General features: G+C 50.8%; 2 protein-coding genes across 4 annotated transcripts; both read left to right on the forward strand.

Moving 5' to 3' along the window:
• The first annotated feature begins 3,225 nt into the window (after positions 1–3,225).
• Positions 3,226–86,746, forward strand: Parvb (parvin beta). Of its 2 annotated transcripts, none has more exons than XM_038343478.1 (13): positions 3,226–3,509; positions 41,691–41,780; positions 43,275–43,345; positions 51,596–51,698; positions 60,479–60,619; positions 62,408–62,523; positions 65,168–65,226; positions 69,036–69,055; positions 74,485–74,546; positions 74,949–75,017; positions 79,995–80,096; positions 83,741–83,813; positions 83,994–86,746. In XM_038343478.1, exons 1-13 carry the CDS (start codon positions 3,395–3,397, stop codon positions 84,068–84,070), a joined length of 1,098 nt encoding a protein of 365 aa, XP_038199406.1. In that variant the 5' UTR covers positions 3,226–3,394; the 3' UTR covers positions 84,071–86,746. The 2 variants fall into 2 exon arrangements, with proteins under 2 accessions (XP_038199406.1, XP_038199407.1); XM_038343479.1 differs by lacking the exon at positions 3,226–3,509 and adding an exon at positions 34,572–34,607.
• Positions 86,747–98,049: 11,303 nt separating this feature from the next.
• Positions 98,050–115,168, forward strand: Parvg (parvin gamma). 2 transcript variants are annotated; one of them, XM_038342732.1, is made up of 14 exons: positions 98,050–98,124; positions 100,106–100,185; positions 100,440–100,535; positions 101,421–101,485; positions 102,031–102,133; positions 103,344–103,484; positions 104,165–104,280; positions 105,306–105,361; positions 105,736–105,758; positions 107,219–107,277; positions 107,468–107,536; positions 110,447–110,548; positions 113,372–113,444; positions 113,796–115,168. In XM_038342732.1, the coding sequence occupies exons 2-14, from the start codon at positions 100,158–100,160 to the stop codon at positions 113,903–113,905; spliced, it is 1,041 nt and encodes a 346-aa protein (XP_038198660.1). In that variant the 5' UTR covers positions 98,050–98,124; positions 100,106–100,157; the 3' UTR covers positions 113,906–115,168. The 2 variants fall into 2 exon arrangements, with proteins under 2 accessions (XP_038198660.1, XP_038198661.1); XM_038342733.1 differs by having other exon boundaries at positions 98,051–98,124; positions 100,106–100,155.
• The last annotated feature ends 26,269 nt before the right edge of the window (positions 115,169–141,437 follow it).

Below are 141,437 nucleotides of genomic sequence, written 5' to 3' on the forward strand. Positions count from 1 at the left end.
GACAAAACACTATGACCAAGGCAGCTTATAAAAGAAAATATATATCTGGGTGGTGGTGGCACATGTCTTTAATCCCAGCATCTGGGAGGCAGAGGCAGGGGATCTGTGAGTTCAAGGCCAGCCTGGTCTACAAAGTGAGTTCTAGGGCAGCCAGAGCTATACAGAGAGCCTGTCTTGAAACATCATTAGGGTTTATAGTTCAGAGGTTGAGGCCATGACCATCATGGTCATGGGAGCACAGCAGCAGGCCAACAGGAGCTGGAGCGGTAGCTGAGAGTTTACATTTGATCAACAAGCGTAAGACACAGAAAGAGAGTTAGTTGGAAATGGTGTGGGGTTTTGAAATCTCAAAGCCAGATCCTGGTGACACACCTTCTCCAACAAGGCCACACTTCCTCATGGTTCCCAAACAGCGCCACCAACTGGAGTCCAAACCTTCAAACATACGAGTCTCTGGTGCTGTTCTCATTTGAATCGACATGCTGCTCTTGCAGAGGAGCCAAATTTGGGTCCCAGGACTCACACCGGCTGTAACTCCAGCTCCAGGGAATCCATGCTTTCTTCTGGCTTCTGGGCACCTGCGCTGGTGTGTGCAAACCCACACAGACATCACACATATGTATAATTAAAAACAAAACACGTTTTTTTAAAAGGCAGGATTGGATTTGTCTCTATAGTATACAAATTAGAAATCTGAATACTATATAAAGAAATTTGAGACTTCTGTGTGCTTGCTAGTCACTGATGAAATAGTCACCTAGGCTTTCAAGTCAGTGACCCCTCTGTGCCCAGGACAGCAGCTGATGCTTCAGTCTCCCACCTTGGCTGTCCTGCCTCCTACCAGGACCGAGACAGATCTCTTCCATTTTTTTCCCTGGTTCCCACTTCCCAGTTCCATCTCCCTTGCCCTACCCTAGTCAGTGATTTTCCATCTTGGGTGCGCGGGGGCCTCACAAAACAGCGTGAATGTCTTGTGTGTGCTCCTCTAGTGGAAAAGATTCTAAGAAACCACGGAAGCCAGAGCCATAGGCCAGAGCCATGACAGTCTGTTTCCAGCTCTCAGTTCCCAAAGTCTCTGTCCTACTCAACTGTGTCCCCACCTCATAGGAGTATCAGTAACTACATTTGTGATCTGTCAGTGTTCTCCCCGCTTGTTAGTAACATCCAGATTCTCTCTTGAGAGGGAAATGCCTTCAAGACCCCTCTGAACCTTCCCATCCTTAACCCTGGCATGCACTCTGCATAGTTTGCCAGTCTCTGCAAGTTCTCTCTCTCTCTGCCTTCCTTCCGTCTGCCACACCCTGTGATACAGTTCCTCAGGTTGTGGGGACCCCAACCATAAACTTATTTTCATTGTGGCTTCATAACTTTAATATTGCTACTGTTATGTACTATAATGTAAATATCTGTGTTTTCTGATGGTCTTAGGCAGCCCCTGCAGAAGGGTCATTTGATCCCCAAAGGGGCCACTATCCACCATAGCTCTAGAGGAACAAATGATAATGTGTGTGTGTGTGTGTGTGTGTGTGTGTGTGTGTGTGATTCGTTAGAGTGGCTTATAGGCTGAGGTCCAGCTAGTCTAATGATGACTGTCTACCAATGGAAAGTGCAAGAATCTAGTATTTGCTCAGTGCATGAGGCTGGATGTCTCATCTGGTTTTCAGTATATGCCAGAATCCTGAAGAAGTGGGCTTCTAATGTGAGTGAAGGAATAGACTTGCCAGCAAGAACAAGAGAAGGAAGGAAAAGGGGGAAAAAAGCTTCCTTTTCCCATGTCCCTTATATAGGCCGCCAGCAGAAGAGGTGGCCCAGATTAAAGGTGAATCTCCCAACCTCAAAAGATCTAGATTTAGGGTGGTTCTTCCCACCTCAAATGATGTAATTAAGAAAAATCCTCCCCAGCTGTGCCCAGCCACTTAGGTTTTAGTTAATTCCAGATGTGGTCAAGTTGATGACCCAGAACAGCCATCACACCTTTTTATTCAGTTTGAAGCCCCGCTCCTGGGATGGTGCTGCCTAGAGTAGGTAATCCCCTGGGTATGTCCAGAGGTTCATTTCCAAGGTGGTCCTGGAGTTGTCAAGTTGACAATCAGATTGACTATCGCATGGATGCAGTGAGTTTGCATTTATGAGATTTTCCGGATCCTGGGATCTAGAGGCTCCCCCATGGCTAAGAGGGAAGCAGGCTCAGCATGGAGGAGCAGGCCAGGGAAGGCCAAAGGGCCTGTGGCATCAGAAGGGTGGGAAGGTGGCTCTGTAGAGACAGGAGCTACTAGGACTGTGAGTTTTCTTTCTCTTCTAGTGAAGGGAGGCGATTCTTTACTTTGTCTCTGGAAACCACGCCTTCCTAACAACCCTCTTCCCCATTTCTTCCTAAATCCTGGCCCTATGCCTTTCTCCACCTACTGGAGTTCCCACTGTCCCCATTCCACCTTTGGCTTCTAACTCCATAGGTTCTGGGCACCCCATTCTCCACGACAAACTCCAAGGCCAGCTTGGCCATCCCTTCCGCCAATGTAAATTGTTAATATTTCCTGCACTGAACTGAAATCGCTTGCCAGAGGGAGTGAGGCTCTGGAGCCTACACAAAGGGAGAGGGAACCATCCCCACCCCACCCCCACCCCAGGGAGCCACCCCCATCCCTACGATGCTATGATTAGGTGGGGCAGCTTCACTTGGGCCCAGGTCCTGATAGCTCCTATCTCTGCTGCACGGCGCACCCACCCTCCTCCTCCAACCACAGGCCTTTGGCTCTCCCTCTGCCTGCGCCTGCCTCGGCTCTTAGGCTGCTTCTACCCGCCGAGTCCCTAGAAACCCTTTCACTTTCCGCCTGGTAAACCTCCCTGCCTGTCTCATCCCTGTTCATTATCTTCTGTTCCCAGGTCAGCGACAGTCAATTTGGTGCAACTCAAAACCTGGCCATGATGTTAACCTAACATCCTTCCCTGGGCCTTTGTTCTTCCTCCAGGTGCCCTTCCTGACCCCCCCCCCCCGCCCCCCGTGAGCTGGTAGATGGCTCCCATGGAAGTCTTTGGCTGAGCTTGCCTTGAGGGAAGGGTCACTGTGTGTGAGGCCACTGTCCCACAAGGGCACCCATTACACCCCAAGCATCGACCCAATAAGGGATGCCGGGATCCTGGCCGAGACTCAACAGCTGACTTTACACATTTGTGGGACTAATTGATTCTGGGCTTCCAGCACGCTGAGGCCCGCACAAAAGAGGGTCGGTGGTGCCTGGCACCACGCTCAGGGTTCGGCTGCGTTGTGAGCGGGAGCTCAGGGGGAGCTCAGTTGTGGCAGCGGGACCTCGAGGTCAGTAGGCAGGGGCGGGGAAGCCGCGGCCGCGCCCTCCTGGCCACTCCCCGGCCGGCGGTGGGTGGCGCGCACTCCCATATGTCCTCCGCGCCACCACGATCGCCCACCCCACGGGCCCCCAAGATGAAGAAGGACGAATCTTTCCTGGGCAAGTTGGGCGGCACACTAGCGAGGAAGAAGAAGACCAGGGAGGGTGAGTGCGCCCCCGTGTTCTCTTGGCGCCAGCCGGCTGCCAGCTCTGTCCCTCGGGTGTCCGCTCTCTACTCTCCCTGGCGGCGCCAATGCTAGGCTAGGCTGCACTGTCCGCAACCTCTGCGACAGGCCGGTCCCTGTCTCTGTCCCTGCGACCTTTGCAGAGCTGGCCTGGTGCCCAGGACGTTAGTCCTGCTCTGGACACAGACCCGAGCAAGCTATGGTTCCCGTGTCCACCCTTGTCGTGTGACATTCTCGTCGCAGTGATTGGACACATGCGTAATGAGAACGGGCTGCTGACTGCTTGATGCCCGCACGCGTGGCTTAGTCCCCAAACTAGGAGTCAGTGAAAGGGCATAAGATACACAGGCCAGGAGCCTGGGAAGCCTGGAACCAGGCCACGAGCCCCCCACCCCCGGCCCCCCAATCATACCCCTTGCGCAGAAAAGTAATTTGAGAACAACATCCTTTTACTTTTAAAACTTTTTTCTTTTTTCTTTTTTTACTTTTTAAACTTTTAAAAAACAGAATTTCAAGGGACGCAACTTTGGCTCCCTGGCCAGTGCCTTAAGCATCCCGCAGTTCCTAGCCCTCCCCGGGCGAGACTTTTCGACCTCTATTGTTTTGGCCTGGAGGCTCTTGCCCTTGGGCTGAGGTTCCTGGCGCTCACCAGGAAAGGGAGGGGCTTGCTGAAAGAAAAGGCAGGTAGAAGGAAACCCTAGGGCCAGACTTCCTGGGGATTAGCCGCCTAGGGTTCTTCTGTTAGGCTGCCCAGAGGGTCTCCTCCAGCTGCAGGAGGCAAGCTGGCTCCTAGAAAGCCTTTCTGAACCTTCAGGGATAAGATAGTACCAGGAGGCTGACTAACAATCACCCCACGGCCCCAAAGGACAGGGTGATGTATTTACACTTAAAGGAGCCTTCAGGCCGTAAATTATGGGTAGGCTCACTCTGGCCTTTCAAGGCATCTTGAAAGGCAAGGCACGTAGGGAACTGTTGTCTGGAAGTGTGGTACTACTTACACTTTGACAGAACCCATGAAGATCCTGTGGCTCCCACACCCTGCCCAGACTTGCCTCTCCAGGTCTTCAACCCCACAGAGCCCGTTATCAAACTAGATTGTCTAGTTCCCTGAGGGCATGAAGTCCTGGTCTCTCTCTCTCTCTCTCTCTCTCTCTCTCTCTCTCTCTCTCTCTCTCTCTCTCTCTCTGCCCCATTATAGCATTGCAGACCCTCCAGGTCGACCTGCATTGCATTCTTTTCTATCAGGTCTTCTAAATGAGATGTACGGTTGTCTCCCTGGCCTGGCTGATATAGTATAATTATTGTGATCCTGCCTAGAAGTCTGTTCTCTTCATCTCACATGCTGGGACCAGGATGGACCTTTATTCATTCCATTGTCTGGTTTTTGTTTGTTTGTTTGAGTTGTGGTTATGCTACGTCACCAAGTCTGGACTCAAAGTCCTGGATTTAGGTGATCCTCCCTCCTGCCTCAGCCTTCCCGTATTATTGGGAACTGCAGGTATGTTGCCACCCGCTCGTGGCTTACCGTCTCTGTGAATCTGATGTACTGTCCTGACCTTCAAAAGTAGAGGGGAGGCTCAATCCTTCAGGGCCCTGGGAATTGATGTCATAATGTGGAAGTCGATGGGAAGTCCCATGATCCTAAGCTGTAATTGTCAGAGGGCCCAGGAACGGGCATGGTGATATTGGGGATGAAACCTAACAAAAAAAATCTTTTATAGAAAAACCCGCATAAGGGTGTGAATGGTTATAGTTTCTGTGTATTCTATGTGTGTGCACATAATATGTACAGGCTGGAGGTCATGCTGGGTATCTTTTTCAATGTTCTTCATTATCTACCTATCATCCATAAGTCCATCCATCTCTCTCTCTATCTCTGTCTGTCTGTCTGTCTGTCTGTCTACCCTGGCTAGCCTAGAACTTGTTGTATAGACCAGGCTGGCTTGAAACAAGACGAACCTGGTCTTGCCTTCTGAGTGCTGGGATTCAAGGCATGTGCTACTGCGCTTGGCTCCACCTTGTTTTTTGAGGCAAGGTCTCTCACTGAAGCTGGAGCTCTTTGACGTGGACCAGCAAACCCCAAGGTCCTCTGTCTTTACCTCTTCTGACTTGCAATTACAGGTGAGCAACACTTGGCTTTTGGCTTTTTAAAAACCATCAGTGCTGGGGATGGAAGTCCAGTCCTTGCGCAAGCAAGCACTCTGCCGACTGAGCTGCCTCTTCCCTGCCCCTTACAACTTTTCCGAGGTAGTGCTTAACATTATCGAAACACGAGGGATGCACAAGTCAAATAATGAGCTGGCCTCAGTTTCCGATCCTACCTAGGTGCTTCTCAGCTTGCTTGTATGAGATCATATGTGTTCTGAAGACAGAGGACCAGTCTGGCCCAGTTTAAATGCACCCAGAACCCCAGCAGCACCTCCTTCTGCTTGCTGCTTCTGCTAGTGTTGCCATCCTGCCTTGGTTCTCAAGGTTGGAATACCTGTCCCCCCTATAACCAGAAAGCCACAAACCCCAACTGGTTTCTGAGGCAAGAATGGAGGGAAAGACCAGCCTTGGAAAGGCTGAATGGCTTCCATGTGGTCCTCTGGGGAGTAGAGAAGGAACGGAGGGGCCAATGTGAAGACTGTGTAATGAGGTCTTGAATAATTGAGCGTTGAGAGCTGCCAGTATTTCTGCAGACCTGTTGCCTTGGCAACTGGCCCTCCTGACTGCTCTTAGCCTCGACTTTGGGCCGTGGGAGCTTATGCATGGATGCCTGCTAGGGAATGACCGGGGGAGGGCATGGGGGCTTTCCAGCCTGACAGCCAAACACTGTTTCTTCTCTTTCGTCAGAACATCCAGGGTGGACTCTGGACATTTCCTGAGTTGAGGACCTCAGAAGTAGGGAGGGGATGGCTGGCGAAGTTCAAGGTTTGGGGACATATGGACATTTAACTCCACCCGGCCTGGCAGAGTAGCAAAGAGGGGACACATGTTCTGTCACGTTCTAGGAGATAGGGGTAGGAGGTGGGGCTTGCTAGGGTGCCCAGCACAGGAAATGTTTAAGAATGAGCAGGGCGTGATTCAGTCCAGTGGAGGCACTATAGTTGCACGGGGTGGCCTGGTCACAAAAGGGAAGTGTGACTAACTGTGCACATTGGAAAACGGAAGGGAACGCCTACAACACTCGGGCTTCCCCATGGGGAACCTGAGTCTGTGTCCTGAGAGGTCAGGAGGCAGCTTACAACCTCTGGAGGTCAGGGTATGGAGGAGGGTAGGTACGGAAGAAAGATGTCCCACACAGGGTCCCCTGTGACTGCAGGAGGGAAGGCCCAGAGGTCCAAGGATGGAGCCGGGACGGTAACTGCAGCTGTTTAGATCCGAGACACAGCTGTCCTGTAGTGATAAGGGACAACTTAAGGTTCAGCTCCCCAAGAGGCCCTTCTGTTTCTGGGACAGTCATCTAACGGCACATACCACTCCCCAGGGACCAGTGTTGGGGTTTCTCAGAGAGCCCGGGGCCACCAGACCATGAGTGGACTAGGCAAGAGGTTTCTTGTCCCCAGCTGCCTTAAGACACACATATGTAATGTATGACACATTAATACTTTACGGTTAGACAATCTATCATCTCTCAACTCTCTACTTTATCAGTTATCTATATCATCTGTCAATCTGTGTATCAGGCAACTATCTGTCTGTCTGTCTGTCTATCTGTCTGCATGCACTTTTGATTCCTAGAAGAATGGACTAAAGCCTGAAGTGTGCACCCCACCCCCAACCCCCTCAGTTCTTCCAGGCAGTGTGAAACTTCATCTCAGACCTAAACCAACTTAAGCTTCTGTCTCGAAGCCCACAGTGAGGCTGCTCTCATCCTGAGTGCTGGGACAGTGTGGGATGAAGGAGCCCTGCTGCCTGGTTACCTGACAATGCCACTGTCCCAAGACCCTTTCCTCTCTGCACTGCTTGTCTGACCCTCCTTTCCCCAAGGCCCCTAAATTCTTGAATTTTTTTTTCTAAACAACCTCCACATTTTGTCTTTCCTAGAATCATGAGTGGAATCCAAGTGCATGAGGCTTTTCGTACTGGCTCCCTTCACTCACAACTAAGTTTCCTCCTTGTGGTCATTGGGCCACTGTGCGGGGCTCCCATGGCGCTGAGAATCCAACCCTCTGCCTTGTGCATGCTGGACAAGTGGGCGGGCATTGCACCCACGGAACTGCGGCCCCAGCCACACACTTCTGAAATTACTCAGTGCCATGAAAGAAAGGAAATGTGACCAAATTCTCCCACATCCCAGTGGGTCCGAGTAGAAGAAAGGGAGGGGAAGCTGGTGTCCCCTGAGGCCCAGACCCTAGAGAGAGCATTGCTCCTAGACCTGAATGTATCAGGAAGCAGGTGACAGACAGCTGGCTGTATACTGGGGACCTCAGGAGCCAACCTGGCTCAGCCCCATACTTAGGATAGCAAGGCCTGGTCAGGGAGGGGTGACTAATTGTGGAGATCTTGGGGATACACTGCTAGATATGAGGGGTTTGGATTTCAGCTGGAGCTAGTGGCCTAGTCTAGTTTGCTTCTCTGTTACTGTGTTAAAGCCCTGACCAAAAGCATCTTGAGGGAGGAAAGGGTTTATCTGGCTTATACGTCCCGGTCATAGTGCATCATCGTTGACAGAAGTTGGGGCAAGAACTAAAGCAGAAGCCACAGAGGAGCTTCGCTTATTGGCTCACTTGCTGGCTCTTGGTCAGCTAGCTTACCCAGAGCCCTAGCCCTCCCCTGTCAATCATCCATCCAGACCTTTCTCTCAGACAGGACCACGGGTCATTCTGATAGAGGTAGTTCTTCAATGAAGGTTCCCTCTTCCCAAGTTGTGTCAACTTGACAATGAAACCTAACCAGGACATGTCTTCCATTGAGAACAAAAAAATAACTCTAAATTAGCTAGAGGAAAGGAGACATCCCCAGAGAAGACCCCTCAACCAGGCCCTTCTGGGGAAGTCGCAGGGGGCCGCCTTGTGACTGGGCTGTGATATGGCATGTGGGGCCATGGTCAGCCACAGAGGCAGGTTCTGGGGTTTAGCAAGAGTGACCAACCTATTTGGGTGACAGTCATTAAAGGCCCTGCAGGCTGCAGTATGGAGTGGACAGTGAGGAAGCTGGTATGGGCGTGGATGTACGTGGAGTCTCACAGCCTCGGTGGGGTAGGAAGAAAGGTGGGAGCAGGTGGATGTCAGCAGGTGAGGAATGGGGTGTGTATGCTGTGCTTTCTAGAATGTTCTAGTGGAAAGAGGAACAAGGGGCTGTTAGGCTCTAGAGACCCTGCCAATGAAGAGAAACTGGTCCACAGAGCCTTTTTACAAACCCGGACCTGGGTACTGAGGATGGAAGCCAAGGCTAAGCTCTCGTGGTACCATGGAGTCGAGCCTCATCCCTTTGCTTCCCTACATAGTAAGCAGGTCATCTTGCTGGAGGAGGCAGCTCCTGGTCCAGGAAGAAAGGTCCAGTTTGGTGGTCTGGGCTCTCAGCTCCTGTGTCCTCCGTCACTCTCCAGCCTCCCCATCTCTGAGCTGAGGTCCCCAGTTCTCAGCCAGCTGTCTGTCACCTGTTTCTCTGATGTTGCCAGATCCAGGAGCGACAATTCCCCTGAGACTTGGAGAATCTCTCTGAGAGGACATGAGGGGCTTTCATGGGAGCTGCATGTGGCCTCATCAGGTTTCTCGTCATTGTTGTTCTGATCATAAAATTAAGTCCAGGCCTTCCTCCAAGGGTTCTCATGCGTTCCATGGTCCCCGGGTGTGCCCTCATCTGTAGCGGGTACTTTTCTTGGCGGCTTCCTGAGATCTCTTGGATCCAGCTTCCGCAGAGCGAGAGGTGCCTCTTGGCCCTGAGAACGATGCCTCTTTCAGTCTCTGCCTTTCTGAGCTAGGCTTTCTCTTCTCTTCTAACTCCGTGAGTCTCCCACAGTGCAGTCACGGTTTCTTCAGAAGGATCCGGTCAACCATCCACCCAACCCAACGAGCCTTGGAGGCGCTCTGCGTTCAATTCCCATCTCACCTCTGTGGAATTAGCGTTTACCGAACACTCCGAAGCTGCTCACCCCGTTGCTCCCGTCCAGTCCTCAGAATAATTAAGGGATGTTTAGACAGTGTAAGTGGGCCAACACCTGCCGTGCTGGTTCTAAAGTGCTCTTTTGATTGATTCCGCCCGGCCGTGGCTGCCCGAGGTCAGCTCCCTGTACCTAGCTATTTTCTTCTCGGCAAATGCGTGATTCATCACAGAAAAAACGCACTCGAAGAAGACAGTTTCTTCCCTTTGCATTGGCTGTGGGCTTCGCTTTTTAGGAAAGTAAACGCCTAATGAGCACGTTTGGGCTGGAAAACATCCCAGTCGTATGAAGTGGAATATAAACTCGAGTTGGCTTGATGGTGTTAATCTTGTCTATGCTAATGGCTGTTGGGGTAAGAGAGTGCAGACATGAGCAATCCATTGCAGGCTTCTGCATCATTAATTCTTAGTAACACATATTCTAAAGCGGGTCTTCTGGTTAGGAATAAATACAGACTGAGGAGGAATTTGCATCTAGAGCACGTAGCACCAGCCCTGGCCAAGTGTGCTTGTTTCGTGGGGACCCATACACCCCCATTTATGTGTTGGCTGCGGGATCTCACCTCCATGCTTATGTTGTTGAATGGAGGCAGATGGATGCCAGGGTTGTGCAGCTCAGTTGGTTCTAGGTGGTCTGTAGTGATGCAGCTTGTTGGGCCTCAAGGGCAGTATTGTGGGGGTGCACGATACAGGTGCTTACAGCCTGGCTGGGTGACTTCCTCTCTACCAGTCTCAGTGTCTGCCATCCTGAAGCCAGAGCAGTATCTTCCATAGGATTTGACGATAAGCCTTCTCAGCACAGGGTGGCTGCTAAGCAGTGTCACTTAATGATGAGTGCTGACAAGTGACCCTTTCGGTCTGGTGGTAGAGCGAGGGGTCAAGTGGGTTTCCGCTTCCGAACAGACTTAGTTCTATTGCAGACTTCTGAGGGTGTGTCGGAGCCTGGGAGAAACGGGGCTGGGAACCAAGTGCCTCCCCACCTGTGTGAATAGTCTCGCTGGAACAGAAACCATTTCCAGGGCTCCCACCTTTTCAGCGACTCTGGCTGCTCTATCCTGGTCCTTCAGAGCTCTACCTGGCAGCTGGCTGGATGCTGGGAACAGCTGAAGAAGTCTCTGCCTAGAGAAGTGTTGGGACCCTAATTTTGTTCTAGCTGCATTCCTGTTGCTCTGGTAAACACCCTGACAGACACAATACATGGATCCAGTCACAGCCGCGGGTTATGGCCGTTGTTGCTGGGAAGTCAAGGAAGGGACTGGAAGCAGCTCTAGCCACACCCAGATAACAACAGAGAGAGAATGCTAGTGGGCTTAGTTCTCGGCCCTCAAAGACTCTGAGCCAGGAAATGGTACTGCCCACTCTGAGGCTGAGTCCTGCTACGTCAATTAAGGAGACCAAGACGCTCCCCTACAGTAGTGGTTCTCAGCCTTTGAATGCTGCAACCCTTTCATACAGTTCCTTAAGTTGTGGGGAACTTCAACTGTGTAATTATTTCATTGCTACTTCATAACTGTAATTTTGCTACTGTTATGAATCATAATGTAATACTTGTGTTTTCTGATGATCTTAGGTGACCCCTGTGAAAGGGTCTTTCAATCCCAAGGGGTCATGGCCACAGGTTGTAAAACACTGCAGGCATAGAGCAGTGATGGTTCTGTGGTTAAGAGCATGGGCTGCTCTTTCGGAGGACTGGGTTTGATTCTCTGCACTCTCATGGTTGCTCATAACCATCTGTAACACCAGCTCCAGAGGCTCTGACACCCTCTTCTGATATCCCAGGGCCCCAAGCACACTTAATACATGCAGGCACTCACTGTCCCCAAACACAGACAGTCCCACACAGACACAATCACAGGTCAACCTTATCTAGAGACTCCCTCACTGACAATCTAACCAGGCAGTTACAGTGTGTCAAATTGACAGAGAAAGCTGAACACATTGTCTCCAGCTACTGTGACCCTGAAGCCCTCTCACCAGAGCCTTTGCAAGCTGGCATAGCAGCAGATACTATGGAATCCTATGCTGGGCCTTTGCAGCGGCTGTCAGCCCAGCCAGAAAGGCCAGGGAGCCTTAGCTGACCATGGTACAGTCATAGCCAATAGCAGAAAAGGAATGAGTGCCGGCTGGGGCTCTTTCTTAGACTTGTGTGTGTTGGTTGTTGAGCACAGGGGTCTTCAAGCTTAGAGCTTCTGAAATGCCCACCTTGACTTTGCTTTTCGACCCTTCTTTGCTGGTCAGCCGGCCCACATTCTGCATTCGGGCTTGGCCAGGCAGCGCCACCGTTGGGAGTTTATTCTTTTTTTTTTAAAAAAAAGTGTCACTCTTTACGCATCTTCTCATTTAAAACTTCATACATCTCAAGAATCTAGGCTTTAATAGTAAGTTATCAACAAGTTAAAGAGGCTGCAGAGATTTTTATATCTCCTAGTGCTTGTGTGCACCGTGTGCTTAAGTTGAGAGGTTTCTTGAAGCAGCTGTCTAGTTCAGTGACCCAGAGTTTCCTGCTCAACTGCTAAGGCTCGGGTTACTGCAGGGAACTGGAACCCCCAGGCCTAAGCTTTGAATACACGGATGGAGTGGCCTCCAAACTCAGCCTGTGTAGTTTAGGTGACTATTTTAGTATCAATGGGACTTGAGGGACATCTGCTCTAATCTTAATTTGTTGCTGTTCTCCTCCTCTTGCTCTTCTTTTTAACTAACATCATCTTTCAAAGGAGGGGTTATAGAGATCCATACTTGTAGTGTGTGTCTGTGTGTCTCTGTGTGTGCATTATGTATGGATGTGTGTATGTATGTGAGTCTGTGTGCATTTATGTATAGATATGTGTATGTGTGTGTCTCTGTGTGTGCATTTATGTATGGATGTGTGTGTCTCTGTGTGTTGTCAGGCTTGCTAGCAGTCGCCTCTACCTGCTGAGTCCTCCTCATTGGCCCTTCCTCCCTCCTTACCCCATTTCCTTTTGCTTCTTTTTCTTCTTTCTTTTTTCACCACTGTGGATCGAACCCGGGACCTCTCACATGCTAGGCAAGTGTCCTGCTGCTGCACTGTCCCCAGGCCCACAGGCTCTTGTTGGAGGAGAATGGGAGGGCAGCCAGAGAGGGAGCTGCTGAGGGAAGCAGAGCTGAGGATTTGCTGTGCTGTGGTGTGGGTGTGCGGGGCTGCAGAGGCTAGAACTCCACATGGTGCTTCTTCCGAGGACTTTAGCCCTGAAGACAGACTTATGACATCTGGAACTCCAGGGTCGCATGTCTGTGTGGTTTTAAGTCTTTATCTCTGATAATTTCTCAACACAGTCATGGGACGCCAGTGACTGCTGCCTGGATCTAGAGATGAGAGAGGGGGAAAATGTCAGCCTTGGCCTCCTGCAGAGGGTCAGGGAGTCTTTATGTGTTTCCACAGCTTGTGGATTTTACCATAGACCTTGGGGGGGGGGGGGTCACATGAGCCACACAGGTGCCAACATCTTTCTGTTGGCATGTCATCCTCAGTCAGCCCATTGCCACCCCTCTTGTCTTAGTGTTTCTATTGCTGTGAAGAGACACCATGACCACAGCAACTCTTTTTTTTTTTTTTTTTTGAGACAGGGTTTCTCTGTAGCTTTGGAGCCTGTCCTGGAACTAGCTCTTATAGACCAGGCTGGCCTCGAACTCACAGAGATCCGCCTGCCTCTGCTTCCCACAGCAACTCTTATAAAGAAAGCATTTAATTGTGGGCTGGCTTACAGTTCAGTGGTTAGTCCATTAACGCCACGGCAAGAATCATGGTAGCAAGCTGGCATACATGGTGCTGGAGGAGTGTGTAGGGGTGAGGTCGATTAATAAATAACCAGACCAGCTCTATTTAAAAGATTTTAATAATTGAGGGAAAACTTACACGACCAAAGATCCCTCGAACGCCAGGAGCGCAGGAAACCAAAGAGGAAAAATAAGTGCACATCGATGTTTTTATTGGCTATGTGTGGCCCCAGGGAGACACACCTTAAGCAGCATGCGACTGGCTGAAGTCCCCCATCAGGGGTATCTGAGAGTTCTACCTCTTGATCTGCAGGCAGCAGGAAGAGACTGTCACACTAGGCCTAGATTGAGCATCTGAGACCTCAAAGCCTGTTCCCAGGAACACACTCCTAATAGTGCCATTCCTTATGAGCCTATAGGGGGCATTTTCTTTCAATTTACCACACCTCCCTACTCTGCCCATTGGACAGAGAAGAAATGACAGAGACGAGGAAAAGGCTGGTCATTGGATGGAAGCAATAAAAGTACAATGGAACCATCCAGCATGGCGCATTTGGGTAGCCCTTTCCAATGGGAAGACTTGAATGAGGAGCCAGCAGGGACTGGAGCTGGGTACCCAGGGCTCATGTCTGTCATCTCTTTCCCAGAGTAACTTGGTTCAGGTGTGGGCTTCTACAGAGATGAGATGGGAACACGTACCTCTCCTGGGGACAGCAAGGACACTTTCTAACTTCCGGTGTGGCTGTTTGAAAGCCTTTTTGCCAGGGGGAGAATGTTGTCCCGAAATGTATGCAGGAGACATGTTATTAGTATAATGAGATTTTAATGATTTGAGATTTTGTTGGAGCAGCACACACAGAATTTTAATCTTATTGTATGCAGCTGCTGGTGTTTTTGTTTTATTTGTTTGCTTGGGCCTCATTGCAAGGATGCATTTCTACAATTATTTAGTTGCTCTCATAGAAATCTGATTTTATGCCACTTTTAATGTTCTTGTTGAGAGACTCTTTTGGGAGAAGAAGAATATATACATATATTTTTAAAAATTATATATAAATATTATATATAACAATATAATATATTAATTACAATATAATCATATTATAAATACATATCAATATCCTACAGTCAAATATTAATGTATAATATATAATTATATATGTTTATATATTATATACATATAAAATAACATGCATATCTATATCTATAGTTTTTAAAGCTGGGAGCTGGCTCGATCAGAACTGGAATGTGAACATAGGGTTTCCATTTGTATTCCTTATTCAGAATAGAAACAACCCCAGGGCCATTAACTGACGATGGGGAAGAAGAAGGTGGTATAGCAACAAGATGCAATGGTCCACAGCAGTGAAAAGGGAAGGAACATTGGTATATGCTGCAACATGGGTGAATCTGGAACACGCTGAGAACTCATTCACAAAAGGACAAATATTATGGGATGGAAAATCCAGAGTAGGCAAATTAATAGATCCCAAAGGTAGACAAGTGGTCCCTGGAGGCTGGGGGCTGGGGGATGAATGCTATGGGTGCTTGGGGGTGAGGAGAATGTTTTTAAGTTGATGGTGGTGTTGGTGGTCCACACACTCAGAATATTCTAAAAGTCGCTGACTTGTGTCCCTAAGTAGGGGAATTTTAAAGAGTTAAATCTGTCTCAGTTGAGCTAATAAAATGCAGACTGTGCAGAGACATGAAGTTCCTGGCTTGCTAGCGTCTTTCTCCAGGTGTGTGTGTGTGTGTGTGTGTGTGTGTGTGTGTGTGTGTGTATGTGCGCGCGCGCGTGCGTGCCTATGTCGGCACATGTGTTCTGAGGTCAACCTCAGGTGGTGTCCCTCAGGTGCCACACACTATTTTTAGAGACAGGGTTCTCCTGGAACTCAGTGATTGCGCTAGGCTGGCCCAGCAAGTTATGTGATCCTCCTGCCCCCTCTTCACTCCTCCCTCCCCACCTCCATCTCCCAGGCTGGGATAGCAGACTTGCACTATCACGCCCATGGCTGGAGTCCGGGGTTGGTGTTGTCCAGATGGTTGTATTCATTCTGTATGAGACTCTGAGCACATGTGATCTCCACACTGGAATCTCAGAACAGGGAAACCCCAGATGTGATGTCCTTTCCCTGACCCTGTGTTGGTGGTCAGAACCCACAGACCCAGCACACGATCAAATAAATGTCGACAGTGGCTGCTGCACTCGCCCACTGCTGGCCTCTAGAGCTCATGAGTGAGCCTGGCTAGGCCAGCACCAGTCCCTGGGCTGCATCCCCAATTTCCTTCCTTCCTTCCTTCCTTCCTTCCTTCCTTCCTTTCCTTCCTTCTTTTCCTTCTTTCTTTTTCTCTTTTTCTTTCCTCATTCCTCCCCCTCCTTCCCTCCCTCCTCCTCCCTCCCTCCCTCCCTCCCTCCCTCCCTCCCTTCCTTCCTTCCTTTCGATGGGATCTCCCCGTGTTGACTTGGCTGGCCTGGAACTCACTAAATAGAATAGCATGGCCTCACATTCATAGAAAACCAGCTGCCTCTGCCTTCCTACGGAAGAGCAGCCAGCGCTCTCAGCTGTGGAGCCATCTCATGGCTCCAGCCCCTGCTGTGGGTTTTTTTTTGGGGGGGGGGTCAATGGAGCCTTTCTTGTTCTTGGTGACCTCAACCTAGGGAGCTCGGTGCTAGACAATGATGGTCACCAAAGCTGACACAGGTCGGTAGTGTCCTGATGAGTAAAATAAACAGGGTCAAGGAGAGGTCACCGTGAAAGATGTATTAACGTGAGGAGACTCCCCAAGTGGAAGGGGCTCCTAGGGAGGAGCGCCCAGGCACTGCCTGGCCCATGGCTTTGAAGGGTTCACTGCAGGAGTTGGTTGGAACCAGTATATTATTTATTGAGACTGATCAGGTCCACATGTCCTTTGCGTGCTCCCCAAGCCCAATAGGAGAAGCACCCATAGGAGATGGGGTCACGGGTGTGCTGTGTGACTCATGATTTCTCATGAACCATTGGCCTTCACTTCCAGTGGGATGCTGACTCTAAACAGAAGTCCAGCCATTCACTACTTGGAGAGAACTAATGATGTGTGTGTGTGTGGGGGGGGGGGTTCTCAGGAATCCTAAGCACCTACCTGCCCCTGTACCCACCCTCACCACTTCCTATCATGGGAACCCAGCCACCAGGCCACACTTGCACCCTGAGTGCTAGGTTGCCTTCCTCAGCCTGAAATGAGTCCCATTTTATAGACAGGGAGACTGAGGCCTTCAGAGAGGTGAGAAGCCCAGTCTCTTGCTGGAGGTCTCACAGAGGCTTTTCTCCACGGGAGACTTCTGTGAGGTGTCAGATGTGATAGCATCTAAATGAAAGTGGCCTTGACAGACACACTCAGCCTCCGAGCCCCTCCTCCATGGAAGGTGCTAGGCAAAGATGGAAGCCCATTTCTCAGGTTTAGCTTCTTCTTCTTCTTTTTAAAAATTTATTTATTTATTATGTATACAGTGTTCTGCCTGCTTGTATGCTTGCATGCTTGTATATCAGAGGAGGGCACCAGACTATTACAGATGGTTTGTGAGCCACCATGTGGTTGCTGGGAATTGAACTCAGGACATCTGGAAGAGTAGGCAGTACACTTAACCTCTGAGCCATCTCTCCAGCCCCCTCAGGTTTAGCTTCTGTCTGATTAGATTGGCTATGGCTCCAGCGCCACACTTCTGAGGGGGAGGCTGAGAACTGAACAGAGGGCTTCACGCAGGCTGCCCAAGCACTGAGACCCTGGGCCGTGCGCCCGCCCCGTGGGTTAAGCTTTTTAACAACAGGCATAAAAATATCCACCAAGTGACCGCAGTGGAGGCCACGCAGAGTAAGCAGCAGTGTGGTCGATGGGAGATATTGGATTCCTCCAGCTGTAAAGAGCCCTTCGAGGCCGCGGGTCCATACTGTAGCCCTGTTTACCGGTTATTATTTTCCTAGTGTCCGAGTCATCTAATTTTAAACACCATTACAGAGCGCGTTGTAGAGAGCCCTAGGGGCCCACAACAGTCCCAGAGAAGAAACTGGAAATCAAACTCAAAGTGGCACCTTGTTTCTGTGAGCAGAGGCAGGTGGTTGCCTGGGAGGAGCTCCTCAGGGGCTTAATCATCTGAGTGTAGGAGGACGGATTTTTTTTTTCTACACTAGAGATTGAACCCAAGTTCTACTGCATTGTCAGGCGAGCCCTGTGCCACGGAGCTGGCCGCCTCCCACTGTTTTGAGATAGGGTCTCACCAAGTAGCCCAGGCTTTCCTTGAATGTCCCTGTCCTCCTGCCTCAGACTCCTGCATGCTGAGACTATTGGTGTCTGTGCCCACTGAGCTGGGGGAGTGGGCAGAGCAGGAATTCAATCTCCCCATCTGTCCCACGAAGAACCAGCCTTGGGCTGGACTCATTGGACCTTTGAGGGCTCTTTCATGTCTGTTTTGACTTCTTGGGTGCACACAAGGCCCCTGGAACCTGCCTGCTTCTGAATCCCCTGTCTCTCGATGTCTGTAGCTATGCAATGTGGGAATGGTTGCCATCCTTGCTCATGGTGGGGTTAGTTAATCAAGAGGTGATCTCAAGGCCACCTTGTTTTATACCTTCTTAAATGTATACTGTTGTAGACATTGGCCTGTGTTTTTGAGCCCAGGTTCCTTTTACTTCTCAGTCTTTATCTACACCTGGGGTCTTCTGTAAAGGGCACAGTTAATTGATATTTCATCTTCAGAAGGCAAACTGGCTCTGTTGCACTGAACCGTGCTGTGGCAACCATAGGTGGTATGGAAACAAATGAGTCTAGCTCTGTTCTAATAAAGCTTTATTGACATACACCTGCTGAGGGCCAGCTGCCCTGAACTGTCAGCTGCTGAGTCTTGGTCTGTGCCACAGTTTTGATGCCATAGATCAGAGGCATGATTTAGTCCCCTCTCTTTTTTCATTGTGTTTGTGTGTGTCCATGTGTCCATGAGTCTGGGTGTGTGTATCTGTGTCTTTCTCTCTTTTGATCTCTCTGTCTCTATGAGTCTCTCTCTGTTTGTGTTTGATGTACTCGCCTGTGTGTGGCCAGAGATCAACTTCAGTTATCTTCCTCAACTGCTTTCAAATAAATGAACATTATTTATTTATTTGCTCTTATTTTTAAGTGTATAAGTGTATTGCCTGCTTATATGTCTTTACACCACATGTGTGGTTGGTCCTCACGGAGGTCAGAAAATTGTATCTGATTCCCTGGGACTGAAGTTACAGGTGAATGTTAACAGCTGTGTGGGTGTCAGGAGTCAGACCTGGGTCCTCTGGAAGAGCACTCAGTGCTCTTAACCACTGGGCCAACTTTCTAGGCCCTCCACCTTATTTTTGAGCCAATCTTTCCCTGAATCTGTGGCTGGATATTTTGGTAAGGCAGGCTAGCCAGGGAAACCCCAGTATTTACCCCTCTCTGCCCCTAGCACTGAGGTTGTGTATGAGCGTCCGCACCCAGCTTTTATGTGGGTACTGGAGACCCGAGCTCAGCTTTGCATGCCGACAACAAGCCTTGTATCAACTGAACATTCTCCCCCAGCTTGGGTATTTTCTGTGTACTGCCTTCAGTAGTTTTAGGGCCTCTGTGTGAGCTGCCTACCTGCTACAAGCATGGTAAGTATTATCTATAGTCTTAGAAGTTCAAAAAGTGCAGGGCCGGGGTGGGGGACAACTCAGTGGATGAAATGCTGGCATGCAAACCAAGAGGATCTGAGTTTGCATCTCTAGCATCCTTGTAAAAGCCGGGCACCACCATGGTACTTAGTTCTAGTTTCATCTCTTCTTAATCTAGTATTTAAAAAGAAGTTCTGGCTGGGCAGCGGTAACACATGCCTTTAATCCCAGCACTCAGGAGGCAGAGGCAGATGGAACTCTGTGGGTTCGAGACCAACCTGGTCTACAGAACAAGTTCCAGGACAGCCAGGACTACACAGAGAAACCCTGTCTTAAAAAAATAAAACAAACAAACAAATAAATAAAAGTTCTCACAACCTCATATGACCCCACCTTATTCTTCCTTCTTAAAGGCCTCATGTACTCCAGCCTGGTGGGTCAGTGACCTGAGTGGGGCTCAGCCTCACCCCCGCCCCCCATTGCTTGTGTTTTTGTTTGTTTTGTTTGTTGTGCTTTGTGCTTTGAGGTAGCCTCACCACATAGCCCAGGCTGGTCTTGAACTCGTGACCTTCTCACTTCTGCCTCAGAGAGTTTTGGTCAGAGGCTTGCCCCTACTACACCAGTATCTCTTTTCACTTCTTTGCCTCCTGCTTCCCACACAGCAGAAATGCCTAGTTTCGAAGTATGTGGTTCTATTATGAGAAAATTAAACACATTTAAGAGCAAATTAAATTTGAGGATTTGTGATCATTAGCTAAGTAAATTATTTATTTTTTTACAGTAATGAGCCAGGCAGGGTACAGCATGTGGTGGCATGCTCGATAAGTGTTTGTTGGCGAGAGCAATCCTTGCATGAGCCTATCAAGTTACATGGAATGGAATTATTTGCCTCTGAAACTAATGGAAGAGCCGAGGGGCAGTAACAGCTACTAAAAATAGCCTTTGTGTTTCTAAAACCTCCAAACACAGAGGACTCACTCTATGCTGAATCTTGGCCAAGGGCGAAGTCCGGGGACAGCTGGCACACTGAGCCCCTGTGTCATTCAAAAGGCTTTGTGACCTTGGTAGGGGCTGTCCCTTGCAGCCCTTGGGCATTTGCCAGTATTATGGGCAGACTGGCCCCTGCAGCGCCCTCCCTTGGCCACTCATGGAGGGAGCTGGAGGATAAAACTGGGTGCATTGGACAGAGAAGGTAGATAAACCAAAACCTCATGATAGTTCAGATAGGGAACCAAGGCCTGGGTGGTAGAGGTGGGAGGCCAGAGGCCATAGATCCTGGAGCTGGGGTTTGAGTCCTGAGACCATAGGTTTAGGTCCTGGGGAGCCACAGCGGGGTCACACACGTGATGTGAGGTAGGATCCAGAGAGATGACCCAGCGCCTCGTCTCCCCAGCCTCTCTAGGCAGGCACTTTGCTGGAAGCTGGGACAGGACCTCTCCCAATTTTAGCTGCCTCCTTGATGGGGATTAAAATTTCAGTTTAGTGGAATCCCAGTGCCAGAGGCAGCCTGAGCCAATCTGATAGACACAGTGAGACCCTGTCTCAGAGCTCCAACAGCAACAAGAGAACCAGCCTCGTGTGGCGAATGTACCCATAATTCCAGCAGAGACAGGAGAATTGGAGAAAGTTCGAGGCCAGCCTGGTCTACAGAGTAAGTTTCAAGCCAGTCTGGGCTATGTAGCAAGACCTTGTCTCAAAATCCACGGACGTGCAGGCTGCTGAAATGGCTCAGAGGTGAAGAGCATGCAGTGGCCCTGTAGAGGACCCGGGTTTGGTTCCCCACACCCATGTGGGGTGGTTTACAGCCTGCTGTAATTCCAGCCCCAGAGAGATAAGGCCTCTGGCCTCTGCAGGCACAGCTACTCATGTGCACATACATATCCCCGCCCCACATACACATAATTAAATGATTCTTTAGGAAAACCCACAAGAAAGTAACAAGAACATTAAAAAAATGCCAAGACAATATTCGCGCTGTGCTAGCACCCAACACTGCCAGCTGGCTTGAAGAGCGGGGCTTTACTACACACCCCTTCTGCAACGACTACAGCCCAGGGTGCCGCAGGACCCTGTCCCAGCCATTCAGGGAGGCTTCCAGTCTCTCCCAGCTACAGCAGTTGCCTGAAGTCCAACCTCTGTGATACAGCTTTCCCACGTCACATGACATCCTCCTGAGTGCTCCCGTGTGCACCTCTGCCTCTGTCTTCTCACGCTGTTCCCTCTGTGTAGCTGTAGGCCCGCCCTGATCTGCTCTGATCTTGAGTCTGTCTTCAAAGACCTTATTTTCAAATCGGTAGATTCTCAGGTCCCAGGGGGGCTTGAGTTCCAAAGGACATTGACTCAACTCACAGTGACCATGATTCTGTTAGTGACTAAATCTCATTATTATTATTATTATTATTATTATCATTATCATTATTATTATCATAGTCCCCCCCACTCTAATGTAGTCAGGACGATCTCAGACTCACTATAAAACCAAGAATGACCTTGAACCCCTGCTCCTAGCTGCCGCGTGCTGGGTTGACGGCCTGTATTGTCAAGCCCCTGTTTTATCGCTGTTCTTGCTCTTGTTTTTCCGAGGTGAGGAAATGGCGGGAGATAGATAGTCAAAACAGCTGCTTATACTTATCTGCCTTGCACCGCGCTCCCGTGTCTGCGTTCGGTGCCCTGGCACCCAGTTACCGAGCTTTGGGCCAGGGGGCTGGAGGTTAAAGTACACAGACACACATAGACAGAGAGACAGCGACATGGGTCATCCTTGAATTCCCCAAGAATGGCCCCTTTATTGTGTTCAGGGGCAGATTATATAGAGATAGCCATGCCCCAGCCAAACCCACCAGAAACCACTCTCCTGCCATCAGGAACTCCTGAAGGTCTCGTGCTCAGAGCAACTGTAGGCACTCAGATCAGGGGATTACAAGAAATTCAGGATCTGGGTCTCACTGCTCCCAACACTTATCTGGGTCCTGCACCCAGTGGTTTGTTTGAGACTCTTGGGCTCCAAGGGGAGAGAGAGAGGATTTGTCCTTGTCTAATGAGGAAGACCCAGAGGACCTGTTTATGTCCACAGTACCCTACCCCAGAAGCTATCTTCCTTCTGCTGTGTTATTTTGTGTGATGTAATTTCAGCCATGAGATAATTTTTTTCCCCTCTGACATACGTGCTGTTAAAGGGTTTTCATTGCCAGCCTTGGAGATCTGAAGGAGTCAGCGTGACACTTGGGTATGCTCTTAGGGTGCAGGGATACTCCTGGCTTGTTGCTTGTTGAGTGCTGAACACCCCACCTTGTGCGTGGATGGCCTCAGTTTAAGAAGGCGCCGCCCGCCCATGGTGCAGCTTCCCCTGAGAAGTCTCACTAAACTTGTTTGACAGGTGCAGGCTGTGTGTCATTAAACACAGGCAAGGCCTGCTGTCATGTGGCTTTAAATAGCGCTTGCCACATTCTGCATGTGGCAAGCTTGCTAAGCAGAGTGGAGCAGTGGATGTGACATCCCAGGACACATTTTCCTCCTTTCTGGGCCCCCTCTGCTCATCTTGTTGGAAGTTCTGTTTTTCCCTGTATCCTAGGGGCCAGAAGAGTGCTCAGAGATGCACGAAGCCTCTGTAGGACTTCGGGGCTGATTGTCACGGAAACCATTAGCCTCAATATCGGGACTGAGAGGAACTAATTTTCTTCCTTCCTTCCTTCCTTCCTCCCTCCCTCCCTACCTCCCTCCTCTCTCTCTCTCTCTCTCTCTCTCTCTCTCTCTCTCTCTCTTCCTCCCTCCCTCCTCTCTATTTCATATGAAGCCCAGGCTGGCTTTGAACTTGAGACTCCATTGCCTCCTCTTCCGAAATGCCGAGACCACAGGCATGTATCATGGTTCCCTGAAGAATACCTTCAGCACGTAACCCTTGAGCAGTCAGGCAGGGGAGACCAGGGCTGAGCTGGAAGAGGCCTGTGTGATGATCAGCTCTCAGGATAGCTAGCTCAAGTTTCTGTGAAGATTCTAGAAGCACACTGCTAACCCTCTGCGAACCAGCTACCTCTGAGGCTCTAGGCTCGCACTAGACACATAACCAGGCTTCACGAGTGCTGCTGTCAAAAGACATCTCCCCTGGTGTGTCGAGTCTGCTGAGAGCTTGGAGTGGGGGTGCACACCTGTGCTCACATGACAGGGAGCAGGAGATTAGAAGGCTTGGGAGTTTAAGGTCATCCTTGGCTACATATTGAATTCAAGCCTTGTTCAACATGAAACATGTCTCCAAAAACTAAACTCTCTTTCTCTGTTGGTTTATTACCATGGACCTCACAGATCCCATCTGTCTTTCAGCTTGTCTGAGGCTTCTGTGATGGGCTCCTCCATCAGGCTGCTGGCCTGTGTGTTGGGGCTCTGGCAGCTGCTCCAGGTGATATCAGCAGTGGTCACCACCCTGAGGCACGAACTCACGGTACCACTGCCCTAAATAGACCACCAGATGGGTCCTTTCTCAGAAGTGAGGCTGAAGACAAGGAGGCAGAGGTCATCCACTTGACCTTAGCGGGCGCATGTACCCCAGGAACTTAGACTCCCCACTTCACCGAGCTTGTTCCTAAATGACCGAGTCAGTACTGTGAGCATGCTTCCAGCTTGTGGATTTGAGCGAGTGGATTTGTAAAGCCAGAACTCAATGGATGATTTGTACAGCATTTGGCTAGTGTGCTGAGAACGGCAGGAGACAGACAGCCAAGGCGCAGACAGATGGCCACACGTGGCTCTGTGCCTCTGTCGCTGCTGGCAGGCACAAGAGGATCTCTTACCACGCCAAGCAGCTCTTTGGGGACACCACTGGGGTGCCCTCTAGTTCACCATGTACACAGAGAGCATCAGAGCTGAGGGTTGAGGCTCAGCCTGCAAGATCACCCTACTTGCACTCCTGGACGTGCAAGTACAGGCCGTAGCTGGTGAAGGGGCTGCTGGGAAGTGGGATTCCTATGCCCTTCCTGGTTTGGTTTAGTTTGTAGAACCCTGGGAAACAGTTCTCTTTGTGCTTTGTTTATTAAGAAAGCCCAGCAAAGTACCCGGATGAGTAGTGGGTTGAGGAGGCACGTGGTGAGTCTGAGAGAGTCTGAACATGGGAAGAGCCCTTCTGGAGTGCAGGCAGGCCACTGTCTCAACATGAGGGCATGTCTTGTCAACTGGGAAGCCCTCCAAACTGTGCTAGGTAAGGGATTTTACAGAGGCACATGAAGGCAGGGCAGATGAGGGACTCGGACCCCAGCCCCACCTCTCTTCAGAAGACAGGGGAACTGGTGTTTCTAAGCTTCTCATGGTGCCTTGGTCCTTCTGGGACCAGTCCCCATGCAGGAACCTCCGTAAGCTGCTTCATTAGAACAAAAGGTGCTCTTGTCCCCTGGGGAATGACAAGGCTTTTAGGAACTTGGGTCAGGGACCTAGGTATAGACCAAATATTAGGGCTAGAAATATTTCTAAAAGAAAAAAGAAAAAAAAAGAATCAATAGCAATTTGTTGCTGGACGGGGTGGCACACGCCTTTAATTCTGACACTTGGGAGGCAGAGGCAGGGCAGTCTCAATGAGTTCGAGGCCAGCCTGGTCTACAAAGTGAGTTCCAGGACAGTCAGGACTGTTACACAGAGAAACCCTGTCTCAAAAAAAAAAAACAAAAAGAAAAAGAATCGAGATGATGTTTCTAGACCCTTCGACATGGATCCCAAGAGTATTAAGGCGTGCCAGTCTTTAGTACCTGGGATACAACCCACAACCCCGACCTTGTACACACTAGGGACACACTACACATCGTCCCTCCTGCTTTTCTTCTTTGCTGTGTTAATGTCCTTGCCACATCAGTAAAACACCTCGTAGGTAGCTTAGGAGGAGAGGTTTATCTGGGCTCATGGTGCAGAGGGATTTTGTCCATGGACAAGGGAACTTCGCACATCTTGGTGGGACCTTCCTCCTGGCCCTGGTGCTGTCTGTCCCAGAGCCGAACCCTTTAGGGAATATTGACCTCCCTGAGAGGTGGCACCCTCTCTCCTTGCTGAACCTACCTGGGCTGTGGAGCATCTGTGGAACACAGAGAAAGGCTCTGAGTCCGGCTGCCTGCCATAGGCCGACAGGTCAGGAAAACTGATGGAGCGGGAAGAGCCTACAGCTGTCACAGTGGTCACCGTGACATCAGAGCGCAGCTTATTCCTTCACATCTGGGGAGACACTGTGCGAGCAACCTCCGCTCCGCCAGTGGGATAGAAGTGCAGCGTGCATGCCGCCGTGCACAGGGCACATGCTCCGTGCGGTCATACGTATGAGGCCACTATGGTTCCGTTGCACTGCGCTTTGGTCATCAGTGCGGAGTGTGCGTGCTGATTAGAGACAACTGTCTGCGAACTTCTGGGGACACAGCAGCTTTGTCCAGTTTGTGTCTCTAGCATCCTTTGGTGGCACTGTAATGGATCCACAAAGTCTAGGTGTTTCCTCAATCTGAAACTGCCCACTAGGGTAGAAAGCAACACACAACTGTTGTTATAATTACAACCAAGAGCAACCAGTGACCTTCTGAGATGTCAGGTATTATATGAGTTCACTGATCACAGATGGCCTGAGAGGTCTGTCACTCAACAGATAGCTGCATAGTATGCGGGGTTCAGAGCCCGGGCAGTGTCCTGTGGCTATAGAAAAGGGGATATATTGCAGGCAAAGATATAGTGTCCTACTTTGACTTCCTCTTTTGCACTTCTAGAATCTTCCTTTGCAAAAAACAAAAGCAAAACAAAATACGTCAGGACTGCTGGTACACACCAGTAATCCATCCCAGTGCTCTGCAGGCTGAGGCAGGAGTTTCAGGCCATTTGGGGATGTATTTAGAGGATCTGTCCCCACAAAACCGAAACACAAAACACACAGTTCTGCCTAGCTTAAGCTGCCGTTGGAATCTGATTTCTGTTGTCGTGGTAACGGGTGACAGGCACTCAGCACCCTTGTGTTTGGTCTTCTGTGTGCTTGACAACCAGGAGATACTGCTGCCTGGCCACCCATGCCTGGCGCATATCACCTTCCTCTGAGAATCATAGAGCTGTCCCTGAGAAATGGCAGACCCCTACCCTTCCCTAGCCTCCGGCCCAGACCCCAGGAGGTGGCTCAGAGTTTGGGAATTTCCTGGTCACTTTGCTGCAGAATTTGAGGGGACATGAAGTCACCCCATGGAATGGTTGCCCCTCTGCCTTCTCAGTGCCACTGGGGTTACTGGGGATGGGCTGGGGAGGGGGTTGTCATTGTGGTTCCTGATGTCGCTTCCGATGTGTCCGGTGGCACTATCTTGTCAAACAGCCCTGGCCTCTGTGGCTTCCTCAGGGGCTCCCTGTTTGCAAGTCATGGTGATGTCCCTATGACCCTTATATGACACACATGCATCTGTCCTGCCTGGACAGCGCTTGTGGCTGCTTGCTTATAGGTCTAGAGAGCACTCTGACACCCGCTTGGCTGGACGCTCCTGACAGTGAGTTCTCTTTCCCTGCTCAGCCAGCCCGCTATGGCCCTGCTCTGTGGGGGTTGTTTTGCAAGAATGGACCCTTGGCTGGCCTAATCCTGGGAAGGTGGTAGGATGCTGGTGTTGGTGATAGGGAAGGAGGACCCTTGATCATCTTGTGGCCACCAAGGGAGATGAGGTTCTAACTTGTGGGATGCAGCTTCTGTCAGTCTGGTGGGCCATGTGGATCTTTGGAACAAGAAGAGTGGGACTTGGGGCATTGTCAGTGACAGGCTGTGGTGGTTAGAATGTGTGTGTGTGTGTGTGTGTGTGTGTGTGTGTGTGTGTGTAGCACACATGCTGCACCAAACATGTAGGGAGAGGAGAGTCTGTTCTCTCTACCATAGGGGTCCTGTAGAAGGAACTCAGTCGTGGTGGGGAGTGCATTTCCCTGCTTAACTATTTCTCCAGCTCCTATCTTGCCACTGGATCAGCCAGTGGGAGGCATTTAGTGCGGGGCAGGCCCGAGAAGGAGCCTGGCCTCCGTGCTCGCTGTGAATGGTAGCCCAGCATCCATTTTTGATGTGGGAGCTTTGACACAGTTGACGCGCACTGAGCTTTCTGGGTCCTCGGAACAGGTTTTTTCTGTCACAGTGGGGTCGACAGGAGCCCAGAGAGGTTAAACCACCTCAGGTCACTCAGCAAGTGACCTGGTTCCCAAGGGCTCTTTAACCTCCTCTCCACTGCCAACCCCCAGGCTGTTGACCTGTTGTGTGACTCTGACACTACCACGCCTCTTCGATGGCATTAGGAATGCTCGTTGTGTTGATGCTACTAAAGGATCCTGCCGAGGAAGGGTTATTTCGAGGGTTCAGTCCATAACGGCGAGAAGGCGCCCACAGTCAGGGAGCAGAGAGAAGTGAATGCTAGTGCTAGTGCTCAGCCCTTATTTGTTAGTGTGTGTGTGTGTGTGTGTGTGTGTGTGTGTGTGTGCATGTGACAGGATACATATGTGGAGGCCAGAGGACTGCTTGCAGGCATTGGTTCTCTACTGAAGGTGGAACTTAGATATCAGGTGTCTATCCCCCTGAGCCATATGGGACTTGCTGAAGTAGAACGAGGAAGTCCCCCCCCATAACTTGTTCATCACCCCCCACCTGTTCTATTGGCTTCGAGACACAGTCCCACCTGGTCGCCGGCTGGATGTTTTCCTGTGGGTGGACAGCTGCTGAGAGAGAGGAGAAGGTCCCTGTGTCTGTTAGGGGAGGGACCCAGGGCTCTAGCAGTGTGGGGATCGTGCCTGTATTGAAGTCCCGGGCGTGCAGAGGCCACCTGGTTCCCACGGCTGTATACCACTCTCCCCACTGTCTTTGCTCCCAGTGTCTTCCTTGGAGCAGTGTGTCACATCCTTCTCATCTTGGTGTCCTTGCTGCAGGGGCCTGTGCTGAACTCCTGTGACCCAAGAGAGGGGCCAGCATAGTGGGCCTTCTATGAGGAGGCCACTTTGAGCTAAAGCGTTTCCCTCCCCCCCCAGATTCAATTCTTACACATTTATTTGTGTGTGCATCTGTGCACGCATGTACCGCAGTGTGTGTGGTAAGTCAGAGGACAAGCTGTGTAGAAGTCAGTTTTTGCCTTCTGCCATGTGGATCCCAGGAATCGAACCCAGGTGCTCAGGCTGGGCAGCAAGCACCTGCACCCACTGAACCATCTCACCGCCCCCTTCTTGGCTTGCTTTGAGACACAGTCTTATTCTGTAGCCAGGCCGGCCTCTACCCCTAGGAAATCCTCCTGTTTGAGTGCTGGGATTACAGGCTTGTGTTGCCACGCCTGACTGGAGCTGTGTTTGAAAGGAGGGTCCTGCAGGAAGCGTGGTTCTGCCTCCTCTTGCCTTCCTCTCTCACCTCTTTTTTCTTAGTGGACTCACGGCCGAGCGAATTTCCAGAGCATTCTTAGGTGTGCGCCCTCCGTGGCTGCTGTGATGGGAAAAGGACCTCCGAACTGACGGGGCTAAAATGAGAGTAATCAGCATTTTACTGCCTTCCCTGGGTACGTGGCTGCTCCCTTGTCAAGTGGCTACACCCTTCCAGCCTGCTGCAGTCAGACAACACACAGAGGAAGTGGGTGGCAGGCTTGGAGAGAGGTCTGCTTCCTGCTCTATGGAGCTGGCCCCAAAGTCTCTGGTCCTTCCCCCAACATCTTCCCCATTCCTTTGGATTGGGGACTGGAAGAGGAGCAGCTTTCTGATGGGGATGTTGGAGGAGCACTCCCTGCCCCGGCTCATGACACCCATGCTGGCCCCAAGACCTTACAGGGAAGGGCGTGTTTCCATGGTTGTTCTTAAGTCCCCCACCTGCCAGAAACAGGAAGAGGAAAGACTGGAACCCTCTCCTCTTCCTGGCAGGACAGTCACCTTCAAAACAGCTGCAAGGCCACCTCCTCCAGGGCCTCAAGGGAGCTGGCAGCCTTTGTGTGGGTTTGAAAATGCCCATGCAGCTCTCAAGGACTTAGTGCCTGGAGAATGACAGCAGGATAGAGGATAGAGGATACACTTGCCGTGTTCGTTAGGGTCCAGGGGGATGGCTTCAGGAGGGGGGGGGCTTATGGGGGCGCAGCTGTGGCTGCAAAAGGCAAGCAATTAGCACACCTCCGACTGTTCCTGTGAACAGTTAGACGGCCAGGCAAGCGAAAAGCTGGAGGTAGCCTGGTCCCATCTCCCTTTTAGCCCTGGGGCTGCCAGGCTAAGCCTTCTGAGAAGCCAGCTCAGGGGAGGTGGCTATCCATCCATCCTGTGGTGTCTGCAAGTAAAAGTCAATGCGCGTTGGGAGATCTGCTCTCTAGAGGTCAACCTCCCCTGGCCTTGGTGTCATGGAGTATGACCCGTGGCTGCCTTGCTGTGAGGATCAGTGCTGTTATTCACAGTGAGGTCAAACTGCTCTTCCTTTCTGCTTAATGTCCTTTGGCTGTGTGACCCAGGTCTGTCGGTTTCAAGAGCTCTTGAATGGCCAATGAAAGAGTGGATAGGGCTGTGCAAGCTGGGAGCCAGTCCTTTTTGTTTGTTTTTTTATATTTATTTATTTATTATGTATACAATATTCTGTCTGTGTATATGCCTGCAGGCCAGAAGAGGGCACCAGACCTCATTACAGATGGTTGCGAGCCACCATGTGGTTGCTGGGAATTGAACTCAGGACCTTTGGAAGAGCAGGCAATGCTCTTAAGTGCTGAGCCATCTCTCCAGCCCCCTTGTTTGGTTTTTTATCTTTCCTTCCTTCCTTCCTTCCTTCCTCCCTCCCTCCCTCCCTCCCTCCCTCCCTCCCTTCCTTCCTTCCTTCCTTCCTCCCTTCCTTCCTTCCTTCCTTCCTCCCTCCTTCCCTCCCTTCTTCTCTCTCTCTCTCTCTCTCTCTCTCTCTCTCTCTCTCTTTCTTTTTCTTTTGAGACAGAGTCTCTCTACATAGCCCTGGCTGTCTTGGAATTCACTGTATAGTCCAGGATGGTCTTAAACTCACAGAGATCCACCTGCCTCCTGAGTGCTGGGATTAAAGCAGTGTGCTACAGTTGCTGCTGTGGCAACAAAGCCCCAGAACCTGCTTGGTTAGAACAACATGGGTCTGTCACCTTACAGCCCCCGAGAGTCATCAGTCAGGGTAAGGACAGGGCTTCCTGTTCAGGGAGGGACCTGGGTTGGCCCTCCACCTCCCCAGCCATCAACACTGAATCTCCCGACTGTCTCTGCTCCAGGCTCACAGCTTCTTCTCCTTCTGCCTGGAAATTCCATGGATCCACTTACACTACTCGTGCTAACAGCAGTACACGTCCAAAGGCCTTTTTGTTTCTTTGTTTGTTTATCGCAAAAAGGGGTACACAATGCAGCCATGAAAGACTCAGTAGCTTAATCCCAGCAGAGGCCGGTGAATCTCTATGAGTTCGAGGCCAGCCTGCTCTACAGAGTGAGTTCCAGCCAAGGCTACACAGAGGAACCCTGTCACGGGTGGGTGGAGGAGATGCAGGAGAAAAGTGGCCCAGTGAGTTCTAGTGAGAGTCCCTAGGAACGAATGCTAAGTCAGGTGTAGTGGTAAACCCCTGGAATCCCAGCATCTGGGCCAATGAGGCAGGAGGATTGTGACTCTGAGGCTAGCCCCGACTATGTATTAAGATTCTTTAAAAAAAAATGGGGAGAAAAATCAATACAAATCAATACGAAGACTGATTGAGGCTGTACAATGCTGCCCCATTTGCTCCCGAACTCGCCAAGGACCAACCATATGTTCTCTGAGCAGTTTGTCTGCTCTCAGCGGGATGCTGTATGTCAAGAGACAAGCAGGTGACATGCCTGCCCTTTACAGAAGTGACTGCGAAACCTTTGGTGCAGATGTGTCAAATAGTGACAGTGCCTGGGAAGAAAGGGAGCTGGCAGAGGAGCGACCGTGCTGGGAAGTGTGTGGGGTGTGTTGGTCCCAACGCGGTCAGGGCAGGGAAAGTGTTACACAGGCCTGCTTCCTACTCTGGGATCCTCCCCTCAGAGGCCTGACCTGAAGTGTGAATCCACGGTGGATGGGTGGAGCCGGCTGTTTCTAGCCTGGGCTCCATGAAACCTCACATAGGCACCCTGAGTGTCTGGTAGGAGCCAAGCTTGCAGAGTCCGGTACTAGTTCTGAGCGCCCCACTTGCCCAGGCTGTTTGTTCCTTTTTTTTTTTTTTTTTTTTTTTTCCTCAGCAAAAGAAAATGAACTGGACTCCGCGGCTTCTCATCTGAACAGCTATAGTGCAGATGACCGCTAGAGGGTGCTATGCCCATAGAGTTCTTGCTCGCGCCCCGGTAGGGGGTTTCCCATGGCAGGTGTACTGTAGAGCCCTTTTTTTTGTTGTTGTTGTTAATGGCTTAATGATTTAATCTTCTTATTTTCTCAGCAGAACCAATTTGGACTTCCCTGAGTATGTGGGGGACATTACCGATCAGATTAATTAATGCTAGTTCCACAGTTGGGAAGCCTGCCTCACCCGCTCTGCCGAGGAGTTAAACCTTCCGCTGCTGTTTCTGTTTTCTTGCTACACAGTGCATTTCTCTTATCTGTGTTGAGCTTGGCCGGGCTTGTTCTGCTGCTTCAGGTGACTGGCGGATTTCATTCCCACCCTGCCTTGGTGATCACCAAGTGCAGCTTTCTCGGAGGGATGCAATTGTTTCCGCCACAGGCAGAGAGATTTGGGCTCTGCTCTTTTGATGGTTATGAGTTTCTTGTGGGTTTTGTGCTTCCCTTCCTTCCACTTCTTCTGTGTGTTCTCTCTCTCTCTCTCTCTCTCTCTCTCTCTCTAGTTAGAGACAGGTTTTCATAACCACTGATTAAAATTACTTAGAAGCTTTGTCAAAACGGCGGTGTGATTGGCTGGGAGAAATGTAACAAAAGCATCTTTCATAAATCAGGGACTCCGCGGCAGGCCCCCTAGTTTAGATTCAGGGATCACTGGCGCCTGCGCTGAGGGTCAGGGACAAGAAAATGGATGGTGAGCAGGGAACCCCTTCTGAGCAGCAGGAGACTGACTTCAGCTGTCTGTCAGAGGTTGGGAATCGAGGCAGAGGCTGAAGTCCTTCCCAGATGGTGCGATGGTGACCCTGGTTGTACATGGTGTCACATACTGTAATTCCAGCCCTTGGGAGGCTGAGGCAGAAAGACTGAGAGTTCTAGGACATCCTGAGCCACGGTTCTGGCTGGTTTTTATGGCAACTTGACACAAGCTATAGTTATCTGAGAGGAGGGGACCTCAACTGAGAAAATGTCTCCATGAGATCAGGCTGTACGTAGACAAGCCTGTAGGGCATTTTCTTAATTAGTGTTTGCTGGGGGAGAGCCCAGTCCTTTGTGGGTGGGGCCCCTCCTGTGCTGGTGGTCCTGAGCTCCACAAGAAAGCAGGCTGAGCAGGTCATGAGAAGCAAACCAGTAAACGGCATCCTCCACGGCCTCTGCATCAGCTGGTTCCCTATGTGAGTTCCTGTCCTTCCACTATGATGTGGAAGCATAAACCAAACAAACCCTTTTATCATAGCAACAGTAACCCTAACTAAGACAGGCTGGAAAATAAGGGTGGGGAACATAATTCACTTGCCTAGAGTGTGTGAGGCCCTGGGTTTGACCCTAGCGGCGACATGGGCACCTGTAGCGGTGGTCCCAGAGGTCCCTGACCTTCTTCAGAGGCCTGTGCCTCTTGCTTGCTCTCCCCAGCCTGCAGCTGTGCCTCGTACTTCCTTTCCTGCTGAACTGCGGCTCCCTATTAACGTTCCTGTAGCCTTTTGAACTGAGGTGGCCCTGAGTCTCCCATAGGCGTTGCACTTGCTCACATAGGATCCCTGCTCTCTGAAGGGACTTTGGAGAGCATGGTGTGTGCGTGTGCGTGTGTGTGTGTGTGTGTGTGTGTGCGCGTGCACGCGCACACGCAAACCTTTGTAGAGCTGGCTACAGCCAGGATGGGTCATACTTCATCTTGCTTATCCCGGAGGCCTGGTGGGCATCTCCTGGAGACCTCACTCCCCAGATCTCAGGTGCTTGGGTAGAGAATCCAGGGACTTCCCAATAGATCCATCCTGGTCTTTAGGGTGGACGTTTGAGGTCTGGGTCCTTTGAGACTCGGTGACCTTGGCCCTGTCTCTGAGTCCCCTGAGCATTGTTCAGTGAGGTCCTCCACCCTTGGCATTGGCAGAAACTGAGACTTCCAGAATGTGGGTTGAATAATTCAGTTCAGGTGAGCTTAGGTGGAGTGAATGAGTCTAAGGTGTTCCAAATGTGGCCTGGGTGCTGGTGATGGAGTGATAAGGAGGTAGGAGGACCTCAATCTTCCTCTTAGTCACTCTCTACATAGCAGACGGTTGTCACAACAGCCACGCGATCCTGCCCATTATTATCCCCTGTGGTGAAGGATGCTGTGTTCACGGATGTTCTGTGAGGCTTTCCTCCCGTTTCCTGTCTGGACTGTACTAACCGTAAGCTGGGGTCCAGAACTGGAGGATGACTTCTGGGTAGGCGCAGACAGATGGAAAGTTCTGGATGCACTTCCAGTGGTAGCTGTGGGATGTGGCCCCAGCGAGGATGCTTGGGTTGAATAAAGGCACAATGGTCTGAGCTCTTTAGGGGAGGAAGCTGGAGGGAGGGGAGAAGGTGCTAGGCCAGGTGGCTGGTAGCTGATGGCAGGGGACACTGTGGCAGGTGTGGACTGGATTCTGGAGGCGATAGATGACTCTGTTGAAGGAAGGACTGGGTGGGTCAGTGTCTACGGAGCACAGTGGGATGGGATAGCTTAGAGCAGGGGCTACCAGCTGAAGCTCATGTCTGGCTGACAGCTGGCTAGCCTCCAGAATTTTCCCTTTCGTCTTTAGAAGGTGGGTTGAAGAAGCTGGCCCATGAGGCTTTGCTTGTGGGGATACAGCTAGGCTGCCTTTCATCCTTCGAGGACCGTATTCTCTATGAGCGAGGCGGCCTTGGCCCTCCTGCTCCTGATTCAGCCTGCCCAGGAGGCCCTATATGGTAAACTTGACATTTCACTGTGAACCCGGAAACCTTTCTTCCTATTCAAGTCGTTTTTCTGTAGTTCTAACATTTTTTGTTCATCCCGGGGGACAGAAGGGAAGAAAAAGACTGTGTTTTGGGGCTGAGGGAATTGTCTGTTTAACCCTAGCTCCGAGCTGAAGCTCGGAGCACACACACACACACACACACACACACACACACACACACACACAGATACCAGGTATCGTGCAGTGATCAGACCTAGTTCCTGAGACAGATGCATTTTGCCTGGCCTGGGGGTCTCTGTCTCTGGGAAACCTGTATGAGCGGTTGCTCTGCCCACCTAAAAAAGCAGAGATGGCTGAGTGTGGCCCAAGGCTGTTGCCCCAATCTGCCCCTGATCTCAGGGAAGCGTCCTTCCCCTTGCCTTGTTGAGGCTACATTGCTGTAATTGGGTTCTTGGTGACCCACAGCTGCTGGACTAATGGGAGACCTCTTTTCCATCCAGTGAAGAGGCCCGGAGGTGAACTCTAGGTGACGGTCACAGTTTCTGTTCCGGGTAGCTTTCTCTGGGTGAAGACCTTGCACTCTTCTTCCTGTGTCTCCTATGTAAGCATTCGGGGCCTGGGTGCATGACCACGGTGATGACTTGAGACCTGGTTCTAGGCATGGGGAGGTGAGTATGTTTCAGGCTAAGCGTTCGCTGTTGCCACGTGGCTGGTGAATTGTGGATACTTTGAGGAGTGGCTCTAGCTCCATCTAGGGTGAGTGAGCGCACTGAGATCGTGCCTTAGGCATATCTATGGTAAGAGCGGGGAGCCTCAAGTCTGGGGAAGCTGTGGCTGACAGAGCCTGGCTCCAACGGATACAAGGAGTGGGGAAGGACTGGACACAGCTGGATTTGTGAGACGTTAGTCCCTCATCAGAAAGCTTTGGGGACTAAGAAGCGTGGACTTTACTTTGGAGCTGTCCACCCTGGGTCAGTGACAGGGCCAGCTTGAGGTGCTGGGAAGATCGCTGTGTCCCATCGGACCCCTCTATTAAAAATGTCAGTGGACCAAAAGACCCAAAGTGTCAAAGACCCAGTGTCAGGTATGTCTCCAAGACTCAGCATGGGTGTTACTGTGCCTCCTCTTTCTTCACGCTGGTTCCTTAGCCATGTGCCAGCACGAGCTTGGCTGTAGGAGCTGGAGTGTGCAGTTGGCCATCTAGAGGCAGGCCCCACCCTCCAAAGCCTTCCCGGGATCCAGAGGTTCTAGGGCTCTTCCTTCCACAGTCTCAATGGGACGCCGTCTTCAGCAGTAGTTCCTGATGTGGGCTGACGGCCTCCTTTCCCTTGTACCTTATTAAAATGCACACACTCTTTTTTTTTAGCGTCTGAACTTATTTTTAGTGTCTTGAGAAGTAGAATGGAACCTTATGGCCCAGCAGAACAAGTCCATAAATCAATGGTTCAAGGCTCTGTCCCATTCTATTCCTAGGCCTTGCCAGCACAGCGCAGGAAAGAGCTGCTCTTAGAAATGACTGAGTTAACACCCTGGAACATCCTGTGCTCAGTTCCCTGGGCCATGGCCTGTGTGAGGAAGCCAAGCCCATCTCTCATGAACAGCGGTTCAGCTGGGTCTGGATGGTGAAGAGGCTGTTTCTCTGATGTCTGAGCACCATTCCCTCTTTCCCGCATCCGGGTCAGAGGAGCAGGCTCTCCCCGGGGTCCCTAGCCTTACCACTTCACACTGGGTGTGGCTCCATCCGTCCTACACATGGTCCTCATGTTTGGTGCTGAGCTCTGTTGTCATAGACCAGCCTTGCACATCAAGGTCTTCGTGTGTGCAAGCATCAGGAACGGAACAATTCTCCCACTTGAATTCCATCCCTCACCCTTTGCACGTCTGCGGATGTCAGAAAGGTTGCTGGCAGCAGTCTGCCTCGGCAGCCCAGACCGATGACATTCCTCTCTTTCTTAGATCTTATTTGGGTCAGCTCTTGACTTGGCTGAGCTGGGAGAGCCTCACGCACAGCCCAAGTTGATTTCTGGAGAAGCCCTTTGTGTCTGGTGAATTAGAACTTCTGCAGAGTTAGAGAGTTTATCGAAAACCCATCCCCCCCCCCCCCCCCCCCCCCCGCTTGTCTGTCTGTCGAAGGTGTCCCGGGCTCTCTGCTGCTGGTGTACAGGGCCCTGAATCCCCTTGGCTAGGAGAAGAGATGGGGGAGACAGACAAGGGACTTTTTGTCTCCGCCATTCTTCTGAGACTCTGTAGAGTGCTCTGCCTTTGAGCAGGACTGTGCAGGGCACTGCTGGGTACCAGCCTGTGGAGGGTTGGTTAAGTGCCCCAAATTGAGGCAGTTTTGCTGCCGGTTTCAAATTCTTCTTTTGATGTGTGGCAGGTGTGGCGTGGCCCCTTTTGTGAGATTTTTACTTTGATCCTGGTTCAGAGTGTGTTTGCTGAGATTTGCCTGCCATGATCCTTTGTTCTCTGTGAAAACCAGGAAATATATTTGTATATATGGTACAGAAAGTCCCTGTGGGCAGTGAGATGTCGCTGCTCTGTGGATGTCAGTAGATGGAGTCACCGTTGCTCTGCAGGTAGCCCCTGACCCTCAGCCCTTCCTTTAGGCCGCTGTGTCCCTGCAGACCCTTCCTCTCACTGTGAAGGTCTGGCACCCCACTTTTTCAGAAGATGTACTGTGTCCCTGTCTCGGGGTGAGCAACCAAGAGCGGCTGCATGTGCCTGCACTTCTCCTCCGCCTTGAGGGAGGCTTGTTTTTCAACCAGCCCGCTTTCAAAGCCGGGTGTTCATAATAATGTCAAAAGGAAACAAATGGCTGCCAAGAAAACAACAAAAAAAAAACCCTTTTTTTCTTAAGATCCTGGCTATAAATAAATAAATAAATGGAGTCACGAAAAGAAAAGGATAAAAAAAATGAAATCAAGGCTGTGGGCTTGGCCTGAGCTGACTCTTAGGAGGCGCTTGCTGATGGCAGGGTTTGGGGGGGGGTGAGGGGTTGGGGGTGGGAACTTTCTGGAGCCATTTCTTCCCTCCGAGACTATAAGTCAAGAGAGGTGGCTCCCCACCCCAGATTGTTTTATATTTTAAGTTTGAATTAAGAAAACCTTGATACCGAATCTCATGTAGCCCAGGCTGGCCTCCCACTCACTATGGGCTGTGAATGGTCTTGATCTGGCCCCTCCTGCCTCCCCTGAACTCCATCACTCCTTCCCTGGCCTCCAACGCCATTCCTCTCTGGCCTCCATACCCCTCTTTTCCTGGCTTCCTGCTCTTCGTCCTCAGCTGGTATTTCTGTACAACCAGCTCCTTACAAACCTGGAGATTCAGTGCAGCAAGAGGGCTCCTGGCCAGAAGGACCATGTTGATACCCATTCTTCATGTCCGGGTTGCTATGTGGACAGGGTGTTCAGCTCAGAACAGTGAGGATGCTTAGGAGAGCCAGGCCGGCAGGCTCCTATGACTCAGTGTCCTCACAAACGCACCCCAGGTCTGGAACTGGGCACAGCTGGTGCCCAGCCAGCGGCATTTCACATCTTTGAAGTGTGTGTCCTCTTGGCAACTGGACCAAAACTTGAAAAATCTCAGTATTTCTGGGATTCACTAAAACCCAGTAGCCCGGTGGGCTGTTCACTGGTGGAGTGGAAGACATGGGCTCTCTAAAAACCATCCTCTGAAGCTGCCCATTGGGTTAACACTGGAAACTACTCAACACAGAGTGTGAAAACTGGAAGATTCAGGCTGGGGCAATGTTGGTGTCTGTAGGCCCTTGAGCCGGGCCCCATCCATCACCCACTGCTCTCTGGTTCCCCAAGCTGCTCCTGAGTTTGGCCTCTTTCAAGACTGGTTCACTGGATGCCTCCTTCAGAGAGTCTCTCGTGATCCTCCTGGCATGAAGGACCTGTACCTCCTCCTTGCTCTTCCATGGTAGTGACTTTCCTGAGCCTCCTCAGGTGCCACCCTCAGTCACAGCTAACTCTCCAGCTTATGGCTACGTGTGCAACCCGAGTCAGGTGCCGAGTGTCCCAGGCCTCTCCACTCCTCTGAATACCTCTGAAGCAGGGACTCTTCCCACCCTGTGCTACAGTGGGAAACTGAGGCCTAAGGAGGTGCAGGGGGCTTTCCTGATGCCACAAGTCTGGCAGAGTGAGGTCTGAGCTGGGACTTGGCAGGTTTGGCCAAGATCACAGCACTCTTCCTGAGCTTTGAGTGTTTCCCCAAGGCCTTGAACAGGAAGGACCACCCTGAGGAGAGCGTGCGGATCACAGTCTGGCAGGCTGTGCATGCGTGTGTGCGTGCTTCTTGTTTATAAAGGTCACCCAGTCCCTGGCCCTGTTTGGTGTTGTTTTTGATGTTCGAGGGCGGTGTGGAAATTTCTGTTTTATGTGACCTAGTTTCTGGGCTTTGATAATGGCATTCCCTGTGCCCCCCCCCACCCCCAGCTCTGAGATTTTGGAATCAGGGTCACAATCTCAGTCTCTCTTCCCCAGGCCCTGGGCTTCATGCCCCATGTCTAGGTAGGGGGCTGATGCGTGTAGTGGTTCTAGGGACTTGGCTGTTATTATTGTCACTTTAAGTTTTATTTGTGGTTGTGTGTTCACGCATGTGCAGGTACACACGGAGGCCGGTGGTCCCCCTTCATGTTGTCCACCTTGCTCTTTGAGACGGAGTCTCTCTCTGGGTCTGAGGCTGATGGATTAGGCTAGCTAGCCGGCGAGCTCCAGGGAGTCACCTGTCTCTGCCTCCCCAGCACTGGAATTACAGGGGCCACTGTGCCTGTGGGTTTTGGAGATTGGTCTTGGGCCTTCATGCTGTCTCTGCACTTCATGCCCTGAGCTGTCTCTCCAGTTCCGCGCCATGGGGTCTTTCTGAGAGGAATGGTGGCACCTTGGTGTGATTCTCCTGTGTGGCTTGCTGGAGCCTCCCTGGACGACCTCATTCTCCCCGAAACTGTCTTTTATTCTGCTTTGACTGTCACCCTGACCACTGCACACAGCCTTGGCATAGCGGACCCCCTGTGCTTTTCTCTGAAGTGTTAGCCGGATGGGATTTGGGAAACCCTGGTCACTGGGCTGCCAGTGACTTTCCCTGCAAAGTTTCTTTTCTTCCTATTTCTGACTCTCGCCATTTCACTAAACAGTGCAAATATTTGCTGGGATTTGGTCCGTTTTCTAAACGAGCCTGGTGCCCGAGGATAGATCTCTGTATGTCTTTGGGAGGTGACACAAAGTCCACGCCCGTGGCGGTCACTGATTTGTGAAGGGTTTTACAGTTGTCGGCTTCCCTCACAGAATCATGGTGAAGACTGGGGAAATTAGGAAATGGTTTGTGGGGGCTGGAGGGATGGCTCAGTGGTTAAGAGCCTTTCCGTGTGTGACTGAGTCATATTTAGGGCTCCCCAAAGGGTGAGGCCATCACACTTTCTTCTTCTTCTTCTTCTTCTTCTTCTTCTTCTTCTTCTTCTTCTTCTTCTTCTTCCTCTTCCTCTTCCTCTTCCTCCTCCTCCTCCTCCTCCTCCTCCTCCTCCTCCTCCTCCTCTTCTTCCTCTCCTTCTCCTCCTCCTCCCTCTCTGTCTCTCTGTCTCTGTCTGTCTCTCTCTTTTCTTTTGAATCTAAGAACATCTGTGCTATTTCCACCTTTTGGCTGTTATGAATGACGTGGCCTTGAACATGGGATTGCGAGTTTACTAGAGGGCCTCCTTTTTCAAAAAGCTGGACCTCAACATCTTTGCTAATGTTAGAGCTGGTGTCTGTCCTTGTGGAGGCAGAAGGTGGCTTGTCCCTAGAGCCGGATTCACAGTCATGTTTCAAGAGCCCGTTGTGTGTCCTGCTCTAAGCTGGGGACTTGTGTTCTTTAGCCTGCCTGGGGACCTAAGAGAACAAACAGGAAATGTCACCTGAGGCAGCCGGATCAAAGGGGTTAACAAAACTGGCTTGGGGTCTCCCCGCCAGCAAGGTTGGAGCCACTTGTATCACACACGGTGTTGTCCCCATCATCTGCTGTTGCGGGTGCCAGGTGACCAACATGTTAAACGTTATTTAAGCTTTGACGTGACTGGTATTCCGGGCAGAGTTTAGAAGGTGTGTATCACTGTAGAAGTTCCCAGGAGGAAGCATAGAGAGGTGGGAAACCTGTCACTGGAGATCCCCCCCTACCCCATGACAGGATGTGTGATCAGTAATTGATTGGTGCTCCCCACTCAGGGCTGTAAAAAACTACAGGAGTAGGCCTGGACCTGGCTCTGTCCCCTCTGGATTTTCAGACTGAAGTCTGGACTCTGAGATCCAGTGGTATGGAAGCCACCATTTCTGGTTCTAGGGCTTCAGACATGGTAGAGCTTTCTGTAGACAGGAAAAAGTCAAGCCTTGCATCTGTCCCCTTCCCCTCCATCCTGTGACTGTGACCAAGGGCCATCAGGGTCTCTGGGGAGGTGAAGGATCTTGTGAGGTGGGTGTCACAGAACTAGGGTGCGCAGTGTCTGAACCCTGTAACTATCCCCACCTCCAGCCTACATGCATGCGAGCTTATGCACAGCTTGTGGTTTCTGGGCCCACACATTGCCAGTGTGGAAGCTCGCTCACTTCCTTAGAGTCTGTTGCTTTTCCTACTGGCCTCAATCCCCATCCTGTTACCTTCTGTAGAGATTTAAGATCTTAGCGGGAAGCATGTCCCTTCAGGGGCCAGGAGAGATGAGATGCTAATGGAGATTTAGTGACTTCCCACCTGGAGCACATGTGTGCACCTGCAGAATCAGTGAACCGTTAGGGAGAACGAGGGCCATGGGGCATGCCTTGCCGGGTTCAGGACATTGTCCAAGCAGATTTCCCAGCAGGCCCGAGTAACTGCAAGTGAGGGATGGTTGTCACGACTCTCGGCTTAGTCCACGTGGAAGTGAGGGTGAGAGGGGCCATCTAGGCTAGCTGCATGCCGATGCCCTCTTGGAGGTTAACCGTTCCCAGGGCAGATATCTAGAAGGGTTTTGCCCAGCAGGAAGGAGGCATATGTCCAAGCTGAGCCAGTTTCTGGCCTGAGACTCTGGCCTGTTTAAAAATAGATACAAGGGCGGCACAGAATGTAAGAGTTCACTACACCTCCATCAGACTTCCGTCCCAAAGGAGGCGGCACACTTTAAATTCTGATTGCCCGTGTGTGCAAGCAGGCCTGTTCACACCTCGAGTCTACAAGCCCAGAGACAGCTCTGCCGGGGACAGAAGGGCAGTTCCATTAATGTTCTCTGCCCTTGTTGGCGGTCTAAGCACTGTCTACCACACCAGCCTCGGTCAGGTCTGGAAGTCACTAGAAGCAACCAAAAGCTTTCATGTCCCAGTCACATATTCTAGTGTGGACAGACAGGCCAGGCTTGGAAGGAATTAAGAACTGCTTTTGAGGGCTGGAGAGATGGCTCAGTGGTTAAGAGCACTGACTGCTCTTCCAGTGGTCCTGAGTTCAATTCCCAGCAACCACATGGTGGCTCACAACCACCTATAAGGAGATCTGGTGCCCTCTTCTGGCCTACAGGCAGTATACTGCATAAATAAATAAATAACGATGATGACGACAACAACAACAATAATAATAATAAAGAACTGCTTGAGGCAAAGGAAAATGGCAGGTGTTCTGGTCTGGGAGGACTTTTCTCGGCCTCCCTGGGCCACCCACCATGAAGGGATGTGCACGTAAGTGACATGTTGGAAGTGTGGGATTTTCCTCTTGGGCTCTCTGTGTACTGACTGGGTCTCTCTTTACCTCAACAGTGACTGACTTGCAAGAAGAAGGCAAGAGTGCCATCAATTCTCCAATGGCTCCGGCTTTGGTGGACATCCACCCTGAAGACACCCAGCTAGGTACGGTGACCACTTGACAGCCTTTTCATTGGCATCCAGGTGTTGATGACTGGCATTGGGATCATGGCTTCTTATGGTCACAGTTCCGGGGGTGGCCCAGCAGGGCTGGGCAAGCAGGGATGGAGAGAGAGAGAGAGAGAGAGAGAGAGAGAGAGAGAAGGAATTGGCTCCAGGCACAAGGTACTGAACTGAGCTAGCTGATAGCTGGCCTAGGGAATGAGAGAAAGTGAGGCAGAGAATGTTGGCTCAGGGTGTGGAACCCCATGAGTCCCTAGAGGAAGAGGCAAGGGGACAGCCATCCCCTGAGGACAGTCCTCCCTGGGATGAGTGGGCCCCAATATCTCAACGCATGAAGAAATTCAGAAACTAGGCACACATTCCAGACACCCCATTTACCTTCATGACTGCCTTCAAGAGCCGTGTGGCTGACTGCATGGAAACTGTGCATGGGGAGGCTCCTGACTCCTTGCAGGTCGATGTCAGGGTGGCAGACAAAGTGCCGTTTTCCTGGCTTCATGCTTTGACAACAAGGAACTGTGGACACTGCTTATTTCCAAACCCTAGTTCAGAGGGAGATCCTTGTCTATCCAGGTTGTATGACAAGGCCATCAGGGTCTCAGGGAAGAAGCAACTTGTGACCCAGAGGTGGCCTGGTATCCGAAACCACTGGTCTTTGATGTCTCTCCCTGATGAAGGGCATGCTTGTTACCACTGCTGCAGCTGACTATTGCAGTAGGTACCTTGGGTTATTCTCTGCCTGGGAAGCTGGACTCCCCCCCCCCACCCCCCGCCGCCAGTCCCCGTTGTGAGTTCAGTGGGTCCGCAGCATCCAGGCATTTAGGACCTGGTCCTTTCACTTCTGGCTCCCACGTCTTCATTCCTTCCCCACCTTCCTGTCCCGCTCCCCCCATGAACTCCACTGGCCTCTTGCTGTCTGTCAGATCTAAGCTAGAACATGGAGGGAAAACTCACAGGGGAGATGGGTAAATGTCATCCTTTCGCATCTTTTTGCTATTTTTAATGCTTCCCTGTAGATATTGTTTTGTATGTTTGCTGCCCGCCCATCTGTTCCCATACATTTTCCATGGCGCTGGCCCCACACAGCCTCTGGTAGACCAGTGAACAGTGATCCAGCATTCAAAGCTCTCTATAACCCTCTGATTCTGGTAGGGCACGTCCCAGGCCACGGCAGATGCTACCTTTTCTCTCCCCATGCCAGCATGGTTTAGACTCGCTGAAAGAGCCTTTGGAGTCCAAGCCTGGGGAGATGGAGCCGGGCTTCATCTCCTTCTGCTGTCCTGCATGATTTATTTCTGATCTTGGTGTGTAGCTGGCAAGGCCGGCAACCTGTTCTCACTGAGAACAGGATGGGTCTCTGCTTTTCCACCAGTTCCTGCCCCATGTGAGTAAGCAGGGAGTCCTCCAACCCCTGATGTCCTGTAAGTGCTCCACCCCACCTCCCCCATTCACTCTGGTCCTTTCTGTCTTTGGCAGAGGAGAATGAGGAGCGCACCATGATTGATCCCACCTCCAGAGAGGATCCCAAGTTCAAGGAGTTGATCAAGGTGAGGTATAGTCTGATGTGATTGGAACATCCCTATTGGCTCTGGGCCTTCTTCGGGGGACTCCCGACTTCTGTAGACACAAGGAGGAGCTGAGCCTCCAGGCTCCTGAAAGACTACATTAGAAAGGGGTCAGAGGAGTGGGGTATGGGCTGAAGAAGTAAGTGAAACAGGTTCTCTAGGTGCTCCCTAGGACAGCCCCAGGCCTCTATGGGGCTGTCACACAGTGCTCACAAGAGCTATACAGGGTCTGTTTTGAACCGCTACACCTTGCATACAGGCCTGGTTGTTATAGCTTCATGGGGTCAAGCTGTTTTGGAGAGCAGGTGGTTGTCTTCCCCCACCATGGCCTCATCTGAAGACGGCCCTTGGTGTCTTAGTTAGCACTAAATGGAGTCACCTGAAAAGGGAGTCTCAGTTGAGGCCTTGCTTGGATCAGACTTGGCCTGTGGCATGTCTGTGAGAGATAGTCTTGATTGCTGATAGATATAGGTGGGCACAGCCCACTACGGGTGGCACCATTCCTTCGGCAGGCAGTCCCAGGTTATATAAGGAAGCTAGCTAAGCACAAGCCTGTGAGTGACCCAGCAAGTAGTGTTCCTCCAAGGTTTCTGCTTTCAGGCTCCTGTCTGAACATCTGCCCTGACTTCCCCCAGTGATGGATTGACCTGGAAGTGTAAGCCAATAAACCCTTTCCCTTCCTCAGCTGCTTTGGTCAGAAGGTTTTAACACAGCGACAGAATGCAGCTAGAACCCTCGGGGAGAGTGTGTGTGGTGGGAGAGCAGAAGGCTGTGTTCTCGAAGGTCACAGTAACAGGCCGCCAGGGCTGTGGCTCAGTGGCTCCCAGGGACAACCGCCTGCCCTTCTCTTGCACGTGCCTGACCCTGTTCAGGGGCAGTTTGAGACTTTGATTGCTCAGATCTAAGCCCCATGAGGACTCCCGAAGGCCACCACCTGAGACAGGCAGGTAGTGTCCTACCTTGGAGACCCAGACTTGGTTTGGGTGACCTAGGCTCTTTGAGATGCTGCATGTGACAGTGTCCTGAAATAGATGGCTCTCTGTAGGCTTTCCTGTCTTTACCCCAGCCAGGAGCCCAATGCCGACCCTTGCAACTGAGTTTTCACAAGGGCCGATTCAGGCTGCTTGCCCTCTGTGCCTTCTAGAAATGTGAACTGGAAATGTCTGTTATGGCCACCCAAAGAGGTTGATCCATTTATTTATTTATTTATTTTGGTTTTTTTGAGACAGGGTTTCCCTGTGCAGCCATGGCTGTCCTGGAACTCACTCTGTAGCCCAGGCTGGCCTTGAACTCAGAGATTTGCCTTCCTCTGCCTCCCAAGTGCTGGGATTAAAGACACGTGCCATCATTATCTCGCTGAGGGTGATTTTTTTTTTTTTTGAGACAGTGTCTTACTCTGTAGGGGAGAAGAAGTTTATCTAGCTTGCAGTTCTGGGTTACAGTCCAACATTGAGCCTGTCAAGATGGCAGGAACTTGGAGCAGTCAGTCACAGTAAGAGCAGAGAGAGTGAACGTTTGCACACTTACATACTTGCCTATTGTACTCAGTTGCTTTCTCCCCATAGGTCTAGGGGCTGGTGCCACCCACCTTGGGCTTGGTCCTCCCACATCGGTTAGCTTAATTAAGACAGTCCTCCTCCCCCACACAGATATACCCACAGTCCAGCCCAGTGTGGATGCTCCTCTCAGTTGAGTGTAGATTGTGTAAAGATGACAATTAAGATAAACCATCTCACTGGGCAGTGATAGTGCATACCTTTAATCTCAGCACTTGGGTGGCAGAGGCAGGCGGATCTTTGAGTTTAAGCCAGTCTGGTCTACATAGCAAGTTCCAGGACAGCCAGGGCTACATGGAGAAACAGAACCAAACAAAAACCAAAACCAAATAAACAAAACAGTCAGCCAGCCAAATGAAAGATTAACCATCACAACTAGGTTGAGTGAATGTGTCAAGGAAGGGGGAAGCCAGGCTCCTGCTACTGGATTGGAGGAAGGGCAAAAGCTGTGTTCTGAGGTCTGTGGGAGCCTCTAGAAGCTGGAGGAGCCAGGAAGCAGTATCCTAAGAGCCTCCAGGCGGGCCAGTTCACCTCTCCGGACACTTGGCCTCAGTTCAGTTACACCGGTTCTGGCTTCTTGCCTTCGGCATGTGAGAGGAACCAGGGGAAGCCATTGGAGTTGTGGAAGTCTGTAGAGCAGCCACAGGAAGCAGATCTCCTCCACTGTAGCTGACCGTCCACGTGGACCAGGCAGGGTGGCTGTGTATCTGCAGCAGTGGCTGAGTCCTTGAGTCGCCCTGTTCCCACCACTATCCCATTGGCCTGCAGCTGTTCCCGTGGAGACTAGACCTGAGGCAACTCAGCCTGAGATCTCCTCACAGTAGGCTGGTTCTTGACCTAGCACTTTCAAAAGCTAGAGTAAACACCATGGACAGGGGAGTGGTCCCGGGGCCTTAGAGGGCCCATTAGCTATGGTTGTGGTACCGTGGTAGAGCTTACAAGGTGTCAGATTGCTGGGCAAGGAAGGGGTCTGAGCCAGACAAGTGCGGGAGGTGGGTGCAATGGCTCTGGGGGACTAGCGCTTTTGGTCAGGTGTACGGGGCTGCAAGAGAAGCTGTGGTTTGGTTGGAGCGTGCTCGTGTTGGAGGACTGTGGACGCTTCCTTTCTCTGTCCTGGCAGTAGCTGGCTTGAATATCACACTTGTGCTGTGAGTGTGGGATGACCAGCTTCCCAGTGGCTGCTAGGACTGGACTCAGTGCCTGGCTCATCCCCAGGATCACCGCAGAGCCAGGCACCTCGGGCCTGCTCTGTTCAGACCCTTCACTATCATCCCATGCCTCGTCCCTCCATCCCTCAGCTCCACATACTGTGTGGCTTCGTTGCCGCTGCGCTGAGCAGGGACCCTCTGGGTGTATGTTTAGAGGAGACAGTTTCCTCCATGACACACTGGCAATCTCAGGGGTCCCAGCATACCTTAGGCTTGATAATTCACCAGAAGGACACCAGAACCCACTGGAACAGTGGCTATCAACCTGTGGCTCGTGACCCCTTTGGGGGTTGAGCAACCTTTTCACAGGGGTTATATATCAGACATCCTGCATATTAGATATTTACACTGTGATTCATAACAGTAGCAAAATTCCAGTTATGAAGTAGCATTGAAATAATGTTATGGTTGGGGGTCACCACAACGTGAGGAGCTGTATTAAAGGGTCACAGCCTTGGGAAGGTTGAGAACCACTGCACTGGAAGCTGTTGTCCTTAAGGTCACAGTTGGTGACAGGCATGGTTACCTGGGGGAGGCACGCTTGGGATCAGGATCTAGGGAGTGGGCTGTGGGAGAAGGGGCAGGGTCTGGGAGCTTGTGATTATACCTCTATGCAGGTGGTTCCAGAACCTCAGAAAGCCACTGTGTCTCAGTGTCAGGACGTCGTTGGTGCTGCAGATCAGTGACCCCGCTTCTAATGGTCCCCTGTGGGGGTGCTGCCCAGAAACAGGTTTTGTGGGGTTTTGCTGAACCATACCCCTGCCTACCTAGATGCAGGTATTTTTAAACTTAAAACCTATCTGGTGTGTTGGCCTGAGCAGGTTAGAGGACAGCTTGGCCTGGCTGATATCCTGTCCTACTGGGCATGGTCATGATGGTTGTCTGTCCTTCACAGCCTCTCCCAGTCTTCGGGACCAGGGCTGAGTTTCTGAGGATGCTTAGCTGGCCTCGTTTCTTCCTCTCTGCTCTCTGTCCTCTGTGTTTTCCTTCTGTTGTCTTATTGGCCTTCTCTGTCCCCTACTACTTTGGGATTGTCATCTTTGCAATGTTGTGAGCCGCCCTCTGCCTTTTGTCTGAAGTCCCTGGCTCTGGCTGGGCAGACAAGGGGAGTGAGGTTGATCATTAAAAACTATTTTGAGCATCTGCCGTGCTTATGGGACCATTAAGGGGTGAAGGTCCAATCCCAACTCAGGAAAGTAAAGTGCCTTGACCCACGGCCATTCATTATCTGATGATGGGTACTGAGAGGGACCAGGCCTGGTGGGGAGAATGCACTGACCAGTGGGTGTCACCTTAGAATTGGACCTGCATTCTGTGGGCCCAGGAACCTCAAAGACTTACCCTGGTGTCCTGCTGGGATTTCTTCCTGTGGCCATTTCCTCTGGTGTCTGCAGCAATCAACTCAGAGTTCCTGTAGGTGGCCAGTGTGTTGGAAGCTTATGGCTGAGACCCTTTGAGTCATTAACCTTTCTGTTAGAAAGGATCCCTGCTTTTCTTCTAGGGAGAAGCCTCTGTGCTCAGTATCCCATTCAATCCTCGTTCCCAGGGCCTGGCACAGAGCTCCAAAACCCTCACAGTTGCCTGAGTGTGGGATCTCCCCTGCAGCACACACTCTTGGTCACACCTGGGTCACTGCTAATGAGGGCATTTGGTGAGCCTCCAGTTTGCTTTCGACGGATGATGATCCTAAGGGAATCGGTGTTGGAATGCTGCATTTTGGAAGTTCAAGTCAGGAATTAAAACCCAACAAACCCACACAGCCCTCCCTAAGCACACTGGTCAGGGCAGCCAGGCACCTCAAGCTGGGGGCATCTTCCTCCAAGGGCAGATTTCACATCTTATTGTTCAGTTGCTGGGCAGGGCTTACTCTTGTCGTGAAGCCTGCTTCTTTTTCCTCTCGTGCCCTGGTCATGCAGAGGCGCTTTGCTGTGTTCAGCCCCCACTGACTCCCACCCGGTTCAGTAAGGTGCATCTCCATCCCCAGGGACAACACAGTCAGGACTCTGTTTGGAAATGATTAAAATGTTACCTGTCATGGCTCTGGGGGAGAGAGACACACTGCAGACCTGATTATAATTCAGAAGGAACCAAGGGGAAAGTAATTTTTTATTCTGGTTAGGGCGAGCTCATAGAGCTAGCCGTGATCGAGCGCTGTGTAAGGATGTAATTAATATATGTCCCTCCTTATTCACCCGCAGGACTTGGGGCTCGGCAGATGAACGAGTCCCTAAAAATAATGGCTGATGCTATCTTTAAAAGCTCCTTTGTAAAACAGAAGATAAGAAGGATGACTGGGAGCAGAATGATGGGGTGACAGGCGATGTCCCCAAGTCAACTGCATCTCCTGACCGGGGTAGGGGGTGGGGGTGGGGGTGGGGTGAGACTGGGGAGGATCTTTGCTTCCTGGACCTGAGAGCCTGGCCTGTTGTGTATAGGTTATTTCTGAGCTTTTGGCTTTTTCTTCCGGCCTTTAGGCTCTGAGTAGGCCAGAGATCTAGATGTGGGGGTTTTGTTTGTTTTTTTTTCTTTAAGTTTTCTATTCTCGTAGAATATTTGCATTTGAGGAAAGAAGCCTTTGGAAGCAAAGGAGGCCTGTAGAGCCCAGAGTCCTTTCTAGATGTGAATTTCCCAAGGCAGTTCTCTGGTTTGTTTGAGACCTTGAGTCTGCTCTTGTCTTAGCCACTGGGAAGGAGGGCTGAGCAAAACAGCTCACTCCAAGCTCACAGTGTACCTGGGAGAAAACATGATTGGGGCTAAGTGAACACACGATCAGGTGGCAGGGGGTGCCTCGAAGCCTCCCCCTCTCCGTTCTGCAGTTTCCTGCAGGGCAGTCGGGGAGGTGGCATTTGAGCAGACCTCTGCATCCGTGCCTAGGTCATGGCCAATTGCACAACAGCGGGTGCAAAGGTCCTGCAGTATGCAGCTGCTTGGCATGTTCTAGCAACCATTGACATGGGCAGGGTGACAAGAGCCTACAAGCATGCAGGAGAGTGACCAGGGATAGAGACACCATGATAGGGGTGTGGGGATGGTGGCCAATCCTAGCTAACTTTCTCATGTTGGCTCTCAAGGTAGAGGGGCCAACTCTTCCTCAAAGCTGTGGCAGACAGGGGTGGGGCTGGCTTTGTGTCCACAATATACACCTTCCATGCCTGCACTGTCCCCAGCTAACACCCATGACAGGTAACCTTCCTTGTGGGCAGGGACTCCACTGTACCTCCTCTTCCTTGTCACGGCCCCGCGTGGCACCTGCTGTGGACACTCACTCGTGTGCTTATCCAGGGGAGACCCTACAAATGAAGGCTCAGCAGCTGTGGCCTTTACAGCTGGAGATGGGACCGCAGGGCAAGCACAAGCTTCCCTTCCCTTTTTTGATGACTGGCAGAGAATACTTATCTTATTCATTTGTTGTTTTGGGCTTTCTGTTATTATGATGAACACCCTGGCCAAACGCACCCTGGGCAGGAAAGACACTTAAAGGTTGTAGTCATCGTCAGGGAAGCCAGGGCAGGAACTCAAAGCAGGAACCTGGAGACAGGAACGGAGTGGGGCCCATGGAGAGCACTGCTCACTGGTGCGTTCAGTGTGCTCTCTTATTATGCCCAGGACCACCTGCCCCGGGGTGGCACAACCCAAATTGGGCCCTTCCACAATAATCATCAGTCAAGAAACTGTACCGCAGGCTTGCCCACAGGCCAGGTTAGTGGAGGCATTTTCTCAGTTGAGGTCCCTCTTCCCAGATGACTCTGGCTGTGTCCAGTTGGCACAAGTCCAGCTGGCACAGCTGTCGCAGCAACCTCAATACACTGCTGTGTTTTCAGTCCTCATGAAGTTGAGATTGGGCCGTTTTCAGAGGAAAATCCTTGCGTGGTTTGTAGACCCCAATGTGAGAACAAACCTTAGACCCTCGGACAGAGGATAAGCGGGCACCTAGAAAATGCCCCCTTGTGACCTTTTTCCTCCAATCAGGCCCTGCCTCATAGTTTTCGTTGCCCAGAGGGGACAGCCCAGCAGCCAGAGAGCACAGGCCCGACTGGAGCCCAATCAACCAGGGAGCTGGAGAGGACGCCATCTCTCCCCCGCCCCTTAGAAGGCGCTTTGACACGTCCGCAGAGCTGCAAGGCTTTGTGGCTCTTCATCCTAGCCATGTGCGGCTCTTAAGTTCTGAGATCCCGATCAGTCTCCTGGGGTCACTTGGAAGCTGGTCTGGATTTAAGGGAACTTGGCCTCATGACCAATTTCTCGGTCCTTTTTTTTTTTCTTTTTTTTTCAGAGAGTGACAAGACACTGTGCGTTTGGATTTGTTCACTTTGATCCTTCTGAGAGTGGCCACAGACCTCTACCTCCCAGGGCCTCAGGGGTCCAATTAGATAACTTAATTCATTTGCTGGCATGGGAAAGTCACAGTCTGAGTGTCATGGCTGCAGCCCGGGCGGGTATCTGTTTTATTCTGGGTGGGATGGTGCGTGAGCACTGTCTCCCAGGATCCCTCTATCCCAGAGACAATCAGCTCTGCAGGTAGATTGCTTCCACGGTATGCCTGCCCAATGCGTTGAGTAGAAAAGCCTGTTAAGAGAAGCTGTCTGGGGAAGATGGGTCTGGAAAATAGACACAAAGAACTTGACCGTGAATGTTTCCAGCAGTGTGATGGGCAGAAAGTGGCAGTGCTCAAATGTCCAGCAATGGGGCAGACAAATAAGATGTACGTACATTTGTGTCTTGTGGTGGTAAGGGGCTCAGTGGGAAGTGGGGGAGAGGGAGGAGCTAAAATAGGGATGGCCTCAAACACGAAGCTGAGAGAAGCCGGGCGTGAGGAAGGAGTTTGCCTACTGTGGAATCCCATTGATGGGGCTCAGGATCAGGAGATGGAGAGGGCCAGAGTTGCCAGGAAAAGGCCTAGTTTCTGTTCAGGGGCAGGAGAACATTCTAAAGTGGGTTGGGGTGACGGTTACCCAGTGTTGTGATCCCTGAAGGGTGCAGCAGGGGGATTCTCCATTGACTGAGCAGTGCACAGAATGCAGTGGGCAGCAGAACCAGGCTGGGACCTCTTGCGTTAGCCTGGGACTCGAACTCAGCACTGCTGAAGTGCAGGCTAGGAGGAGGGTTGATGCTTCATGCCCCCCCATTTCCTCTCTTCCCAGAACTTGCTCATTTAGTACCCAGTGCCCAAGTGGAACCGTGAGCCCTTCTGCTGGGAGATATGTGTCACCAATTACAGATGGTCCCTGCAGGATCCCAGCCTGCCTGGTCCTGTCAGGGCTCTGTTGGGGACTGTTAGGAAGTCCTAGCTCCATGCATGGGTCTGGCTCTCCACTCCTGCTCTGGTCATGGACCAAGAGATACCTGTTGGCCTCCATTGTTACCAGGCAGGTGCCTGGTAGCCCTTGTATGTTTGGGCAGCTGCCCGTCTGAGCCTGCTGTGGCTCTGCTTTCTCCGGCAGCTCTGACACGCCTCTCCCCTCCCCCAGGTGCTCCTGGACTGGATCAACGACGTGCTGGCAGAGGAGCGCATCATTGTGAAACAGCTGGAGGAAGACCTCTACGACGGCCAGGTGCTTCAGAAGCTTCTGGGTGAGCGCCAGGACCCCACCACGTGGCACCATCCTCCTTGCCCTGGAAACAGCCCAAAGCTTGGTTTATACCTCCTGGGTGGCCCTAGCTGTGGTTTCTTTGCCATCTGTCTTTGTGGTTTCTCTGTTGGCTGGTATGTACCCGGCCATGGGGCTGCAGCAGGTTTTAGTGGATGCTCATGCCGTGGACCAAGGAAACAAAATTCAGAGAGGAACCATGTCCCTCACCTCATCTCTCTGGCCACCCTTGTTCCACCCAGTTATGAGCATTTTTAGGATGACATGACAGAGGGTGGGTCTCCAACAACCCTGTGCGAGGGAACATGTCATTGTCCTGACTCACGCTTTCAGACTTTACTGTCCCCAAGTCGTGGTTGAGGGTGATTGAATGTGTCTCAAGATAGAGTGATGGAAGGAACGATGGACAGGTGGGCAGCCTCTCCATGGAAGGTTCTTGAGCCTTGCGGAATGCTGGGTTCTAGGCCATTGATTCCTGAGGCAGACATCTCTCTACCCTGCCCTTAGGGAGTGTGCAGTCTGTCTGAGCAGACAATGACAGATGCCATGGGTCTGGAGAGTATAAAGGCCACACAGATGCCGTATTATACAGCAAGAGTGGGTGGCCTTACCACACACTGGGGTAGAGTGGCCAGGAGAATAGAGAAGGATGAATTCAGCGGTGAGGGATGGTAATACCATGAGATTCATGATGCCTCAGTCTCGGGTGGTGACTCAGGCCTGCCATCCTAGCACTCAGGAGGCTGAGGCAGGAGAACTACTAGTTTAAGGCTAGCCTGGCCTACATAACAAAGGCCTGTCTCTGAAGGAAAATTGTGAATGACACAGCTTTGGGACCAGCTCTTACCTGGGATGTTGTGCTTGGGGCTGTTGTGAGCATGTCTGTGGACTGTGCTGTCCTCTCTGGCTGAGTCTTGGTGGCTGTGGGACGTGGTGAGGTATGAGCTGTCAGGTTTGCACTGGCTCCTCTCTTTCTGATGTTTGTCAGGTGCCTTGGGCGTAGGTCCTGATCGTACAGGTCTTTCCTCACCACAGCGGGTTCTCACAGCAGACCAAGGACAGTCCCAGTGACCCAGTATCTCCAAATACCTTTTCTTCCAGGGCATTTTATGCTATCCCTGTTCTTTCCTGACTTCTTCCATTACCCCTCCTCCCCCTTTACTCCTCTGTCTCTTATGACATCTTTGAAGGGTTTGGACATCTTGTCCTATAGAAGATGGACCCATGTAGATTCATCGGATCACTCTTTTATTTTTCACTTTTAAAGATTTATTTGATTTTATGTGTATGAGTGTTTGTGTGTCTGTGCACTATGTGCTTGCAATTCTTGTTGAGGCCAGAAGAGGGCATCAGATCTCCTGGAACTGAAGTTTATGGGTGATTGTGAGCTGCCATGTGGGTGCTGGGAATTGACACAGGTCTTCTAGAAGAGCAGCCAGTGCTTTTAAGCAACGAGTCATCATTCCAGCCCTGATTGTTCTTTTCTCAGTGTTACTAAGTAGGCATAAGCCTTTTCACTGGGGCTGACACAGAGCCCACTGCTTCACATTGCTGGAGGTGCACAGTGCCAGGCTACCGATAGAGCTTGATAGAGAAGGTCTGATCCTCAGCCAAGGTGATGGCCAGTAAAGAAGGAAATGGTGAGATTATGGGGTGCTGAGTGACTGGGTGGTCATAGAGGCCTCTCTGGGGAGCTCACAGCCCAGCAGAGTTTCAGACACAACCTCAGAGGCGGAGGCTCTGTGGCCAGGCAAAGCCTGCTGTGTGGAGCAGATCACAGAGCTTGGAGGCAGGGTTGTGGACAAAAGGAGGGAGGGTATTAGGATCTGGGGCGAGGCTGGGAGGATAGACAGGGCCAGCCCTGGGAGTTTTGAACAGGGCCGTGCATACCATGATCTTAGTTGGATTTTGCAAAGTTCCCTCGGGCTTCTGGGTGCAGAGTGATTGGGGAGAAGGGTCTGGAGTTAGGACTGGGTGTGGCTCAGGATGCTCTTTGTGGAGCCTAATTCTGGCTAGGATTTGGAATGCAGATGTGAACAGATGTTTTAGAGAGAGGGTGGAGGCCAGAGGTATGGACTGAGCAACTAGTGAATGAGTGAAGAATTGGGGGGACCTCATAAGTGAGGATTTGGGGTGTCTACCTGTCTGGAGCTTCATGGTGGAGCCAGAGTTAGGAGCTCTGGCTGCAGAGTTAGACAGAATCCGGCCGCTCGGAGGTGGTGTTTAGCACCATGGGCCCAACCATTCCCTGGAGAGGGGTTACACACTCCTCATTGGGATGAATACCAAATGGTCAAGAGTGAACATGGGAGTTTGGCTAAGAATAAAGGTTCTGTGGCTCAGGAATGAAGCTGGAGAGTTGCTGAGATCCTTGGGTAAGGACACGTGTCGTTGAGCTGATGTTCTTTGATTCCTGAGACCTACATGGTGGAGGGAGAGAACTGATCCCCAAAGCTGTCCTTTGACCTCCACACGCATGCTATGGCATGCATGCCTACAGACACAGACTCCCTACAATAAATAAATTAATTAATAATTTTGTTTAAACAATATGGCTGGACTGTGAAGATGGTTTTACAAATACCCGGGTTTTCTGGTGAAAACATCAGAGCTCCGACTGTGCTCTGGCGTGGCCTCCTACAGGTACCAGTTTGCTGGAAAGAGTGGCAAGTGCATGCTCAGCTCTGTCTGCTCCTTGCCATGTCTTCAAACTGGGCATCTGGGATGACGGAGAGTCAGCTGAGGACAAGGGAGCACCTGAGCTTTAAATGATGTGTCACATGATCACAGTAGATGGGGGGGCTACCCTGGGTGGTTAGCCCGCCTCCTCTCCAGGGGTTTGAGTGTAGGAGCAACTTACCTTCTTTTGGCTCTTGGACTTGGTAATTGGACTGGTAAGGGCCATGCTGTGTGTGTGTGTGTGTGTGTGTGTGTGTGTGTGTGTGTGTGTGTGTCGGTGCATGTGCCCATGTATGCATGTGTGAGTGGAGGTCAGAGGTCAATGTCAGGTGTCTTCCTCAGCTGCTCTCTACCTTATTTACTGAGGTATGGTCTCTCACTGAATTGGGAGTTCACTGATTTGGCAAGATTAACTGGCCAGTGAGCTGTAGGGGTCCCCCCCAACCCTTCCTCCCCACCCCCATCTGTGCTGGGATTATGGGTGGGCACTGCCACACCCAGATCTTTCTCTCGGAGCTGAGTTCAGATGTTTATGAGCCACCTGACTGGGGTGCTGGGATCTGAACATCTCATGTCTGAGCAGCAAGCACTGCTTTTTGCCTCTGTCGCTCCCAACACTCACCCATGGCAGTGCCTTTCCGTGGAGCGATCCTTCGAGGTGGTGCTGAGTCTCGGGATCACGGGACGGGCTCCGACTTTGCATCTACACTGACCATGGCTGGCTGTCGACAGCTCTGATGCCTGCCCTGGTCCATCTTTGAGAGCAGATGTTATTGACCTCTTGGACACGTGCTTTTGGTTGCCCCTTCAGTTTGCCTGGTAGATGCGGCACTGACCTGAAGCCGCCCTGTTGCTGCTCCAGGCCGGGTAACGTGAGGCTTGAGGCTTGCCCAAGCTCTGCTGTCTTTGTACTGTGGAGTGGTTGTTATAGCCTCTCATTTGAATATCTCCAGTTGGTACTTGAAAAAGCAGCTTGGAAGCCTCTTATGTTAAGTGGTTTGGACGGAGAAAAGGACAATGGGAAGAGTATTCAAGGCTGAAGAGGACATCAGTCAACGCATCTTTGCCTGGTTGTGTGGGCACTGCTGTTTCTGATGAGAAGTAATGAAAGCTCCCATGACCTCTGAGACCGGGGATCCCAGGAGTGACCTTGGAGTAGGCACTGGGCTCTTGGGCTTTCCAAAGGCAGAGTTAGATCAAATAAGAGGTGCTGGCTGAACAATAAGATTTCAGCGGTGATGCCAGGACTGGTCAAGATGAGTGGATTCAGCAAAGAAGTCTGGTGAGATCAACATATGGGAAGGGACCCTTGAGGAGTGTCACGTGGGAGTAGGAGGTACTTTTTAAATTTTATTTGAATTATATTTTTTGCATGGGTGTGCACATGAGAATGGGGCATGTGTGGGCCATGTGCACATGTGGAGGTCAGAAGACAGCTGCATATGTCCTTCCTCCTTCCCCTGTGTGTGAGGCAGGGTCTCTTGCTTACCTCAGCCTGCTCCAGGCTAGATGACTCACTAGCTTCCTGGGCCTCTCTTGCCTGCACCTTCCTTCTTGTTCCTAAAAAATGCTGGGGAACAGGTGTGCACATGAACACATTTTGCTTTTTGTGTTCTGGGTCTTGAACTCAGGTTCCCATGTTTCACAAAGCAAGCGTGTGACCCGCTGAGCTGCGTCCCCAACCTGAGGAGATGTTTTTGAGTGGATGACGAGCGTAAATGATGAGGAGGGCATGGACCTTTGGACTTGGCCATGTGGCATTGATCCTCTGAGCCACCAGGGAACCCAGAGGATCCTCTATTCCTGAGAGGAGTTGCTGGAAGCAGCAGGGAACTGCTGTGGCAGGCCAGGTTTCAGCTTGGCTGGGTTAGTTGGTGGACAGGGTGGAATGCCTGTGTAGGATACTGAGGGTCTCCCGAGCCAGCTGGTACCCACTGGAACATTTTTATTCCTTCCTCATGTGTGCCATCACCCTCAGCCACGTACTTCGCTCAAGGGTCACTCAGCCTTTCTCTGACTCCTCCACACTGATAAGAAGAGGCCATGACACATCTGCAACCCTAGCAGTTGGCAGATCAGTACCTGGTGGCTGTGCAGAGAAATCTCTTCTCTGCTTAGTAGAGTCACTGTGTAATAGAGACCTAAGGCGAGATGGTGGGATACAGGACCTGCTTCCTAACCTCACATTCATACACTGACATCAGCACTGGATAGGTTTTATGTCAACTTGGCACTGTCTGGAATCGTCTGAGAGGAGGGAACCTCAACTGAGAAAATGCCCCTCTTAGATCAGAGTGTGGGCAGGCCTCTAGGACAGCAGGTCTCACCCTGTGGGTGGCAGCCCCTCTGGCAAACCTCTATCTCCAAAAATATTTACATTATGATTCGTAACAGTAGCAAATTAGTTATGAAGTAGTAACAAACAGAATTTTATGGTTTGTGGGTTCCTACAACATAAGGAACTGTATTAAAGGGTCACAGCATTAGGAACCTTGAATACCACTGCTGTAGGACATATCCTCCCCTCCCCTCCCCTCCCCTCCCCTCCCCTTTCTTCCTTCTTTCCTTCCTTCCTTCCTTCCTTCCTTCCTTCCTTCCTTCCTTCCTTGCTTTCTTCCTTCCTTTCTTGACAGGGTTTCTCTGTGTAACAGACCTAGCTGTCCTGGAACTAATTCTTGTAGACCAGGCTGGCCTTGAACTCATGAAGAATCACTTCCCTCTGCTTCCTAAATGCTGGGATTAAAGGCGTGCTCCACCATCGTCTGATGTATAGAGCATTTTCTAAATTAGTGAGCAGTGTGAGAGGGCCCAGCCTATTGTGAATGGGACCACTCCTAGGCTGGTAGTCCTGAATTCTATAAGAAAGCAGGCTGAAGCCAGGTGGTGGTAGCACATGTCTTTAATCCCAGAACTCGGGAGGCAGAGGCAGGCAGATCTCTGTGAGTTTGAGGCCAACTTGGTCTACACAGTGAATTCAAGGACGGCCAGAATTAGTAGAGAGACCCTGTCTCAAAAAGAAAAAGAAGAAAGAAAGCAGGCGCAGCAAGTCACGAGGGGCAAGCACAGCCCCCCACCCCCATGGCCTCTGTATCAGGTTCCTGCCCTGCTTGTGTTCCTGTCCTGCCTGCTTTTGATGATGGATTATGATTGGGCTATATAAGCGAAATAAGCCCTTTTTTCTTAGGTTACTGTTGGTCATGGTGTTTCATCATAGCAACAGCGGCCCAGTTAGTTAGTTAGACAACATCCTAACCCTCAGGCCTTAGAATGTGACTGTGTTTAGAGACACGTTTTAAAAAGAAGTGATTAATTTGAAACGAGGTTATGGGGCTTGGCCCTACTCCAGTATGACTAGTGTCCTTTTTATTTATTTATTTTTTTTTTAAAGAAAAATATTTATTCACTATGTATACATAGTGTTCTGCCTTTATGTTTGCCAGCAGGCCAGAAAAGGGCACCAGATCTCATTACAGATGGGTGTGAGCCACCATGTGGTGGCTAGGAATTGAACTCAGGGCCTCTTGAGGAACAGCCAGCGCTCTTAACCGCTGAGCCATCTCTCCAGCTCCAACTGGCATCCTTATGAGAAGAAACTAGCCAGGGGAGGTGCTGCATACCACCAATCCCAGCACTTGAACTGCTCAGGCAGGGAGAGTGAGTTCAAGGACAGCCTAGCTACACAGGGAGACCACGTCTCATTAAAAAAAAAATAATAATGTAGCTTAGGAGACAGCTCCACACAGAGGGACGTCCATGTGGGGACACAGAGAAGAAAGCAACCAGCACCTGTCTCAGACCTCTGGTCCTGGGGCCAGGAGAACGAACCTCTCTAGGTCACCACTCGGCTCTTCCTCAGCCAGCGCTGCCTGATGAGCTTGCCTTCCCTTCTCTGTTGCCTCCTCCTCTGCCATTCCAGGTGACATCACTGGTGGCAGGGGACAAGTGGGCATGCTGGGTTCTCTTTGTCCCTTCCTTCTTCCCTGTTCCCTTCCCCAGGGTCTGCCTTGTCCTTGGCTGCTGCACACCTGTGGGCCTAGCTTGCTGTGTGTTTTCATGTTGCTCACACACGTGTCCCTGTTGGGGCCTGTGACCCCGGTGACGGGTGGCAAGAACCCATGGAAGCCGGCCCTCTGGTCCCCAATATGGAACCACGCTCACCTCTGCCCGTCCTGTCATGTGTCCCTCCATGGTCTTTCTTGGTTGTCACATTCACTGTGTCAACCCACTGAGGGCCTCTCTTGTTCACGTGTCTCCAGCACCTGTGCCCAGCAGCCGTTTGTTGAGGGAACATGTGATTGATTGAAGGGTTGTACCGTGTGTAGCAGACGGTCGTGTGCCATCTTGTCCTGCAGACTGCAGAAGAACAGACCATTTTAACTGCAGGAGCTGGAAGTTGGAGGCAGAGGTGGGGAGGCAAGAACACTGAAGTCCCAGGCCCAGGAAAACGCATGTGGCAGAACTTTGTGGGACCTTAGCAGGGTTCATGATCTCAGTGACAATGTGGCTGATGGCAGCTTTGCATCCCGGGCTAAGGACATGGTAATTACATTCCAGGAAATTGCCTCCCGTCACCCTGGGTCTGCGCCTTCGCTAGTTGGCAGAGGAGCCCTGTCAGGAAATATCACATCTTGGAATTAAAGACTAGGAAGGAACGGGGCTCCCTGCCTTCGGCGGGGGGGGGGGGGGGGCTGGAGCGCTGGCTGCTGTATCTGTGGCTACCTGCTCTCACCTGCTGCCTCCCCGATTCCCAAAGGAAATTGAAGGCGGCTGGGTCCCTGTCTAGGTAATTGAATCCTGAGCCAAAGCGACAAATTCAGGGCCAGGCTCCTCCGGAGTGCTTCCTGCCTGTTCTTAGAAACGACACAGTCACCAACTCGGCAAATCTCCAATCAAACTTCTTGCGGTGTGAAAATGTTAGAGACGGGAGAAGGAGCCTGGGAAGGCAGGGGAGCCTCGCTGAGCTTTTCTTCTTGTGTTTATCAGAATGCACAGTCTGGGTCTCTGCTGGGACATCTCCCCTTCCCACACTCTAGGCAGCCACCCTTTGAGGCCGACCCAGGAACTTCCTCTCCTTCATTCCCCTATCACACTTTTTGCTTTTATTTTTAAATTACTATTATTATTATCACTTGTGTATGATGTATGTATGTGTGTGGGCGGGGTAATGTGTGTGTGCCTGAAGGTCAGATGACAACTTTTTTTTCATTTTTTGAGACCAAGATTTCACCGTGTAACCCTGACAGATTCTGCCTCTGCCTCCTGAGTGTTGGGGTTAAAGGCATGCGCCACCACATCCAGCTAACTTTTGCTTTTAATATAAACTTTTAAGGACTTTTTTGAGAATTTTACGAAAGAGCACTGTGTTTTCACCATTGCCACCTTTTCCACCTCTCCCCCTGCACCCCCGCTTCCTCTCAAGTTCGTGACCTCTTCCTTAATTATTAATTTTACATCTGTGTATTTGCGGCTCAGTGAGTGCATTCAGTGCTGCTCCTACGTGGGCCTTTAGGCTGACCAGGAGAAGACGGGTTCTCCTGCCCCTGGCAGCCATTAATTGCCTGCGTTTCTTCATCTCGGGGTGGGGCTTTGTGGCACGTCAACTGGAATTGCCACTGTCAGGTCTTATTGAGGCAGCCATGTGGCTGCGATTTCATGGGTGTAGCTTCCCAGGCCCACCTAGAGGGTTCTAGCTGGCAGCAGGCCAGAGGACAACTTTTGAACAGCTCTGTTCTTCCACTGTGGTGTCCGGTGCCTGACCGCCACCACGACAACACTGGACCCCCAGCTGCATCGTGAAGGGGTCTTCTCCATTTCGTGCACATGAGCTGCTCCCGAGCGCCTGCTTCATTCTTAACTGCCCTTCACTTGCTATCGTGTAACCTCCTAACAGTAGGAATGGCCTCCCAAGTCCAGAGCTTCCTGGCTCAGCACGGTACCTGTACCGCCGTCCCAGGGATCTAGGCTAAGACGCCCGACCCCGCCTGGTGTCCCTGCTCCAGCCAGCGCGCGCGCACGCGTGCGCGGGTGGCTCCAGTTCCTCCCGCCTGGACGCTCTGCCTCATGACCTTGTCCTTGTCTCCACAGAAAAGCTGGGGCACTGCAAGCTGAATGTGGCCGAAGTGACACAGTCCGAGATCGGGCAAAAGCAGAAGTTGCAGACGGTCCTGGAGGCTGTGCAGGACCTGCTTCGGCCCCACGGCTGGCCGCTGCGCTGGAATGTGGACTGTGAGTGGCCCCTGTGTGGGGACCGAGTGTTGGAAGGAACCATCCTCTGTCCTTCCGTGTTGTCATCGATCATTCCAGTATGGCCTTGTGGTTAAAACCAGTGTACCTCTTGACCTGTTGTGCCTGAGGCCAGGTGGCAGAGGAGAGGTCTGGAGACGCTAGGGTAGAGACACACAGCTAAGGGCACAATCACACACCAGGGCTCTGCCTCCCCACCCCCTTACACACCACACACACACACACACACTCCCCCACCCCCACCGTGTCTCACCTCTAGGGTTCTTATTTGTTCATATGTTTGTTTGTTTATTTTGTGTGGGTCTGAGTGGAGTGTCTGCAGGCCAGTGGCGGGCCTCAGGCAGCGCTCCTTAGGAACCATGCCCCTTGTTTGTTTTGAGGTAGGGCCTCTCACTGAGACCTGCAGCTCACCAATGAGTTGGGGCTGGCTGGCCAGTGAACTCACGCTCCTTCTGTCCCCAACTACCCTGTGCCAGGACTACTAGCATGGGCTACCACAGTTGGCTTTTTTTAAAACTTCAGCTTGAGTCCTCATGCTTGTGTGATAAATATTTTATGGACGGAGACGTCTCCTAAGACCTTGTATTGCTTTTAAGAGTCTCATGTAGCCCAGGCTAGCCTTGAACTCAATATGTATCCAAGGCTGGCCTATTCTCCTGGCTCCACTTTCTGAATGCTGGGATTATATGCCTGGTCCAAAAATTTTTTGTTGGGACTTGACACCCAACACCCAGTGTAGCGGCACAAAGTGAACCCATGTGGGGGTGGCCTACTGGAGCGGGTGCCAAGGAGCCCATTGCTAGCTCAGGAATGTCATGTGTCAGCTGGCTTGAGGGGTTTGTGGCCTCACAGTTCTTAGCTCAGAGGGAACAGGAGGAGATGAGCTAGCTGAAAAAGCTGATGGCTTCTGTCCTGCCCATGTCCCCACCTCCTCTGATTCCTTGCAAGGCAGGTGTGAGGTGGAATGATCCCAAAGCCTGCCCTTCAGGGCCAGGGCTCTGTGCCCTGCATAAGAGCCCAGATCTTGGCTGTGGGGACAGGGTTGGCCCTGCCCCTGGTTTCTTGGCATGACTTTGGGTAGACCTATCCTTCAAACTCAGGTGCTGGGGCTATGGGTAGGAGGTGACTTAAGAGCTGAAAACCCTTCCACAGATTTGCTATAACCTGGCCTGAAACTTTCTATTCAGCGAGAGCCAGGGCAGGCAGCCAGGACCAACTGGGACCCAGAATAGCCCCTACCCTTGTCAATCACCCCCATGGGGACAGCTGATCGTATAGCAGCAGAAGTTTGCCTAGTGCCAATGATAATGACATGTGTTCTTGTGGTGTATGTGGCTATGACCTGCCCCTTCTCCCTGCAACCTGCAACTCTCTGCTTTAAAGAACACGAGGCTTTTAAAAGTCACTGCCAGGACCAGGCATAGTGACACACACCTTTAATCTTAGTGCTTGGAAAGCTGAGGCAGGTGGATCCTTGTCTGTTTGAGGCTAGCTGTTCTAGGCCAACCAGGACTACATAGTGAGATCCTGCCAAAAAAAAAAAAAAAATGAAAAATAAAATAAAAAGAACATGGTTGTCAAGTGGCCTTGAGCCAACAAGAAAGAATAGAGAGAAGCCAGGCATAAGCAGGCAGAAGCCCTTTGGGGCCTCCCTATCTGAGGTCCTTTCGTCCTCCCCCAGAGGTCTCCTTGAGACCTGCCCTCGAGATGGTCCCCTGCTCTCTACAGCATCTGATCCGAGGCTTCTCTTTCTTCCCTCTCCACCCAAAGCTATCCATGGGAAGAACCTGGTGTCTATTCTTCACCTCCTCGTCTCCCTGGCCATGCACTTCAGGGCCCCCATCCACCTTCCCGAGCATGTCACCGTGCAGGTGGTGGTCGTCCGGGTGAGTACACTGGGCCGTCTCTTCGCCCGTCTCTCTGCTGGCGAGGCAAGCTGCCTCTTTTTCTTCCTGTAGTTTTCCAGCCCTTTCCCCCATCCCAAGAGGCTACCTTGTATTTTTCCCTCTTGATAAAATGCATATCTCACCCTGGCTCTTTGAGAAATGATTGGAGAGGGAACAATGGCGTTGATTTGAAGAGTGGCACACGGGTGTTGAGGTTTAATTTCCCAGATTTCTGAAAAGAACGCTCATTTCTCTCCAAAGCCACCGAGTCGAAATCCAATCCCCTTGAATGTGCTTATTACACACTGGAGGAGGCTGCGACCGGCAGAATGAAATAGACACCCAAATTAAAGGCTCTCCACATTTGCTCCGTATTATAAGCCATCATTCCCCATTATCTCTTTTTTTAGGTTCATTTCTCTTGATTTACTTAGAGAAGTGAGCCAGGACCTGGGGTCCTGATAATGGGGCCAGGCGTAGATTTTCCATGTGTGCTGTCCTGGGCTTTAGCATTCAAGCACACAGATGCTGGCCTGACTTGGTTCCTGTGCATGACTTCAACGTATTAAATACCTACTGGGTGCCGGGCATACGCCTGAATTTGTGGGGACCCTGAATGAGGAAATCCCATTTGGCCTGGAAGAGCCACTGTGTCTGCCAAAGGTCTGAGGTCACAGTCGGGACCTGTGTGACAATGGTGTTTACGTTACTGGAGATGCTCGGTTTCACTCTGTTCTCTGAATTTTTAACTTATCTGTTCTGTGGCCTGTGGTCCATGACAACCTGGCTGAGCCTGTGTTTTCTGAAGCCATACTGACCTCTCTTCTACCCTGGGAGCTTAGTTGTACCCTGCTGGCAAGGCCCTTTCTGATATTAAGTGAAGGTCACCTGCCATTTCTCCTTGCTTCCTTCCCAATCAGGATGTTTGTGGTCAGCGAGAATGACGCAGACCCAGGGGGACCATTCCTGTGGCCCTAGTCTTGGCTGCCGGCTCACAGGCAGCAGGCTGGGAAAGGCTTCCCAAGGACACATGGGAAAAATGGTTCCTAAACCTACCTACGTCAGCTCCAGGCCCCAAGAGTGCTGAGCGGGCTCACTGTCCAAGTATTTCCTTTCAGTTTTACACATTGGTCCAAGACAAGCTTGGGTTTTTGGAAAGTCTGACCCCCTCCAGCAAGTCCCCTCCAGCATGCTGTGCCTTGACCAGGGTTCCTGAGCTGTTAGCACAGAGCCCAAAGTAGAAGAGACCTCAGTGAGGAGGTCCAGCTGGGCGGCAGCTTCTCAGAAGTCACCCCCCAGGCCTGCTCAGAACTTCTTTCCGCCTCTCCTGAGGTCCTCCGGGCTGTCCATATGTTTGCTCGGGAAACCCACTGTCTTACATGAGATGGGGCAAAGCAAGACATGCGGCATTTCACAGCTGGAAGGCAGGAAGCCCAAGCCTTGATTACCCCCAGCAGTGGAAGCGTTGGGCTCTCGGTTGCTTTTGCCTCTTGATTTCTCAGGGTTGCCGTGATTTCCCTACAAACTCCGGGTGATGTTGCTAACCATTCAATTATCCAGCTCTAAGTTTACCAATGACTTCCCTAATGCCCAGCAACTAAAAGGCCCCTCATTCACTCTTAGCATGTAAATAGGTGAACCAAACACCTAGAGTTTTATTTGGCGGGCTCTTGAGTATCAGTTGATGCAAGGCCGGGGGTGAGCCAAGCTGAGGTAGTCAGCTGCCGTTACTTGTTAATAAGAATGAGTCTACAAGATCCCTGCAGGCCAGATCAGGGAAGAGCATGAGGGGCTTCTTGTTAGAACAGATTTCTGTCCTTCAGAAGCTTCAAGAAGGGGCCTGTGGTTCTGGTTACTTTGGCTGGCCTCCGGGGAGTCCCAGTGTATTTGGGCTGCTATCCACCGTCCCTCTGCCCTCCTCCTGGCACCTCTGTGTGCTTACCAGGGTTGCTGGGGTGAAGCGCCACTAATGGGGTGAGTGGGGCTTCCAGTGGCAGGTGGATTTCTTCTCCCAGCGCTGCTGGCTTCAGGAAGCAGTCCTCTTGGCCCTGTTCGGCTTTTGCCAGCTGTCTTTAGTGTCCCGGGTTCATGGCTGTAGTCCTTTGTTCTGCTCTTCCGTGTTCAAGAGTGCCATTCATCCCAGCTTCAGAGTTCATCAGTGCTCATTATTCCGTGGCCTCTTTTCACCGGTATTGGAAGCCACCAAGGAAAAACAAGTTCCGAGGCCCTGGGTAGACACGTTTGGGACTTTCTGTATGGCCTGTTGCTCACAGGTTCTTCCTCTGGTGTTTTCCAGCATGCCTCATGAACTCCCTGATTGCCCATGTTCTTCATCCCAGCTGCAGAATAGGGGCGTTATTTGGTGTGTCCTTCCTGAGACATTTCTCTTGAGCCTTGCTTAGTAGCCATATCCCAGGGCACCATGGTGAACAATTTGGGGACAGTCACAGGCACTGAAAGGGTCTCCCTTGTGGTCATCTGGAGTATACCTTCCTTGGGCATGAAGCGTGCACTGGGTGTGTGACCCTTTCTAGGCTGGCAGCCTGCCCAGGGTGAGGGGACTTCCCATGAGGTCAGCAGGTGCTCGCTGCTCCACTCCTGCCCCGCGGCCTATGCATTGATCTGCTTGCTTTGCGGTTTTCAGAAGCGGGAAGGCCTGCTGCACTCCAGCCACGTCTCGGAGGAGCTGACCACAACCACGGAGTAAGTGGATGGCGACTGCCCCTCAGGGTTTTGTACCTCATGTCAACTGATCCTCAGGGACCCATGCCCGATGCGAGCCAGGCCCCGCCTCTGGCTTCAGGCAGGGACACTGGCCTGGGGGAGCCTGTATTTCTCCATATTCTTTAATCTTGTGTATGCTTTTTTTCGTGTGTTTCCTTCCTCCACACATTTCCTTCTGGGTTTTCCGTGTCCGTCTCTACCATCGGAGGCTGATTCCTTATTTTAGAAGATGAACTGAAGGGATGGGTTCAGTCAGTAAAGTGCTTATTGTGTGAGCGTGAGAAACTAATCTTCTGCACCCACATTAAAAAAAAAAACATTCAGGTGCAAGAGTGCATGCCTGTAATGCCATTACTGGGGTGGCAGAGACAGGAGGCTCTTTGGAACCCGTTGGTCAGTCTTTCTAGCCAAATCAGTGAGCTCCGGGATCAGTGAGAGACCCTGCCTCAAAAAACAAGGTGATGAGTCAGTCTTTGCCCTCCGTACAAAAGTGTGTGTGTGTACACATACATTACACATGCATTACATACAATTAAAAGAAAATTAAGCCAGGTGGTGGTGACATACACCTTGAATTCCATCACTACACGGGAAGCAGAGGCAGGTGGATCTCTGTGAATTTGAGGCCAGCCTGGTCTACAGAGCTAGTTCCAGGACAGCCAAAGCTACATATAGAAAGCCTGTCTCAACCCCCTGCCCCCAAATTTGAAAGAATGTCATGGGTACAAGGTGTGTTAGCTCAGGATGGCCATGGAACCTGTCGTGTCTTGCTTGTTTCCTAATTTTCATCTGTCAATCACCAGTTGCTCCTTTAGAGGGAGGGGCCATGTGATCAGTCAGAACTGACTGACCTATGGTGGACACTGTTGAGTCTTCTGGTCTCTTTGAGAAAGCTAGAATGTTTAAAAGCCTAGAGGAACTATACCCTAATAACAAACCAGGTAGTGCATCATGTGTGTGGTCCCACAGCGCCCATGACAGATCCTAGGCACTCACTGCTTTTGCCCCTCCTGACTAAACCTGTTTCAATATTTAAAACCTCGATGGTGTCAGCTAGCTCACCAGCTCCATTCACGGAGATGCTACGGCTGTGTGTCTATGGCCTTTCAGCAGCTGACTGGCACGGAATCCACTCAGGCATGGTGAGTGGGCTGCCAGGGAATGGGAGTTATGGCAGTGTGCCCTGTGGTGTGTGTGTTCCTTCCTGCTTCCCGCAGCCCTCAGGGAAGGGCAGGGAGCTGGGGTTGGGGGGTGATGTCAGGTGTGAGTGTGTTGTGCCAGCACCGTGGGTCTGTGGCTGCAGAAGGGTGAGTTCAGGGAATGCACAGCCGGGTGGGGGCTTGGTGGCGCGACTCGAGATACCACCCCTGGGCCATCTTTTTTTCCACACAAGCCTGCAGGCAGCCATGTGAATGGGCTCAGCCAGGCAGTTTGCTAACCTTGCTGTTTGACGGGTCCTGTGGTATCTGCATCCGAGGGCTTCCCAGGTCCTGATGGACCCAGGGAGCCTCTCACACTGCCTTTCCTCCTCACGGGCTGAGCTTCAGCTCTCTTTCCCTCTGTGTTCTGAGAGGCTGAGTACCCTCATCCTGGCCCCATCCTGGATTCCTGACCCGTGCCTTTTCTCTGTGGGTCACAGCAAGTCTCGGGTCATTCTGAGATAGGGATTTGTTGAGAACATACTCCACCTAATGACTTTGAGTGGTCAGGGGCCTGTACGGCTGTGGGAAGTAGCTGAAGCCATTTATTGCAGTCTACACAGGGTGAGGGGGACCAGAGAAGGCAGCAAGAGGTGTTGGGGGTTCCACAGTCATCAGGGGCAAAACCTGAAAGCAGAGAGAGGTGTTTGGCCGATGCCCTCCTAACTGCCCACCATCTGTGCCCAGCGCTCCAGAGGCCCGCTGTGTGCCCGCCAGAGCTGGTCATGGAAGAGCAGGGCAGGTGGAGGACACGGTTCATCCATTCCAGGGCTGACAAGAAGACAGTTGGGTAGGATGTAAGATCAGACTCAGGGGAGGGCTTGGGATGTTCTGTGCCCATTGTGGTGTTTCCAGGGGCAGGAGCACCCTGGAGTCAGGGATGGGGACACTTGCGTTGAGCCATTTCTGCTAGATGCCAGACTCTTCTACGTAGCCAAGGGAGGAGCTGAGATGTCTCTAGTCCCTTGTCTGCTGTCATCCTCTTGCCCGACCTGGAGTTTACTCTTTCTTCTCCACCCCCACCCCCATCCTTGTGGCCACGGTGGCTCTGATGGATCCCCATAGAGCATCAGGTGCCTGCTAAAACTACAACGGACCATCAGCATCCCTGCTGTTCACCTCTCTGTGTCCTCTCTGGTGCATGTACCTTTGGAGATGCACAGGCCCGAGGTTAGTGGGTTAGTGGGTTGTTTTTTTTTTTTTTTTTAGAAAGGGTCTTAACTATGTGGAGCAGGCTGGCTTTGAACTCACAGAAATCTGCCTGCCTCTGCCTCCCGAGTACTGGGATCCAGTTATGCATACTACACCGGGCACATTGTTAACACTTAGCTCCTACTTTCCTTCTGTCTTTCCCAGAGGGCTCTCCCTCCAGGAAGCCCTTCCAGCTTGCCAACTAAACAGGAGTGAATGGCCTTACCACACCCATAATCTTTCACGATCTTCCTTGTTAGTAGCTCTGAGCTGTGGAGGAGAAATTCTGGCCAGGTCCAGGTTCAGGGTGTTTGGTTCTGTGTCTTTATTTCCTGCACACAGTGGGTCTTTCCAGTAAGTATTTACTGAGACGGAGCCCAAGGCCTTGCCCTAGAGGTTGCTGCCTAGGGACTGAATGCATCTCTTAGCTTCAGGAAGGGGACATGTGTGTGGCAGCTGGAAGTTGGCTCCAGGACCATGACTCATGGTGGCTGGGTTAGCAGCAGCCAAACTACCTTAGTTTACTTTCCATGTTTGTGATAAACACCGTGACCAAAGGCACCTGAGGAAGGAAATGGTTTACTCCAGTTTCCAGCTGTAGTCTCACCTCTGAGAGAATTCAGGGCGGGAACTCAAGGAGGGAACCTGGAGGTAGACACCGAGGCGGAGGTCATGGATCCAACACCCCCACACAGACGTACATACAGGCAGAATAGCAAAAAGTAAAAATAAAAAAACCCCATGGAGTCTTTGAGGGACTCTCAAAAGTCCCTCCAAAACGTCACCAGCGCGGTTTCCCAGCGTTATTTTCCAAGTTCTCACAACCAGCTCATTAATCTTTGAGCAAATGGCTTCTCTAGCCCAAAGTTCCAGACTCCTTCCGTACTCACCCTCTATCCCAGTGCTTCTCGCCCTTCCTAACACCGCGACCCTTTAATACAGTTCCCCATGTTGTGGTGACCCCCACCATAAAATTACTTCGTTGCTACTGCGCAACTGTAATTTAGCTGCTGTTATGAATCGTAAGTATCTGATATGCAAAATGTCTGATAGGTGAACCTGGGGAAGGGCCACTGGGGCCCCCAAAGGGCCCACAACTCACAGACTGAGAAACACTGCTCTATCTGATGGGCACGGCTATGAGACAGTTTGACCAGGATCAATATACTCCTATGTCCCATGATCCATTATGTCTGTCCCCTCCAAATGGCATACCATGGTGGTCACTGTGTCAGGAAAGAGGGCAGTCTGCTGTCATTCATGTGCTGATATCAGTCATCTGTACATGTCCCTTACCAGGGGGCCCTGGGGCTGGGTGCTGGGGTCTGGTTGACTCTACCTGTCCCCCTCTTAAGACTTGGTCCAAGTGACCATCTGACTCTTTGTCCTTGTTTCCAGGATCATGATGGGCCGGTTTGGTAAGTACCCTGGTTAGGGATGGGACATGCTGAGACCTGTGGGTGCACGGGGTCCAGCCCAGAAAGCTCTGGGCTTCTCAAGGTCATGCTTGTGAACTTGGGCCGGAGGGGTGAGGCTGCAGGGAAGGAGGAGTGCCCGCCTGGAGAATGTCTCTAGTTTACTTTTAGGGAGGGAGGGAGAAAGAAAAGGAGGTGATTACTTCTCACCTGACCTTGTCCCATGGGCAAGAGACACCGACAAAGGAACCAAAAACCTGTGTGGGGCAGCATTTAAACCCTGGGAAGCAGAAGCTGGCTCCCGGCTTAGCAAGGGAGGCTGATGTGGGCAGTTCAAAACAGAAAATCCTTGGCCACAATGCTGTTCACCAGCCAGCAAGGAGGGAAGGAAAACAGAAGCCAGCTGGAAGCTCCCAGCTCAGTTCCAGATGTGTGCCTGACCCTGGGGAATTCTTGGGGTTCAGGTGCCTCCTCCACAACCCTACAGAGCGCTCTTCTCTAATCTGGAGGGTCGAAGGATGTGAGTCGCCCTTGTGGGGGGCAGACCCAGCTCTGATGGCCTGAAAGGTCTTAAGTCTTAGAGAAAGCTGCAGCCATGTGACCCTGCACCTTCTCCAATGGACAGGTGCTTGGAGAATCCACGGGTGTTTCAGCATTTTGACAAAGCAGCTCAGCTTTCCCGTTTCCATCCTAGCCTGTAATGTCACTGTTATTAAACCCAAATAAAGGAAGGCAGAAGGGAGCCTCTGTCCAGTCTGTGAAGGAGAGGCGGGTGGAGGCAGCTGTGGGTCCACGAGGGACCCCTGGTGGTGTCCGGGTGCAGGCTGGTTTTGAGCCATGCTCTCCCTATGGCCTCCCCTGAGGATGCAGAGGCCAGAGGTGGGAAGATGACAAATGAGGGGGCCTGAGATGCCTCTGAGTGTGGAGCTGTCACTTCTGTGTTTGGGTTGGCCTGTTTCAGGTTCAGAGGATTTGAAGAGTTGGTTTGGTTGTGGGGAGGGGAGCCTGGGCCCTGGCTGGTGTCTTGGGAGCCCTGGCAGCTGGGAAGAACACCTGGCAAGGCACACAGGGTGTGGCTCCCAAGGGGAAAGCCAGGTGCACCAGGACTCAGCCGCAGCGCTGGGGACATCCGAGGCCATAAGAGGCCTCGGAGGCTGTACTGACTTCACTTCTCACATGCTCTGGCGTAAGATGAAACAGGCTATTAGCTAGTGACAGGCAATTAGTTTCGCCCCCGCCTTGTGCTTCTGCTGACGCAAAGAGGTCTCCTAGTTACACGTCTGACAGCCTTAGCTTCGGTGCAGCGAGTCCCTGGGCTCCCAGGCATCCTCTTGGTGGGGAGTGAGTAACACAAGATTTCTGGGCACATCTGGCTTCAGTGCCCTGCTAGGGTCTTGTTACACTACTGCCATTGCTACCACGGTGCCCTCTGCCATGTGGATTTCCACTGAGCCCTCAGCTTCTTTGCACACTGCTGGAGAGGAAGGTCCCCAAACACCCCTTGTCATATCTGTTTACAGTCCACAGTCCCTGCAGTGGCCTCTAAGGATGTCCCAGACATCGCATCCCCTGTGACCTCTTTGGTTATTTTACCTCCTGAGTATTTAGGACTCACCCTGTGGCTTCCTCAATTCCATTGCTCTCCGGCTGAGCTGCCCTCCTGCTCAATTACCCCATGGTTTCCTCCCTCATGGCTTGGCTGTCGCTCACTAGGGATCCCCTGCCACCAACCAGCATACACTGGTCCTCTCCTCTCAGGTTGTCTTCTTTGTGTCTATAATCATCCGTCAGCCCTACTCCCAGCAGTGTCAGTGTTGGTGTGTGTTCCCTTGTCCCAGGACAGTTTGTAGTCATTCCCAATGCCTCTTCCTTTGCTCAAGGCAGTCACTCACCCCCAGGCTGCAGGATCTCAGCAGCCCTCCCTAAACCCTGTCTCTTGTGAGGAGGGTCTGAGACAGCATGCTGACCCTCCTAGGCTGATCCTTGCTGGAACCAGTTCCCACAGCCTGCTTGGCCTTCAAGTGCTGTGAGCAGGGGGAACAGCTCCTCTCTGGCCCGTCTTCCATCTTTCCAGCAGAAAAAGGGGTACCCAGCCACTTCCCATCATTGTCATGTCCTGGCTGAGGTGGGAGCAGGTTTTTCCTCTCCCTGGAAACAAGTCTCCTGGGAGCTGGGAGGTTAGAGCCTGGTCTCCATAGCAACGGCTTTGCCAGTTGCCTTTTCTCTAGCTGGTGGCCCTTCCTCCCCAGTTCCCCCACTCAGGAGCCCTTTCTGAAGCTGTCAGGATGGGATGGGCAAGAAACGGAAGCAGCTCCCTCATCCCACGCTCAGTTTGCTGTGACTCAGTCTCCCCCCTTCCCCTCTCTACTAGAACCCCTGCTAAAACTCTGAGCTGGGGTTCACACCCCCTGGTCACACCCCCTGGTCATCGTGCACCCAGGATGCCACACTGAGCCGTGTAACTCCTGTCAGCCTCCCTCCCGGGCCACCCTGCTCTTAAATAAACTCCGGGCTCTCAAATTTCTCTTTGCACGGTTTGCTCACTCTGGTGGGCATGCCCTTCCCCTTCTGATCGCTCCAGCAAGCCTGGCTTGAACCTCGAGGACCTTTCCTCCATCCCTCCATGACTCTAACCTCTTGTCCACACATACACACTTGGGTGCTGCCAGAGACCAGCCTGACAGAGTTAGTCAAAGCTCAGAAGCTGAGCAGTATGAGCAGGGGCTGCAGGACTGAGAAATAGGAATCCCCAACCCTGTCCTGGATACCTGACACTGGGTCGATGTGTGACTCACTGTGGCCTTAGCCTTTGCTTTCAAGGGGTCTCAGAAATGTGGACTGGAGAGAACCTTTAGTCTGAAGGAGACTGAGTGAGGCTCCAGGCAGAACTGGGACCCTTCTGTCTGTGCCCCTCCCAACTAGTAACTTCCCCAGCACAAGAGGGAAATTGTGGAGACCGAGACATGCCTGAGGGCCAGACTTGTCCCCGGGGCCCCATCCTAGCTCTTGATGCTCACCAGGGTGGTGGAGTGACAGACTGGGTTGTTCCTACTTACAAAGGAAGAAACCCTTTGGCTACGGAAGTGGCCTGAAGTCTGTGGGCTTTCATGTCACACAGTGAGGATATGAACCCAGCTCTGTCCTCTTCCCCCCAAACCCTGTTTAGAGCCCTAGGTCCCTCCTGGCCACAGAACACACTCTGATGCTTCCTCTAGGCCCAGGTGAGCAGCCAGCGTGGGAGGCGCCCAGCAGCCGCCCACATAGTGCTCTGCCATCCCAGCGGTGGCCCGGCTAAATAAACCAGTGACGTCAAGCATCTTGGCTCCTGGGGCTTTGCCTAAGCCGCTTTACAGGGCTGTGCTGTTTCATGAAGACTAAGCTCCTTTTGCCCCTTTACAGATTGTTTTCCGGGGGATAATCTGACTTAGCTGATTGTGGCAGAGAGTGACAGCTGGCGCTAACTGAGGGTAGCTTTTTGTCCACACCGACTCTGAGAGGAAGGAGCTGCCTCCCTTCCCCCAACAGACACACACGCTCGCTCCAGCATGCACACATGCACACACACAGGGTTCCTTCTCTTCATTCAGCCTCTCCCCTTCCCCAAGGCTTACAACGAGGCCCCAGTTTGGATAGAGATGTCTCCAGACCCTACCCTGGCCTGAATCTCTGGCACTTTCCTTTTGGGGCTAGGTGGGTAGGAGGCTTCCTCTAAACCACCTGACTGGCTTTTTCAGCTCACCCTAGCCTTCTCCGTTCTCCTCCTTCATCCTCCTCAGTCTTCCCCCTCCCCCAAGGTGGGAGAAGGCTCCCTGTGCACCCCCTCCCACTGGAACACCACGGTGGAGCTGGGAGTGGATGGCCTTTCTGCTGGCTTGGTCCCAGTAGCCTACAACGCCCCAAGAACCAAGCAGACAAAGGTCAGGACCTAGGTCCTTTCCAGGGCTTCCCCCCTCCCTAGGCAGTGCTGTTGGCCGTGTGGCCCCCAGGCCTCTGCTTTGACCTGGGCTGCAGTCTTCTATCCTGAAGACGTGTGTCTCCTACTTCTTTCAAATACTGGCAGATATAGAGGTTCAGAGGGCCCCTCTGGAGGGGTTCCGGGTTTTCCTGTCCCTGAACAAAGGACAGAGAGACACAGAGTAGTAGCCAGAGCTGCAGGTTTCCAGAGGAACGATCCACTTCCAAGGGAGGAAGTGAGGCCTTCAGCTTGCAGAGCTGGGCTTCCTGTTACCTTAGAGCTGGCTTTCCCCTCATTTGCATAGCAAGGATATTTTGGTTCATTTGCATAGAGTGGGCTTTTCTGAGTGCTCTGTTTGTCACATGTAGTTCACACAAACTCATGTGTCATCATCTCTCACTAGCATCTTCCAACTGCCCCCAGGGGTGTGCCACAGTGTTACAGTGAGCCCCAGGCCACCCACAGACACAGGAGTGCTTGGGTCCTGAGCCAGAAGCACAGGCACATTTTCAGATTAATAAAAAAATTCTTTTCTCTGCCAGCTTTTGTGGACTGGAGGTGTCCATTTGTGAGAAGGGAGGGGTTTCGGGGTTCCAGGGTTTCCTCTTTGCCAACTTGTTTTTTTTTTTTTTTCATATACTAATTTTTCAAGGCTTCTGTCCACTGGTGACCTTAATCAAGTAGGGAAGGGTGGGGACTTCTGTGCTTGTTGGGGTGGGTTGGGGTGGCAGCTTGTACATGTGACAGAACAGGTTGTGGTTCACCAGGGAAGAAAGAGGTGTTGGGGTTCTCAGGGAGGAATAGGCTGCCTGCAGAGGACACCAAGGGCTCAGATGCCTTCCTGTGGAGTCCTTCAGAGGAAGTGACCTTGGAGAGCAGTGAGGCTGTGTTAAAGGCCCTATACAGGGCTGTACCTCAGAGAGACCGTTTTGGAGAGCCTGGGAAGAGAGGATGGACCACAGTCTCGGAATGATAAGGGGGTGAGAGGACATCCAGTTGCACTTTTAGAGTCTGGATGCTGAAGGGGAAGAGGCCAGTTGCCCTGGAAGCTATGGACATCCCCAGGGAAGGGGAGGTGGACCAGACATGGGGACAGCAGACCTGGCCAAGTGGAGAAGTGGTGGGATTCACAGACAGTGGTAGATCTTAGGAGAGACAAGGATGCTTCAGGAGCTCAGTGGGAGTGCGTAGGTGTCCGTGTGTGACCCCAGGCCCAAAAATTCATAGATGGTTAAAAGATTTTGAGAAAGCCCCACGCACCCTTGGTTCATAAACCAGATCGCGATCCCGGTCTTACTCACACTTGGGCAATGCCAGTCTTCAGGTTCCTCTGCTCTGGCAGAAACTAGAGGGATAGAACAGGCTGGAAACCCGAGGCAGAACATCCCGAGGGGTCAGGGTGGCTGTTTCCAGAACCAAGAGCAGCAGAGTCCTCTCCAGAACTCCCCTCTGTGTTCTCTCTTGCATGTCGTGGCAGAGCGGGATGCCTTCGACACACTTTTCGACCATGCACCGGACAAGCTCAACCTTGTGAAGAAGGTAGATTCCCCCCTCCCAAAGCCCCGGCCCCCATCACCACCCTTCATGGGACCTGTGTAGACTCCGCCTAGACTCTGCAGACCCAAGGCAGGCTGAGATGGGATGAAAGGTGTTTGGAATTTCTAAGGTTTGCCTTGTATGCTGAGACCACCCTCAGCAATGTGTGGCATGGCGCGGCTCTTTTACAATAGGGTCATGTAGGCCAGTCTGAATGTACAGCTCGATCCCTGTTGGCACTGTGTCACTAAGACTAGGCCTGGCTTAAGAGTGTGGTCTCTGATACACAGCCTTTTTGTTTTAGCCACCAGAGGAGGGTCTGGAGGGTCTCAGCCCGCCATATTGGGGGTTGGGGGAATTCTGCAGAAGGTTGCTGATATGGCCTTTGCTTCTCTGCTTTGACAGTCTCTCATCACATTTGTGAACAAGCACCTGAATAAGCTGAACTTGGAGGTGACTGACCTGGAGACCCAGGTAGGCAGGCTTTGGTGGAGGGTCCCTCTGGCTTGGGTTTCTAGTACCTCTCAACTCAGGTAGGGTGCAGGAGCCAGTGGGACCACCTTGTCTCTCTCAGGGGGAGCCTCCAGTATGTAGCTCACAGCATCGTTTCTGCCCAACCTAGCTGGCTGCTCAGATTCTCTGCTTCCTGCAGCTCTGGCAGCCAGGGACTGAAGGCTGGAGCCATGAGCTCTGCAAGCTTCAAGTCCAGAGTCACAGTGCGGGCACAGAATCACAGTTTAGCTCCTTCCCAGCCTCTGTGTGGTTTCTGCTGTGTTCCTGCAGGTGGGCTTTGGTGTTCTTGGGTCCATAGATGCATTACGTCCATCTTCTGTGGCCTCCTCCTGCGTCTGCCTCTCTGTGCCTGTACATCTGCATTCGGCACACAGCTCTCCGTGCCCTCCACCCCCACCCCGTCTGCTCCCCTAGAGTTAGTGTCTAGAAATGGATGCTTGAGAGCAGAGGACCATCGTGCTGGATTAGAGCCCACCCTAATGGCACAAATGTGACAGAGACCCTGTTTCCAAATGGAGTCACGTGCACAGAGTCTAGGGATTAGGATTCGAGTTTATTTTTGAGAGAGACAGTTCAACTTTATTATCCACCCTCAAGACTCCATCCCATCCTGCCACAGGGCCCTTTGCTCCAAAGGTCTCTGGGTCTAGAACCTTCTGTGTCCTCTGCTTCTCTGGCAGAGACGCTGCAGCCTCCCATTTGATCCTGTGGCAGCACGGGAACAATGCCCCATCCAGCCTGGCACCAGCGAGATGGCTCAGCTGGTAAAGGTGATTACCAAGCAAATTTAATGGCCTGAGTTTGATCCCCAGGGACGCACATTAGCGAAGGGACACAACTGACTCCTGCAAGTTGTCATGTGACTACATACGCACTGGGACACGAACCGCTTGCCTGCCCCATACATCATACAACTTACAAGAATAGAAATAAAATAATCATCCATTTGGGGAATAGGGACAAAACACTTCTGCCATATGTATCTCATATGCTCCCTCCTTCAGCTAGAGCACCATCATGGTGACAGTCTCCAAGCATACAAGCCCTGCGGGTCTCACAGAATTCTCCCCAGCTTAGTTGTGAGTTCTGAGTCTGAATCCTCGGCGGTGCAGACATCCCTAATGCGCGGCTGATCCTTCCTAAACCCTTGGGCGTTTTCTTCTATTGCTTTCTCTTTCCTTAACTTCTCTCATTTGCTTTTCTAATTAAAAAAGTAATTCAGGTTCATCGCAGAAATGTCTGAAAATGAAGATAAGGAAAACAAACAGAAGTCACCATAGTATATCACCCCACTGCACTCCGGGGCTTGTTCCAAGCCCTCCTTCTGGGGATTCTGGGTGTATGCAGCATGGTCTGCCTAAGGGAGCAGATTGTGTATGTATGCGTGTGTGTGCGTGTGCACATGCGTGCCCGTGATTTGCAAAAGCAGCGCTTATCCTTAGCTGTTTGCTCATGCGGCACTTGCTGCATGACACTTTCCATTTCCTGAAGCCTGGGAAGCTAACGTGAAAAGCTGTGTCTCTCCCTCCCTACTGCCCACCCCTCCCCCAACTCCGCCTGGGTCTCTTTCAAAGTGTTCATGCATAAAACAACACACTCTCCTTAATAGCAGTCGATTGCACTGGACAGCTGGTTTGTAATGTGTTGTGTTTTTTTCCCTCCCTAAATATGTTTGGGCATCTTTTTGCAAGAGATGGATGTCTCTGTCTGAAGCTATTTCACTTTTGTGTCATATTCATTCTCTCTCTCTCTCTCTCTCTCTCTCTCTCTCTCTCTCTCTCTCTCTCTCTTTCTCTCTCTCTCTCTCTCTGCCTCTCTCTCTCCTGAAGACAGGGACTTGGATTCACTTTATAGCTCAGGCTGGCCTTAAACTTTTGGTGATCCTCCTGTCTCAGACTCCTGAATGCCAAGGTTATAGACATGCACCACCATGCTGGCGCTGGCCTCTTAACTGTAACCTTCTTAGGCTGGGAGATGCAACTCAGTTACAGAGCTTGGTCCCCTCCCCAGCACTGTTAAAATAATTACCTTCCCTTCAGGTGCCTTCAGGTGCGAGGCTGCATTAGCAGAAAGCAGCGCTGGGATTGGACCACTTCCCACTCACGAGCGTGCCGAGTGGCAGGTGTTCTGGCCACAGTTATTTGTGACCTTTCTGTTTCCTTGGGGCTAGCATCTAGAAATGGAGGCGGACGCGGAGGTGTAAGAGCAACGCAGCATGCACCATGAGGCCTGGGGAGGTCTGATCACAGGAGCTGGCATTGGCTGTGTGGGCAGCTGCCCCACATCCACGGCAGCCCACTTCTTATGTGGCCCCACAGGACTCATCAGTCAGAGCATCTTAGACCAGGGGGAAATCTGCATTTTTGCTCGTTCTTTTTCTTCCTGGCCATCATCACACGGTGTAAACTAGGCAAAGTCTGCTTTAGCCATCACAGGCATCTTATTAAGTCTGTGCTTGGTGACTGGCCCTGTTTCCCACTCACAAATGAGTTTATGTCTTTTACTTCTTAAAGGCATTTCCTCCCAAGCTCCTGGGTCTTAAAATCAGATATTTGTGATGTTCCCTTTCCATTTAAATGCTGTCAGGCAGGGAGTCTCCAAGACCCTCAGGACAGTGGAGGGCTGGGTTGAAAGGATCTAAGCTTTTAAAGGGGTACCTCCCTTTCCTGCTCTCATTTATATATTTGGAGGTGCTAGTCCCTGGAAACTGACAGCCTCTGGGGTGTCCTAACTGCTCCTGCTTTTCCAGGAGTCCTGCCTGGGGATCTTAGAAAAGCCTGATTGATGGATCCTTCTAATGGTAGAAGGATTCTGTGGGTGTTCCTGCCATTCACTGGCCATGTGTGTTGAGGTTCAAATATGTCCGGTGACCCCCAAAGCTACCTTCTGTATTAATAAGCTTTTAAAGAGCCAAATTCAGGGACCAGCAAAATGATTCAGAGGATGAAGATCCTTGCTGCCAAGCCTGACAACCTGAGTTTGGTCCTGTAACCCGAATGGTTGAGGGAGAGAACTGACCCCCACAGATTGTACTCTAACTTCCACATGTGCGTCGTGGCATGTATGTGCATGTGTGTGCTCATACATTCACCAAATAAATAATGTAATTAAAAGAGAATCAAGGGGGCTGGAGAGGTGGCTCAGTAGTTAAGATCATTGTTGCTCTTGTAGAGGACCCAGGTTTGGTCCTAGCACCCATATAGTGGCTCACAACTATTTTTAAACTCTAGTTCCAGAGGATCCAGTGCCCTCTTCTGACTTCCATTGACAATGGGCATGCACATTATGCTTATACATATATACATGCATACATGCATGCATGCATACATACATACATACTTGCAGGTAAAACACTCATACACAAAATAAATCTAAAAATAAGAAATATAGTCAAATTCAGAAGTTCTGAACATCGCTTGCCCATTAGTGATGCTGCCAGCGGTCTGAGTGGTGGAGGTGTACAGAGAGCCACAGTTAAAATGGTTAGTCAAGGAAAAAGTCAACAGAGGTAGAGAGGATATGGGGACTGATGGTATATGTTCCTCTTATCAATACTTGGGAGACTGAGGCAGGACAATGGCTGAAAATTACAGACCAGGAAAGGCTAGAGTGAGAACCTGTTTTAAAAAAAACTGGCTGGGGAGGGGGGGCAGGCTCAATGAACCAGAGCACATGCTATACAAATATCAAGACCTGAGTTCAAATCCCCTGCACCCAAGTGTGGTCATGTGCACCTGTAACCCCAGTGCTGTGAGGGACCAGAGAGGAGGATCCGTAGGGCTCCCTGGCCAGCCAAACTAGCTGAAAATGGTGAGCTCCGGGTTCAGTGAGAAACCCTGGCTCAAGGGAATTAAGTTGAGAGCAATATAGGAGGACACCTGATGCCCTCTGACCTCTACATGCTTGCCTGTAGGTTTACACATACACAATACAACACACACACACACATGCACACATGCACAAAACAAACAACCCCCAAAAAACAAACCCAAAACCAAATCCCAAATGCTAGCACACAGGAAGCTGGAACAGGAGGATCATTTTGAGTGTGAAGCCAGCCTGGGCTACATTATCTAAAGATAAAATAATAACTAATAAAATAACAACAATAATAACAACAGTAACAGTGGAAGGAGTGTGGGGGTTCCCAGGCAATCAGTGTTTAACGCAGATGAGTGGTGGTGGCAGTGCACGGCAGTATGGATACTCTTCATGCTACTGGAACACCCGAAAGCAGCCAAGATGGGGGCCCATCACCAGGTTAAGGCAATGACCTGAGGTCAACTCCAAGGACCCACATGGTGGAAGTAGGGTTGTCTTCTGAACTCCACATGTGAACTGTGGTACATGTGTGCACACACATACTAAAAGTTTAAGGGCCGAAGCGATAGATCAGAGCACTTGTTCCTCTTGAGGACCTGAGTCTAATTCCTAGCACCCACACAGCAGCTCACAGCTGTAGCTCCAGTTCCAGGGAATCCAATATCTTCTTCTGACGTCCATGGGCACTAGGCACACACATGGAGCACATACATACATGCAGGCAAAACATTCACACACATAAAATCAATCTAAAGATTCAAATTGTTTAAAGCTGGTTAAGCTGGCAAATTTTGTATTCTATATCTCAGGGGCCCATCGCTACCGTTGCAAAAGCAGCTGTTGCCCCTTCCCGACTTGCTCAGGGAGGAGTATGGGTGTCAAGAGTGAGAGCCCTTTCTTCTGAGCCCCTGGTCCCCTCCTGTGGGTGACTAGGGCATGGGCCTCTTCCCTTGAGCTCTGCTGAGAGTTCTCAGTGCAGGGTAGGAGTGCTGAGTGGGGATGGGGTCCTGGGGTGGGCACTGCAGCTTGTGGGCATTCCCTCATCTTCCTATACACATGCAGGGTGTCTGTCCATCCCACACATGCCCCAGAATTGTCACTGAGTTTTCTCTGAAGTTTGCAGATGGCGTGTACCTGGTTCTGCTTCTGGGCCTCCTTGAGGACTACTTCGTCCCCCTCCACAACTTCTACCTGACTCCTGACAGCTTCGACCAGAAGGTAGGTGCCTTGTCTCCTGAGAACGGTCCCAGCCATGCTCACTGGACTAGACAGAGGAATGTCCCCCGATGCCACCGACCGACCGCAGCCCTACAGTGTCTTTAGAATGTGAACTATACAACATGTGGGGTTCAGTCTGCTGTAGCTCTCTGAAGACAGGATAGGAAACCCCTTTGTGTCATGCAGTACATCCGGGTTTACTCTGTCATCTCTCCAAGTCTTTCCCACAGGCTTGGGTTTTTTTGTTTTGTTTGTATGTTTGCTTGTTTTTATGACTCTGGTCAAATGCTGCACACAGCCCTCTGGGCGTCCCTGTTTTGGGAGCCTCCAAATGCTGTGTTCCTGGGTGATACATGTGTGGCTCCGTGGCATGTGTCTGCATATGTCTCTTACTTCATGCTCTTGGCTGTGTCAATTTGCTTCTATTCTTCTTCCTGCCACAATAGGGCTTTTTTCCAAATATTTACAACTGTCCCTCTGAATCTGCTAGGGACAGGTTCCAGGGCCCCCTTGGGTACCAAAGCCTGCAGATGTTCATGGCCCACATGTGAAATGTCCTATAAAGCATGGCGCCTACGCACTTCCTCCTGTGGATGCTAAATCCTGTCTGGTGCCTTATAATACTTAATGCAATGCAAATGCTATGCAAAGTAGCTGCTTTCTATATTGTTAGGGAGCGACGGTGGAGGATGCTTGTTTAGTATGCTGCAGTTCCCCAGACATTGCCCATCTACGGAAGATGAGCGCGCATGCGCACGCACGTGTATATTTGTGTGTCTGTGTCTGTATGCATGTGTATGTCTGTATCTGCATATGTGTACATGTAAGTCTCTTCGTGTGAATATAAATATGTATATACACATAACTGTGTGTGGCCATGTATGTATATGTCTCTCTGTGTGTATGTCAGTGTGTGTATATATGTATGTACATGTATATGTCAGTGTTTGTGTGTATGTGTATACCTGTCTCTATGTTTGAGTGTATGTGCATGTATATGTATTCATTCATATGAATATACATGTCTAGGTTTATGTACATGTGTACGTGTGTATGTGTCCTCATTCATATATGTGGATTTAAGTATATGTGTGTGTATGTGTTTGTATGTATATGAGCATACATGTGTATGTAAGTCTATTTGTGTATGTGGTGGGGCTGTGTGTATGTATGCAAACTTTATTGCTGTGCTTGGTTTCCAGAAAATTCCTCTTGTTGGACCCTCTGGATGAACCCCACAGCATCTGTGCTCCTGTTTCTGCTCCTTCTGTGCTGTCTGTCCCTCCCGGGTTCCCTGCAGTTAGGTCTGCAGCTGAAGAGTTAGTGTTGCACTTCTGGGGACTTGGCAGAGGCCAGGCTGGGCTGCTGGGGACTCACGGCACCTGCCACTTTATTTTTCCAAAGTGTGAGGCCCATGAGGCACGGAGGCAGACGGTGGCAGCCGCAGTGGGAGTCAGGGTAGCAGCAGAAGACAGGCCAGTGTTTATCAGTCTGCTGGTTCCTGGCACCGAGCTGTCTGTCTGCTCATGGCCAAATGCCGTTCCTATCATGCCTGCAGAGATAGAACTGAGCAGATTAGAGAGGTCTTGGCATGTTAAGTCCACGCTGGGGATGGAGGGAGAGCCAGTGCAGTGAGCAGCGAGTGATCCAGAGCTCACCAGGATCATGGGGCCTGATGCAGTTGTAGAAACCAGAGGTCAGAGTGTCTGGTGAACAGGTTCTTGCATAGTCAGACCCCTCTGTGGTTGTATTATCTCTGGGAAATCTTGTCTTTGTTTAAATTAATCAGGAAGCTGGTGAGAACCGTGGATAACCAGTAGAACTGGGTCTTTGTCTAAACAAGGCTTTGTATAAATATGAGAGAAGCCGCGTTCCTCAGCCTGGCTTTCTCCCTTTGTAACCAGGATTAACATCTACGCTGGCCACTGCCCTGGCCTAGAAGGCTTCAAGGATGCCTCTGGTGATGAGCACACATCCAGAGGGTCTGCCCATTCTCTAGGGAGACAGGAGGTTGGGGTGTGTGACTCTGCAGGCATCTGGGATCCTGTCCTCGGGGAGGTAACAGAGTAGGGTCCCTTTATTATTTGCATACATTTACATATATCTACACACACACACACTCACATACACACACACACACACACACACAGTCTGACCTCTTCCTTCTAGGGGTGGTCATCACCTCTATGAGCCTTGACATGTGTATTTGTTTCCTAGTCTCCGTGAGGGCCCATGTTCTGCATTGGGGCAGGCAGTGTCTTTGATCAGCTCTGTGGCCTGAAATTGAGAGTCCTTTGCTCTGGTCCCAGGCATCTTGCTGACATCTCAAGAGTGCTGAAGGCGGCAGATATTCAGCAAGCAGAGTAGGAGATGGACGAGAGGGTGCACTCGCAAGCAAAGCAGCAGCCTGCATCTTTAACCAAAGACATTAGTCTGGGGATGTGGCTCAGTTCGTAGAGTACCTGCCTAGCATCACAGGTCCTGGGTTCGATCCCTGGCATTGCGTAAACAGGCACAATGACAAACATCTGTAATCCCAGCGCTTGAGAGGTGGGGGCAGAAGGTTAGAAGTTCAAAGTTAACTTCCTATAGCTTAGTTTGAGGCCAGCCTGGGCTAAATCAGACCGTCTCAGAAAAGCAAAAACAACCAGCATTAAGCTGAAGAATAACTCAGTGATGGAGCACGTGCCTAGTGCACAGTAAACGAAACACTGAGTTCACTCTCCAGCACTGGGGTGGCAGCTCACACCCTGCGGTTCCCGCCTTCTGTTAATTCCTGATTGACATTGTAAGGGAGATTATCACTGGCATCCCTTGCTCTCCTACAGTGGAGTGACAGACAGTGCTACTATTGGAGAGACAGTTGGTCACCGTGAGCCGTCAAGCCTGTCCAGCTGGTGTCTGTGCCCTTGCTGGTTTGGTGGTCTACTTTCCCACCTCCTCTGCTCAGGGCAGGTAGAAGCTGCACATGGTTTGGCTGGTCTTAACCTCTATAGACTTTAAACATCACAGAGAGGCTCCGAGTAGGAGCCATCATTAGCAAAATGGAAGCCTCAATAGAGTGTTCAGTTGGGTGGGCAGGGAAGGGCAGGGTGGGCGGGCAGGTGGTCAGGACTGGAACCAGGGACCTCCACGCTGGCCCTTGGGCTAACTGCAATTCCATCAGGGTTTCCAATTGCCTCAGGAACAGTGTTATCATCCCACAGAGACACAGCAGACCTCTATGGATGCTCAGCTCTTTAGTTATCTGACAGCAAGCAGCTGCCCTGTGTTCAGAGGACTGTCCAGAGATGAGACCTTTGCAAGAGACTTGTCTCCCCAAGCCTCAGTTTCTCAAGCTGTCATTTCTCATCAGGTGATAGGTTCTGGCTCAGAGGGGGCACTTGGCTATCAGGCCCCGGGGGAGGAGGGCAGGCTGGAAGCTGGCATCCTTCCCTTCCCCAAACCCAGATCCGTGACAAGGGAACAGGAACTATAGAGTTACCTTAGTGAACACCCTGTGTGTGCTGTCCCTGTGTCCTGGTGGACTTTGTACAGAGGGAAGCAGTCAGTTCTCTCCACACGGAAGGAATGTGTGGACGTGGTCAGGTGTGGGGACATGGACCTCACTGTCAGTGACCCTGTTGCTGCCTTGTCTCCGGCAGGTGCACAATGTGGCCTTTGCCTTTGAATTGATGCTGGATGGAGGACTCAAGAAGCCCAAGGCCCGCCCTGAAGGTAACACCCCACCTGAGCAGCTCGGAGCACAAAGAGAGGGACAGCAGGGGTCAGGGCGTCAGGAACCTGCGTGTCCGTGGGCAGCAGACGGTTTTTTTCTGCTGCACGTGTGGCAACGCAGCTTCCAGCTCCTGGAAGTCTGTCCTCCTCTTCAGCCAACTGTCTTGTTTCCTTCTGCAGATGTGGTGAACTTGGACCTCAAATCCACTCTGCGGGTCCTTTACACTCTGTTCACCAAGTACAAGGACGTGGAGTGACCCAGCGGCTGATCCTTCCAGGGCAATTTCTAGGCAAAGAAAATGGACGTGTCCATCCATGGCCCCTGCTTCCCCAGGGAGGCCTCAGGCTTCTCATCCCAGCTGTGTAATGTCCCTCCTCTCTGCTCCCTGCCTGGTTCAGTTGTTGTTTCTAATGCCCTTTCCTCTGTGGTTCCCCAGCCAACTGGTTAGGCCTTTGAGAACTTGGTGCTTAAAACATCCTCTCAGGTTTGAGGCCTCACTTCCTTTTTTTCTCTGCTGCCATCAAGAGATGAAAAAAAAAAAAAAGAACGAAGTCCCAGCCTAGTCCTCAGCTGGAGAGGGCTGTCCACCTGTGCTCCAACCCACGGGGCGATTACTGATGGCAGGAGCACAGCAGCCCTTGCTCCAGGGACTCCGCCCCACTTGTCCTCAGGAATCCCCTGGGCTGGGCTCTCCCTGGAAGCAGGGTCCTGTCTTAGTAAAAAGATCCTCTCAGTTTTTCACTCCTGTCTCAGAAGCCTCAGACTTGTGACGTGTCCCCCCACCCCCAACACACACACACATCCGTCTTGTGGTTTACTGGTCTTGACTGACCTTTTACATAAACTCTCAGGACCCAGAATGCCTCGGGCCCCTAGGGAAGCTACATGGAACCTGTCTGGGTGTCTTGCTGGCTCTGAATGTGCAGCTTGATCCGGCCTGGAGCTGGAACCTGGAGTCTCTGAGGCCCTGATAGGGAATGAACACATTTTTAGAGATTTTACAAGGGGGTGGGTATCTATTACTAGGCCTGCCTCACCACAGGTTACCAGCAGCCAGAATGACAGAGGCGTACATCTGGCGGCTCTGGAGGCTGGAAGCAGGCGGTGGAGGTGCTGGCTGGGCTGGTTTCTGAGGCTTCATTTTCACCGCTCCTCTCTGCCTTTCCCTGCATTAGCCTCCTCCTAGTTCTGATAGGGAACCAATCCCCTGTATGGCCTCACTGCCCCATGACAGCTGTAAGGTCTCTGTCTCCAGGGCAACCTCCCTTGGGCATGGCTGGAGTAGGTTTGGGGGGCTTGTCTGAGCTGGGCGTATGAAATATCCACGTCCTTCTTAGAGCACTACTGGTATCCCCTGCAGCACGTCCTATAAAAGAAAACGCTGCTGTTCCCACAAGCCGTCCCCACTCATTCTCCTTGACTCTAGAGAGGAGTGGGAATGCCATGACTGGCTGGCTTTTTGTCTCAGGAACCTTACTTCTGTGGTTCACCCCCTCTCAAGTTCTTCTACCTCCAGCCTTATGAACCTCCACCCTCTTCCTTGAGCCTTAAGCATCCCACGGCAGCTACGGTGGGCCTCCCTCTTCTGATTCCCACTTTGCTGTGGACCAGGGCTATGGAGTGAGGTGTTGATACTCAACAGAATGCCGACTGTGGAGTTCCAGCAAACAGCTTAATATTGTCCCTTGTTTCGGCTGTTGCTAAGCTGGGGATGGGCTTGGAATAGTCCGCTCTGATGGAGGTGGCTTCCCAGCAGGGGAAAGAGATAATTAAAACAGCATTACCGTGTCTCCCTGTGGGATGCGGTGACATTAAAGAGCCACACTGACAAAATAGCCAGGATCGGAATGTTCTGTGTTGCCTGCCCTCCTTGCATGGAACCACAGCAGCATCTGGGAGCTGCTGGGTCCGCCTTGCCCAGCTCACAGGTGGTCTTGGCAAGGGTGTCTCACATCCCCGGGGCAGGGAGCCTTGATGTGAAGGGTTTGCAGGGACCTATAGTGCTGACGGGGGCGGGGAAGGGCTAGTCTGGGAAGGGTGGTGGTTTCCTGAGCATCCCTATCTGGAGGACACATGTCCCACTTGGAATCCAAGTGGGCTCTTTTCCCCTGCAGGAGAACTGACGAAGCCAGGGTTCCATGAAGGCATGACCTTCCCCATTGGCCGAGCATAGAAGTGGTTCTGAAATACCAGTGAAGGGCTACCTAATGGCTTTGCTCTCTTTGCTCTGTGGAACAGGCACTCATCCCTCGACCTGGACAGAGGACCAAGAACCAAGGTTCCTAGGCCAACTTTAGGGCCCCTGTGTAGGGCAAGGCTTCCCTCACGATAGCCAGTTGTTGCCCCATTAATTTAGGGAGAACTGTCCCCATCCATACCCTCTGGTAATTAGTTCCCCCTTCCTCAGTTTTTCCATGACTTTCACTGGGGGCCCCCTGGAATGCAAATACTTCTCTCTGAGTTGTTAATTCGAGGAAGTTCTGGAACATTCCACTGCTTGGATCTACGTTCTCTCCTGATATTTATTTGAAGAGAAGTCTGGCCACTAAAAGTGGTAGAAATGCCATTGTCTGTCATGTTCCACACAAAGTCACAAAGAAGGGTCTGACAGGTCTGTACCTTCTCCTCCCCCAGGTCTGCAGGCCAGGTCTGGGATTGCTCCCCTCTGTCCTACACAGATATACACGTCTCCCCCAGTCCTGCTGACTTGGGTGGACCTGCATAGGCAACTCTTATTCCCCTTCTGCACCCAGTTGTACAAGCCCTGGGCCCGGGGCCCCTGCGTCCTCACCAGCCTGACAAAACGGGATCTTATTTTCAAACAGTCGAATCCGCTCCCCCTCTATGCTGCCGCGCTTTATTGTCTTTTTAATTGTTCGAAGCAGAGTGTCCTCTGGATTTCTGGATATTAAATAAAAACCACTAAACCCCCGGCTGCGCTTCGATCAAGACCCTCCTGGCAGACAGCAGGGACAGCGTGCTTGCGACAGCTCAAACTCATGGCTTCCTGTGCCAGACATTCAGGCGGGAGACAAAGCTCGGGGTGTCACAGTGTGCTCTGACTTACTCTGGCAATGAGCTCGGATGCACCAGCTGGCCTCTGGCTCTTTTTGGGGGCTGCTTCTCACACATTCCATGTCCGTTCTCCTTGCCCAGCTCTGGGCAACATTTCACATTGCCAGGCTGACTTGAACTCTCCCTTCTGATGCTACCAGGCACAAGCTCAAGGAAGATGCTCGTGAGGAGCAGAAGGGCTGGGGATGGGCTTCCCTGCTCTCTCCGTGGAAGAAGTGGAAGTCAAAGCCAGCCTGTGATGGCCACCTCAACTTGGCATTCCGTACCCGCTTCCCTGAAGGATCCCGTGCCTTGGGAGCATTTTTCTCTATAGAGTGATACTTACCGGGAAGATAAGAGTTCAAGGCCAGCCTGGGCTACATAGTTACAGAGTAGCCTGGGCTATCAAGTGAGACCTTGTCTCGAAACAGTTTTACTACCCCCAAGTGCCTAGCTGGCCTAGACTGCAAGTCAGTGATGCTATTTAAACAGATGGGTTCAATGGCTCAATGGGTAAGGTACTATGTAATTGGGAAGACCTGAGTTTGAATCTCTAGCTTTATGTGCTGGGTGTGTCACTGGGTGTCCATAATCCCAGACCTCCTATAAGATGAGAAGTAGAGACAGAATCCCTGGAAGCTACCTGCGAGCCCAGCTACTCTGGTAAGCACAGGAGGGAATAGCAAAGGAGGTAGAAGGTAAGACCTGACCCCCAAGGTTGTCCTCGGACCACTACATACATGCCATGTGTACCCCATCCACAACAAAAATAGATGTGTACACACATATAGTTTATTTATTATTATTATTATTATTATCTAGCTTAAAATGACAGGCTCTGGCTGGGAAGGATCCAGGCTTTGGATGGACTCTTGGGCCCCAGTCCAGCTTTGTTTCTTCAGTGACTGCTGGTGGCTTAATTTGCCTGAGCCTCCTAGTTCTGAGAGACAGAAATTAGCCATCTTCAATAGCATGTCCCTCGGCGATGTGTTGTAATGTCTGGAGGTGGATTGGTGGCCACAGCTGGGAAGGATGAGCTACTGGCCTGTTGTGGAGGCTTGGCTCACTACCGACACCCTACAGCTCACGGGACAACAAAGAATAGTGTCCCCAAATGTTATTGTGCTCAGTCTGGGACACCCTGAGGTAAAGTCTCAGCTCCTGGGGTAGTCCATCTCAACTTTTTTGTTGTTGTACGGGATTTTTCTGTTACTATTGATGAAAAAAAACCTTTCCCCTTAGCAACTGGGAGAACACAGCACAGTTGATAGAGTTCTCAGGCCCTTGTTGGGAAGTGAGGCAGGAGGAGTACCTTGAACTCAAGAGCAGAACAGGCTACATTGTGCTAGGCTTAACCCCCAGTGCTGTATTGACCACATGTGGTGGGATATGTCTATAATCTCAGCACCAGCGGAATCAAGAGTTCCAGGTCATACCCTCTGCTACACAATGAGTTCAAAGCTAACCCAAGCCCCACATGAGAGACCCTGTCTAAGGAAAAATTGTGTGTGTGTGTGTGTGTGTGTGGTGGTGGTGGTGGAGGGAAGGTTATGCTTTCTACTGTTGTGATAAACACTACAACCAGAACCAACTTGGAGAAGAATGGGTTAATTTCAGTTTACAGTTCCCCATGCTAATCCTTCACTGAGGGAAGGCAGAGCTCCTAGGAATGCTAGCAAGGCAGGAACCTGGAGGCAGGACCTGAAGCAGAGGTCATGGAGGAGCGCTGCTTATGGGTTTGCTCTTCATTTGCTCGCTTCTTTATAGAAACCAGGACAACCTGCCCATGGGCAACACTGCCCACAGTGGATTGGGCCCTGCCACATCCATTATTAATCAAGAAAATGTCCGATAGGATTGCCCACAGGCCAGTCTGGTGGTGGTGGTTTCTCAGGTGAGTTCCCTCTTCCCAGGTGAGTAACTCTAGCTTGTTGGAGAAAAGAGAAAAAGCCAAACTAGCCCATACTAGACACTAGTTTTTTTGAGACCAGCCATGGCACGTGACCCTCCAGGGGTCTTCTGATTGGTTGATCAGAGAAAGAGCTGAGTTCTGAAGCAGGAGACTGTATGGGTGACTCCTGGAGAATCAGGGTGACAGGGCGAAGCAGGGGTGGTTAGACTGTAGGAGCTCAAAGGCAGCTTTGAGGAGGGACCAGAGCTAAGGACTTCGTGGGCAGCTCAGGCCTTTGTGTTCCTTATCTCTCACAAAAACGTCTTATTCCATTCTATGGGCTGAGAGTCTGTTGTCAGGCCCCCAGGAAAGCCCACCCAGTACAGATCCTCAGATGTGTGTGGTCCTTCCTTTATAGCCAGTCTGGAGAAATGGGACCACGGGGGATTTAGACACGGAAGGGACCACCTGCTCTGACCCACGCAACCCTTCCCAGGCTAAGAGCTGGGTCAGTGCTGTCCTGGGACAAAGTCTTAGAGCTGGGAAGATAAAGGTTGCTGTGTGATTCCCCTGTCTCTGCTTCAGGAAATTATCATTGTCTGGGCCAACAAGGGTGGTCTTTGCCCTGGGCAAGGTGTGGGGAACCCCATGTAGATACTACACAGAGGGACTGTTTGCTACTCTGTGCCACACTTTATGCTACTCGCACCGGGGTGCAGCGGGAAGTGAGGACACAGAACATGTGGAAGTCAGACGGCCAGTGTAGGAAGACAAGCTAGGGCCACGTGGAGTGGGAGCATGGGAAGAGCATAGATAAGATGAACTGTGAGACAGGCCCCCCGGTGAGGGAGCTGCAACCTGAGCGGTACTGGACTGAGCCCCACACTTGTTGGGTCCCCATCCCCCTTACATTTCAATGCGCCACATGGTTCATCCCAGAGGCTGACACCTAAGGCAAGAACACTTGTCACGCTGCCTCTGAGTCATGTCTTCGCGCCTGAAGCACACATCACCTTTGTTGCGCAATGTTTCTCAGAAGGGCTAGGGACTCTGATGTACTGCCAGATGCACTGGAGTCTTCCCCGCAACACACTGTGTCAAGGCAAGTTGGAAACAGGAAAGGGATGGTGGCGTAGGCCCGAGGGACCTAAGCTCAGGGTGTCCTGGACTTGAGGTGATCTGAGCATCAGAAGGAGCATGGTAGCGAATGCCTGTAATCCGCCTCAGCACTGGAGAGGCAAAGCAGGAGGGAAGGGAGCCTTTGCTGCATAGGGAGTTCTAGGACAACCTGGGCTACAGAGTGAGACCCTGCTTCTAAACAAACAAATCAAAAGGTATTATCTGCATGAGAGATTGATAAATGATAGATAGACCGTCAATGATAGGTGATGGATAGGTCTCCATGCGTATGTACTGAGGAGAAGGATGGCATTAGGATCTTTTTCTCTCTCCTAACATCTTATCTTTCCATGGTATCAAGCTAACAGAGAAGTCACAGGAATTGTACAAAGCCCTGTGTTAACTGGATGTCTATAAATGCTGCTGTTCCTGCCACTACTTTAACAATATGTGCTGTTTCTTCTTTCCTTTCTCTATGTTTCGGTATTTAAAAATGAGTTCTGATCTATCTCCCTGTCATGTATCAATCAATCCATGTAATGTATCATCTATCTATCTATCTATCTATCTATCTATCTATCTATCTATTCTATCCATCAATAATCTATTTTCTATATTAGTCTTCTCTCTATCTACATCCATACTTGCCTATATACCTACCATCTGTTTAAACTGATGTCGTGACCACTCCGTGCTATGGCTAAGGGGAAGGCTTCTACTGTAGATAGGAGAGAGAGAACAGCCAGAGGATCTGGAAGAGTTCAGAGCAGAGAGAGAAAGTAGACTGAATTCAGCCAGCAGACAGGACTCCAGAGCTATCTGTGAGAGAGGGGAGAATAGCAGTGGATAGAGAATCGTGAACACACAGGGAGAGAAGCAGGAGCAGAGCAGAGCAGAGCAGAGCAGGGTTATAAGGAGAATGAGTGTGTGTGCCCCCGGGAAGGGAGCCTGTGATCTGGGGAAGGTGAGGAGGGCTAGGATTAGGATGGACTTTGAAATGTGTGAGAGATGCTTGTGATACCAACATGCGCTTTGATATGCTGATAGGCACCTCATGTAGCTATATGGCCCTTCTGCCAGAGGAAAGGAAATGAATGACCCTTTGGTAGAGGGGAACCGGCTTCACAAGTTCCTGAGGAATGCTGGCCTTTATCTAACCTCCAGAAATCCTCCTGTAGTCCAGGTAGAGCTCATTTCTGCATAGGGGGACTGTTTTTGGAGTTTGGGGAACTGGAGTTTCCTTTGGATTTGGCACCATCCACTCATTCTATCTATCTATCTATCTATCTATCTATCTATCTATCTATCCCCCATATATCCTCTATACATATCTGCTACCATCTAGCTTGTTTGTCTGTCCATCCATTTCAACTATCTGCCCACTCCCACCTTGATGTGGGATGCCCCCCTGTATACTGTGAATATGTTTTATTACCATTGGTTAATAAAGAAGCTGCTTTGGTCTATGGCGGCACAGAATATAGCCAGCCGAGAAATTCAAACAGAGATACGGGAGAAAGAAGGAGAAGTCAGGGAGACGCCAGCAGCTGACGAAGTGGTAAGATGTCAGAGCGGTACCAGTAAGCCACGGGGCACATGGCGATATTCAGATTATTAGAAATGGGTTGATGTAGAGCTAGTCAGTGAGAAAACTGAGCCATCGGCCAAACAGTTTGTAATTAATGCTAAGCCTCAGAGAGAACCTTCAGGAACTGGTGGGCGGGAAGGAAACCTCCAATTGCACACTTATCATTTGTCTATCACTCCCCTGTATCTGCCCATCATCGCTCTCTGCCTATCATCTATCTATCCTTCCCATGTATCTGCCCATCATCGCTCTCTGCCTATCATCTATCTATCCTTCCCATGTATCTGCCCATCATCGCTCTCTGCCTATCATCTATCTATCCTTCCCATGTATCTGCCCATCATCGCTCTGCCTATCATCCATCCTTTTGTCCTTTTACACATGTTGCACACTTATCTGTGTATATGCCTTCCCCGCTACTATTCTGTGATACGAACTTAGCACAAGCGTCTTCCTCAGGAAGTAACAACTGTAGTAGCATTATCAGCCCTGCAGATCTTATTACATCTGTCCAGCTGTCCCGCTGATGTTCGCTGTCTGAAGGAAAACGCAAGCCCAGCTTTGTAGTGCGTGGGTGCTAAGGGCTCTCCACTGGCAGAGGAGAGTGCACATCTAGGGTTGGACCAGAACGAAGCTGTCACTCTGCAACTTCACCTGCTTCCCGCTGTTACAATAGAAGACCAGCTGCCAGTCAAGCTTCCTTGTTCTTTCTTCTTCTTCAGTGATTAGATACTGGGAATTTCCCATGAGTCCTCAGAAGAAACTGAGGGAGAGGCCGTACCAGTCACCTGCTCATGGACTCCACATATGTGACTAGGACTTTTTGGCTCACTGATTTTGTAGAGTGACCTATCAAATGACACCCAGTGTCTGGAAAGCAACTCAAAGTGGATGGCAGCTTGGGGTACTGTCTTAGTTTTGCTTCCTGTTGCTACGACAGAACATCCAAGACGGTAATTTACAGAGCACAGAGGTGTGTTTGACTCATAGTTCTAGAGGCTGGGGAGTGAGCTCTCTAGTGGTGTTGACATCTGTTTTGGAACCTCCCAGGACAACGGGACAGAACACAGAGTAATCGTGCAAGCTTAGGTCACCTTTCTCCCACAAAGCCAAGCCTGGGAATCCCACCCTCAGAACCTCATCTAATCCCTTAAGCCCTGTATCAAAACATCCTTAGCATGTGACTAGGTATCAGGTCTCAACACACGAACTTTTGGTAGGGGACACAATTAAATCACAGCCTGTTCAGGCTTTAACCCACACTGGAACTGGTGACAATCTGGGCCGGGGAAGAGGGGTGAGTTCTCAACAGGGGGGTCATGACATCACTGGACATCACTACACCCTACAGTTCTGAAGCCAGGACTGAGACGTCTCCACTGCCCACTGTCCGTCCATCTTCCTAGTACACTTTGCACACATGGACCCTTCATGGCCTGGCTGGCTCAGAAGAGCCGGGAGACTGACCTATGGGCACTGCTGCTAGGACCAGGTTCAGATCTTCTGAATCTGTCCCCAGTAGGCAGCCTCCTGAGCGCTGAGGCCCAGATATCGCATATATGGCATTGGCGTCCAAAGAGCTACCATCATCATGCACAGGGCCTCCTCCTTTGCTGAAAGAGAAGGAAGATTCAACCCTTGCAGTTTTAGTTAGGAGGGGTCATTCTTAGATTTCTGGACAAGTAGATAGATCCCCAGAGAGCCATGCGGCAGCAAGTCCCTGGACCAGCATACAGGTGTCCTCACAGGGCATCTAGAACAGGGTCACTCACTGTTGCCATGCCACAGATACATAGAAAGAAACAGAACATTCAGGGCACACTGGGAGGACAGTCACTCAGAGGTAGCGAAGATGAGCTTGAACACTGGCTGCCCTGGGAGCCATGCATCAGTATACTACAACCCACCCACGTGTGGGACGCTTACTTGCTCTGACTTGCCCACTGGCTCCTGCTGACTTAATGGCAACCATCAAGGGGAAGAGCTGGTTGTCCCTTGGATGAGACCATCTCTGCTGCAACCTCCAGGCATGAGGGTGTCTTGCTTGCCCAGTCCTGCGAGAGCTCCGGCCTTCTCTCGACTGATTTAGAACAAGAGTCTCTCTTGCTGGCTTAGAGCTGCAGGTGAGGAGCTGAGCTCTGGTAAGGAGATCACAGGGAAGCAGCTGAAGCCCCGGGAGGCCTTACTGGTGAGAGCCCCTGGCCACGTGGCTCTGCAGAGGCAGGAGATGCACCCTCAGAACGTCAGCCTTGCTTTTTGCTTTTTCAGTTTGGCAAAGATTGGAAGCTCAAGGTGCTGGCTTGGCCTTTTAAACAAATGCTTGATCCCACCCCCTACCCTCCCCTGCCCCCCGGGGAGTCAGCCATTCTGTGGACCCAGGCCTAGGATTGGCTTTGGCTGTGACCCTCTGTCACAGTAGCTGTACTCAGGGCTGCTGAACTGGTTTGGATTTCTCTGCTGTTGGTTGAGCAGTGGGTGGCCATCTCTTTCAGGACTGGATCAATTGTCTACAGCCTGAGGGCCCTGGGCTAGACCCTGCTGAGACCGGCCCTGACTGGGCATCCTAGCACAATGCCCACATGTTGGTTGGTAGACATTCTGGCATAATTCCTCCCTCCCCTTTATCCTTGCCCTTGGGTAACACCTTCCTGTGCTGGCTCTTGGCCAAAGGGACAATAGTAAAAGTAATACCGAAAGAGATTTGTCAAGTGTTTGGGCTCTGTTTCTCCTGCTGTGGGTGAGAGTCGTACAGTCAACAGCCAGAAACCCTGCTTAACAGTTACCCGGGAGAGAAGCTGTGGGAGATAACCAACTGCCAGCTGGCTACAGACATGGAGAGAGCCAGTCAGGGACACCCTATCCAGCCCAGCCTTGTCCAACCTATTCAAAACCATCAACTCCCAGAACTGAATGGCTTCAATGACAAATGTGTAGCGCCTGGGGGTAGAGCCTGGAGCCGAGGAGACTGCCATTCCCGGTAGGACAGGCATCTCAGATGGCTGCTGGGACTTCCCAGGCAGGGCAGGTTACTTTCGTGTGTTAGGCACTCCAGGGGCCACCAAGAGCAAGCTCCCTGCCATGTTGGAGTAGACCCCCTGCTAGAATTTGTTTAGAATCTCCCATTGAATTAAGGCTGTGGACTTAACCACCCTTGGCTGCACGTGATCATGGGGTTTGTGTCACCACATCTGTGGGAATCTCCCAGGATTCCTTTCTCTCGTGACTACTGGATCCTCATACTTGTAAATCTACCAAAGCAAGAGACCAACCCCAGATGCCTCTTCCTGAAGCTACACAGCCCGTGAGTGAGACTGATCACCCATTCTTTAAGAATCCGACTCAGTCCCAGAAAGTCCATGAAAGGCCCAAGGGGCAGGCTACAGGTGGCTCCTGGTGGCGAGCGGTACCCACTACAGAGTCAGCCTGTGACACAAGCTGCCAGGGTAGGAAGCCATAACGACCATTGCTTCTGTCTACCGCCCACTCTTTGGACCTATTCCTGCTTTGTGTCCTGACTTCTGTGGATGCCATCGCTGGGCTTTCCTTGGCCCTGGCTTCCAGCAGTATTTGTTGTCTACTGCGGGAGGACCTGTGACCAGGGAGGTGTATGTCATGGGTGTTGGGGGTATATATTCCTCTCTCTGGGCCCTGTCATGGGTGTTGGGGGTATATTCCTCTGGCTGTGCCCTGTCATGGTGTTGGGGGTATATTCCTCTGGCTGTGCCCTGTCATGGTGTTGGGGGTATATTCCTCTGGCTGTGCCCTGTCGTGGGTGTTGGGGTATATTCCTCTGGCTGTGCCCTGTCGTGGGTGTTGGGGTATATTCCTCTGGCTGTGCCCTGTCGTGGGTGTTGGGGTATATTCCTCTGGCTGTGCCCTGTCGTGGGTGTTGGGGTATATTCCTCTGGCTGTGCCCTGTCGTGGGTGTTGGGGGTATATTCCTCTGGCTGTGCCCTGTCGTGGGTGTTGGGGTATATTCCTCTGGCTGTGCCCTGTCGTGGGTGTTGGGGTATATTCCTCTTGCTGTATCCTACCAGTCATTACTTGTGGCCATGTCCTCTCTCACCCTTTCTCTAGTGGCTATCTCTTTCTGGGTTCAGTACCCATCGATCACTTGCTCTCTGACCTCCAGGGCCCCTCCCCCCACGACTGAACTGGGTACAGAGTAATCTCTTCTAGTTCCCCCATCTGGTGCTGTGTTTTCTTCATGGAACCATGGAGCACACTCTGGTTTCCACATTCGAGAGTGCTAACTGCACCACACAACACTGACTTCTGGGCCGCGATGTAGGGCTCAGAGGGCTCAGAGCCATGCAGAACATGGAACCTGAGTTTGGGACTGAGCTACTGTGCTCCCCAGCCATGCGGGTCCTGGGCACGGCTGCTCTCCCACTTCGCCATGAGCGCTGGTCCGGCACTGGTGTGTCAGAATGGCAGTGGAGAGCCAGGAGTCTCGGTTTCCCCTGCGGAGTGGAGGTGACTGTGGGGTGATACCTACTTTGCAGAGTAAGTTCCACGCAGGGACAGCCCCTCAGCATTTCCTTCCCTTCCAGCCCTTAGATAAAGATGACCAGCAACGACAGCGGCCACTCTGTCACTCTGAATTTGTCCCTGTTAGTGTGCTTGCACACTTTACCTCTGCCTCCCACATGTTCCGACCACTTCTGTAATGACGCATCATAGAGCAAGGGTGGCCAGCTTCCTACTTGCTCAGCTTGTCACCTGTCATTAAGGAACTGTCTAACTCAGGCCAGATCCTGAAGATTCAAGCTCTGAGACCAGCTGGGCTCAGGAGTGTTCCGACAGAGCCATTGTGCTGTGTGTCCCTGCTACAAGCCGTAACACTGTACAGTAATTGCTCAGCCATCTTTTCTTGAGCGACTTATCAGAGCCAGGGGCTTTGGTAAAGGTTTTGAAACCAAGATTCACGGAATTTTGGCGTTATTGCTCTGTGAATAGAGCGGCTGTCTTTTTCTGTAGATTTTCTCTGTAGCTAACTCCCTTTCTGCTACAAATTTGGGGATTAATTCCCACAGTTCAGAACTGTTTCCCCCTAGTTACAAGTGAAAACAGTTTCCCACTGCCAGATCTTCATTCTCCTCTCCTAGGTAAACACAGAGATCTGCCTCCTGCGATTATCTTCATCAGCAGACATTTGATCAGTGGTTGGGGTCCAGGAAAGAGCATTCCACTTAAGATATTCACAGATATCCAAGGACATAGAATTATGCCCAGCCCAAGCTGCTGCTCTAGTTTTACCCTATGACCAGAACAGCTGATAACAGCATATGCTGGAACTGATGATTTAGAGGCCTGGGTCTCTTCTTCACTTAGAACAATAAGTCTAACTCCAGACCTCAGCCGTAGAATGTATTCATTGAGCCCATTTTATGCCGGGTTCTATTGTAGGCATTGGCATTTAATAGCGAGTGGGAGAGATGCCCCTCCCCCCCCCACGCAGAGCTTCTGGATTGATGGAAGGACAGGCATCAGACACCAGCCAATGTCACTGGCTGACCCAGCATGCTTGCAGGCCCAAGCCACCTGTGCTAGACAGGGATGTTGTGGCAGGCTTCCTAGAGGAGGAGACACTAAAGCTCATGTCGGGAATGTAGGTTATGGGTGCAGAACTCTGGCTGGGACCAGAGGACTGGCTTTTATCTAGGAGACATTGGCTGGGTGTAGTGGGCTGTGGTGGTTTAAAAGAAAATGGCCCCCAAAGGGAGTGGCACTATTAGAAGGTGTAGCTTTGTTGGAATGGGTGTGGCCTTATTGGAGGGAGTGTGTCACTGTGCGAGTGGACTTTGAGGTCTCATATATGCTCAAGTCACACCCAGTGTCTCTCAAAGACCACTTCCTGTTGTTACCTGTGAATAAAGATGTAAGAACCCTCAGCTCCTTCTCCAGCACCGTATCTGCCTGCATGCTGCCTTGCTTCCTATCGGGATAGTAATGGACGAAACCTCTGAACTGGCTTGTAAGTCACCAACTCAATTAAATGTTTTCTTTATAAAAGTTGCCGTCGCCGTGGTGTCTCTTCCCAGTAACAGAAAACCTAAGACACGGCACATGCTGTAATCCAGGCATGCAGGAAATGGGACGGGGCAGGAGAATCAGGAGTTCAAGGTCAACCTCAGCTTGATGAATTTGAGGCCAGCCTGGGCTCTATTAGACTGTCACAGTCAAGAAATCAAGCAAGCAAGCAAGCAAGTTAGTTAGTGGACTGCCCTGGGGGCTGCTCAATGGGTGGGCTGCACAGACGGAGCCAGAGGTGAAGGTTGGACACTATGGAACAAAAGTGGTGGAGAGCTCACAGTTTGCTCTGGGGGCCCTAACCTCATTTTTCTGCTCAGACAGCCATTGTTTGGACATGGAGAGGCAGAGGCAGGGAGGGAAATAAGAGAGACTCCCCAAGATGCCCTGGAGTCTTGGAAGACTAGGCACAGTGCAAGGGCTGGGGCCCCGACAATCTCGCTGTGGATTTAGGGTGCCTCACTCACCAGCAGCTCGGAGAAGGAAGCTGCCTGCAGCCACCAGGGTGGCAGAGGAAGTGAGCATAAGCCCTGCCTTCCACCTCCGGACCGGAACCTGTCTCTTGGGAACCTGGTCACCCTCTGAGCTAGTGGGCTTCACTTCCTGGTGTGAAAAGAAGTGGCTGGTGAGTGGATCTGGCCTTTGGCCTGGGGGATTCCTGAGCTGCTAGAATCTTCTACCTGTTTACATGCCCGGGGACTGGCGCTCACGGAGAAAGGCTGAGGTGCACCATGAATAGGATCCCAGAGCCGCATCTCAGCAGGGACCTCACAGTGAGAGGGTCTGTCAGCCGAGAACCCTGAATCTTCATTTTATAGAGGAGCTGTGAGCCCTGTCTACACAGAAGGGCCCTACTTACCTCTCTTGAAGCAGTTTTGTGGACCAGGGTCCTTCAGAGCTCTCCACTGCATGAGGGAAAGCTGAGCTTCCCCCACCACAAAGAAACTGTCGAACGGGTCAGGGAAGGGACTCACCTGGGACTGGTCAGCTGGGGCAGTTTCAGGTCTGTGTGAACTTGGCTGGACACAGGGTCCAGCCCCTTCTTGTAAAGATGTATCAGTCCAAAGAAGGAGCAGACTGGCCTGTAGTCACTCAGACTGAGCAAGGAGGAGCTGGCGGGGGCCAGGCTCCCCACTCCAACCCACCTCTCCTCCTCTTCAGTTCATGGGGCTTGGGACTCATTCCCAGGGGCTCTGTCCTCTTCCTTCTGGCTCCAGGATGGGGCTCAGCTTCTCAAGGTCTCCAGACTGCAGTCAGTTTGTGGAAGGTGGCTCCCAGGCCCCACCAGTGCCTCCCTCTCCCTCCACACAACTCTGGGGCTCCTTGTTTTTGCTTTTCCTGGTTTGACCCTGGACCTAAAACATCTGAGTGATCCTGGGAATATGGGGCGGATACAGAGACTGAATGAGGGACTGAAGAGGAGCGTCAAAGGTGGCCATGCCACAAGGGAAACTTTCAGAGAGGAAGTGGGCAGAAGAACTAGAAGTAGGTTAGGGAACCAGAAGGGGGCCATTAGCTTCTGAGTCTGATCCTCTCTGGTGCCCATCACGAGGTTGGGGGTGGGAAGCAGGTCTAAAATTGCCTATCACAAGGCTGGGGGTGGGGCATTGCCTGTCTTAGGCTAACACTGCCCATCATGAGGCTGGGGGTTGGAGACAGGCCTGAAACAGCCCATTACGAGGCTGGGAGTAGGGAGCATTGCTTGTCTTGGGCCTGACACTGCTCATCATGAAGCTGGGGTGGAGGCATTGCTGGTCTCGAACCTGACACTGTCCATCATGAGGTTGGGAATGAAGGCATTGCTGGTCTTGAACATGACACTGCCCATCATGAGGCTAGGAAGAAGGCATTAGCTGGTGTCAGGCCTGACACTGCCATTTGTGAGCTGGGATTGCTGGTCTCGGGCCTGACACTGCCTCTTGCGTGTCTGAGGGGTTGGGAAATGCTTGTTTTTCATAAGGAGCATGTGCCCTGTGCTTCATGAGCAAAAGCCCCAAGAGACCACACCCCAAGTCAGGATGCCAAGCCCATCTGAGAAAGCCTCATTCAGAATTAAAGGCCAGATGGGCCAGTCTCCCTCTGCAAGCCAAGCCAGCATTGAATGGGGAACAGGTCTGGGTGGCTTTGGCCTACAGCCTGGTGCACCCCATTCACAGCTGAGGGAGTCTAGTCTTGAATTCAGGGGCCCTGAAGGGATAGATAGCCACTCTACCCCACTGGTGGGTGTTTATCTTGATATAGATTGACCCAGAGTTCTCCTCCCACACTTGTCTGAGGCTCTGTGGGAGCTGGGTTTTCATACCGGCTGCCGAGAGAGGGCTGGGCCTCCTGGCCAGGAGAGGTGGGCAGGCTTCTGTGTGACCGGCTGAAAAGGAATCCACTTCCTCACCAAGCCTTTGCCCATGCTTTGCCCTCAGACTGTGTATTAATCACTTGACACACCAACAAAAGAAACTTAAGGAAGGAGGGGCTTCTTTAGCTAGTAATTTGAAGGGATATCCCCTTGTGACGGGAAGTCATAGTAGCGGGGGCACGAGGCAGCTGGTCAAAATGTGTAGGGACGATAGGATAAATGACGTCCAGTTACTTTCTTCTCTCTCCTTCAGCCTAGGACCAGTGTGTGGGATGGCATTCTCCTTACGCTGAGGGAATCTAGGTATGCCCAGAGCCTTTGCTTATCTATCAGGTGAGTCTAGATCCTGACGAGGTGACAATCAAGATTAACCGTCACAGCTTGGCACCATCTCTTGAAAGGCTTGGCTTCAGATGTCTCCACACCAGGCCCCTCCCCCTTGCTTGACTCTTTGTGTCTTGTCCGGTCCGAGTCATGCTCCCATCCTCCATCTCTCCCAGTCTGAATGAAAGAATGAGCACATGGTGATTCTGGGCCTTGGGGGACAGTGATGCACTCTGTCACACTCTGTCACCTGTCTCCTCCAGGGAAAGCGAGGGAGAAGATGGAATCAGAGCCCCTTTACAACCTGCTGCAGCTCCCGAAGGAGGTGGATCCGCCCACAGAGGAGGAGCTCCCACGAGGTGTTGGTCCTGGAGGGACAAGGGTTGTTGAGTCAGGGGAGGGAGAGAGCATGTGACCAGGTCACTAGGCTGAGCAGGCTGTACCTGGGGACTGCCCATATGGCCATCTGTCTGTCAGTCTGTCACCCACCCTCTATTCATCTGTCCACTCCATAAACTGCCACCCATCCTTTCATCCATTCACATATTATCCCTCCCTCCTTCTCCCCATCCCTCCTTCCCTCCATCCCTCACTCGTTCTTCCTCCCCTCCCCTCCACATTCACTCACTAAATCCACTCATGTTATCAGTAGCTGACCCCAAGCCATGAGTACCATGTTCTACTGGTTCTCCTGTCAGGGCTGGTGGGTACGCTCCAAGGTTTTGGGAGATCTAGCATCTAGGTGGGTCACATGGCAGGTTATATTTTATGAGGTTGGGAAAGTCAGTCCCATGTGCTGACTCAGTTTCTTCATGTGCATCGAGGCCAGCTGACCTACAAAGCCCCTCTGGGCCTGATGCTTTGTGGGTTCTAAGAATTTAAAATGTGGAGGAGACCTTGCTGACCAAAGCCTCATGGAAGGGAGTGACCAAGCCCACAGGCTACATCATGGCCAGAGCTACTTGGCAGCATAGGTGATGCCCATTCAGTCTGACATGTCCTTTGCCCCTTCAGGCTATGCCTTCTTCCTAGGCAGGTATAGGTAGGAGATGCTACACACCTACTTCATGACCTTCAGAGTAAGGGGTGACCTCAGAGTCTCAGTGTGCATTCCCAATGCTCATGAGGAAGTGTGAGTGAGAGGTGGGGCTAGGGCTCCCCCCAGGGCCTGGGGTCAGAGGGTGACCTGCAGGGAGATGGGTCCTCAGGGTCCTCATGCATGTCATATCCTCCTATGCTTCCAGGAGGAAAGAAGAAATACCTATCCCCCAGTTCCCGGAGGGACCCCAAGTTTGAAGAACTGCAGAAGGTACACCATCATGGCAAGCCCTGAAGTCTCTGGAGCCAGGCTTGGTGGCCCTGACTTATAGACACCACACCCCTGTGCACACCGCACCCCGACAATGCCTTCTTCTCTTCCAACAACAAAACCCCTACTTTCCTCCTGAGACATCACCTGAATCACCTCCATGTTTCTACAACCCTCTTGTGGAGGCAATCTAGGCCTTTATAACCGAGTGCCCATTGCCAGCTGTTGCCATCACCCAGTTCCACAGCCATGTGCCCAGTTTTAGGTATTTGCTACAGCGATGGCAACTCCTAGGTACTAAAACTCCACGTACCGGGATGACAGCCCCTCCGGGTTCAGGCAGGTGTCTGGGAGATCTTGGGTGGAGTGTCTTTGGGAACTCAGAGCAGACCTCACGTGGCCAGGGAGATTAGGAAGAACCTTCTGGAAGAGGTACCGCTTGGCAGACCTTGAAGAGTTGGTGGGTAGAAGAACTCACTCTAGCCTGAAATGACAGCCTGGCCAGGTGACTCCTACCCTGTCAGCTGTGCCCTTGTGCCTGGCAGGTGCTGATGGAGTGGATCAATGCCACGCTCCTCCCAGAGCACATCGTGGTCCGCAGCCTGGAGGAGGACATGTTTGATGGACTCATTTTGCACCATCTCTTCCGTAAGCAGAGGCCCAGGCCCCACCTCATCCCCACCTGTGCTTCCTAAGCAGTTGCTCCTGGGGCTTTGGAGTCAAGTGCACCCCCCTCGATCCCTCAAGCGGCTTCCTGCCTCAGTCCCCATCACAGCTCCAGGAGAAGGGACTCTTCTATGACTTTCCAGATTTCAGAGCTGCAGAGGTGGAGACCCTGCCCACTCCCGGGCATGGCAGGACAGAGCTAAGGTTCCACCCGGTGTCTAATGTCTGGACTGCTGTTCTTCTGCCACACTGTGGCATATCCAGCATTTATGAAGTGTCTGATAATTTCTTTTTTTGAGACGGGGTTTCTCTGTAGCTTTGGAGCCTGTCCTGGAACTTCCTCTGTAGAACAGGCTGGCCTAGAACTCACAGAGATCTGTCTGTCTCTGCCTCCTGAGTGCTGGGGTTAAAAGTGTGTGCCACCACCACCTGGCATGTCTGATAATTAAGAAGCTGGGACATCAACTGTCCCTGACCTCAGAGTGCCTTGTGCTGCTTGAAGAACCCAGGCTACTTTGAATGGGGCATTCCAGAGGCAGGGGTGCCTGGTGGGTCCCATTGTACGTGATGTTCAAAGTCAGGCCAAGTGCCTGTCTGGCTGCTGTCTTGTCTGCAGATGTTTTGTGCAATGAAGGGGGTCCTGGACGTGGTAGGGCCAGATCCATATTCTCAGGGCCTCCTCAAGGCTCTACTCTGCAGAGCTTGGCATACGGGCTCCAGAGTGATCCTCCTGCCTCTGCTGAGGCTTCTGGGTACAGAGAGCAGGCACTGTCAGCTTTCTGCACAGTTCACTGCTCTTCCTCTCTCTGGCTATGGGTGAGACCAAGGCTTCTAGACACAGAACAATATGCCCAGGTCTTGATGCAGAAAGCAGGGTGCTGCCCTGTGGGAATGGCATGGCCACAGCAGTACAGAGACCAAGGTATGGGCAAAATGATCAAGGCAAGGTGGGTCAGAGGAATGGCACAAAGGATTGCAACCAGCTCACATTCATGCACCATCTCCCATGTGAGTGGGGGCTCCTTGGATAATGATCGTGTTTGGCTAAGGGTTCTGGGGTTGCCTAGGGCTCGGCATCAACTGTATATATCCCACAGATCCATATACTCCAACAGGATGGCATTATCCTTATGGCAGAATCCCTGTAACAGCTGCTCAGCGCTTCCTGGTCCTTACTGCTCTTTTGCTTTAGAGAAGCTGGCAGCCCTCAAACTGGAAGTGGAGGAAATCTCTCTGACCTCAGCCAGCCAGAGGCGCAAGTTAGGGGTCATCTTGGAGGCCGCCAACCAGAGTCTGCAGGTTGAAGAGCAACAGGCCAAGTGGAGCGTGGAGAGTACGTGGGGCTGAGCCTGGCTGGTACCTGGGAGGAGAGGCGGGACCATCTGTGCTGGCTGCTCACTTGATGATCAACACATTCATCGACCCAAGAACCTTCAGGGGAAGGGAAGGACACAGAGGCCTTAGGCAGCCCATAGTGTGAGCACAAGCTGGACACAAAGTCAGGTGTCTGGTGAGAGAGAAACTGACCTACACACACGGCCCTGGGTGTACCACTGCAGCCGGTACTGCCCAAGGAGAATGCCTTCCCAACAACACAGCCACTGCTGAGTCTAAGAACACACCACACTTCTCAGCCTGGTCCAGTGGTACTCACTGTCCAGCTACATTAATTTTCTGCCTGTTTACAAAAGTGTGTGCTGTGTGTGCATGCTTCCCATCATAGTTTGGTAGAGAGAAAGAGAGAGAGAGAGAGAGAGAGAGAGAGAGAGAGAGAGAGAGAGAGAGAGAGAGAGAGAGAGAGAGAGAGACACAGACAGAGACACAGACAGAGACACAGACAGAGACAGAGAGACAGAGAGAGACAGAAACAGAGAGAGACAGAGAGCAACAGAGAGAGAGACAGAGACAGGGAGAGAGATACTGACCTCAGTACTCTCTCTGCACAGGAAAGTTCTGAGGATGTCTTCAGGCTTTGATGGCCCCTCGGCTCTGACTTTGTCTTCTCCTTTTTAGCCATCTTCAACAAGGACCTGCTGGCCACCTTGCATCTCCTGGTGGCCCTGGCCAAACGCTTCCAGCCGGACCTGCCCCTCCCAGACAATGTCCAGGTGGAAGTCATTCACATTGAGGTACTTGTGAAATGGCGCAGGTCATCTGAGCTTGTTGCTCAATGCCACTGCATCTACAGGGGGTCATTGCCTGGGGAGTGACTCCAGGGGCCTATGAGGAACATCACATCAGGACAGCAGTCAGGAGCTGGGCTGGCAGAGACAAGGAGGGTAGGAGGAGGGCCCTGGCCAGTCAGTGCTGCTCTCAGCAGCCAGCTCTGCCTAGCAGAGGCGGGGATGGGTATGCTGATGGGGAGGCCAGCTGGTGTCACCAGATTTCCTGGGTCACAGGTGGCCATCTCTCCACAGCCACCTTCAGTATCATGTCGAAACCTTTGCTCTCTGGCAGTGTTAGCTTGTGTTCTATGGTGTGTGTGTGTGTGTGTGTGTGTGTGTGTGTGTGTTTGTATAAGCATGCATGCATGTGTGTCTCTGTGTGTGTTCCTTCCACTTGCCTTACAGAACTAGTTGTATCCAGCTGGGCTTTGTCAAACCCATCCCCACCTTTCCCAAGTCTTTTTTTTAAAGTTCACTACTGAGCAGTTACGTGACTTTCTCAAACTTACGTTAAATCAAGGAAGGATGGTAAGATAATTTAGCAGGTAAAGGTGTTTGCTGTCAAGCCTGATAACCCGAGTTCAATCCCTGAAACCCATATATTAGAAACTTGTCTGTGACCTTCATATGTCCAATATGGTATGTGTGTATTCCCACATCCACATGTGTGCACACACACAAGCACACTAAAAATAGGGAAAAAATCAGAGGTGACCATTTATTTGTGTGTTCATTCACAAACACATTCATTTACATACACACACACACACACACACCCAGGGTGTCTTAGGAATGAGGCATCCATAGTACTATCTATCCTCATGGGTTCAATAATCACAGGGAAAGTGGACAATGAAGCTGGCCCATGGTAGCATCCTGAGATGGGGGCTATGCAGAGTATGTTAGGTTCTCTTACACGGCTTTGGCCCTGTGGGTTTGGTTCTGGGGTTCTCTGAGTGACACCATTTCTTCCCCCTTTCCTGCTGTAGAGCACCAGGACCGGCCTGAAATCTGACAAGCTGGTGGAGCAGCTCACAGAACACCGGTGAGGGTGGGCCAGGTTTTGGCTGGGTGGGAGGTATAGGGGGTGCTGGGCAGGGAGACCCTCTTTGGACCTGCTGCTTCTCAACCCCCAGCGGGCTGCAGAGACCCCCCCCCCCCAGCCCTGACATCCTCAGTTCCACAGTATCCAAGTGTCCTGAGATGTGTGCGTGCAGGACAAGGCAGCCAGCCTCTTAGCCTTGCTCTCCCTCCGCATGCAGGGTCTCTGCACCTCCCCTGCCTTGATTGCCCAGGAAAATGAGCCTATCTCCTTGCCACCTGCTGGCACCAAGCTTGTTAGATTAGGTGATGAAGGGAGCTGCAGACTTTTTGCTAACTCTTTGATTGCTTTCCTGCCTCCTGCAATTTCTCCTCCAGCTCACACAAGGACCAGCCTTCACGTAAGTAACTCAGTAACTGAAGGGAAAATTTTCTCTTCTGATGGGGTCAAAGCAACTGTGATGGAGGGGTTAACCGTTTCCTCTCTTGTCTCTTACTCTCCTGTGGCAGAATTTGTTCACGAATTTGTCCTTACTTCTGTCTGCCTGGCCTTTAGCTGGTTTTCTTAGTACTGTTCTCATGGGGAGAGACCCACAGTCCACACCATGAAGGCAGAAGGGTGCTGATGCTGAGTGCCGCTAACTCCGTCACTCATTAACCCTGACACACACAGTCTGTGCCTCAGTTCCCTCGTCCGGAACCCACTTCTTTAGCTGGTGGTGAGGGCTAACGGAGGTAATCTGTGGGTGTGCTTAGCACATGGGGCACTCTCGGTGGTATGTGTGCAAACGGCTGCTGCTAATGTAACAAGCAGTTCACTGGCCAGTGCACTGACCTCCTAGTACGTCTTTCACTTATCTGTTCCGCAGTTGGACGAGCCAACCATTCACCAATTTATTCCTCCTTCCAGTTGTCCATCTGTCCACCCACCCACTCATCTTTCTATCATGCATGCATGCATCCATCCATCCATCCATCCATCCATCCATCCATATACCTTCTAAATCATCCATCCACCCATCTATATATCCATTCGTTTATATATCCATTCATCGATTGCATCCATCCATCCACCCATCCATTGAGCATCCACTGTCCCTCCATCCACTTATACACCTACACAATCATCCATCCATTCATCTATATACCCATCCATTTATATATTCATCCATCCGTTCATCCATCCCCCATTGCCCATCCATTCACTGAGCATCTACTTAACCATCTATCTATCTAGCCATTAACCCAATCATCTATCTATACATACATACATCTGGCTATTTACCTATCCAACCGTTTACCCATCCACTCTTTCATAAATACACATATATCCACCCATCACACACACAAACATCCCTCATTCATATATATATATATATATATATACACATCTGTCATTCATATATATTTATACACACATAGCCATTATTCATACATATATCCATCTGTCATACATACACATGCTCACACACATCCATTTATCCATTCATCCATCTATACAAAGCCAGTCAGATATATATCTACCCAATCATCCCCCACCTACCACCCACTTATCCCCCCTGAAGTTACCGAGAGATGCATTCCCATCCCCCATTTTAATCTCTAAAATGCCTAGCTGACATCATTCACCAGGTGTTTGAGATGAGGAAATCAAGGTGCAGAGGGGGAAGCCCCCCCTGTTTCCTTCTCAGCCAGGGAAGCCATATGTCCCAGACCCGGGCCTGTTTCATTCAGGAACCTGAAGATCAAGCTGTAGCTCCCATGGGACTGTTTTTTTTCTGAGAAACTTTTGCATGAAAATGTTCTGTTTGGCACAAAGATAACAGCATCGTAATGATCTGTTTATCGCTCTGGTCTGCAGAAGACGCCTTTGATGAATTATTTAAATTGGCTCCGGAGAAAGTGCATGCCGTCAAAGAGGTAGGGGAGATCAAGGCTTCCCACGCCCACCACCCACCTGCCTGTGTCTCGGGGTGATGGGGAGGACTCTGGTCTCACTCCACGTTAGTTGGGTGCTGGGTGATAGAAGGGAAGGCTTTCTGTCACCCCAGTTTGGAAGCTGGCATGAGGGTCCCTGAGTGGTCTTGAGGTCCTTGCTCCTCTATCTTAGGCCATCGTGAGCTTTGTCAACCAGAAGTTGGAGCGCCTGGGCCTGTCTGTGCAGAGTCTGGACACCCAGGTAGGGACACTTCTGGGTCCCCATGCAGGGACAAGGGCTCCTGGGCCCCAGAAACTTACCGTGTGACTAGAAGTGAGGTATCACCTTCAGAGATCTCAGGGTCCTCTCTAATAGGGTTTGCTGCTGACAGGCAGTACTGCATATTGCCATAGGGAGCCAGCTCCTGGGGCCCCTGGGCAGGGAGCCTGTGGGAAGCTGTGAAGGCTGAGCCATCTCTACTGCTGGCTTTGTTCTTACTCATGTATCAGAATGACTCCTAGGGTGTGGAATACTCTAGGGCGTACTGAAGCCAGAGTGAAGGTCCTCCCCTGTGATCATGTTTATTCAGATGTAGCATGATGGGTCCTTTTCTGAGCGGTTGGCGAAACAGACTCAGCACCGTCTTCAGTGGGCTCTGTCCTGAGTCCCGAGGGCTTAGCTCACCATGAGGATACAAACTCAATCACCCTAAGGTGGGAGCAGAAGCCTGCAGATCCAAAGTGCTTCACCTAGCCATGCCTTCCACCGAGATTCTGTTTCTCTAGTGTTCCTACAACACAAGGGGATAGAAATGCAGAGATCAGACACTGCCTGGGCCCTACCGGGTGGTGATGTGGTCTGGTGAACACTGGGCAGGCTTCCACAGACTGTGGGTATCAGCAGTGTCTCAAGACCTATGCAAAACCGGGTCACAGCTGCTGTCTTCTCAGGGACAAGTGGGTGGCTGTTCTCTAGGGAGGGCCAGGCAACATATTCCTGAGTTTGGGGCCAAACAGGAAAGTTCTTGGTACCTGTTTGGCCTGGACCAAAGTTCTCTCAGCCATGATCTCTGCAATACCCCCCACCTCATGTGAGAACTGATGAAACCCCATTCAATAGATGAGACTTTTAAGAAGACACAAAGAGGTTAGGTAACTTATCTAAGGTCACACAGTGATTAAGGGGTGGTCCTAGGTTTTGGACCAAGGCAGTCAGGGCTCAAGTATATGATCACAGCCACTGCGCATGGTGGGTGGTCATGTGAGCTTTGTGAGCACTGTGGCGACATAGTGAGGTGGAAACACGGACTTAAGGGCCATATGCATGTGTGTTTCCTTCCTGTGCCTGCCACTTTGTGCCCCTGGACTCTGAGGACACTTTCATATGGCTGTCTTGTGTGACCTTGGGTGAATTATGGACTTCTCTGGACCGTAGGCTCCTTGCTTTATAAAAGGGGAACAATTCCACCTCTTGGAATTGTGAGTCCGGGAGCATTGTTATTTAATGTTATTTAGTATCTGTCGCTTGACTCATTGTTGCTACCCCTCCCCCACCAAGCAACATACTCATCTCTGACTGCATTTTCTCTGGGAGACACAGGACGGGATCCCTGGTTTACTCGCTTTCCTCATCCTTCCCCCCTTCGGTCAGACAGGAGTGGGTGAGCAAAGGTGACGTTTAGACATGTTGGGATGGTGGAGATAGGCTCAGAGTTAGGTTTTCCCAGCTACGTTTTGAGGACAGCAGTAGCGAAGCTTCCACGCCCAAACTAATAGCATCCGAACAGACTTAATGGGGGGAAATTCCATTAAAGCCAGAGCGGCGTCTCTCTGCAGCATCCCATCTTGTGCTTTGTATCTTTGAGGAGATTCAGAAGGATTACATTAGCATATGGCATGCTCACGGCAGCGTTATCTCAGCGCATGCAGACAGAACAGACAGAAATATTAATGGGCCCGTGTGCCCCTCTCTGCCTAGCCTGATGGGGGAATTTTATACACACTCTGTTTGCACACATCTCTCTGTAGCTCACGGAATAACTTGTCATTTAAAAGTGGACGTGATGGGGGGGGGGGCGGCTCAGCTGGCGAAGCACTTCCCTGGCAGGTCAGAATCCTGGGGTGTGGTGGCACACGTTTCTGTTTTTATAGGTGTGAGCGCTTGCCTGCAGCTGTGTGTGTAACACATGTGTGCTTGATTACTGCAGAGGCCAAAAGAAGGTGTCAGAAGCCCTGGGGTTAGAGTTACAGATGGTTGTGAGCTGCCGTGTGGGTGCTGGGAGCCAAAGCCTGGTTCTGTGTAAGAGCAGAGAGTGGTCTTGTCTGCTGAGCTGTGTCTCCAGACCCTGGTACACATAGTTAAACCCAGTACTGAGGAGGCAGTGATAGGTGGATCCCTGGGGCTTGCGGCCAGCTATCCTACTTATTTGGTGAGTTCCAGGCCAGTGAGATATTGTCTTCTCCCTCTCCCAAATAGGTCGACTGTTCCTAAGCAATAATAAATGTCCTAGGTTGTCTTTAGGCATCTACATGCACATACATATATGTGCATGGGTATTCACACATATACACATACATGTACATACATGAACACACACACATACAGAGAGAGAGAGAGAGAGAGAAAATGAGACTATTTCATAGTAAGTTTAGAAACAGCTCTTTTAATTGAATGCATTCTAAGAGCCAGAAAGCCCCCAAACTGCTTCATGCTGCTATTGACAACCCCATGCAGCTGGGAATGGCATCCCCACTTCTCAGAAGAGAGGTGAGGCTCAGAGAGGTGGCGCAACTTCTTTCAGCATGTAAACCGCTCTGCGAGGCCAGCCTCTCCCGCACGGGAACCCTGGTTCCTTTCTTTAGCGTGTTAGTTCCTTTCATGTCACTGTGACAAATGCCTGGGACGAAGAGAGGAAGGGTTTATTTTGCTCACAGGTTCAGGCTTGGTCTCTCTGCTTGACTCCACATGCTGGGGCAGAATATGATGGGGACAGGAGTATCCGGTAGAGGACAGCTGTATACATCATGGTGAGAGTCCAGGAGGAAGGAGCCAGGGACCCACCCCCAGTAATCGACTTCCTATAGCTAGGTCCCACCCGACCGTGTCCAGCTGGGAACCAGGTGTTCATAGCGTGCCGTGGGGATGGTTAGGACTGACACGCAACACCCGTAGTTTGCAGACGGCGTCATCCTCCTGCTGCTGATCGGACAGCTGGAAGGCTTCTTCTTGCATCTGAAAGAATTCTATCTCACTCCCAGCTCTCCCACGGAAATGGTAAGCTGCCAAGGTCTCCCTCCATGGCTTTTTTGGGGTGGTGGTGGACAGATTTATGGCATTGTCCTGACAGTCTTTATTCAATTGCAAGCCATGAGGAAGGTGGAAGAGAAGCTTGTTCGTATGCCCATTTACCCATCCATCTTCTCACCCATTCACCCACCCATCCAGGTGTCCACCCACCCACGCATTGACACCATTCACCTACCTATCCGCCCACCAATTAATGTACCCATCCACAAATCCAACACCTCATCCAATGCCTGCGTACCTATTTATCCATTCACCCTGGCACCCTTCTTAGGAGCAGGGTGAGCCAATGGGAGGCTCACAGTGTGGGACACACCTGCATCCATCAAGTGAGACTTCAGGAATGAGTCATGAGAAGAGTCTTTGGAGGGAGGTAGAACCCAGGCTCAGCAATGTGGACCAATGTCCACGTCATTCAGCAACCAGGCTTCTTGGGACCCAAGGCCTGTGCTTGCTACTTCACATGCTCAAAACCAGCCCAGGATAGTGGGCAGAGGTCTAGCATTCATGATCCCACCATTAGATCCTATTTGAGGGAATAGATGCAGAAGCAGGACATTAGCTCAGAGCCCAAGAGGGGAGTTTGGGGTTTGTAGAGGAGACTCGGCGCAGGAACATGGCTGATGATGCTCACAGGTTCTTAGCTGGAAGTCGGAACCCCAGGTGATTCTCTTGTGGAGCGACCCCAGCGCTGCAGTTTCATTCTCAGTGCGCCACTGCTCATTTCTGGGGGGGGGGGGGAGAGAGAGAGAGAGAGAGAGAGAGAGAGAGAGAGAGAGAGAGAGAGACGACAGAGACAGAGACACAGAGAGACAGAGACAGAGACGGGGGGGGGTGATCATATGCTTTGCAGAAATCAAAGCACCAGAACAAGGAAGCTCTGACTTCCTCCCACGTTCAATTATCTCTCAGGAAGATAGGAATGCATCTCCTGGGTCCCGGCCTTTCTTGGGCTCTGTAGAGCACGGAGCTTTCTCTTTATCATCTCAAATGGCTCAGAAGCAAAGGACAGGCTAGGGAGAGTTAAGTGTGCCTCTCAGGAGCCTGACCAGATCATTGGTTCACGCGCTTCATAGAGGAAGGATGCTAAGGGAAAGCCGGTGTTCTCTGAGTCGTGCATACACACCCTTCAACATGGACTCCCTGAGAGCAGGTGCTGTCCCCATTCTGGGCCTTGCATATGGCAGGCTCACAGTTGATGGGCAACAACTCTTTTTAAAAATATGAGAGCGATGGGCTGACCAGATGACTCAGTGGCTAAGTGTACTTGCTGCCAAACCTGATGACCTGAGTTTGATCCCCAGAACCCACGTGGTGGAAGGAGAGAACTTGACTCCTGCAAGCTGTCCTCTGATCCCCACGCGCATGCTGTGGCACATCAGCTGATAAATGTAAAAATAAAATAAGGGTGGTTACAGGCCAGGGCAGCCACACAGGCATCCGATATTCCTGGCACAGTCAGCTCTCACCCCCAGGACATCAGAACCTGCTTTGGAACTCGAGTTGAAATAAGTGAGGGAAACAGGGCAGCTGCTTAGCTCAGGGCCCAAGAGAGGAGGGGCCAGTGGAAGAAACTGGAGTGGAGGTGTCCTCATGGTTGGTGCATGTTTGCAACCCCAGCTGTTGGAGGGGCTGGGGCACAAGGATCACAAGTTCGAGGCCAGCCTGGGCTACAGAGAGAGGTCAAAGCCAGCCTGGACAGTTTAATGAGACCCTGCCTCAAAATAAAAAGTAGATCTAGGCCTGGAGATATGGCTCAGTGATAAAGCTTGTGTGGGAGGCCCTGAAGCCAATCCCTAGAAGTGTATGAACAAAGCAGTCCCCAAAACTGGCCACATGAGGTACTGGGGCAAATGTAGTTTGCAGTCAGTTAACTTAGGGAAAAATATAAATACCCGGACCTACACTGCTGTGCTCAAGATTCCTAGAGGTCCTACAGTGAAGGACCCAGTAGTTTCCAAAACCATCTGGCCACAGTCGCCTCTTCCTTGACATCCTGAGCCTTTCTGGGGAGAGGCTGCCTTGTCAAGAGCATTCAAGCTGGGACTTGGAGATGCAGAGCAGGGAGTTGAAGTTCCTCTTTCTGATATTTCCTTCCTGGGTAGCCGACAAGCAGCGCTTTCAATAAGAATGTGTCAGCAATGGGGAGGCCCCCATTCCCAGGATGTTCTGTGGGGAGGGACTTGGGAACACAGAAGTAGGCCTGAGCTGTGTGCACTGGTCTGCGTTTATTCAGACTGCTTAATCTTGGTCTGGACCATCCTGAGGGTTACTAGCCCTGTGGAGCTGTGGGTCAGTGACCCATTGTCCCAGTGTTCTGGGTTTGCATGGCCCTACTCCTCCGATGGCCTGCCAAGCAAAAAAGATTGCTTACCACCTTCTAAGGGGGCTCTACCACCTACAAGCCCTGGCTTCCATCTGAGACAAAGTCCCCTCGCTTGACAGACTCCCATGCAGAGTATCACTTCCACCAGAACACCTCCCCCCTTCCCCCCCCCCACCTCATGGATTCTCCTCAGTGAAGGTCTTTCCCGCTAGCAATGTCTGCTTGATCACGCAAGTCTAGCACGTGGCATCTGCTAAGGGCTGTGTGCTGATGAGAGCCTCTGTGTGAGGGAGCGGGCTCTCCATTCACAGGGCATGGAAGGAGATGCTGGGTGTCCCCTGACTGCTGTTGTGGTCCAGGGATTCAAACCTTGGATGGGCAACGACAGATGCCATTGGTGACAGCATGGGCTTGGTACCCGGACCTAGGGTCTCATTGGCTGACTTCGATCGCCTTTATCATTGTAGCTGCACAATGTTACTCTAGCCCTGGAGCTGCTGAAGGATGAAGGCCTGCTTAGCCACCCTGTCAACCCTGAAGGTGAGCACGGCTGCCCGTTGCCTGGATGACAAGCCTTGAATGTGACTGAGAGCAGCTGTGACAGCGGAGGGACAAGCATTGCTCGTGGGGTCCCCTTGCTTGCTGGTCCATAAAGAGATACTGACTGTGGGTTTTCCTAGGAGGGATGCTGTTGGCCCCCCGTGTCTTCAGGCAGGGACTGAAGTCCCTGGGAATAAGTGTCCAGAGCAGTCAGACATCCAGTCATTGCTGGGGGAGAGAACACGGATGCAGGGAAAGCTCAGACAAGAAAAGGGACCCTCCTCCATTCTCAGGAACAAATGGTCCTCCCTGACCTGGCCTGACAGGCTGCCTTGCTTCTTCTGCCCACAGATATTGTGAACAAGGATGCCAAGAGCACACTGAGGATACTCTACAGCCTATTCCAGAAGCATGCACTGAGGGCAGAGGGCAACAGGGCGCCCTATGGTACCCCAAACTAGTTGCCTCTGCCTCTCCGAGCCATGTCTCAGGGCCTGCCACTTCTGGAGGACCCAATAGTCCCAGTTCCTCCCATCCCAGCCTTGGTACTGTCGGTTGGTGACATGCTTCCCTCCCATGCCTGTCCTGCATACACGTGGGCTGATACCTTTGACCCCACCAGATGGGGGTCTGTTCTGAGCTCACCTCTGCTTTGCTCAGTGTATTTTGACAGCTGTATGAATTGAATTTCTGTTGAGGAGGGCACTCTGGGTGCCTGTGGAGTTCTGGGTGAGCCTTTAACTGGGATGGAAAGACTTTGGTTCCCAGGCTAGACCAGCCCTCGGCAGCTCCCAGTTTGTCTACTAAGGCTATGCCTGGACAGTTAGTGGCTGCCCAGCCTCCCACAAAGCTGACTTTCCCCAGCCAGAGGCTCAGTGCACTCTGTCCCTGACTGTCTACCTCCCACTTGGCCCAGGATCGTCACCCAAAGACCGGAGCCCTATGAGGGAGAAGTGAATTGAACAGTTGCAGTCCTGAGCTCTGCCCCAAGCCTCAGGGAAGAGAGCTTATAGTTGGTTCCTGGGTTCAGGCTATCTCTGGTCATCTTTGGGGAGCCATGGGCATTCTGTCCTATGAGACTTCATGTCTCCTATAAAGAGAAACAGCTTCAGGAACTGAGCTGGGTCCATTTGGGCTGGAGGAGAAGCTACTGGGGGGAGATGCAATGCACGGGGTGCAGACTTGCAAACACATAGGGGTGCAGAGATGTGGGGAGGCCAGCCCAGTTGTCACTCCTCTGGACTTCCCCTGCCTGTCCAGCTCCAGGTCTTCTAGGTTTGGGGTGGTATAGTGGAACATCTTTACTTTGGGGGACTTTGAAGCCGAGTCTGTACAGGACACGACATCCTCCCAGGGCAGTGGATGGAGCTAGGAGTGACCTGCGGCACTGATTTCTGGTGTGAGCGATCTAGAGGCTCTTCCCTCCACCCAGCTCCTGTCCCCTTGCCTGCTCCAACAGTGGTGGTCCCATCAGATGTCTCCTCTGTCTTACTATCTCTGTGACATGGCCCTCTCCCATGGCAGGGTCATCATGACAGTAGCTGGTGCCTAGCTGCCTCTACCTCAGGTAACCCCTCCACGAAGGCCTTCCTCTATGCCCATTTGTTCTCTCTGGAGCATCCTGAGCCATGGTGGCCAGAGTCCACCCTCACCTCCTGGACTCTTGATTCCCTTTCTCCTTCTTCATTGCCTGCTTGCCCACCTGGCCCCCCATGTCCTTACTTCCACATAGCAAATTTAAATCATAATGATAGGGCTGGAGAGATGGCTCAGAGTTAAGAGCACCGACTATTCTTCCAGAGGTCCTGAGTTCAATTCCCAGCAACCATATGGTGGCTCACAACCATCTGTAATGAGATCTGGCGCCCTCTTCTGACCTGCAGGCATACATGCAGACAGAATACCATATACATAATAAATAAAGATTTTTAAAAAATTTAAAAAATCATAATAATAATAAAAACCATAATAATAATAATAATCCCTGGCTTCCCCAGGACTGACATGATTGATTCATAAGTAATTGTCTGTTTTATTCTGTAAGATGCTGAGAAACAGTTTTTAAGAAGTAAATATACTGTTTTCATTCCCACCTGTAATACCCAAGAGTTCTGGTTACTCTGCATCTTGCCAGCTCTTGGCATTGTCTGTCTTTTTGGTATTAGCCATTCTGGAGGGTGTGTGGTGGCTTCTCACTGTGTGATTTTACATGTCCTTCCTCTAATGACTGCCGGTTTTGAGAGTCTGTGTTAGTCAGCTCTGGACGCTGTAACAAAATACCACAGACCAGGCAGTTTAATAACTGACAGTCTGTCGAACAGTTACGGTGTCTGGGACTTGTAAGATGGAAGAGCTAGCAGATTTGGTGACAGATGAGAACCCTCCTCCTGGCCCAGAAATGTTATTCTTTCTCTGTTTTCTTCATGAGGGCGAGTGGTGGTGGTGGTGGTGGTGGTGGTGGTGGTGGTGGTGGTGGTGGTGGTGGTGGTGGTGGTGATGGTGGTGGTGATGGTGGTGGTGGTGGTGATGGTGGTGGTGTGGTGGTGGTGGTGGTGGTGGTGGTGGTGGTGGTGGTGTGGTGGTGGTGGAGGTGGAGGTGGTGGTGGTGGTGGTGATGGTGGTGGTGGAGGTGGTGGTGGTGGTGGTGGTGGTGGAGGTGGTGGTGGTGGTGGTGCGTGTGTGTGGGAGGGTGCTGCCAGAGAAGAGAGAAAGAAAGAGAGGCTTCACCTTTTTCTGGGAACCCCACCTTCATCTGAATCTCATCACTGAAAAGCTCACCCCCACATAGTGTCCCTCCACATGGTGTCCTGGGGGCACGAGGGGGTCAGCACAGGACTGAGGCGGGGCGATGTCTTCTCCTGTGTTTTCCACCCCACTCTTTTCCTTGGCAAAGAGTTGGTTTCAATCATTACCCTTAAAAATAATGGCAGGTTGGCTCCCCTGGAGCTGGAGCTACAGGCCTTATGTGAGTGCCGGGAAGGGAGTCTGGGTCCTCTGGAAGAGCAGTAAGGGCTCTTGCTGCAGAGCTTTCTTTCTGGCCCCATTTGCCTTTCTTTTTTTTTTTTTAAGTGTAGAAAAATTATTGTAATTTAAGCTTCGTATGTAGCGTTGGATGAATTTTGAGTTAATTTTTACATAGAGGGCAAGGGTTGAATTGTAATTTTTCCCGCTGGGCGCCTCATTATTCCAGAACAATCTGTTGTAAAGACTTTCCTTCGCCCACCAAATCTCTGCGGTACCTCGGTGGAAAATCAGTTTGCCACATGACTTCCGGGAGGCGCTCATTTGTGTGCAGTGTGCACCCCAGTGGCAGCGCCAGGTCTTCTCCTTCTCTGCTGGGGAATCGGTGAAATCTTGAAACCAAGCAGTGAGTCCCCAGCTTTGTTCTCTCTTTGCAAAGTGACGTTGGCTCCTCAGAGCCCCTTTAATTCATTGAATCTCGATGTAAAATTAGGATCAGTTTGTCATTTTCTAATTTTAAAAAAAAGCCTCTGAGGTTTTGATTGGAGCTGTGCTGACCCTTCAGTTGTAGGGGGTGGGGGATCAGCTGACAGCCTAGAACTCTGGGAAGTTGGGTCACTGACTTGGGCACCTCCTCTCTCCTTCCTCCTTTCACCCTCTGCTCCTTCTTCATCTCTTTCCCCTCCTCTTCTTCCTCCGCTCTCCTCCCTTTTTCTATTGTAATTTTAAAATAATTTTATTAATTCTTTGAGACTTTCATACAATGTATTTTGATCTCATTCACCCCAACTCTCCTCTATCTCCTCCCAGGCCCATTCCTACCTCCATAGCCCCCAACTTCATGCCCCCCCTTTTTTAAACCCACTGTGCTGCCTGGTTTCCTGCTGTGCCGCCATCCATTGGAGCAGGGTTCAGCAACCAGAGCCACACCCTTAAAGAAAACTGCCTCTCCCTTCCCAGAAACCATCTACTGCCCATAGCTCCTTAGTAAGGGGAGGGGGCGGGGTTTGTTGTTTGTTTATTTGTTTTGATATAAGATCTTGTATTAGTCAGGGTTCTCTAGAGAAACAAAACTTATAAACAGAATCTCTATATATAGAAAGGGAGAGTAGCTTACAGGCTGTGGTCCAACCAGTCCAACAGTGGCTGCCTACAAAGGGAAAGTCCAGGAATCCAGTATCTGTTCAGTCTATGAGGCGGAATGTCTCAGCTGGTCTTTAGTATATGCTGGAATCCTGAAGAAGTAGGCTCTAATGCCAGTGAAGGAATGGACCTACCAGTGAGAGTAAGCGCAAGCAGGTAAAGAGCAAAAGCTTCTTTCCTCCATATTCTCTAGGAGGTGTGACCCAGATTAAAGGTAGATTTTCAACCTCAAAAAAAATCTGGATTAAAGATGTATCTTTTCACCTCAAAGATTCAGATTAGAAGTGAGTCTTCCCACTTCAAATGGGCTAATTAAGGAAAACTCCTTCATGCTGGAGAGATGGTTCTCTTGTTTAGAAATACCGGCTGCTCTTCCAGAGGACCCAGGTTCAGTTCCCAGCACCCACTTGGCAGCTCACAACTGCTTATAACTCCAGTTCCAGAGGTTCTGACATCCTCACACAGACATACATGTGGGCAACCTACAAATGCACATAACATAAAAATAAATAAGTTATCAGTATTAAAAGTATATAAAAATAACGAATGATCTTTAAAAATGAGGAAGAAAAAAGTCAGGTGGTGGTGGCATATGCCTTTAATTCCAGTACTTTGGAGCCAGAGACAGGAGGATATCTGAGTTTGAGCCAGCCTGATCTACAGAGCAAATTCTAGGATAGCTAAGGCTATACAGAGAAATCCTTTCTCAAAATGTACCACCCCACCCCCCCAAAAAGAAAAGAAAACTTCCTTTCTCACAGGTGTGCCCAGTCATTTAGGTTTTATTTGATTTGAGATATAGTCAAGTTGTCAAAACCAATAATAGCCATCATAGATCCCATGCAGTCCAGACTGGCCTCTGGTCTTGCTATGGAGCCCAGGATGACCTTGCCTTGCTGATCCTCTCGACTCCACCTCTGAGTGCTGGAAGTACAGGTGTGAGCCATCATTCCTGGATCTAAAATCCCTGCCTTTTGATTACTGTGTCTAGTCTATTTTCATTTGTAAAAGATGTAGCAGGTCTTTCTTTGTACTACCAGCTCTGAAATAATGATATGGAGACTTCTTATTAAGTATGAAAGCTTGGCCTTAGCTCAGGCCAAACTAGCTCTTAAAACTTAAATTGACCTATTTATATTCATCTACGTCCTGCTGTGTGTCTCATTACCTCTCCTCAGTACGTGTATCCTACTTCCTCCATGTCTGGCTGGTGAATCCCACCTCTCTTCTTCCCAGAGTTCTCTTTCTTCTGGGAATCCCCGCCTATCCTTCCCTGCCAAACTACTGGCCATTCAGCTCCTTATTAAACCAATCAGAAGGTGTATTGGCATAGACACATCTTCACAGTGTACAAAAAGATTATCCCACAACATATCCCTCTTCTTATCTAAATAAAAGGAAATGTTTTTAACTCTAACACAGTAAAGCTATATACAATAAGAACAATTATCAGTAAGAATTGCATTCACGATGTCTAGTTCATTTGTGTTTGGAAAATTCAGAGAAAGTACTCTATTATCTATCTTATCGTAGTGAGTTCATAGTTTTATACCTAAACTGATCTTTATCATAACTTGTATTGCCAACCAAAAAATAACCTTATAGACCTTAACACATTTTCTTAGTAAGCAACTTAAGCTTTTATGTCTCTCAACCTTTATAAACTTTACATATCTTTTGTGAGTTTTTTTTTTAAATTTGGTAACAATGAAGATGATAAAACTATCTAGTCTTCAGCTTCCACCAGAGAACCAAGAAGGATAAAATATTACCTAAGTAAACAGGAAGTACAGAGCAAACAACTTCCAAAGTTATAGAAATGAAAGAGACAGCTGGCTGCCTGGACAGTCACCCAAGGTTCCTTTACAATGTTGGTGTGCCCATTTTCAGCCTACAGGCCTAAAATATCTGACAGACTTTTCTGGGAAGCAGGTATTTTGAAGGCTTGTCCTACCTTGTCTTGGCAAGTTTATCAGTCACCATTTTTTGTGTCTTGCTTGTCCAATTTGGACAGCATACTGTCACCAGTCAAAGCAAGGGCAGTTTCTTGCCCAGATGGCTAGCCTTGCCACATTGAAAGCAAACTCCATATGGAGGTTCTTCAATATCCATCATCTTCTCTGAAGTAGATTGGTGCTGCCAGGAGCAGACATGTCTCACTGTCATGAAAAGGCTTATGTTATTAATACCATTTAAATGCCATAGTTTGTAGATCTCTGAAGTGCTTGAAGACCACCTATCTTAAATATATCAGTTTAACCTTGAAAACATACCTAACACAACTACAAGTTTGATTGTCATCTTAATTATCTTAAACAGTTTGTAATAGTAGTTTTCAAGGACTAGAACTTTACATTAAAATTTTAAATGAGTTGTATAACTATAATAACTTATAGTATGTTGCAACAAAAGTAACCTTAAATTTGTATAAATACATAAAAATCCATAACAATGTAAAATATTTGAAACTAGTAGTTGTTTTTAGCCTAAAAGTAGATTCAATAATCTGCCCTCTTATCCCATCATTCCTGTATCCCTCCTATTTTTCTTTTCATCTCCTTCCCTATTTTCAACACTATTTAGAAAAGAAAGAAGATAGAAAAAAGAAAAAGAAGAAAAGAAAGGGATACCTTAATCTAACTTTCTTTGTTTAGCTTCCTCCCTGACCCTGATCAATAACAACTTGCAACTAACCCTCCTAAACAGTGACAAACACCCATAATGCACTAAACTACCCAAAACCACCCACCCCACCTCTTGGGAATGTGGGCATTGTGTTCTTAAAATTACCTCCTGTTGTGTGGGGGTTATGGCATCTTTATAAGACTCTGAGAAAATTGGGATAATGGTCAGGTCCTGGGAGAGCTAGCTGTATCATTTGTCGTTCAGTCTCTGTGTGGTGGGAAAGTGTAGAACTTATCTACAGTCCTGACTGTAGTAGTCTGTGAGGCTGGACCATCTCCCAACTGGCTGCTTTGAAGTTGTCTTAGATGCAGATTTCTGAGGAAATGACAACAGAGGCATTCTGTGAAGCTGGACCACCTTGTTACTTGTCTTCACTGGTGCCTGGCATTTTTTCCCCCAAAACTTTTAAAGTTAGCAGACATAACTGCATTAACACATTAGGTCAACTAAAGATGATTTTTTTTTGGTTCTACATTTGAGCAGGTAAAGGGCATCTGTTACCTTTATAATTCCTTTTGGATTGTATAACTAAAATGTAATATAAGTATCCATTCGTGCCATGAAAGGACAGCATATAATAATAAGTCATGAGGACTCTGTAGTCAGCAAGCTTTATCACGTCTCATCCAGTCCCAGAGCTGTTCCATGTGGAGGGATCAGCATATGTCACCTGTCTTGCAGTTTTCCTTGGTTTCTTCCTTCATGCCTGCAGCCAAGATTTTCAGGAGGTCTCCCTGACTAAATCTGGTCTTTATTCATTTTGAAGAAATCTATAGCTTTCGTTTTCTGTGGAAACAAAGGCATAACCTCTTCTCCATTGCAACACATTTACTGACTTTCATTCTGAAGTTAAGATATCCTTAAACGACATGGGCTGGTTTAATTTCGTAGTTTTTTTCTACTGTCCAATGTCTCTCAGCAGCATTTGTTTTTTCGCTTATTAGCATTTAAAAATTTGAAGTTAATAAAGCACTATATAGGATCCAGATGCCCTGTATATTTCCCATCCTTATGTGGCTTATTCTTTTTTATGTTATTTTACTCTTTCTTTAAAGATTTTATTTTATTTTTCCCAGAGTTTCTGTCTCTGCCTGGAAGTCTTGCCTATCCTTTCCAGCCTAGCTATTGGTCATTTAGCTCTTTATCCCACCAATCACAAGGTGTCTTGGCAGAGACACTTCACAGTGTACAAAAAGATTTATTGATGTTTTAAAGTCTGTGTATGTGCACGAATGCAGGTGTTCACAAGGTCCAGAGAAGGAGTTAGAGGTAGTTGTGAGCTACCTGATGTGGTTGTTGGGAATCAAATTCAGGTCCTTTGCAAGAGCAGTGCATGCGCTTAACCACTGAACCATCTCCGGGGACCTCGTTCACATTTCCTTATGGCAACAAATTGAGTGTGACATGCCCTGTCATGTGACATGCCCTTCGCCACGCCACCATCACTTTCATGCCTGACTTCTGTGGCACCAAGTGTGTTCACACTACTGTCTGACCATTCTGTGCCCACCCGCACCTGGGTCTGCAGGCTGAGATGCTGCATCACCATGTCTTCATCCCCAGTCCCCGTGCCAGCCTTCGGTGGCTACCTTTCTGTGTCCCATCTTCAACACTAACTGTGCCTGGCACTCTGGCACATTTGAAAGTGGCATCCCTGCCACGTGCCTCGCTTGTTCCTGCTGTGTTCTGCCCATACCTGCTCTTCTTTTGGACTGGGGACATTTTCACAGCCTGCTTTACTCCCATCATTGGTTCAATCACTGGATTCCCCAGCCTCTGGGTTTCCTTTTTCTTTGGTATCTCTAAGGTAAATCCATCCTGCTTTCCTGTGGCTGCTGGGCTCTCACAGTTCTAAACACTGCAAGCCTGGAATTAAGGCCCATAGGGCTGTGCTCAAGGAGGGCATCTGTCCCTTGTCTTTATTGCCTCCTGGTAGATGTCTACATGTTTAGGCTTATGGCCACATTACCCCCACAGTTGTCTCAAGCCACTTGTTTTTATACCTTCCTTCCTCTCCTTATTTTTTCCTGTTTGTCTGATTTCTGACTTTCTTGATTCCCTTTCCTTCCGTCCTTCCTTCTTCCTTCCTTCCTTCCTTCCTTCCTTCCTTCCTTCCTTCCTTCCTTCTTTCATTTCTTTCTTTCTGAGACAGGGTCTCACTATTTAGTTCTGGCTGACTTGGAACTCATTATATATACCAGGCTGGCCTCAGGCTTACAGAGATCTGCCTGCTTCTGCCCCACTTCAAGTGCTGGGATTAAAGGTGTATGCCACCCCACCTCTAGTTCTTTCTCTGAACCCTCTTCCTGGGTCTCCTGTGAGAACACTTGCCATGGGATTTATACCCCCTCCCCCCATTACCTGAGCCTATTTCATGCCACACTCCCTAACTAGGAAATGGGAGGATAGCACAGTTACTAAAGTATGTGCTGTTTTGGTTTTGTTTGTTGTTTTTTGTTTTGTTTTGTTGTTTTGTTTCGAGACAGGGTTTCTCTGTGTAACTTTGGAGCCTGTCCTGGAACTAGCTCTGTAGACCAGGCTGTCCTTGGACTCACAGAGATCCACCTACCTCTGTCTCCCAAGTGCTAGTATTAAAAGTGTGCACCACCACCGTCCGACTAAGTATGTGCTTTGTGAGTGCAAGGACCCGAGTTTGGTCCCCAGAACCTGTATAAAAATGCTAAGTGTGATGGTGTGTTTTTGTTTTCTGTTGCTCTCACAGAATACTTGCGGTTGGGTGATTCATAAAGAACAAAGGTTTGTTTCTTACAGTTCTGGAGGCTGGGGAATCCAGGATGAAAGGGACCCCACCCGTGGGTCTTCTTACATCATCTCGTGGTGGAAGGCAGGTGGGTAAAGGGAGCAACAGACCTTGGGGAGGCAGCCTCAAGCCCTTTCATAATGGTCGTGCATCTGCTCATGGAATTGAGCTTCAGTGACCTAACACTTTTTATTAGGTCTCTATTCCAACACCTGCATGGGGGATTAAGTTTCTGGCTTATGGGTTTCCAGGACAAACTCAGCCCAAAGCAGAGCTACTCCTTTCGGCCTTCACCACAGTGCCAGCAGGCTGTTAGGGAGTCTGTATCTTCAGGTCAATTTGAAGAGAAAGGTCTCTGGGTGTGAAGTTCCAGGTGGACAGGGTTTTTATTTTTCTCGTTTTATTTATTTTTAAGGTGTACTTTGTTTTCAACTATGGGTATTCCTGTGTGGGTGTGTGCCTATGAAGGCAGTGCCTACAGAGGCCAGAAGAGGGCGCCAGATCCCCCAGAGCCGGAATTACAGTCTGCTGTGAGCTACCTTGCACAGGTGCTAAGAGACTAAAACTCAGTCCTCTAGAAGAGCAGCCAACACTCTTAGCCACAGAGCCAGCTCTCTACCCAATTTATTCATTTATTTAGTATTTATTTTCACCTCTTTGGTCCTCTTCATTCTTTGTTGTTCTTTTTAAATATATTTCACGTGCATGGGTGTTTTTGCCTGCATGTACGTTTGTGTGAGTGTGTTGGATCCCCTGGAACTGGAGTTGCAGACAGCTGTGAGCTGCCACGTGGGTGGTAGGAATTGAACCCAGGTCCGCTGGAAGAGCAGCTGGTGCTCTTAACCACTGAGTCATCTCCCCATCCCCTTTGCTCCTCTTTCTTTGCGCTTTTAAACTTTGCGGTGAGAAATTGACCACTCCTTCCCTCTTGCCCACTGAATCTTTTTCTATTTGGCTGCCTTATGTGATTTTTTTTCAATTTATCTCTGTTTTGTTGTTTTGTTTTGTTTTTTTGTTTTTCAAAACAGGGTTTCTCTGTGTAGCTCTGGGTGTTCTGGAACTTGCTCTGTAGACTAGGCTGGCCTTGAACTCAGAGATCTGCCTGCCTCTACCTCTCCAGTGCTGGGATTAAAGGCCCCACCACTGCCCAGCTTATCCCTGCTTTTGAGACAGGTAACTTTGAAGAGTCTTAGCACGAGTTTGTACATCTGTCTTGTGTTTTGAGTTTGTGAAGAATTTTGGTTTTGTGGGTTTATGATTTTTATTAAATTTTGGAAGACTTTAGCCACTATTTATGCAAACTGTTTTTTCCTGTTCCCTTCTCTCTGACCCTTTCTGAATCCCAGGTTAAGTGACGTTTGACGCTGTCACATGCGAATGCTGTAGTTTTGTTTTTTCCTTTCTCTTCTGGTGCCGGGGATCAAAGTGAAGGAACCCGACCTGCTGGGCTCGTCCTCTGCAGCTGTAGCTGGGCGAGCGCTCCTCTGCACTGTAGCACAGTGGCGCCTTCGCGTCCTGTCAGCCTTTCTTCTGTTTGCGAGTTCATCCATCAATCGATCCATCGATCGCTCCTCTCCAGCACAGTCTCCTTTGCTTTTATCTCCATTGTGTTTCCAGCCTCAGACGCCGCGCTCTGTCACCTTGGGAATTCATTTAGGTCATGTAAAATAACTCCCAGTTCCCACCACGCTTTCTTCTACCTTCTGCGCATCTGAGGCCTGTTTATATTTGTGTTTAAACACTTCCGTCTAGTGATCCGTCATTTATACTTGTGTTTAGACACTACCATCTTCTGTGTGATACTTCCGGGATTCTTTCCTTTGACCAGTTCTTCTCCTGATTATGTTTGTCTTGTAAAAAAAAAAAATTTGCATGCCATCACGGATTAATGTAAATCCTTGAGCACTGGTTTTCTTTTGCAATAGTTCCTGGGGCTTGTGAGATGACTGCGTGATGGAAAAGCACCTGGTTGGTTTCTGAGTTTAATCCCTTGGGACCTGTGTGGTAGGAGGAGAAAACCAAGTCCCAAAAGTTGTCCTCTGACCTCCACATAGGTGTGGTGGCAAACACATGGTAGCTGTCAACTGAATAAAACTGCAGCAGAGTATTTCTCTTTTTAAAGATTTGTTTATTTGGGGGCTGGAGAGATGGCTTAGTGGTTAAGAGCACTGCTCTTCTAGAGGACCCAAGTTCGGTTCCCAGTACCCATACGGCAGCTCACAATTGTCTGTAACTCCAGTTCTGGGGAATTGAAACCCTCACACAGACACACATGCAGGCAAAACACCAATGCATGCAAAATAAAAAGCATTTAAAAAGATTCATTTATTTTATTTTATGTGTAGGGATGCTTTACATACATCTATGTCTGTGTGTTTATGTGTATTGATATATGTGTATTTATATATGTCTATGTTTTACATACATATATGCGTGTGTACCACATGCATGCCTGATGCCCACAGAGGCCACAAAAGGTTGTTGGATTCCCTGAAACTGTAGTTACAGATGTTTGTGAGCTGCCACGTGGGTGCTAGGAATCAAACCTGAGTCCTCTGCAAGAGCAACAAGTGCTCTTAACCCCCCTAAAATATTTCTTCACATGCATTTGAGATTCAGTTAAGTTCCTGCGAGTCCATTCAATCTGTGGGGTGCAGGTCTCAAGCCCAGTGCCTCCTGCTTTCCGGGTACTGAGTCACACCCTCACTTTCATCTGGTCCTTGGAGACATAATAGGAGTCTGTAAGGTGGGTCCAGAGCTCAGGGGCCTCACCACTGAGGCAGTACGGACCCTCCCTGTGTTGGGCGGCTTTTACCCTTGGGGGATAATAGAGAGCCCAGCCTGATCTTGGAGGCTGTGTCATTTCTTCTTGCTGGTGGCTCCTTTCTCAGCAGAATACCCCAGGGAGCCCTCTCCCTGACCCGTGTGACGAAGGACAGAGTTTGCCAACCTCCCTCTTCTCCCTGCAGTTCCCACTTTCGGTGCTCTGACCCACAAATTCTGGGGGCCTCAATGTTCTCGCACATAAGCCCCCCCCCCCCCCCCCCCCCCCCCCCCCCCCCCCCCCCCGCCTGGGTCTCTGTCAGGGTCCAGCCTCAATTCGGCAGATTCCTCTTGTTCTGCTTTCCTGGAGGAGGGAGTGTTGGTCCCGCCTTCCGTGTTCCCACGCCTTCAGTTCCCGTGCCTGACAGTTCCCACCCCTCCCCCACCCACGAGGGCCACTGTCCCAGCTTAGCTCTATCCTGTATTTCTTCTTTCTAGTGTCTTTCTTCAGGTGCTGTTTACTTCTTATTTATTTTTTTTACACAGCTTCTTATTGGTCAGGGTCTCGACAAGTAGGCTAGGTTGGCTGCTCGGGGAGCCTAGAGACATGCCTGTGCATGCGCACCGCTGCACCAGTCTTTTGAGGGTAGACTCATGGGGTTTGTGCAAGTGGGGTTGGTGCCCACTAGTTTTATGTCAGCGTGGCACAAGGGACAGAAGCTAGAGTCAGTTGAGAGGATATACCCACCAGAGTGGCCTGTGGTGCATCTTCTTAATGGTGACTGATGCGGAGGACGGAACTCACTGTGGGCGGTGCCACCCCTTGGCTGGTGTATTCCGGGTGTTAGAAGAAAGCAGGCTGAGCAAGCCATGGGGAGCAGGCAGGTAAGCAGTGTTTCTCCATGGTCTCTGCTTCCAGGTTCCTGCTTGGGTCCCTGTCCTGACTTCCCTAAGCTTAAGAACACCCTTTCCTCAAGTTTGCTTGCTCATGGTTGTTTTTGAAACCCTAAGGCAGGTTTGAACTCAGGTCATTATGTTTGTAAGGCCAAGGCTTTAACAATTGAGCCATCTCCCTGTCTCCATGATGGAGCATCTTTAACTGTGTGGTTCACTCAAGTCCCTGAAGGACCAGCACCACCCTCTCCATGGAAACTGTCCTTATTAGGTGGCGACTCCTCCCCTTTTCCCCCCTCTTGGCAGCCACCAGGCTACTTCCTCTTGGTTCAATTCAGAGGCTGGCTTCGGTTGGGGTGCCATTCAAACCCCTCACCTCCAAGTGAGAGCCTGCTCTCCCCAACCCTGCCTTTGACCTCCCTGCCTTGCTCTCTTTGATCTACCTGGTGACATCATCCCCATACTTGAGATCAACAGCCCATTCTTCCAGGGTCTGGGTACCCAAACCCTTTCCCCCCTCCCCGTGCTTCCCTCCAGCTCACCCTGTCTTCTCACCCCCACTCCCACACCTCCTCCAGAAGTCCAGATCACTGGTCTCCCTGCTTTATCCTCTCTGACTGCAGTTCTCCGACAGCCCGAGTGACCCTGTTTCACTGGCCTCTTTGAAAGCTGTTCTAACCCTCTGGGCACAGTGGGAGCTGCTGACTCACGGTCTAGTTTTCCTCGTGCCTCCCTCCTGCCTCCGTTAGTGCCTGGCATCCCCAAGCTCTCTCCAGCATGCCTGATGTCATCTCTGCCCAAGAGGACCCATGCCATCTAGGCAGAAACACACCATCCCCCGAGGGCGTGGGGTATCCCCCGAGCTTGGGAGAGGATGCTTGTGGGGTGAGTGAGAGGAGAGAAGCCCTTCCCATGCTTGCTCTGCGTGGTCCAGAGGCTACTCCGGCCTCCTTTATGGCATGAAATCTGACTCCAGTTGCAACCGCTGTTGAAGACGAAGCTGGAAGCAGGATAATTATAGTGGGCTGAACAGGAAGATGGGAAGCCGGCCAGGGCTAGAGAGGAGCTGGCAGCCCCAGTGGGGGCATGCGAACAGCTTCAGAGTGCCGGGAAATGCCTCGAAGGCCGGGGTGCCTCGGAGTTGAGCCGATTCCCAAAATAATCCAGGGGCAGCTGTCTCAGCTTCTGAAACTGGGTCTGTCCGGGGGAGCCGCGGGAGCCCCCGGCCCCACGCTAGCCCCGCTCTGGGAACAGATGGTGTTAGTGAGTTTCCTTTCTTTTACCAAAGTCAGCTGGTGAGGAACAGCTTGTCTGCTGAAGTGTTGCCCACTCCCCACTCTTTTGGCTACGGATCAAAGTCGCCCTTCCCCCACGGCCTCCGGTTCCTTTCCTTATAAGTCTTGTGCAGCTCCTTCCATTCCAGAAGGGTCCCCACAGGGTCCTCACCAGCTGGGGGGCGATAGCCTAGGGAGCATCCTGGCCTCCTCTGTCAGTGGGGGTCTTGCTTGAGATGGGGCCTCAGATTCTGAAGAGGCCTGGTTAGGTAGAGAACAGACAAGGAGGATACCCCAGAAATGAGTCTTTCAAGGATGGCTCACTGCCACCCACCCCCACCCGGCTGGCCAACAATTACCTGGATTCTTTCATTCACCCACATGCCTATCATACTGATTGGCAGCTGAAAAAAATGGGACTCACCACTCAAGAGCCTTCTCCATCTGAACTGTCAATAGGCCTTGCAGTGTGTGCTTTCTGTATGCAAGGCTTGGAGCAGGGAGGGAATAGAGACACTGTAGTCTGAGGAGCTCAGGGCCCACTGCTTGGCCTGCTGGTTTGGATATGTTTGGGCCAGCTTTTGCCACGTGATCCCTGCATACATCCTTCCCACACATGGGACTCTGAGTAGATCGCTCGCCTCCCTGGGTCTTGGAGTCCTTTTCTGTTAAGTGGAAGCAAGAAGGAATCTATTCTTTGTGTTTTGTGAAAATTACAAAGAGAATCCATCTAAAGAGCTGAAGTATGACTAGGCCTATGACACTCGGTACAGTACTGTATGATGTCATTATCACCATCACCGCTCCTCTCAAAGACAGTGCTGGCAGTCCCCTCCTCCATCCTAGTGACACGCCATGACATGAGGTATGTGAATCTGGGGCCTGGTTCACAGTTGGCATTCAGGGCCAGGAACCGAGACGCATCCTATGCCTCCTTGTCCCAGTCTTGCCTGTAGACATGCTGGAGGCACTATGTAATACTTGGTAGAAGACACAGTGATGATGACCTCTTACATCTTCCTGGTCAGGCAGATCTGTACATGCTACCTTGCCTCCCAGACCCCAACCTCTGAGACCCCAGCACCCCAGGATGCCAGTGTTGAAGCAGGAACCGACTCCTGGCACTTCCCTGACCCCTGGGTTGGAGCTGTAGGCTCCTCAGCTCAGCCAAGGAAATGGGGACAAAGGAGTCGACTGCTCTCGTTCTTCCCTGTGCTGCTGTCTAGAAGGAGAGGTGGCGGTGTAAAGCAGGAAGGCCAGGCCCCATCTCCAAACAGGCCTCTTAACAGCCGTGTGCTCTTGGGTAAATCATGGCCCGTCTCTGAACTGGTGTTCCCTTATGTCAAAAATGGGGATGATCCTCCCAGTTTGGGTTAAATAACAGGGAGGGAGCTGAGAGAGCAACTGAGATGATGAGGGACCTTGTTTGAGCTGGGCAACGTGCTAGACAAAGGCCACCTCCAGCTTTGGCTGGATCCTCCCCTTCCATCAGCAGCCACACCCCGGACAGGCTGGATACCTACCAATCCCCTTTCTTCCTCCCGCTGAGCTTGCACTGGACTACATTTCCCAGCCTCCTTTGCAATCTGATGTAGCCCAGCAAAGCCTAGTCAATAGAGAAGAATAAAGTGAGTTGCAGGCTTTTGAGTCTGGTTCTGGCCGACGCTTGGGCTCTCTGATGCTAAGGGGAGGCAATCCAACATGGCAGTCTTGGAGGTTGTGTGCTCAAGGTGGTGAAGTCACAGACGGAAGCACCACGGAGCAGGGCCAGGCTGTCAGGAGCACCTGTTTCCACCTCTACAGGGGCAAGCAACACCCAGACTCACTGTCTGGTGCTTGCTGCAGCAGCTGGTGCGCCAAACCTGTGCACTTCGATGAACGGAGACTGCCGTGGCTCCACGTGGCTCCACGTGACTCCACATGGCTCCATCACTCACTTCGTTTCTGCCGCAGTCTGAATGTGTTCTTTCTAGAAACTCCAGCTGCTCCTTTACCAAAATGCCACAGCCATTCTATAGTCTTTTAATTCTTGCTAAGCAGATACCATTGAACCTACGGCAGGAAATCTGTTAGGAGTAGAGAAGAAAGTCCTGGTGATGTCTCCTGGAGTCCCTGGGTGGTTACCTCCATTTCCTTATTATGCGTTCTTGGCTTTGGACCTTGACTCCAGCAGCCATCTCTGGATCACAGGAATCACTTCTAGCTTTGGTCTTGAAATGGGGCAGTAAATGTGTCTTAGACTCTGTTATGTGCTCTGTGGCCCGGAAACACAGCCCCATCCATGCTGGGACACTGCTATGTCTCTGGGGGTCTTGGACCAGGACTGGCTCTATCTCCTGGCTGAGTGTGACATTACCCTAGAACAGATCAGAACAGACAGTGAGGACCAGCTGAATGGCTGGATGGCGGCCAGGGGAAGACCCTGGGGTGTTCTGACTACACCAGTCTGCTACTTCTGGTTAGTTGACTTGGTGTGTGTCCTTCTGAGCCACACAGGTGATGCCAGTCCAGCCTGGTGAGGTGGTCGTGGTCTGTGTGGCAGTCAGCTCATCCTATTGTCGGGCCATCTGCTGTTGGCTCAAGTAGATCCGTTAGGGTAAGTTCTAGAGCCATGGTGGTGGCAGGGCTCGGATCCAGGACCACGGGAGGGTGCCGTATGGCCAGCCCTGTTCCGTAGCCCAGGGCTCCTTGGAGCATCTATTCCCAGGTCGTTTCTTTGCTTTCTGAGTTGTCCTCATCAGTGTAGCAGGTCACACCAGCAGAGAAGCCCAGATGTCACACCTCATCCTGCTATCCTGGCAGAAAGGATTTTCCTTCCGCTCTGCTGTATGTCCTCGTGCTCCAGCAGATGTCAGAGTTAGCACTATAGCCACCGTGTTAGCCTAGAACATTCTAGACGCTTCTCACTTTCACTCTACCCTAGCTGTGTTTCCATAGAAGCCTGGCTCAGCTTCCAGATAAAGGACCAAACCAGCACTGGGGGCAGCCTGGAACTGTGCTGGAGCCAAAAATACCCGACTCCTTTGCCTCAGGTATTTCGAAAATGTTAAGATTTGGGGTGGGGAAGAAACTGGCATTGCGCCACACACCACTGAAACCAGTCACACACCTGCTTTATGGAAGGAGCACTCTTTTTTTTTTTTTTTTTTTTGGTTTTTTGAGACAGGGTTTCTCTGCAGCTTTAGAGCCTGTCCTGGAGCTAGCTCTTGTAGACCAGGCTGGTCTCGAACTCACAGAGATCCGCCTGCCTCTGCCTCCCGAGTGCTGGGATTAAAGGCGTGCGCCACCACCGCCCAGCTGGAAGGAGCACTCTTGTGCATAACTGGTGTCATGCATCTTGTCACACTTGATGGGGAGAGTATATATATCAGGTCTCATTTCCAATAGATCAACACCAAAGGACCTTTGAGATTGTGGACAGCAGAGGGGGCCTGAGATCCAGCAGGAGATGGAGCCCACTGGGCTCTGTAAGTAGCAGTGTGGGTCACACTGTCACCTCCAGGATCCAGCCTAGTCCTTCTCTGATTAAAGACAGAGAATGTGTTGGACCTGGGTTTCCTCAGAGCTCAGATTCAAGACCATTTATGGGCTGACATCACGAACCCAAGGGAGCTATGCCAGAAGTTGGGAAGTTCTAGGCTGTTTTAATTTCCAGGCACAAACAGAGAGTTCCCATTCTCTCAAGCATTGGAGAAGGGGAGCCACACATCCCGCCTGGCTGCACTTTAGCTGTGCAATGCATCAAAGGACATCCTGCCCCTCTGTTTCTGAATACCTCGAGGGAATATTTTACACAACAGCAAGATCTTTCCAACACACTTAGCTCTACAGTTTCAGTGGGAAAGAACAAAATCACACATGAAAAACATCAACCTCAGGCAAAAGTACCCCGTGTTTGGTGCAAGGCACAGGATAGTGATGGCTTCCTGGCAAGATGGAGGAGACACACTGGTGCTCGCTGCCTGCACAGCGACTGTGAGCCGCTCCTGGCTGCGAGTTTCCAGCCCCCCACTTTGCCCACAGCAGAAGCCCACACATACACTTTCACCAGGAGCCCAGAGTCTCCAGACCATAGAGTGACAGGCTGATCCAGGAGAACCATGCATGGAAGGTGCTGGGCAAGGCTGGGATTTCCGAGGGGACCAGATGAGAGGGACTTTTTGGTGTGAGCAACAGCAGGAAGGCCCGTTGAGGGATGCTTGACTCTGCCTGTGCTGGACCAATCACCACCCACCCATCACATTTTCCCTAATGTTTGCAGAGCCCTGTTCTTGCTAGCAGGTTTTTTGCTTTTATTTTTTTTCCCTTGGTGCTGAAGATGAAACTCTGGTCTTGCCAATGCTAGGCAAGGTCTCTGCCCAAGGGTGGTAACAGGTGATCTCAAGTTGGGCAGCTTCGTAGAACTTGGCTGGCTTCACTCACAGCTCTGAAGAGTAGCATCTGCAATTCAGGTGAGCGCTAGGCTGGGGCTCCCTGGAATCCAGAATCCTCGAGGGAATCTGTTCCAGGCCCTTCCCTGATCTTGGTGGTTCCTTGACTCTTAGCTTCATCAATGCTGCCTCTCTGCCCCGCCCTCATATGCCTGCCCCTCTGGGTCTCTTCCACATTGTGTGGCTTAGAACTCTTCCCCCAAACATTCATTTCACCGTTTGAAAATGTAAACAAGAAGTCTGGTGAGAGGTCTCATCTAGTAAGTCACTTGCCACTCAAGGCCTGAGTCCAGCCTCCAGCACCCATGTAAAAGCCGGGTGCTGTGGCACACACTTCCTATCCCAGTGCTAGGGGCTAGGAGGGCAATGACAGACAGGTGCTTGTTGTCTGGCAAACGTTACCTAATTGGTGAAGCCCAGGTTAGTGAGAGGCCCCTCTTGGAAACTGAGGTGGAGGGTGATCAAGCACACACACACACACACACACACACACACACACACACACACGGCTGGGTTCGGCAATGTACACCTGTAATCCCAGCACTCAGGAGGCGGAGACATGAGGACTGACACAAATCTGAAGTCAACCTGGGTTACATAGTAGTTCCAGGCTAGCCAGGGCAAGCAAGACCCTCGAAACTCCCAAACAAAACCAAATAACAACAATAAACAAAAGTCAAATTATAAAGGGGAGTTTGGAGCACCTCCGGCTGTTCTGGGAAGGGATACTGCGGACAGGGACTGTAGGCATAGAGGTCACCTCAATACCATCAGATAGCAGAATGACTGACAGATGTCTCCACGTCCACAAAGTCTGGATTCTCTTCCCCCAGGAGGCTGATCAGGGCTGGGTTTCTGCAGGCTGCCTGCCCTCCTGGGAACAAGCCCCTCCATCCTCAGCTGAGGTCACACAGCCCCCACCTCGGGGGTGCACCAAGAAGTGAGGCTCCCCAGCCGAGCCCGTGACGCTTGTACGCATTTCGCTTCTGTTATAAGAGTCTGAATGTCTTTTCAGGGGGACATTTTAATCAATGTGTTCCATAAAAGAAAACCCTCGGTTTTTGAAATGAATGCTTTCATGGGTTTAATTTAACAGCAGAAGCTTAATAGGGGAACAATTCTGCGCTGTTTAAATAATTCACAGCTGCAGGGGTGTGTTCGATTTTGAAAACACAGCCAAGGTGAGGGCAGGGTTCTGAACGGTGGGGTACTGGAAACCAACCCCTGCTGGGTCTGTTGGTGCTGCCCCATAGTCTTAGTTCAAGTCCCCCCTGAGGACTTAGTGAAACCCTGTCTCAAACTAAAGAGAGAGAAAAAAAGAAAGAAAGAAAGAAAAGAAAAGGCGGAGGATATGGCTCATTGCTAAACCTAGGAACATCTGGGAAGAGGAAGATCGTTTGAGAAAATGCCTCCATCAGTTTGACCTGTAGGCGAGCCTGTGGGGCATTTTCTTGATTAATGATTGATGTGGGAGGGACCAGCCCCATGTGGGTGAGGCCATGACTGAGTGGGTGGATCTGGGTTGTAGAAGAAAAGCCAGTAAGCAACATGACTCCAGGGTTTCTGCTTCAGCTCCCGCCTCCAGGGTCCTGCCCTGACTTCCCTCAGATGGACTGTGATGAAGTAAGTGTAAGCCAAATGCTACTACGAATAATAATGATAATGACAATGATAATGATGATGATGATGATGATAATAATAATAATAGTAAACCTTTACTGTCCAAGTTTTTTGCTCAGCGTTTTATCACAGCAATAGAAAGCAAACTGAGACAGAGGTCCCAGGTTCAAGCCCTAATACTGCAAGCAAATAAAACTCCAGCCAGTCACTGAGGAATCAAGGTAGCTTCTCCTTGGTGGCACTGGGCAGCATTTGAAGTGGGGACACCAATGTCATCTTTTTATGATTTTAGATGTTCTGGTGAATTGCGTCTTTTCTCTTGCTTCCTCGGTACCACCTTGAAAGGCGATTTAAGATTATTAGTGCAGGGGCTGGAGAGAAGGCTCAGCAGTTAAGAGTTAAGGACCTGAGTTCAGTTCCCAGCAGCTCCCAACTGTCTGTAACTCCAGTTCTCCACGGGATCCGATACTGTCACAAAGACAGGCACACAGGCAAAACGCCAATGCACACTGAAAGACGATTATTTGTGTTCTTTAGTCAGAGGTGACCAGCGATGGCTGCCAAGTGCGTAGGGCTGGCCACCCAACTTTTCCCTCACCATTTTCTTCCCTTTTTGCACTGGCCCCACTTTGACCAGTCCCTGGGACACAGGGGAAAGGCAGGCCACTGCCACTCGCTCAGGAGAGTTGCCCGTGGAAATTGGCAGGAGCACAGCTTTTAATGAGTCTGGGCCCAGACCACGCAGCACCAAGCGTCTGTTGTTCCTTTGCACCCCTGCCGCTATAGAGGCCTCTGGATGACTCGGGGAGTCTGTCTCTTGTTAGTCTGTGAGTCTAGACACAGCTTCCGTGTAACCGTATCTTCAAAGACCCAACAGCTTACATCATAACTTCTGGGGCCTGGGGTGTGAACTCTACTCCTTTTAGGGACACTCTTCAACTTGATGGAGTCTTGGCGAGGGCCCTGGAGGGGCAAGATTTTTCTTTGAAGACTTTTTTGGGGGGTCTCTGTAGGGCTGTCCCCAGGGACAGTCAGCAGGAACATGGGTCTCCAGGGCAGCACCAGATGGTGGGAGAAGTGGGGAGATCTACTCGCTGAGGGCACAAGCCCGTCACCACAGCCCCATCCCTCTCTGTTCACAGTGCATCCCCAATCCCCTCTGACGCCTAGCGTTTTGCCTGCTGGATCTCAGATGAGCGGTCCCAGCTCTGGCCACCCCATTACTCTCCCAAGTCACCCTTTAATCTCTGTCCCTTGTTGGCTTTCTCTGCCATCACCTCTTTCTCTTGGCTGCTGTTGTTTTTTGTGTCTCTCCCCTGAGGGCAGGAACCCTGTAAATCTCCTTCACGGCACCCTGTGCCCAAGAGCAGTGCACAGACCTCAAAAAGAACTTTGTCAGATGGAGAAGTTGGGTTCATTTGACAACAGAGACCACCAGACAGTTGCAAGCTCCCTACCCTGGTGGCGTGTAAGCTGCTTCTGGAGACAAATGACTCTGACCTGTGTCCCCTGCTCCTCAAGACCCCGAAGGACCCCTATCCTTCCTCAGGCATTCCTGTAGTTCTGAAAAACAAGAGGTAGCAGCATCCTGTGTCTGAGCCACGCAGATACACGCCGCAGAAGGAAGGACAACTATTCATTATCGTCTTCAGACATTAGACAGAGAGCCACAAATAGACATCTCTAGCAACTGCTCCTGCCTGCGGGGCTCTCACTTTCCCCCCTCATTGCATCTCGCCACCTCCTGCTCCGAGAATTGGATATTTGCCAGTCGCTTGGTTATTTCCTGGGGGGATTAATGAGAAGGTGGGTCGCCTGAATGCTGGCAGGATGTTATTCTGAAAGCACGGATGTCCCCTCCATCTGAGCACCAAGGCCACACGGGCAGAGACTGGCCTCCTTTCGGAACGGGCAGCAGACAAAAGAGCCACAAGTGACTCCGGCTGGGAGGCTCCCTAGCAAAGCTGGAGCTTCAGATTGGGTGCAGCACACCGACTTCCTTCTCTGTGCATTTGGCCAGAGTCCGTCTCGGTCCACACCCAGCTCAGGACCAGTGCGAGGATAACTCCCTTCCATCCTCGGCTCCCAGCAACTGTGTTCATGCCCTGCTCTTTCTCTTAGCTCATCCATCCTTCTCTTCCCTAACCACTCCCTTCTCCCAGCAAAGCTACATGATGTGACTCTTCAGACCAGCTCCTGGTAGGATGGGCAGGGATTGATTGGTCTGAATGATATAGAAGAAACTGGAAATAATATGTAACTGGATATATATATATATATAATACATAACTGGATGTTATAAAGGATAAGCTAAGAAAATACTAAATAACACAAAGTGGAATTCAACTCTGAGTAGTATACACCGACCAAGACTGTCCTAGAAATGCCAGGAAGGAAATTCTGTGCCTCTGACATAACTAAACTTTACGTTTGCCAAGAGCATGCATCTTATGATTGTGTCGTAAGTTCACTAAGATGGCTGCCAATTAGATTCTATTCTCATAGTACAAGGAGACACCCTTGGCTCATTGCCAGACATCAGACCCACCCCCACATCGAGGAACCTCTATAGGGCACTTCAAAGGGGACAATATCAGGTCAGGGCTGCTTCAAATCCTGGTCCATCGGCATAGTTCTGCCAGGCGGGCAGGACAACTCTGGCACCAGCCCAGGAAAAGCAGCCTTGGTCTGTCTTGGGATAACTATGGCAGTAAGTATTTCTACACTGCAAATCTCCCCATTTGTCTTGACAACCAGACCTTGGAGCTCTGTCTCTATGGAACACGTGTAACTGCTCCAAGTGTAACTTGGGGCCATGAACCTATACAAACAGGGATTTCCGTTCACGGCCGGTTCCCTTTTGTGCATTAGCCAGAACAGGTCGTGTGTTTTTATTAAACAGTTTTTGGGAAGGCAAACTAATTCTTCAGAACTAACCCAGAGCTTTGTGTCACTCCTCGGCCACATCAGCCTTCGGGAGCATTTGTTCCCGATGCTAAGTCACCTCCCTTACCTGCCCTGGCTCCCCCCCTCGGTGGGGGGGGGCGGCACAGTGTGACTTGCTCCAACCTCTCTGATGGGTCTTCCTTGTCCCCTCCCCGTGTTGGTCCCCTTGATGTTGAATGTGTTGGAGTGGTCTTAACTTCTGTATCCCTTTGTTCACTCCTCCTCGCCTTTACCTGCCACCGAGATGCTCAGTTGGGCTTCTACCTGTCCCCACCGCCTTGATACTTGTGTGTCAGAGCTAAGTCTCCACAAGGACAATGAAGCCCTCCTGTCAAACCAGATAGCAGCTCCCAACTTTCCTGCTTCTCAGAGCTTAGGAGCCCAGGCTCATCCACAAGGCTCACACCCAGCTCTGTCTTCTGAAAGCATGGGAACCTGCTGGCTTCTCTCCTCCAGCCTGGCTCCCTGCAGTCAGCTCTTTCCCAGCACTCTGGATTCCTACAAATGTGAAGCCACAGCTCACCACCCCTAGCCTCCTAACTTCCTGAGTCATCCTGCCTTATACTGGAAGCTCAAGTCCTTACCAAGGTCCCCAGAGTCCACTCCAGGATCTCCCTGTATCTCCTCTCATGTTACCTCCCTGCTTTCTCCTCCCCTCTTCATGTAATCACGCTGCCCACCTTGAGATTCCCCTGATGATGCACCCCAGGACCTTCGCACTGGACATTCCTCTTCTTGGATACCGTACTCCAAGATCCCTACTGGACTCACACCTTCGCCAGCTTTAATTCTGCTCACCATCTTGGTGTGACCCTTCCCCACACTGCAAACTCTTGCCTTGCTCTACTCAGTCTTCTCGGAGTGCCCGCTGTCTCCCAACACACAATGTTTCATTAGTTATTGTTGCTTTTCTGTCCCCTGCTATTGGGATGGAGGGTCCTCCAAGGGTATTCAGTAGGCAGTCAATATGCATTTGCTGGATTCTAAGTAAACAGGCAAGTGTGTGTAAAAGGGTGTGTGCACGGCTGACCCTGTGAGTTCGAGACAAGCCTGGTCTACAGAGCTAGTTCCAGGACAGGCACCAAAGCCACAGAGAAACCCTGTCTCAAAAAAACCAAAAAAAAGGGAAACTGTTTCTCTACCCCATGAATCTGAGCTGACCCCCAAGGCTGAGTGACCCTCCTCCAACCTCTCCCTTTGGAGTGGTTCTTCTTAGAACCCAGCCATCATTGTGCAAAAGGGCTCAAGTTGCCCTGAAGAGAGCTGAGGTCCCATCCCATAGCTGCCAGCATTAGCCACTAGCCAAGGGAGGTCACATGGAGCCTCACCCCATCACACCCCAACCAACACAACACAGAGCAATAGGAGTGTAAGCACAGCCCATGGCTTTGCCACAGAACGTGGTGATGGGTGACCGTCCTGTGTCATGCTGGCTCAGCAGAATGCTCCATAGCCAGTACTTTCTAATGAATGGAAATTTATGTTCTTGCAGTTCTGGTGCCTGGAAGTCCAAGATGGAGTCCGGCATCTTGCTGCACCCCTTGAATGACAGAAGAGAATATAAAAGCACCCCTGCTTGCCAGGACCTTTTTATGGTGGTGTGAGTCCGCTCCTGAAGGTAGGTACAGCTGCTGAGATCTAAGCATGTTCTAGAAACCTTCACCTCACAGCATAGTCACTTTGGGGACCAATTTCTCAGCTGGGGAATGCATGGGGGGCATTTCAAACCAAAGCACCAGTTTCAACTGTGCTTTGTGGAGTGACTCACAGCACAAGCGGAGACTCTACACCACTGCCCAGAAGGGACCTTGGCTGAAAAGTGGATTTTTAAGCAACATAAACAAACTAAATGCATCCATAGATTTTACGCAAATGCCAAATGGGTTAACATATGCACCATTTGCTTTCTTGGCCGCCACTTTGGTTCTGTTTTCCTATTTTGTTTGGCTCCTTTTTCTCTTTCCTACCCAGCCCATTCTTGGGACAACCGAGCTCTGGTTTATTCTGCTGAGACTTATGGCACGGTGCACCGGTGTTCAGAGATGTGTGTAGAAAGGCGCCAGGGGCCACAGTGCTGTAAAAACATAACCAACTATGTGCTCTCTGCCATCTTACGACTTCTCTGCTTTAATTAACAATTCCTTGTGACAGTCCTTTTAAAGCCACCTCATGACACCCTTCGACACATCCTTCTAAACAGTTGCAGGAAATTCCTTGTCCTTCCATCAGTCAGCAGTGGCCCGAGGCAACGTGGATGCCTGTGATGGTAGATTGTTCATGCCCCAGGGAGCTTATGAGTCGGCTATTAGAGTCAGCAAAGGTTCATAATGGAAACTTTCCATAGACACATTATACCCATCCCACCCCACCCCATCGCCCGCAGCTCAGGGACCACAGGGAGTGGGAAGATGGTAAGATGGAGGTCAGGGAGGACCGGAATGAAACTGTGTCTTCTGGAAATGACAGGGACCGCTGCACACATGAACCTGCAGCAGCTGTGGCTGTCTGCCCAAGATCAAGTCAGTTAATGCTGAAGCACAAGGGAAGGAGCTCAGAGCCAACCCCACCCCCACCCCCATCCCCCCACCCCCCCACCCCCCCCCGCAGCTGAGGATCGAACTCTCGAAGGCCTCTGGGGAGGGAGGGTCAGTTTTCTTTCAGGGTGTCACTGGCCCCCGGCAGGTCAACCACACTGCTGTGGATGGCTGTACATGTAAGAGCATACGTGCAGCTCAGGGGATATCTTTTAAAGAAGAGAGAGAGAGCATGAGGTTGGGGGTGTATGGAGGAGGAGTGAAAGTGGATCTGGAAGGAGCTGGAGAAGAACTGGGGAAGAATAGAATCAAAATATATTGTACACAATTCTCAAAGAATGGATAACTTTATGTATATATATATATATATATATATATATAGAGAGAGAGAGAGAGAGAGAGAGAGAGAGAGAGAGAGAGTTTTTAATAAAAACTTTATATCAAAAACAAAGGCAATCCATGTTCAGAATATTGATTGTGCCTCCTTTGCCATGGTAGGTGTTCTGGAAGTTGTTGACTGTTGCTATGGCACGTGACCCAGCGGCGCACGGCACATCTCTCCCAGGATAGTACTCCAGGATGACGTGCTGGCATTTCAAGTTGGCTATGGGCCGTGTGTGCCCCACGGAGCCTGGCAAGCGCTGCACCTCAGGGCCAGATGGATTGTTTTGTTGACTGTCTAGACTGGAGCAAGTCACAGAGGGAACATTACCAACCCGGTCAACTTCAAGGTGCCGTCACGTCTGTGGCTACTGTGTCGTGGAGAGCAGGATGGAGCTGGAGAAATGTTCTTCTGAGATCTGGAAACTCTTGCTCCATCCAGAAAGAGGAGGCTCATGCCAAGGAGGGAGGCATCTGCCCACACCATTGCTTCACTTCTGTCTCACTGTAAGAGTGAAATTCACACTGACTGTTATCACACTGAGTGTTCTAGACAGAAAAAAATGTTTGTTAGTTGCTCACACATTCTGGAGCCTATCCCCTGGAGATAGAACACACACACACACACACACACACACACACGAACACACACACACACACGAACACACACACACACGAACACACACACACACACACACACACACACACACAGTCAATTTGTTCTCACCTAATACAGAATTCCATTCTGTTCATGCAGGATCAGAGGGGGTGCTCCTTTTGGAATGGATATTTTCAGGTGGTTTCTAGACTCTTCTTTAGAGTTCGGAACAGGCGGCCCTACTCACAGCCTTGGCCACAGAGGGCTTGTAGAATTGTTCCTGCCAGCCTGGAGGGTGCCCAGCACAACCTCATCCCATCACCAGATCCTCGTCTCATGGCAGCTTCTCATGATCAATGCCTCTCCGTGTCCCTCTTGCTTTCCCTTGCTCCCTTCTGTTAGTGTGTCCCGTCTGCAGTATGTTAAAACCAAGACTTGCTTGTGGTTTTGTGCTCTGAGTCTCTGTTTTATATGCTGATGTTGACTGTGCTGCCTTCTATCAGGTAGAAATGGCATTTTTTTTATGTTCATTGTGCCTCCTGTAGCTTCAGGGCATCTAGTATTGGTTAGGAATATTTCCCCATGTCCTGCAATTTTATTTTTCTCTGCAGGACTTCTCGCTTCACTTCTTGCCTATCTTACCTTTCTATTGTTGTGAGAAAACAGCAGGACCAAGGCAACTTCTGAAAGAAAGCGTTTAACTGGGCCTATGGTTCCAGAGGGTTAAAGTCTGCACTGGCCAAGTAAAGGCATGCTGCAGGAACAGTTGAGAACTTAGTTCCACAACTAGGAGAGAGAGAGGGAGACGATAGACAGACAGACAGACAGACAGACAGACAGACAGAACTGGGAATGGTGTGGGCTCTTGAAACCTCAAAGCCCCACCCCCAGTGACACACCTCTTGCAATAAGGCCATACCTCTTAATCCTTCCCAAGCAGTTCTACCGACTATGAGCCAAGTGTTTAAGCATACGAGCCCATGGAGACAATCTCATTCAAACC

This window comes from Arvicola amphibius, chromosome 9, assembly GCF_903992535.2.
Source record: "Arvicola amphibius chromosome 9, mArvAmp1.2, whole genome shotgun sequence".
NCBI classification, from domain to species: Eukaryota; Metazoa; Chordata; class Mammalia; order Rodentia; family Cricetidae; genus Arvicola; species Arvicola amphibius.

Coding starts and splice junctions, on each gene's coding strand:
- Parvg (XM_038342732.1), top strand. CDS start 100,158: ATGCCCAGAGCCTTTGCTTATCTATCAG. Junction 107,278..107,467: donor AAGTGCATGCCGTCAAAGAG/GTAGGGGAGATC, acceptor CCTCTATCTTAG/GCCATCGTGAGCTTTGTCAA. Junction 107,537..110,446: donor TGCAGAGTCTGGACACCCAG/GTAGGGACACTT, acceptor CAACACCCGTAG/TTTGCAGACGGCGTCATCCT.
- Parvb (XM_038343478.1), top strand. CDS start 3,395: ATGTCCTCCGCGCCACCACGATCGCCCACCCCACGGGCCCCCAAGATG. Junction 41,781..43,274: donor CCCTGAAGACACCCAGCTAG/GTACGGTGACCA, acceptor TGTCTTTGGCAG/AGGAGAATGAGGAGCGCACC. Junction 51,699..60,478: donor GGTGCTTCAGAAGCTTCTGG/GTGAGCGCCAGG, acceptor TTGTCTCCACAG/AAAAGCTGGGGCACTGCAAG.